The 117,836-nt window shown below is 43.6% G+C and overlaps 4 protein-coding genes and 2 pseudogenes across 4 annotated transcripts; 1 reads left to right on the forward strand and 5 right to left on the reverse strand.

Annotated features, from left to right (window-relative positions):
* Positions 1-9,810: 9,810 nt before the first annotated feature.
* LOC120033382 (splicing factor, arginine/serine-rich 19-like) lies at positions 9,811-24,603 on the reverse strand. Its single transcript, XM_038979712.1, has 5 exons — positions 22,147-24,603; positions 21,915-21,997; positions 14,369-14,653; positions 12,792-12,920; positions 9,811-10,401 (listed from the first exon to the last, which is right to left on the reverse strand). The coding sequence occupies exons 1-5, from the start codon at positions 23,735-23,737 to the stop codon at positions 10,252-10,254; spliced, it is 2,238 nt and encodes a 745-aa protein (XP_038835640.1). The 5' UTR covers positions 23,738-24,603; the 3' UTR covers positions 9,811-10,251.
* A 58-nt stretch (positions 24,604-24,661) lies between these two features.
* LOC120043946 lies at positions 24,662-46,566 on the reverse strand (annotated as a pseudogene).
* Positions 46,567-48,133: 1,567 nt separating this feature from the next.
* On the forward strand, positions 48,134-53,637 carry si:ch211-195b15.7 (synembryn-A). The gene is made up of 13 exons (XM_038988544.1): positions 48,134-48,223; positions 48,431-48,478; positions 49,836-50,043; positions 50,473-50,578; positions 50,720-50,855; positions 51,012-51,200; positions 51,465-51,559; positions 51,805-51,955; positions 52,166-52,261; positions 52,502-52,646; positions 52,897-53,029; positions 53,248-53,382; positions 53,508-53,637. Exons 1-13 carry the CDS (start codon positions 48,134-48,136, stop codon positions 53,635-53,637), a joined length of 1,662 nt encoding a protein of 553 aa, XP_038844472.1.
* Positions 53,638-58,297: 4,660 nt separating this feature from the next.
* LOC120044431 lies at positions 58,298-86,599 on the reverse strand (annotated as a pseudogene).
* Positions 86,600-91,450: 4,851 nt separating this feature from the next.
* Positions 91,451-95,556, reverse strand: prrg2 (proline rich Gla (G-carboxyglutamic acid) 2). The gene is made up of 6 exons (XM_038989079.1): positions 95,472-95,556; positions 93,290-93,453; positions 93,122-93,155; positions 92,814-92,940; positions 92,233-92,376; positions 91,451-91,523 (listed from the first exon to the last, which is right to left on the reverse strand). The coding sequence occupies exons 1-6, from the start codon at positions 95,554-95,556 to the stop codon at positions 91,451-91,453; spliced, it is 627 nt and encodes a 208-aa protein (XP_038845007.1).
* Positions 95,557-101,423: 5,867 nt separating this feature from the next.
* On the reverse strand, positions 101,424-117,553 carry rras (RAS related). The gene is made up of 6 exons (XM_038979724.1): positions 116,671-117,553; positions 116,306-116,393; positions 107,658-107,760; positions 104,921-105,029; positions 104,530-104,648; positions 101,424-103,714 (listed from the first exon to the last, which is right to left on the reverse strand). Exons 1-6 carry the CDS (start codon positions 116,755-116,757, stop codon positions 103,627-103,629), a joined length of 594 nt encoding a protein of 197 aa, XP_038835652.1. The 5' UTR covers positions 116,758-117,553; the 3' UTR covers positions 101,424-103,626.
* Between the last annotated feature and the right edge of the window lie 283 nt (positions 117,554-117,836).

A 117,836-nucleotide genomic window follows, 5' to 3' on the forward strand; every position in this document is an offset into this window, starting at 1 on the left:
CCTCACCTCCTGGTTACACTAGTGACCATATCCCCCGCACATCCCGCAAAGGCGATAGCAAATTTCAATTTACAAAAAAAATAAACAACGTTTTCGTCTTTTGAGCTTCTAGTCATGAAATCTATGCAGCCTACTCAATCACGTTTTATAGCTACTGTTGCAGGCCTCCTGGACCATATACAGCGTTCCTCACTGATTTCCCTGAATTCCTATCGGACCTTGTAGCAGATAATATTCAAATTTTTGGTGACTTTAATATTCACATGGAAAAGTCCACAGACACACTCCAAAAGGCTTTCGGAGCCATCATTGACTCAATGGGTTTTGTCCAACATGTCTCCGGACCTACTCACTGCCACAGTCATACTCTGGACCTAGTTTTGTCCCGTGGAATAAATGTTGTGGATCTTAATGTTTTTCCTCATAATCCTGGACTATCGGACCACCATTTTATTATGTTTGCAATCGCAACAAATAATCTGCTCAGATCCCAACCAAGGAGCATCAAAAGTTGTGCTATAAATTCTCGGACCACCCAAAGATTCCTTGATGCCCTTCCAGACTCCCTCTGCCTACCCAAGGATGTCAGAGGACAAAAATCAGTTAATCACCTAACTGAGGAACTCAATTTAACCTTGTGCAATACCCTAGATGCAGTTGCTAAAAACGAAAAACATTTGTCATAAGAAACTAGCTCCCTGGTATACAGAAAATACCCGAGCTCTGAAGCAAGCTTCCAGAAAATTGGAACGGAAATGGCACCACACCAAACTGGAAATTTTCCGACTAGCTTGGAAAGACAGTACCGTGCAGTATTGAAGAGCCCTCACTGCTGCTCGATCATCCTATTTTCCAACTTAATTGAGGAAAATAAGAACAATCCAACATTTATTTTTGATACTGTCGCAAAGCTAATTAAAAAGCAGCATTCCCCAAGAGAGGATGGCTTTCACTTCAGCAGTAATAAATTCATGAACTTCTTTGAGGAAAAGATCATGATCATTAGAAAGCAAAGACTCCTCTTTAAATCTGGCAAAGTGTGTGGGGTTATATCCTGCCTGTTTGGCCCTGTCCGGGGGTATCATCGGATGGGGCCACAGTGTCTCCTGACCCCTCCTGTCTCAGCCTCCAGTATTTATGCTGCAGTAGTTTATGTGTCGGGGGGCTAGGGTCAGTCTGTTATATTTGGAGTATTTCTCCGGTCTTATCCGGTGTTCTGTGTGAATTTAAGAATGCTCTCTCTAATTCTCTCTTTCTTTCTCTCTCTCTCGGAGGATCTGAGCCCTAGGACCATGCCTCATGCCTACATGACTCCTTGTTGTCCCCAGTCCACCTGGCCGTGCTGCTGCCCTAGTTTCAACTGTTCTGCCTGCGGCTATGGAACCCTGACCTGTTCACTGTGATTAATATTATTTGACCATGCTGTTCATTTCTGAACATTTCAACATATTGGCCATGTTCTGTTATAATCTCTACCCGGCACAGCCAGAAGAAGACTGGCCACCCCTCATAGCCTGGTTCCTCTCTAGGTTTCTTCCAAGGTTTTGACCTTTCTAGGGAGTTTTTCCTAGCCACCGTGCTTCTACACCTGCATTGCTTGCTGTTTGGGGTTTTAGGCTGGGTTTCTGTACAGCACATTGATATATCAGCTGATGTAAGAAGGGCTATATAAATACATTTGATTTGAAAATTTGATTTGATAGAGGTCCTGGATGGCAGGAAACTTGGCCCCAGTGATGTACCCTCTGTAGTGCCTTGCAGTCGGAGGACGAGCAGTTGCCATACCAGGCAGTGATGAAACCAGTCAGGATGCTCTCGATGGTGCAGCTGTAGAACTTCTTGATGATTTGAGGACCCATGCCAAATCTTTTCAGTCTCCTGAGGGGGAATAGGCTTCATCGTGCCCTCTTCACGACTGGCTTGGTGTGTTTGGTACATGATAGTTTGTTGGTTATGTGGACACCAAGTAACTTGAAGCTCTCAACCTGCTTCACTACAGCCCTGTCAATGAGAATGGGGGTGTGCTCGGTCCTCTTTTTCCTATAGTCCACAATTATCTACTTTGGCTTGATCACGTTGAGGGAGAGGTTGTTATCCTGGCACTACACGGCCAGGTCTCTGACCTCCTCCCTATAGGCTGTCTCATCATTGTCGTGATCAGGCCTACCACTGTTGTGACGTCAGCAAACTTAATGAGGGTGTTGGAGTCGTGCTTGGGCATGCAGTCATGGGTGAACATGGAGTACAAGAGGGGACTGAGCATGCACCCCGTGTTGAGGATCAGTGTGTGTTGTTACCTACACTTACCACCTGGGGGCAGCCTGTTAGTCCCAGGGTCCTTAGCTTATTGATGAGCTTTGAGGGCACTATGGTATTGAACACTGAGCTATACTCAATGAATAGCATTTTCACGTAGGTGTTCCTTTTGTCCAGGTAGGAAAGGGCAGTGGGGAGTGCAATAGATTGCATCATCTGTGGATCTGTTGGGGCGGTATGCAAATTGGAGTAGATTTAGTGTTTCTGGAATAATGGTGTTGATGTGAGTCATGACCAGCCTTTCAAAGCACTTCATGGCTACAGACGTGAGTGCTAAGGGTTGGTAGTCATTCAGGCAGGTTACCTTAGTGTTCTTGGGCACAGGGACTATGGTGGTCTGCTTGAAACATGTTAGTATTACAGACTCAGTCAGGGACAGGTTGAAAAAGTCAGTGAAGACACTTGCCAGTTGGTCAACTTATGCTCGGAGTACACATCCTGGTAATCCGTCTGGCCCTAGGGCCTTGTGAATGTTGACCTGTTTAAAGGTCTTACTCACATCGGCTACGGAGAGCTTGATCACACAGTCGTCCTGAACAGCTGATGCTCTCATGCATGCTTCAGTGTTGCTTGCCTCGAAGCGAGCATAGAAGTCATTTAGCTCATCTGGTAGGCTTGTGTCACTAGGCAGCTCGCGGCTGTGCTTCCCTTTGTAAAGTAGTCTGTAATAATTTGCAAGCCCTGCCACATCCGACATGCGTCGGAGCCGGTGTAGTACGATTCAATCTTAGTCCTTTATTGACGCTTTGCCAGTTTGATGGTTCATCGGAGGGCATAGCGGGATCTCTTATAAGCATCCGGGTTAGAGTCCCACTCATTGAAAGCGGCAGCTCTACCCTGTAATCTTTACCCGGATGTTGCCTGTAATCCATGGCTTTTGTTGGGGTATGTACGTACGATCACTATGGGGACGACGTCATCGATGCACTTACTAATGAAGCCAGTGACTGATGTGTTGTACTCTTCAATGCCATCAGAAGAATCCCGTAACATATTCCAGTCTGTGCTAGCAAAACAGTCCTGTAGCTTAACATCTGCGTCATCTGACCACTTCTTTATTGACCGAGTCACTGGTGCTTTCTGCTTTAGTTTTTGATTGTAAGCCGGAATCAGGAGGATAGAATTATGGTCAGATTTGCCAAATGGAGGGCAAGGGAGAGCTTTGTACGCATCTCTGTGTGTGGAGTAAAGGTGGTCTAGAGTTTTTTTCCCTCTGGTTGCACATTTAACATGCTGGAAGAAATTAGGAGTGCCGCCTCTGGATGAATGTTTTCCTGTTTGCTTATGGCCTTATACAGCTCATTGAGTGCAGACTTCGTGCCGGCATCAGGTTGTGGTGGTAAATAGACAGTTATGAAAAATACAGTTGAAAACTCTCTCGGTAAATAGTGTGGTCTACAGCTTATCATGAGATACTCTACCTCAGGCGAACAAAACCTTGAGACTTCCTTAATATTGGATTTCGTGCACCAGCTTTTGTTTACAAATATACACAGACCGTCACCCCTTGTCTTACCGGAGGTCGCTGTTCTATCTTGCCGATGCAGCGTAAACCCCGCCAGCTGAATTTTATACATGTCGTTCAGCCACAACTTGGTGAAACATAAGATATTACAGTTTTTAATGTCCCACTGGTAGGATATTCATGATCGTAGCTCATCTATTTTGTTATTCAATGATTGTACGTTGGCTAATAGGACTGATGGTAGAGGCCCCCTCGGCGTCGGATCCTTACAAGGCACCCTGACCTACGTCCCAGATATCTCGGACTCTTTCTCACGCGAATGACGAGGATGTGGGCCTTGTCGGGCGTCTGAAGTAAATCCTTTGCATCTGACTCGTTAAAGAAGAAATCTTCGTCCAGTACGAGGTGAGTGATCGCTGTCCTGATATCCAGAAGCTCTTTTCGGTCATAAAAGACAGAGGCAGAAACATTATGTACAAAATAAGTTACAAATGACGCAAAAAAACACAGTGATAAAACAATAAGTTGTTGTATAAATACCAAATATCTGACATTGTATTCCCATTTGAACTTTGTTGTGCTTTTAAATGGTTGAACGTGCAGTGATAATACATTTAGATGACAAAGAAACCAAGAATCAGACATTGCTTTTACATTGGAATTTGGTTGTGCTTTTAGACGGTTGAAAGCACACAATTCAACAAACTTCTGGCTGTCATTTTTGAGTGGGTGAATAAAGGTTGTAATCTCATTGATCAAGGTCTCAACCAAATATTACCCACATTTCCACATTGAAATGACGTGGGTGTGCTTAGTGGGCTAGGCCTATAGTTGTCAGGAAGTCTGTTGGCATAAAGGCAGGTCTCTATTTCAGTTTACACTTAATGTAGAAAGGTGTGATAGTGGATTGGAAGAGAAAGGGTGGGTCCGAGGGTGGAGGGGGAGCAGGCTGGGAGATAGAGAAGATTATCCACCTGACTGAAACCAGTTGGGTATGGATACACTTGTTTTCATGGGCTGGGTTCCTTCCATTCTTTATCAAACAGGGTCAAAGTTGGGTGGGACCTCAGGCATCCTGCATTGTTAGTCGCTAACTCCGGCCTGGTTCCTTACCTTTGGCGCCTAGCTCTCTACCCTTTTCTGTGTTCACAGATCTGATAGGTAAAAGCAATGCAATTGGAACTCCACAGCCTTTTGGAAGACTAGTAGGGATCTGCTCCGTATATCTTAAATTGATCCTCGAGCTCAGATCTGTGAACACTGAAGAGGGTTGGCACTAAGGGAAGGGGATAGGGACTGAAAGGGAAATGGGCCTTAGTCACGTCTTGGAGACCCATGTGGAGTATTGTTATTTCCTGAACTCAAGGAAGTCACAGTACAAATACAAATCTCCTGAGGTTCTTCAATACACACATGTACACCGGACACACACACACACCCTCTGTTTAGCACAACACACACTGGCTTTGCATTGATGAATCACAGATACAGTACATTACAATATATAATGGCTGATCTCCTGTGAATAACTACAGTCGAGAATGGTCTTGAAAAATAAAATGTAGATTTTCATTGGAAATGATGCCCATACTTTCCAATGAACCCACCCCAACGTAAACCTCCTGTTACTTTTCCAGGGAAAAAGTTCATTTTCCATTCCATACACGACTGTAGTAGTTATTCACAGGAAAACAACCATCATGTATAGTAATGCAATGTGTGTTGTGTTGAATCAGAGGGAATGTGTGTGCCATTGTGCGTGTGTGTGTGGTATGTGTGTGTGTATTGAAAAACCTTCCCGTCACATTTCCAAGGAACTGTTTGGTCTTTTATCGGTTGCCATCTAGTCTCCCCTGACCGATAGCATAGCACACAAACATCCTGTCATTACAACTAGCATACACAACCGGTGTGTGTGTGTGTGTGTGTGATCTCTGCAGGCTCTGGGAGGAGGCAACATAAAGACACAGCACAGGAAACTGTAGCCCTGCATTCTGACAACTCAGGAAACCCACTTCCTGACAGTCATGACTAAGAAAGGCTGGGTGTAAAAATGAAACTGTCTTGATGACCTCTACTAAACACTATGTACTGATTCAGGGACGTGTGAAGGACCACAGGGATGCCAGGGTAAAGGGGATTATTGTCACCACACATCATCATTTTAGGTACTTTTACAACAGGGTATGTGCTTTATTATTTTACGCACACAGTGACACAGAAACAACTTCTTTGTTGCTAGTTCTGCTCCCATGTGTCCATCTCCCTCTTTTTAACCTCTACGGGTTCGGTGTCCCTAAACCGGGACGGTTGTTGCTCAATATGCGATAATGTGACTAGAATGACATTGTAAACAACAGCCAATTCTGGGACATAGACATGTCTTTTATGGGCAGAAAGCTTAAATTCTTGTTAATTTAAATGCAGTGTCCGATTTACAGTAGCTATTGCAACAAAACAATACCATGCTATTGTTTGAGAATACAACAAAACACTTTTATCACGACAACTGGTTTGATACATTCACCCCTAGGTAAATAATGTACTTACATTCAGAAATCTTGCTCTGATTTGTCATCCTGAGGGTCCCAGAGAAAAAAATGTAGTGTTGTTTTCTTTGAAAAAATCTATTTTTATATTCAAATGTAGGAACTGTGTTCTACAGTTTGACCCCACTGCTGTCTCTGGCTCCACACCCACCCCCCACCCGGCCATCTAGATGTGTGAAGGTTAGTGTCTTTTCTGTAGGGAAGCTAATGATCCATCGTGTATGACATTCCTGGGAGTGTGTAAACTTTATTTTTGTATTACCATAGCATTTTTATATGTTCTCTATAGTTATGTACTTGAAAATGTATAAATTGACCAATCCAACCAATTTGGGCAAACTCCTGGCAGACTTGATACAAAATGTTGTGATGTAGTTCTTCACTGGATCCGTCTGAAACTTTGCACACAAAATGTTTTCTTGCATTTCAAAGATGATGGAACATAAAATAGAAAACGCATGTTTTATTTGTTTGTATTATCTTTTACTAGATCTAATGTGTTAATTTCACATTTCCACAAACGTCAAAGTGTTTCCTTTCAAATGGTATCAATAATATGCATGTCCTTGCTTCCTGAGCTACAGGCAGTTAGATTTGAGTATGTCATTTTAGGCGAAATTGATAAAAAGGGTCTGATCATTATTAATAGATTAGCCATGCCCAGTAGGCGGGTACCAGCAAGGTAATTAGAGGACACAAGGGAGCAGAAATTTGTTCGTTGGCAGGTCAATCATAGTCTTTAAGGGACTTTTTAACAGCTGCCCCAAATGTACACTATACATTTTAACATCTTGAAAAAGGTCATAAAACTAGGGACAGCTGACAATTAAAAGCCTGTGTTGGACAGTCGAATCAAAGGCTATAAAAAGGTCTCTCAGTCTAGGACACCATGGAGGTGCCAGCCCAGCTCAGCTGTTTCTTGATTTCGTTCCTGGTTGTTCACCTCAAATATTTCTCATATGGTATAAATTAGACATTTCTGAGACAAAGGTCTAGTTCTATTTAATTCAGTGCCAGATCAGCTGGTCAGAGCTGCTGATTTTAAAATACATAATTATTAGGGCTGTCAAACGATAACTAAATGTCCTTTTTTTAACTTACAGGATTTGCTGTAATTTAAAGGACAACTCTGCCACTTTTCAACATTATGTTATTTATCTCCAGCACCAAACCAGTATTTACATTTGCAAAAACGACACGTCTAAGTTATGTCAAAAAAATATAACATTCAAAAGTTCTACCTGATGACATAATCAAAAGTTTTAATATTTTAAAAACATTGATTTTCAAACACTATTACATTTGCGGTGACGTGGGGAGAAAATACCGTCAACTCTGGCTAGAAACTCGTTGCAGATTTTGAAAATCACCGTTTTTTCTTACTTTACAGAGAAGCTTTTTTTTTAGGACCTTTCTTTTTAACCACAAATCATAGAAACCAATGGCGTCAGTTCAGCTAAACCTAGAGTATGGCAAAGTGAGGTTGCGTTAGGGTGGACGTTGAAGCTCATTTACTGCAATCTCTACACAATTTAAAAACTCATACTATTTGGAGAACAGCAACAACAATAAAATGACCCCAGCCATTAATTATCACCGCAATATTAGGTTCAAAGGTCTGTAGAACAGAGTGTACAATGTCAACCACTACTCAACCTCTTCATAAATGTACTCATTTACTTGTGGAACAGCGCATACAGTGCAACATGAAATAGATGCATAATACACGCTATTAAGTCACAACAAGGTCAACTTAAAATGCTGACATCAATGTGAAAGTAACCGGTGTGTATAACAGCTTTTTTCTTTCTTTCTTATCTTAACAGGTAAGTTGACTGAGAACACATTCTCATTTACAGCAACGACCTGGGGAATAGTTACAGGGAGAAGAGGGGGATGAATGAGCCAATTGTACGCTGGGGATGATTAGGTGGCCATGATGGTATGAGGGCCAGATTGGGAATTTAGCTAGGACACCAGGGTTAACACCCCTACACTTACGATTAGTGCCATGGGATCTTTAGTGATCACAGAGAGTCAGGACACACGTTTAACTTCCCATCTGAAAGACGGCACCCCACACAGGGCAATGTCCCCAAGCCATCTTGAAGCATGTGGTGACAACAGACTGAGATAGGGAGCGATTGAATATGTCCGTAAACACACCAGCCAGCTGGTGTGCGCATGCTATGATGACACGGCTAGGGATGCCGTACGGGCCAGCAACCTTGCGAGGGTTAACAAGTTTAAATGTTTTACTCACATCAGCCATGGAGGAGGGGACGCAGTCTTTGTTAGCGAGCCGCGACGATGGCAATGTATTATCCTCAAAGCGGGCAAAGAAAGTGTTTAGTTTGTCTGGAAGCGTGACGTCGGTGTCCGTGACACATCTAGATTTCTGCTGTGTAGATCATGTATTTTGGATGTTTTCAATGTATTTCCTACACTTTCAGAAAATGTCATTAATCGTGATAAGTGGTGCACTAACATTACAAAACATTTATAAAAACGAATTAACTCTGACAGCCCTAATAATTATATACTTACATAGTTTTGAGGTGCTCTTGATGTTGCTTGGAGTTAACTCGTTTGGGACTATTCCATTGGTTCCAATTCTGACTGCCTGACTTGTCAAACACTTGTAGAGATAAACTGACTGGAGTGTTCACCCACTAACAGAGATTACAGGAGACCTGACAATGGAAGGAACAAGCGCGTTGATACATGCAATACAGTGCACACATCCCAGGCACCCAACATGCATTGACTCACCGCATAGCTTCAACTTCCAATGTGTAAACCCATCAAGTCACAGAAGACTTAATTTTCATGGTTGCTTTTAACGTCAGCTCTGATGTCAAGTCATATGCTTTCAATGTTTCATTTGATGTCCGTTTAATGACGGATACCACGTGGTAATGTACTAGAAAATTGACTCTAACACTAATATAAACCAATGAAGACGAACCACAGAGTAGTAGTGTCAAATTGCATCTCAAAACCAATCGACGTTTTGCAGTTCCCTACTTTAATGGGTAGGCTAAGGATTGTGTGGCGGATAAAACTGATCCTAGATCTGCCTGTGTGTATGACAGAAAGGGATACACAGATGCATGCAATTACTTTAGGCTGCAAAGTGGCTCTTTTAACTAAAGTGTCTACATTCTTACATAACTTGAACATTACCTACAGTATTTAAGCCTGGTTCAGAAACAGCCCTTATAAAGAATCCATCACAAACAGTTCACTCAGTCAGTGACAGGTCTGCTGCACGCCTGTAAATCCATAGCTTGTAGGACAGTGACACCCTGCTTTCATTTATTTCTCCCTCTGCCGAAGCACTGATCAGAGTACACACACCTTCAGGGTTGGTTTCCCGGACACAGATTAAGCCTGGTCCTGGATTTAAAAGCGAACCTCCTGTGCTCAGGAAACCACCCCTCAGAGTACAGACTTCAAATAAAAGACAGGGACAGAATATCACGTGTCAAATCTCTATATTTAAACCATCCATCCATTCAACAGACCAACCACCTGTGACATGACAGGTTTATACCACACAGAGAGAAAGGAGAGTCAGTGTAGTGTACTTACAGTATATACAGTATGTGTGTACGCGCATGTGTAAGTGTGTATACATGTGTTCCGCATCTCTCCCACAACATTGTACTTAAAAAAAAAAAATCATATACTGCGTGTGTATATTTCGCAGATATCTACTCAACATTTCTGTACAGCAAGACACACAGGGGGGGGGGGGGGGGGGGGTTACAAGTTTACATTGGGACAGCAAATAGGGAGGGGAATAAAACAAAATGTCACTCTACGGCCTCATTGGGCCCAGTCACGTGCAAGGAGTGCGGGGCTGGTCCTTGGGTGGCAGAACCAATGGGAGTAGGGGGAGTGCGACCCCTGGTCCAATCAATAGGAGGAATCCATCTCTCTGTCCTCCCTCTCTTCCTCGTCCATCTTTCGACCGTGCTTCCTGAAGTACTTGTACCTCTGAACATAAAGCTTGACCAGGTTGCTCACCTTGACCGGGTTGATCTCTCCCGTTCGACTGTGGCAGATCTGAGAAGCATACACAGGTCGGTATTAGTCATAAACACACTATATATCAAATGGCTGTTACAGCGTAATTACTGTGTAGTTACAGTTTAACTAGGCTGTAATTACTTACAACGTAATGTAATTACAACTTCCAATTGTAACTGCTGGAACATAGTAATATATTCTGCATTATAAACCGGGTAGTTTGCGTCCTGGATGCGGATTGGCTGAAACAGCATTTCAGCCGTGTGTATATTATACAATATACCACGGGTATGACGCAAAAATACTCCTTTTTATGTTGGAAACCAGTTTATAATTGCAATATGGCACCTCTGAGGTTTGTGGTATATGGCCAATATACAGCTCCGCGTCGTGCATAAGAACAGCCCTTGGCCATGGTACACTGAACAAAAACATAAAACACAACATACAACCATTTCAAAGATTTTACTGAGTCACAGTTCATAAGGAAATCAATTAAGTACGCCCTAATCTATGGATTTCACATGACTGGGAATACAGATACGCATCTATGGGTCACAGATAACTTTTAAAAATATATATAATAAAATGGGCGTGGATCAGAAAACCAGTCAGTATTTGGTGTGACCACCATCTGCCTCATGCAGCGCCACACATCTCCTTCGCATAGAGTTGATCAGGCTGTTGATTGTGGCCTGTGGAAAGTTGTCACACTCTTCAATGGCAGTGCGAAGTCACTGGATATTGGCGGGAACCGGAACGCGCTGTCGTAAACGTTGATCCAGAGCAACCCAAACATGCTCAACGGGTGACATGGGTGTGCAGGCCATAGAAGAACGGACATTTTCAGCTTCCAGGAATTGTGTAGAGATTCTTGTGACATGAGGCCGTGCGTTATAATGCTGAAGGTGATGGATGAATAGCACGACAATGAGCCTCAGGATCTCGTCACGGTATCTCTGTGCATTCAAATTGCCTTCGAGAAAATGCAATCGTGTTACTTGTCCGTAGCTTATGCCTCCCCATATTATAACCCCACTGCCACCACGGGCACTCTGTTCACAACGTTGACATCAGCAAACAGCTCTCCCACACAACGCCGTCTGCCCAGTACAATTGAAACCGGTATTCATCCGTGAAGAGCACACTTCTCTAGTGTGCCAGTGGCCATCGAAGGAGAGCATTTGCCCACTGAAGTCAGTTACGACACCAAACTGCAGTCAGGTCAAGACCCCGGTGAGGACGGCGAGCACACAGATGAGCGTCCCTGAGACGGTTTCTGATAGTTTGAAGAAATTCTTCAGTTGTGCATACTCAGTTTCATCAGCTGTCCGGGTGGCTGGTTTCAGACGGTCCCGCACGTGAAGCCGCCTGGGCTGGCGTGGTTACACATGGTCTACGGTTGTGAGGCCAGTTAGACATACTGTCAAATTCTCTAAAACGGCATTGGAGGTTGCTTACGAACATTACATTCTCTGGAAACAGCTCTGGTGGACATTCCTGCAGTCAGCATGCCAATTGCACGCTCCATCAAAACTTGACATCTGTGGCATTGTGTGGTGTGACAAAACTGCACATTTTAGAGTGATTTTTTATTGCCCCCAGCACAAGGTGCAACTGTGTAATGATCATGCTGTTGAATACGCTTCTTGATATGCCACACCTATCAGGTGGATGGATTATCTTGTCAAAGGAGAAATGCTCACTAACAGGGATGTACACACATTTGTGCACAAGATTTGAGAGAAATAAGCTTTTTGTGCATATGTTATTTTTTTTAATATTTTATTTCAGCTCCTGAAACCAACACTTAACATGTTGTGTTTATATTTTTGTTCAGTGTATTGGCCAATATACCACACCCCCTCAGTATTGCTTAATAAATATACTACACACCCTCTGGCCTTTATGAAGTCTACTTCCAACAACTGTTTGTGGAAATTCTTTAAACCTTCACAAACAAGTCAAAGTAATTGTATCGACACCACACCACTCAGTCTAGTAATTATGCCAATCTTTTAAATGTGTGAGCCAATATTTTTTAAATGTGCAAGTCACAAACAGGTTGAACCGCAATTGTTATTCCTATGGAACAAAATGCACCTACACTCCGTTACTGAGAGATGCTACAGCCTAAACCCAAAAGCCTGACCATTGCAGAGCAGACGTTTTTGTTCCAGCCCAGCACTAATGCACCTGATTCAACTGTTAATCAAGTCATAGAATAAGGTGTTTTACACCCTCGAATAACAACGGAAAGAACTCTGAACAAAGCGTTCGTAATAACGGCGCACTCAGACGCGTAATAACGGCGCACTCAGACGCGTAATAACGGCGCACTCAGACGCGTAATAACGGCGCCCTTAAACCATGTAATAACAATGTAATGCAGCTAAAGCAGGTTTATGGTTAGAGAGCTGGGTTACCTTGTGTACTGCCTTCCTCAGGATGTCCTTGTAGTCGTCCTTGTTAATGTCTTTACGCTGGTAGTACGGCTTAATAGCCAGCTTCACCTCCTCCACCGCACGCTCCTGAGTGTGGAGCTTCTTCAGATACTGAGAGCGAGAGAGAGAAAAATAAAATAAGAGGTGCAGTACTAGTGTTGAACGGTATACCGAAACGTAAGTACTTTTTAGATACCAGAACATGCAAAACTGTTTTGCAGTAGAATGTTACTTTCGGTACTTCTGTCAAATGTGCCTCACGGATCAAGCCATTATCATCAGCGCAGCCTACCCCTTATTATAGCGCGCACAGTGCCTGCTCCAGTTTCTTATTTCTAGCCTGCACTAGTAGTCTGGGCAACATCATGTTAGCTCCCCACTCATGCCGAACAGAAGTTAACAGACTTGAATAATGCAACAAAGCATGTAGATGTTGAAACTGTTAATTACTGTTCGCAAAACAATGTCGATACCCTTTACAATGGAAGAATATACCGAGTGTCCAGGCTAACTTTCCTTGCTAGGTGATAGCTAAAGCTAACATCAATTCACTATCCGAGACTTTGTTTGTGATATGCAAACTACAAAAGGCATAATATGTTCATTTCAAAGCTGATTATCAATAAAAACTTTATGGATTCAGTTATTCGGTCTCTCTCTCTCTCCAAAAGATGATCTATTGCCTCAGCAAAAAAGAAAATATTTTTTATTTAACCTTCATTTAACTAGGCAAATCAGTTAGGAACAAATTCTTATTTACAATGACGGCCTACCGGGGAACAGTGGGTTAACTGCCTTGTTCAGGGGCAGAACGACAGATTTTTACCTTGTCAGCTCGGGGGTTCGGGGATTCGATCCAGCTCTAACCACTAGGCTACCTACTGACCCAAGTTCCTTGGTGTCCTGACTGCCTCGTGAATGACATCGCTACTCGTTAGAGACAACCCACATTTTTATGAAAAAGCTACTTCTACGCAAATGTTGTTGAATACAATTTGTCATCTGTAGCCCCATGGAATCACCCAAAAACAAGCCCAATAACTCAATGCATGCACACACTCCTATTGAATATGCATACACCTGTATTGTCCATATTATACAGATTGATTTACCCAACAGAGATTTACCATTCAAATAAATTATTACCATTATGTAGTTAGATTGGTAAAAACAAAGTCAAACTGATTGCATAATTGTATAATTGATTAATTAATGCATACATGGCTGTCTCTGAAAAATGTTAGTAAAAAAATGCAAATGTAATGATATTGAACTCAAAAGATGCCCAACGATTGAACAGAGCAGTAGCTGAGTATATCTGTCTGGAAAAAGTGCCATTCGGTGACTTTGGCTAATATGCCTTTTTTTTGCCGTGGAACCGTTTTGGTATTGAGCATCGTGATACTAAACCTGGTATCGGTAATGAAGTCAACATTCTGGTATCGTGACAACACTATGAGGTACTGTACTGATAGTCAGATGACCTTCCTTTCCACACACACATCAGTAATTGGAAGATATGGGAGTGGTAGAAAGACATGTTTTTCAAATGGTGCTACCTTGTCAGGGTCCTTGCTCTCGTTGTCCCAGCCTATATCACTGGAGCCCCCGGACCCTCCCGAGAACCCAGAGGGCATGGGAGGGGGCGGGGTCTGGGCACAGCCGCCACCCATAGACATGCCAGGGTGCAGGTGGTTGGGCGGGGTTTTGGTGCAGCCCACCATTGGGAGAGAGCTGTGCAGGATGAACTGGGCAGGGGTGGGGCCGGAGGGAGGAACCTGGGAGGAGGAAGAAGAGGAAGGGGCATGCTGCGATGAATGGTTCTGATTGGTTTGGGAGAGAATCTGCAAGAGAGAGAGAGAGACGGAACATATGATGAGAAACGGAAGTGCTTGGTCAGATATTGAACACCTTCAAAACAATCCAAGACAAATATGTAACACGTACAGTTGAAGTCGGAAGTTTACATACACTTAGGTTGGAGTCATTAAAACTTGTTTTTCAACCACTCCACAAAATTCTTGTTAACAAACTGTAGTTTTGGCAAGTCGGTTAGGACATCTACTTTGTGCATGACACAAGTCATTTTTCCAAAAATTGTTTACAGACAGATTATTTCACTTATAATTCACTGTATCACAATTCCAGTGGGTCAGAAGTTTACATACACTAAGTTGACCGAGCCTTTAAACAGCTTGTAAAATACCAGAAAATGTCATGGCTTTAGAAGCTTCTGATAGACTAATTGACATCATTTGAGTCAATTGGAGGTGTACCTATGGATGTATTTCAAGCCCTACCTTCAAACTCAGTGCCTCTTTGCTTGACATCATGGGAAAATCTAAATAAATCAGCCAAGACCTCCACAATAATTGTAGACCTCCACAAGTCTGGTTCATCCTTGGGAGCAATTTCCAAACGCCTGAAGGTACCATGTTCATCTGTACAAACAATAGTATGCAAGTATAAACACCATGGGACCACACAGCCGTCATACCGCTCAGGAAGGAGATGCGCTCTGTCTCCTAGACATGAACGTACTTTGGTGCGAAAAGTGCAAATCAATCCCAGAACAACAGCAAAGCACCTTGTGAAGATGCTGGAGGAAACAGGTACAAAAGTATCTATATCCACAGTAAAACGAGTCCTATATCGACATAACCTGAAAGGCCGCTCAGCAAGGAAGAAGCCACTGCTCCAAAACCGCCATAAAAAAGCCAGACTACGGTTTGCAACTGCACAAGGGGACAAAGATCGTACTTTTTGGAGAAATGTCCTCTAGTCTGATGAAACAAAAATAGAACTGGCCTAAGAACACCATCCTAACCGCAAAGCACGGGGTGGCAGCATCATGTTGTGGGGGTGCTTTGCTGCAGGAGGGACTGGTGCACTTCACAAAATAGATGGCATCATGAGGTAGGAAAATTATGTGGATATATTGAAGCAACATCTCAAGACATCAGTCAGGAAGATAAAGGGTCTTCCAAATGGACAATGACCCCAAGCATACTTCCAAAGTTGTGGCAAAATGGCTTAAGGACAACAAAGTCAAGGTATTGGAGTGGCCATCACAAAGCCCTGACCTCAATCCTATAGAAAATGTGTGGGCAGAACTGAAAAAGCGTGTGCGAGCAAGGAGGCCTACAAACCTGACTCAGTTACACCAGCTACGTCAGGAGGAATGGGCCAAAATTCATCCAACTTATTTTGGGAAGCTTGTGGAAGGCTACCCGAAACGTTTGACCCAAGTTAAACAATTTAAAGGCAATGCTACCAAATACTAATTGAGCGTATGTAAACTTCTGACTCACTGGGAATGTGATGAAAGAAATAAAAGCGGAAATAAATCACTCTATTATTCTGACATTTCAAATTCTTAAAATAAAGTGGTGATCCTAACTGACCTAAGACAGGGAAATTTACTAGGATTAAATGTCAGGAATTGTGAAAAACTGAGTTTAAATGCATTTGGCTGAGGTTTATGTAAACTTCCAACTTCAACTGTATACAGTGTCTTCAGAAAGTATTTACCTCCCTTGACTTTTTCCACCTTTTGTTGTGTTAGAGCCTTAATGTAAAATGGATTTAATTGAGACTTTGTGTCACTGGCCTACACACAATACCCCAATAATATCAAAGTGGAATTGTGTTTTTAGAAATTAAAGGCTGAAGTGTCTTTAGTCAATAAGTATTCAACCTCTTTGTTATGGTAAGCGTAAACAAGTTCAGGACAAACATTTTTCCTTAAGTTACATAATCAGCTGCATGGACTCACTGTGTGCAATTTTTTGAATGACTACCTCATCTCTGTAACCCACACATACAGATAATTGTAAGGTCCCTCAGTCGAGCAGTGAATTTCAAACACAGATTCAACCACAAACACCAGGGAGGTTTTCTAATGCCTCGCAAAGGGCACGTAATTGGTAGGGGAAAATGCAGACATTGAATATCCCTTTGAGCATGTTTAAGTTATTAATTACACTTTGAATGGTGCATCAATAAACCCAATCACTACAAAGATACAGGAGTCCTTCCTAACTCAGTTGCCGTAGAGGAAGGAGGCCAAAGGTGATTTTTATTAATTTTATTTTCCCCCCAGTCTGCAGGCGCCCGGCCCGCCACAAGGAGTCGCTAGAGCGTGATGAGCCAAGTAAATCCCAATCATGGCCGGTTGTGATACAGCCTGGGATTGAAACTGAGTATGTAGTGACGCCTCTAGCACTGCGAGGCAGTGCCTTAGACCGGTGCGCCCAACCAATGGTGACTTTAAAACAGTTACAGGCTGTGATAGGAGAAAACTGAGGATGGACCAACAACATTGAAGTTACATCACAATACTAACCTACATGACAGAGTGAGAAGAAGGAAGCCTGTATAGAATACAAATATTCCAAAACATGCATCCTGTTTGCAACAAGATGATGGCACCGACGGAGATGGCAGCATTGCGACTAGCTCTTAGGAAACTCTGCTGCATTTTGTTTGTTTATGTTCAATTTGTTACGTTATTAGATACATGTATTTGGGAATATGTTGTGAAAGTGTTAGATATTACTGCACTGCCGGAGCTAGAAGCACAAGAATTTCGCTACACCCACAATAACATCTGCTAAACACGTGTATGTGACCAATGAATTGGATTTGAATTGGATTTGATTTAAAGTAAAACTGCAAACAATGTGGCAAAGAAATTTACTTTGTCCTGAATACAAAGCTTTATGTTGGTGCAAACACCACATCACTGAGTACCACTCTTCATATTTTCAAGCATGGTGGTGGCTGCATCATGTTATGGGTATGCTGGTCATCGGCAAGGACCAGGGATTTTTCTAGTATTAAAAAAACTGTATAGAGCTAAGCACAGGCAAAATCCGAGAGGACAACCTGGTTCAGTCTGCATTCCAACAGACACTTGGAGACATTCACCTTTCAGCAGGACAATTATCTAAAACACCAGGCCAAATGTACACTGGAATTGCTTACCAAGACAACATTGAATGTTCCCAAGTGGCCTAGTTACAGTTTTGACTTAAATCTGCTTGAAATTAAAATCTTAAATTATCACATCCGCCGAATACAATGGTGTATAACTTACAGCAAAATTCTTACTTACAAGCCCTTAACTTCTTTGATATAGGGGGCAGCATTTTCACTTTTGGATGAATTGCGTGCCCATAGTGAACTGCCTCCTACTCTGTCCCAGATGCTAATATATGCATATTATTATTACTATTGGACAGAAAACACTCTGAAGTTTCTAAAACTGTTTGAATGATGTCTGTGAGTATAACAGAACTCATATGGCAGGCAAAAACCTGAGAAAAAATCCAAACAGGAAGTGAGAATTCTGAGACTGGTCGATGTTAAAGTCATCGCTTATTCAATTCCCTGTAATATATGGATCTGTTTGCACTTCCTGCACCTTCCACTAGATGTCAACAGTCTGTAGAACGCTGAATGAAGCCTCTAGTGCGATGTGGGGCCGGATGGGAGGTGTTTCAGTCATTGGTCTGGCAGATTGCCAGTTCTTGGTCACGCGCTTTCCTCATGATATCGCCTTGCGTTCCATAACTTCTACAGACATGAAGGAATGCCCCGGTTGGAACGTTATTGGATATATATGATAACAACATCCTGAAAATTGATTCTCTACTAAGTGTGCCCAGTTTATTCGACTTGTAATATCTGCGCGAGCGTTTGGACACGTGTACTACACATGCTAGCAAAAGTAGCTAATTGGACATAAGTAATGGACATTATCGAACAAAACAACGATTTATTGTGGAACTAGGATTCCTGGCAGTGCATTCTGATGAACATAATCAAAGGTAAGGGAATATTTATGATGTAATTTCGTATTTCTGTTGACTCCAACATAGCGGAGAAATGTTGTTAAATCTGAGCGCCGTCTCAGATTATTGCATGGTGTGCTTTTTACGTAAAGTTTTTTTTTTAAATCTGACACAGCGGTTGCATTAAGAACAAGTGTATCTTTAATTCTGTGTAAAACATGTATCTTTCATCAAAGTTTATGATGAGTATTTCTGTTATTTGACGTGGCTCTCTGCAATTACTCCGGATATTTTGGAGGCATTTCTGAACATGGCGCCAATGTAAACCGAGATTTGTGGATATAAATATGCACATTATCCAACAAAACATAAATGTAGTGTGTAACATGATGTCCTATGAGTGTCATCTGATGAAGATCATCAAAGGTTAGTGATTAATTTTATCTCTATTTCTGCTTTTTGTGACTACTATCTTTTGCTGGGAAAATGGCTGTGTTTTTCTGTGGCTATGTACTGAGCTAACATAATTGTTTGGTGTGCTTTCCCCGTAAATCCTTTTTGAAATCAGACATGTTGGCTGGATTCACAACATGTGTAGCTTTAATTTGGTGTCTTTCATGTGTGATTTCATGAAAGATTGATTTTTATAGTAATATATTTGAATTTGGCGCGCTACATTTTTCCTAATTTGGGACGCTACCGTCCCACCTATCCCAGAGAAGTTAACCAACAATGCCTTTCAAGAAATAGAGTTGAGAAAATATTTACTAAATAAACAAAAGTAAAAAATATATATAAAAAGTAACAACAACAAGGCTATATACAAGGGGTACCAGTACCGAGTCAATGTGCAGGGATACAGGTTAGTCAAGGTAATTTGCACATATCGGTATGGGTAACGTGGCTATGCATAGATAATAAACAGCGAGTAGCAGTTGTGTAAAAACAAAGGTGGGGGGGGGGGGTCAATGTAAACAGTCCGGGTGGCCATTTGATTTAATTGTTCAGCAGTCTTATGGCTTGGGGGTAGAAGCTGTTAAGGAGCCTTTTGGACCTAGACTTGGCGCTCCGGTACCACTTGCCGTGCGGTAGCAGAGAGAACAGTCTATGACTTGGGTGACTGGAGTCTGTCCATTTTTTGGGCCTTCCTCGGACACCGCCTAGTATAGCGGTCCTGGATGGCAGGAAGCTTGACTCCAGAGCTGCACTGGGCCGTATGCACTACCCTCTGTAGCGCCTTACGGTCGGGTGCCAAACAGTTGTCATACCAGGCGGTGATGCATCCGGTCAGGATGCTCTCGATGGTGCAGCTGTAGAACCTTGAGGATCTGGGGACCCATGCCAAATCTTTTCAGTCTCCTGAGGGGAAAAAGGTGTTGTCGTGCCCTCTTCACGACCCGCTTGGTGTGTTTGGACCATGATAGTTTGTTGGTGATGTAGACACCAAGGAACTTGAAGCTCTCGACCCGTTCCACTACAGCCCCATCGATGTGAATGGGGGCGTGTTCGGCCCTCCTTTTCCTGTAGTACACGATCAGCTCCTTTGTCTTGCTCACGTTGAGGGAGAGGTTGTTGTCCTAGTACCACACTTCCAGGTCTCCAACCTCCTCCCTATAGGCGGTCTTATTGTTGTCGGTAATAAGGCCTGCCACGTGTCGTCAGAAAACTTAATGTGGGTGTTGGAGTCATGCTTGGCCACACAGTCGTTGGTGAACAGGGAATTCAAGAGGGGACTAAGCATACACCCGAGGTGCCAAGTATCAAAAGCAAGTATCAAAAGGCATTTAGCCCGTCTGGTAGGCTCGTTTCACTGGGCAGCTCTCGACTGAGTTTTCCTTTGTACTCCGTAATAGTTCGCAAGCACTGCCACGTCCAACAAGCGTCAGAGCCGGCGTAGTAGGATTCAATCCTAGTTCCTGCATTGATGCTTTGCCTGTTTAATGGTTAATCTGAGGGCATAGTGGTTCTTATAAGCATCTGGATTAGTGTCCCGCTCCTTGAAAGCGGCAGCTCTAGCCTTTAGCTCAGTGCGGATGTTGCCTGTAATCCATGGCTTCTGGTTGGGCTATGTAAGTACGGTCACTGTGGGGACGACATCGTCGATGTACTTATTGATGAAGCCGGTAACTGATGTGATAAACTCCTCAATGCCATTGGATGAATCCTGGAACAGTCCTGTAGCGTAGCATCCACATCATTTGACCACTTCAGTATTGAGTCACTGATAATCCCTGCGTTAGTTTATGCTTGTAAACAGGAATCTGGAGGATATAATTGGTCAGATTTGCAAAATGGAGGGCGAGGGAGAGCTTTGTATGCGTCTCTGTGTGTGGAGTAAAGGTGGTCTAGAGTTTTTTCCCCTTTGGTTGCACATATGACATGCTTGTAGAAATAACGGAAAATGGATTTAAATTTGCCTGCATTAAAGTCCCCGGCCACTAGGCGCGCTACTTCTGGATGAGCATATTCTTCTTTGCTTATGGCCTTATACAGCTTGTTGAGTGTGGTCATAGTGCTAGCATGGGTTTGTTGTGGTAAATAGACAGCTATGAAAAATATAGATGAAAACTTGGTAGATAGTGTTGTCTACAGCTTATCGTGGGGTACTCTACCTCAGGCGAGCAATACCTCAAGGCTTTAATATTAGACATCGCGCACCAACTGTTATTGACAAATAGACACATACCACCACCCCTCGTCTTACCAGACGTAGCGGTTCTGTCCTGCCGATGCCCGGGAAACCCAGCCAACTGTTTATTATCCGTGTCGTCCTTCAGCCATGACTCAGTGAAACATACAATATTACCGTTTTTAATGTCCCGTTGGTAGGATAGTCTTGAACAGAACTCATCCAGTTTATTCTCCAGTGATGTCACGTTGGCCAATAGAACGGATGGTAGAGGCAGGTTACCAAATAGGGCTATCTTCTGTATACCACCCCTACCTCGTCACAAGACAATTGATTGGCTCAAACGCATTAAGGAAAGAAATTCCACAAATTAACTTTTAACAAGGCACACATATTAATTGAAATGCATTGCAAGTGACTACCTCATGGAGCTGGTTGAGAGAATGCCAAGAGTGTGCAAAGCTGTCATTAAGGCAAAGGGTGGCTACTTTGCAGAATCTCAAATATAAAATATATTTTGATTTGTTTCACACTTTTTTGGTTACTACATGATTCCATGTGTCATTTCATAGTTTTGATGTCTTCACTATTATTCTACAATGTAGAAAATAGTAAAAATAAAGAAAAATCCTGGAATGACACACACACAAGGAATATAATTACTCAAAGACACACACACACCTGGCTTGTAGCATGAATGAACTCTTGGGCTTTGGCTCTACTTGCGATATTGGCCTCTTCCATCTTAAACAGCAGAGCTGTCACTGAAATACAGAGAGCAAGGGGTTAGTAAAACCTTATAGATATTATATACTTCATAGAAGCAACAGGAATACACAAATAAAGTAATGTCCCTCCACCAAAAATCTACTAGTTGACATTATTATAATGAATGCTCGTGACAGAGACTTACATGCTAAAACTCCTCCGGCTGTGCAGTCCACTCCTGTCTGCAGACTCCAGGGGAGGGTAGGGACAGCAGGAGGGGGAGGAGGAGGCGGTGGCAGCTTGTTGGCTGAGGATGAAGAAACAGAAGAAGAGGAAGAGGAGGAGGGGTCTGTGGAGGAAGGAGGAAGGGAGAGAGAGGCGAGGGCAGAGCCAGATGAGGAGGAGCAAGGGGGTGAGGCCAGGGATTTGGCGGCTTCTTCCAGAGGGAGGGGCTTCATGCTGGAGGGGCCGTACTGTGAGAGGCCTCCCCCTTGGGAGGAGGGTACGGACGTGGGACTGGAGGGGGGCAGGTTGGGGGTGCTCTGGGTCTGAGCTGGGCAGTCCTCGGGTAGGAAGGAGGGCTCAGGGGTCTTACAGCTGCTGTCCACAGTCTGCGAGTCGGGAGACGACTCCCGAGCATCACGCAAGGTGGTTAGGGAGGGCGGAGGAGTGTGGGGGGGTGAGGAGGACGGGGGGAGGACACTGGTGGAAGAGGAGGATGATGAAGAAGAGGATGAGGAAGGGGTTGGACCGGCTGGACCAGAGTGTGGACTGGAGGGTTTAGTCCCGACTCCTGATTGGATGTCGGAGGAAGGCCCACCCCAGCCGCCGCCCTCAGAGCTACAGTTGGCCATGGCGCCATCCACGTCCGTCAAAACAGCGGCTAAGCCTTTCTCTCCCCGCGTCTTCTTGGCCAGCCGCCGCCTACGCTTGGTTGCCAGGGACGATGAGGGCGAAGACGCCGAGGAGGAAGTGGAGGTGGTGGAGCTGGGCTTGGCCTTCTTGGACTTCAGCGTTGCCACCGTGGGATTGGCCAGCAAGGAGGAAGGGGGAGCGGCCAGGGAACTGCGTTTGCCCACCTTCCCCAGGTCCTTGTTGCGTCCACTCAGCAATAGAGGCTCAGAGCAGGGCTTGAGGAACGGAGACCTGCTCTCATTGTCCCTCCTAAAGACCACCGCAATGGAACCTCCCACCACCGGCATCCCAGAGCCCCCTACTGACCCGCCTGCCCCGAGGAGCTCCATGCCCAGCTTCCCAGAGCCCACCGGGCCCCCCGTGGTGCTGCTCACGCCCTCACGCACGAGCACTGACACTTTGGATTGCAGCTTGGCTTTCCTCCCACCACCGCTTAATTTCTTGGACCTGCCAGACCGACCAGACTCTTTCTTTCCCCCTTTTTCCCCACGCTCTTTCTCCTTCCCAATCTTCCGCCCTCGCTTGGCCGAGGGGAGGGTGGCTAGGCCGGCCTGGGTTGGGGAGAGTGAGGAGGTGGAGAGCCCCTTGCCTTTCGGTCGAACCGAGGAGGACTCGGACTGACCAGCTTTCTTGCCCGTTCGGGATTTCTTCTTGAAGTGGTGGCGTCCAGGTTTGGTGGCGGTCTTGGGTTTGGCGCTGGGGGCAGCGGGTTCCAGAAGCTGGGGAGGGGGTGGGGAGTCTTCTATAGAGGGGTAGTCTGAGTCCAGGGCCTCCCCGTCCAGAGAGTGCATGTTTATCTCCAGTTTGTCTGAGAAGTGGTCCGAGTCGTAGCCATGGTAATGTGACGGCGGCGAGAGGGAGCGGCTCCCACGCCGGCCCATGCTGTCTTCCAACTCTTCGTCCGAGCGCCGACGCCTCTTCTTCTTCCTCTTGTGGGGCTTGTCCGAGCCCAGGGAGGGGCTGCGGGGGGAGGACGGAGCCAGCGGTGGGGAACCGGGGAGAGTGGTGGTGGTGGTCGTGGTGACCGTGATGGTGCGCTTGATGGCGAACAGGTCAGAGCCATTGAGATCCTGGATGGACGGTGGCACCACGGGACGACCGTCTCTACGTCTTTCCCTGTCCCCTTCTCTGTCCCGGTCCCCTTCTCTGACCCGGTCCCCTTCTCTGACCCGGTCCCTTTCTCTGACCCGGTCCCTTTCTCTGTCCCGGTCCCTTTCTCTGTCCCGGTCCCTTTCTCTGTCCCTGTCCCGGGGCCTGTCCCTGTCCCGGGGCCTGTCCCTGTCCCGGGGCCTGTCCCTGTCCCGAGGCCTGTCCCTGTCCCTTCGTTCTATGCTTCCTTTGGACCTCTTGGCGCTGCCTCTTTCTCGGCTGGTCGATTCGCGGACGCCGTCTCGCTCTCTTTCCCTCTTTATCCGGCTCGAGTCTCCATCCCTCTCCCTTCTCCGGGTGTCATCTTTCTTTCTGTCCTTGTCTCGATCTCCATCTCGTTCCCCATCTCGGTCTCTGTACCGGTCTCTGTTATTCTCTCTGTCTCTGTCCCCATCTCTCTCTCTGTGTTGGTCCTCTGAAGTGTTTGACCAGGAGCGACCCCCGTGCGTTTGCTGCACTGAGGAGTTTTGTGAGCGGGGGCGTGCTGAAGATTCCGGGGTGCTCCATCGTCTCTTCTTCCTCTTCCTGCTATCGCTTCTGCTGCTCCTCCCTCTCTCCTCCACCTTTGTTTTCTTCTCTTTCTCACTCCGCCTCCCCCTCTCCCTGTGTCTTTCCTTCCTCTCACCACTCTTCTCTCCTCTACCATCCTTCTCTTTCCTTTTCTTCCTCCTCCTCCTACTCTCCTCCTCCTCCCCTACCTTGCACTCCTTCCGCTTGCGCCGCTCCCTCTCCTTGGAGCTCTTGGAGGACTTGCGGCTCTTGTCCTTCTCGGCAGTGGAGGGGGTGGGGGGAGGCAGAAGGAGGGTGTGAGGAGACGATGGGAGGTGCTGAGGTGAGAGGGAAGAAGGGAAGGAGGAACGGTATCTCGCCTTACGCCGGCTGACCAGCTTCCTCCTAAGATCTCCCGCCCCGACCACCACCTCTTCTTCTTCTTCTTCTTCTTCTTCCTCCTCCTCCTCCATGGGCTCCCCATCCTCCCTGCCAGGCATCACCGGCCCCCCCCAGTCCCCCTCAGCCCGCACCGACACAAAGCTATCCCCATCCAGCACCCTCAGGATCCTCTCCGGCTTAGCTCCCCCGTGGAGGAAAGGACTGCTGGAGGAGATGGGGAGGACGAGAGGAACGATTCCTTCCCGGCCTCTCTCCTCCCTATTCCCTCCGTCCCTCTCGGTGGCCCCCACGATCTCACCCTCCTCAATTTCAGAGTGGTCCGAGTGCTCCGCCTTCTCTCTCCTGTCTCGTACTTTCACCCGGGGCTCTTTGGTTCGGTCCAGCCTCCTCCGGAGGGGGAGAGGGAGGGAGCGCGGGGAGAGCGGGGGAACAGAGAGTGTGTCCGTGGAGTCTGGCGGAGCATTGTCTTTCTCCTCTCCTCCTGTTCTCCCCGTCTCTGCCTTCCTTTTCTTCCCTCTGGCATCGCTCCCCTTGCTGCTCACGCTGTTCCCTCTCTCCCTCACTCCCCCCGTCGCTCCTTCTTCCTCCTCTCTCTCTGAGGGGGGAGAGCCGGTTGGATCAAAGGGGTCGTACTTTTCCCCTTCTTCCTCCTCCTCGGCCGCTCCTCCCTCCCTCTCTCCTTCCGTGGGGTGAAAAGGGTCGTAGATCTCCGTCTCGCCCTCTTTTTGTCCGTCGGTTCCCACCGGGGGTGGGGAGAGACATAACAAGGGATCAGAGGAGGAGAAAGGGATGTCAGAGTGAGAGGAGGGGGGAGCCAGGGAGGCGGAAGTGGAGGACACTACGTCACCCATCATCACGCTGTTGGCCCTTCCCTCCTGGATGTCGTTGTGGTAGCTGGTTGCCACAGCTCCAGGAGAGGAGGATGAAGAGGAAGGTGGGGAGGCAGGAGAGGAGGAAGGAGAGGAGGGAGATGTGGAGGAGGGCAGGGGGCTCTTGGCAGTCTCTGTGATCCCGTGAGGAGGAGGGACGGCAGGCACCCCTTTAAGGCCTGGGATTCGAGTTAAATCCATGGCCAGGATGGGAGCTGGGCTTGGGGCAAGCTGCAGTCCAGTCAGTACTCCCTGGAGCCTGGGGTTGTGGGTGAAGGAGGGATGCTGAGGGCCGGGGATAAAAGAGCAACCCTGAAAGATGAGACAAGAAATGTTAGGCTTTAATCAACCACCTGGGGTCCACAATCTGTGAAGTGTGTGTGTGTGTGTTTGGGGGAAGTAGAGTATTGTATGTGTGTATTTGAGTCGGTACCAATAATTTACCTGACTTCCTGTTGCCTATACCAGGGGTGACAGTGGACAAGATACTGAGCAGTGACGAGCCTTCCACTCTTACCTCAGCTGTCAACTCGACTTCAAGGTCAGAACTGGAATACAAATACATCACTCCTGAGACCACGCACAGTGGAACTGGCACATCTAAATTCCCTGTTATGTTTTTGGCCCCAATTTAGCTGTCCCTGACAAGTTTGAGATTGGAGACAAAATACACATGTTGTAGCCTACTCGAGGCGCGTGGCTGTCACAGATGCTTGTTTAATGTGAGCGGGTCAGAGAAGAAATCTGAGGGCTACCGATCCCGTCATCGAGACGTCCCGATATTTAAAAAAAATCTGCAATGCTCTTGTAGTGCGAGATGTTTAACGACAAGTTTTGAGAACGGTGATCAGCAATAGCCAATGGTATCCTACCAGTGATGATGATGTATCGCATCTGCCAGAATGTGTACTCTTAAAGAAGAGCGATGAATACTACTTGCATGCATTTGTACTTGCCTTTAACCAAAGCACCAAAGCGTAATATCGTCACAGCTCTGAAGTTGACAAGCAATGTTATTCAATTCAAAATGTATTGGCTTGATATTTCAACTCTGCATGGCATGCGTGAATGTCTGACTGAAAACATTTATGAGGCGGCTTTGAGCCACAGCTCATTCTAGCTAATCTAATTACATAATTGTTTTCGCGAGACAGCGTGGTATTGCGAATCCTCACGACCAAGGGAAGAATTTTATAGCGTGTGACCCCCGTCTCTGCCACATCGTTTAGAGTGCGCACCACTATGTTGGCAAGACAAAAAATTACAGGAAAGATTTTAAAAGTAATGTAGTGTACGCCGCCATTACCTGTCAAGGAGATGCTGTGGAGAGCAGTGAAGATAGACCAGGCAGGGAAGCGTTTGGGGGGTTGCAGTAATGACAGCTCCCTATATGAAGGGGGCAGACAGACGAACACACACATTAATAGCTGCTACAGTCAGTGGAAGAGCTTTAAAAAACACACACACAATCACACTCACCAGCTCGCTAGGCTCGTCATCTGGGCTCTCCCTATCACCTTGGTAACACCTCAACCTCGTCCTACTCCTTTCTTCATCCTTATCTTTCTCTGTCTGAAGAGACATAGGGCAAATCAAATTTTGTTTTGAAGAATCTTGTAGTGTAGTGTGTGACACCCCCCACCCGCCGTGCCACATCGCTTATCACTTCAGCTATATTAGAAAATGTAGACAGTGAATAAATGTAAGCATCCCTCAATTCAAATCAGTTGCAGCATGACCATGAACAAAATGACTGAACCAAAACCCTCAACTTCTACGGTACCCCTCAATTAATTTGAGGAAGCACAGTTACAGCACAATCCTTTGTTTCTGGGATTCAGGCTGTCTCCATCAGTGTCTTCCTCTATGCCCATCTATGTGAGAACAATAGTGAAATTGTAGTCTAGCTAGTCTCGACATCAAGCTATCATTACTGATCGGGGTTAGCCGTTTAGCTCATTTCAGTTTCCTGCGAAAAAACACGAAAGATGGACGATAATGACATTCAGTGATTGGGTCGTAACTAGGTAATGCTAGCTGGCTAATAAGACCACAGATCTATAATGAAAACTGCAGCCAACGAACGAGAGAGCTAACGAATGCTAGCTAACTATCTAATTAGCCATTGCATTAGTTATAACTGGCATTAGTTAGTTATAAATGTTGCAAAATACCTGGATCAGGCCGCACTATAGTCAGTTGACTAGGCTGACAAACTACATCAACTAACTTAACTAGCAAATACATTTGATCACTGAAAACTAGTTACAATCGCCACATGTTTTCAATGGAATAGGTTCGTAACTAGCTAGCCAGACCTGCCAGAAATAGCAGTAACGTTACTAGCTAGCTGGCCAGGAATGCTAATGTTAGCTCACCTCCTAGCTACACCAGTCAAATACATGCGCTAATTACCTTAGAACCAGTTATATGTTTTGTCCGTGTAAATCCACAATCTTCAACTACCCTTTATTTTCTAAAACATGCAATTTACGTTTAAAATACAGTATTAAAGGTTGAGATATTGTTATTTTAAAAGCACAATAAGAGGCCCATCCCATCCATCGCCGACATTTTACTTCCCTTCACTTGAAACCGGTCAACAAGGGCCGACGGGAAATTAAGTTTTTCGTTGATCGGGCTAATTTTGGGTATGACAACCTTCCAAATGCTATTTGAAAGATCCTGCACAAAATAAATACTTTTCCTGCCAATACATCTAGATGTGTATTTAATACTGAAGATTATATTTTCGATGACTGAATATCATGCCTTTATTATAACAAATAATTGCAGCGGTCTAAGGCACTGCATTTCAGTGCTTGAGGCTGGTTCGAATCCAGGCTGTATCACAACCGACCGTGATTGAGAGTCCCATAGGATGGCGCACAATTGGCCCAGTGTCGTCCGGGTTTGGCCGGTGTAGGCTGGCATTGTAAATAAGAATTTGTGCTTAACTGACTTGCCTAGTTAAATAAAATACACTATTTTATTGTTTACGTGTGAATTGTCTTTTTACGTTTTATCCTAATATGTTGACCCATATCCTTTTAGTGTGTATACTTCAGAAAATGTGAAAACTTTGCACTGGTGTAAACCCATGCTAAATCTGTCTCAAAGTGTTGTAGTTTTGTGGTTCCCCAGATCTTTGCTTGTTGGCCTAGTACAGCAAGAGCTTTCCTAAGTATTGCAGTAGTTTTCCAGGTCATAGTAGTTTCAGTAGCCCCTCTTTAACAGTCCATGGTCCTGATCTCTCTTCATTCTCCAGCATCACCCTGGTTTCCATTTGGAAATGGGCTATGTCCCTCATCATGATGCCAGTGGAGGCTGGTGGAAGGAGCTATAGTAGGATGGGCTCATTGTAATGGCTGTAATGGAATTAATGGAACGGAGTCAAACATGTGATTTCTATATGTTTGATGTGTTTGATACTGTTCCATTAAGTCCATTCCAGCCATTAAAATGAGCCCATACTCCTATAGCTCCTCCCACCAGCCTCCACTGGATGATACCTGTTTGGGATGAAAACAGGGTACCCAGTTACACAGAAACAGGCACCTATAGACACACACAACAGAGACACACACACAAACATATGCAGGCCTATGTTGTCCTCTCTGACCCATCTCTCGGGCTGGTAGAACAGCCCCTTCTCTCCACAGACCAACAGCAGAGCTTCGACCAGCTGGATGCCACACAGACTGCGGTTCCCAAACGCTCACACAGGGATGGCAGAGGGAGCAGGGCCAGGACAGGGAGACCAAGGAGGCGCATCCTTCTGCTACAGAGGAGGAGTACAGAGTAGAGAGGAGCTACACGATGGGAAGACAAGTCAGTTTGTGAGAGAAAGAAAAAAAGAAAGAACTAGCTAGATAGACATAAGAACAAGAGAGGAAAAGATGGAGAGGAACAATTTGTTAGCAAGAAGTGACAGAAAAAAAGATTAAGAAAGAAAGAGTAGAAAAATAAGTAACCCGACACAGAAAGGCAAAAAGAGAGAAAAAGAGAGCTGAGATTGAGGGTGAGCGACAAATGCTAAGAAGAAAAAAGTTGCTGTGAAGGCAAAGACGGAAATGCAAGTAGAGTTTTAAGTAGTTTTAAAGTAGAGTTAACTTACCCTGTTGACTGGCTGTTAGGGCCTTTAATTTCGATGCCAGCTCAGTCTGAGTCCCTCTATTTGCTCCTCTCCAACCTTTCGTGTTCTGTTGTGTCATCGATATGTATCCCTTACCTCCTTGTTCTCTCGCCCTCTCTCTCTCCCTCTCACACACTAACACACAGACACATTTCTATATATATTTTTTTTATCTTTAACTCTGCATTATCAGGAAATAACCAGAAAGTAAGTATTTCACTGTTAGTCTACAGCTGTTGTTTACAAAGCATGTGACAAATACAGTTTGATTTGATTTGACAAACACACACACCCACACACTTCCTTTCTCTCCATCTACTGTACATTAACTAATGCATCATGTTGTCTGACCAATGTCCGGGTCCATCAGAGACCAAATACCAGAGGCCTTCAATTAATCATCGCTAAGAGCATTCATAATTACACTCAGTCCCCGAGCAACAATCATCAACATATTTAAAAGGTTTTAAAAACAATTATAATAAACGCAACAGTTGGACAATGGATGAAGATACTCCAAACAATTTCTTCTTTTTTTAATCTATCAAATTTTTTACAAATGTTCCTCATTTCAAAGCATTGAAAATAATTGGAATGGGAATTTCAGTGTACTTCCTGAATTGACTGGAATTGAAAAGGAATAGACCCACACCCTGATTTGGGTTTTCAATTTATTGTAAGATTTCAACAACAAATTGTATAATTATAATTGTATAAATGAGTGCATTCTATCAGTTATTTAAAAATATACACTACCGTTCAAAAGTTTGGGTCACTTAGAAATGTCCTTGTTTTTTAAAGAAAAGCACATTTTTTGTCCATTCAAATAACAACAGATTGATCAGAAATACAGTGTAGACATTGTTAACGTTGTAAATGACTATTGTAGCTGGAAACAGCTGATTTTTAATGGAATATCTACATAGGCGTACAGAGGCCCATTATCAGCAACCATCCCTCCTGTGTTCCACGTCAACAGTGAAGAGGCGACTCCGGGATGCTGAACTTCTAGGCAGAGTTACTCTTTTCAGTGTATTTTGCCCATCTTAATCTTTTCTTTTTATTGGCCAGTCTGAAATATGTCTTTTTCTTTGCAACTCTACCAAGAAGGCCAGCGTCCCGGAGTCGCCTCTTCACTGTTGACGTTGAGACTGGTGTTTTGTGGGTACTATTTAATGAAGCTGCCAGTTGAGGACTTGTGAGGCGTCTGTTTCTCAAACTAGACACTCTAATGTACTTGTACTCTTGCTCAGACCCCTAAACAGTAAGAGGACAATAAGAAATGTAGGCTCTTTCAGTTATGAAATCAAATGTGCAACATAACACTAATGAGATTTTTACATTTTTTATTGAATAAAATTTATTTTGGGCAACATATACAACAAAATGTACAATGTGGATACAGAGGATATCACTTGAAAGTATTAATTAAAACGCTTATTCCAAAGTGGTCCTCGGTGGTAAAAACAATAACACATAATGAATAAAAGACCAGACAAAATTACAAACAACCATAAATACATTCATTTATATTGACACCCTAAAAAGTGCCACTATTCACTGCACTTCTCCCTAACCTTAAAACAATCTATTCGCGCATCATACCGATCCTTCAAATAAATACACCTGTCCAGCAGTAGGGGGCACAAGGGTCAGTAGAGTGGTTTCCCTTACTGAAACAACCTTGTCCAAATGAAAACCTTTGCCTGCTTTTTAAAGCTATTGTTACTTTTTATTTGCTTGATCTCCAAGGGAAGGCTATTCCATAGACAAATGCCTGTATGGAAAAACATGCTTCTCGCAGTACTGTTTCCTGTTGGGATTTACAAGACATAACACTAGTTCTGGTATTGTGACTGTTGGTTATAGACCATATCAATGTTGGAAACTTAGGGGATAGTGGTTTAAGAGTAAGGGGCTAGGTGAGAGTAGGGGGTAATGGTAGGGTGTAGGGAAATACTGATATGTCACCTTTCTGTCCAGGAACTCTTCTCAAACACTAGCTTATCATCCCTCAACTCTGGCACACAACAAACATGTAAACAGGGGAACATTCCTAATAGTGTGTCTGTGTACCTGTGTGTATTTCCGACAGGCGCAGCAGGAGCCATATGTTGATGGGAGAGCCCACCTGCACTCAGGTGTCCAGGTGCCTAAACAGGAACAGGATATGACATCACACAGGGAGAAAGTGATGGCAGAAGCAGTGGTGCCCTGTATGTTCCGGGTTCCTCTGGTGTAGGCCGGGTTACTGTATAAGCACTTTGTGACAACTGCTGATGTAAAAAAAAAAAAAAAAAGGAAATACAGTACCAGTCAAAGGTTTGGATACACCTACTTTTTCTTTATTTTTACTATTTTCTACAGTAAGAGGACAATAAGAAATGTAGGCTCTTTCAGTTATGAAATCAAATGTGCAACATAACACTAATGAGATTTTTACATTTTTTATTCTACAATGAATAATAGTGTAGAAATCAAAACTATGAAATAACACATATGGAATCATGTAGTAACCAAAAAGGTGTTAACCCCCAAATATTATATACAACATATACCAGCTTCACCTGGAATGCTTTTCAAACGGTCTTGAAGGAGTTCCCACATATGCTGAGCACTTGTTGGCTGCTTTTCCTTCACTCTACGGTCCAACTCATCCCAAACCATCTCAATTTGGTTGAGGTCGGGTGATTGTGGAGGCCAGGTCATCTGATGCAGCACTCCATCACTCTCCTTCATGGTTAAATATCCATTACACAGCCTGGAGGTGTGTTGGGTCATTGTGCTGTTGAAAAACAAATTATAACGCAAATCATATGGGATGGCGTAAACCATATGGGATGGTGTATCGCTGCAGAATGCAGTGGTAGCCATGCTGGTTAACTGTGCCTTGAATTCTAAATAAATCACAGACAGCGTCACCAGCAAAGCACCCCCACACCATCACACTGTCACGACATCCGCTGAAGTCGGTCCCTCTCCTTGTTCGGGCGGCGTTCGGCGGTCGACGTCACCGGTCTTCTAGCCATCGCCGCTCCACCTTTCATTTTCCATTTGTTTTGTCTTGTTCTCCCACACACCTGGTTCACATTCCCTCATCAGACTAAATGTATATTACCTTCTGTTTTCCCCATGTCTGTGTGTGGAATTGTTCTTTGTGTAGGGTGTTACGCTACAGGCTGGCTTGCGCTAGGTTTGTTTGTTTTGTTTAATCCGGTTCAAGTTACCGTGGTTGTGCTTTGTGCTGCCTAGCCTGTGCCTTTGGGCGAGGGTGTATATTAAAGTTCTCCTGTTATCCCCCATCTCTGCTCTCCTGCGCCTGACTTCCCGGCAACCAGTCACTCACCCCGTTACACACACCTCCTCATCCATGCTTCACGGTGGGAACTACACATGCGTTCACCTACTCCACATCTCACAAAGACACAGTGGTTGGAACCAAAAATCTCAAATTTCAACTCATCAGACCAAAGGACAGATTTCCACCGGTCTAAAGTCCATTTCTCATGTTTCTTGGCCCAAGCAAGTCTCTTCTTCATATTGGTGTCCTTTAGTAGTGTTTTCTTTGCAGCAATTCGACCATGAATGCCTTATTCACACAGTCTCCTCTGAACTGTTGATGTTGAGATGTGTCTGTTACTTGAACTCTGTGAAGCATTTATTTGGGCTGCAATCTGAGGTGCAGTTAACTCTAATGAACTTATCCTCTGCAGCAGAGGTAACTCTGGTCTTCCTTTCCTGTGGCGGTCCTCATGAGAGCCAGTTTCATCATAGCGCTTAATGGTTTTTGCAACTGCACTTGAAGAAACTTTCAAAGTTCTTGAAATTTTCCGTATTGACTGACCTCTCACAGGCTACAAGTGAAGACAGACTCATCTGGGACGCAACTGCGCTCGTTCTTATCCAATTCCGAGGTGTATATTGAAGATATTGGAAGAACTGTCGACAGGTACTTTGTCAGCCAACAAGATGAGTAGTCCTAACGAACTGTCACGTCCTGGCCTTAGTTATCTTTGTTTTCTTTATTATTTTAGTTAGGTCAGGGTGTGACATGGGGGATGTTTGTGTGTTTTTGTCTAGTCTAGGGTGTTTGTATTGTATAGGGGGTTTTGTAGAGTTCATGGGGTTGTGTTCAGTGTAGGTGTTTATGTAAGTCTATCGTTGTCTCTGATTGGGAGCCATATTTAAGGCAGCCATAGGCATTAGGTAGGTTGTGGGTAATTGTCTATGTGTAGTGTTTAGTGTCAGCACGATTTGTTTATATAGCTTCACGGTCGTTTTTTGTTAGTTTGTAAAAGTGTTTGTTTCGTCTTCATTATAAAGAGAAGATGTATTATTATCACGCTGCGCCTTGGTCCTCTCTTTCACCTAACAACGATCGTGACACGAACAGCAAAAGCACTAGCCTATGTCAATTTACTATCCCCCATAGTACATAAGTTGACCTATTCTGTGCGAGAAATTAATATTCCAAACATAGTCTGGGACAGTTGGGGATATGATAGATACCAAATTAATACAACCACTAGCATAAAAAAAAACGTTGTTACGCAATGTGGCTGACACAACAGATCAGAATGTTTAGCTTGAAATGTTGATAATCTATTGTGCTATTTCTTCACATTATGAACGCAGAAATGCGCACATGGCAGTAGGCTATAAGCGCGAATGTTCCATCAGTGGGAAAACACCATTATCAAAACAGACCGCAAATGTGATTATGCATGTAATGCTTTTATTATAAAGGTGAATTTTTATGGTGAAAATGATTTTCCCAAATTTGAAACTCACGCGCTGCTTATGTATGCCAGTTAGGCTCTACACCCCTTGTAAAGCAGATTAATGTGCTTCATTTTAAGAAGATATTTGACCACTTCAAACCTTATCAAAACATATAGACCTAGGGGCTAGGCTACATGAGGTGTGCGACTATGATTCAAATATTGTCACCCACCAGACTATTCTTGACTTAAACTTGTCTTTACTTAAACTAAATAATATATATGTGAAATTTGTTTTGATTTAGAATGGACCATTATCATGCTCCTGTCTCCAAACAGGGGCAGCGGGAAAAAATGTGTCATCTATGCACTTAAATAGCGAATGGAGGACGCTTTTCCCGTGGTTCATTTTCATGCCAGCCAGGTACTCCTGTTGTAAAGATAAGCAATGTGCTTAATATTAGGAAAGTTGAGAAATAATATATTAGGCTTAGCCTATAGAAAGCTGACGGGATCCTCCACTTTTAAATAGAGGCCATCACTCTGTTTTCTCACGCAATTGCATAGCCTATAGAAATGTTGCGCAACATGAGCTCATTGGCCTTAATGAAGTGTTTGATTCGATTTTCAATTACATTTCCATTGATGTCAGAGTGATTAGAGGACAATAGAGTGCTGAGTACCAGGCAGTTAGCAAGATTGGTAGGCTACTAATGACCATCAACAGCATCAGTGCTTGGAGAAGCCTAATTACCGTGACTAAATGGTCACATGGAATTTGACTCCCTTCATGACTGCGTTGTGGTGGTAATATGGTCACTGCCATAATTATGGTTTGGGGGTAGAATCTGGTAAGGAGCCTTTTGGACCTAGACTTAGCGCTCTGCTACCACTTGCCTTGCGGTAGCAGAGAGAACAGTCCATTTTTTTACCTAGACAAGTCAGTTAAGAACAAATTCTTATTTTCAATGACGGCCTAGGAACAGTGGGTTAACTGCCTTGTTCAGGGCCAGAACGACAGATTTGTACCTTGTCAGCTCGGGGATTCGATCTTGCAACCTTTTGGTTACTAGTCCAATTCTCTAACCACTAGGCTACGCTGCAGCCCCGATGACTAGGGTGGCTGGAGTCTTTGCCCATTTGTAGGGCCTTCCTCTGACACCACCTGGTATAGAGGCTCTGGATGGCAGGAAGCTTGGCCCCAGTGATGTACTGAGCCGTACGCACTACCCTCTGTATCGCCTTACGGTCAGATGCCGAGCAGTTGCCATACCAAGGGGTGATGCAACCAGTCAGGATGCTCTCGATGGTGCAGCTGTAGAACTTTTTGAGGATCTTGGGACCCATGCCAAATCACCTGAGGGAGAATAGGCGTTGTCATGCCCTCTTGACGACCGTCTTGGTGTGTTCGGACCATGATCGTTTGTTGGTGATGTGAACACAGAGGAACTCTCTCGACCCGTTTCACTACAGCGCCGTTGATGAGAATGGGGGCGTGCTCGGCCCTCCTTTTCCCATAGTGCACGATCAGCTCCTTTGTCTTGATCACTGAGGGAGAGGTTGTTGTCTTGGCACCACACGGCCAAATATTCAGCTCCAAAAATTGTTTGGTGATCAAGAATATTAACTGTTTACTTTGAAAGTTTACCAGCAATGGGGCATCAAGCAACAATTACTAGCATAGGCCTACTGGTCTTTTGGTGTGTCAAAATTGCTTTAAATTTAGAATTTACTTATAAGGCTTGCATTTTGAATTTTTTGCTCTCCACTTGCACTGGCCAAACCCCCGCCAGTGGAGAGTGCTTTTTTCTCTTGTTTGAATGTTTGCTGTTGCTTTCACACGTTTAAATGCATATGTAGTAAATCTATATTCCATCTAATACTACAATAACTTCTAGCATTTCATCATTCCATCCCTATAACATGTAGTGCAACACTTAGACATTTCTGTTTTATGTTTGATATGCCCACGATACATTTTCATTTAGCCAACCATTACTTACCCTGCTCTGAGTGGGAGGGATGTTTATTGTACACATGAACATTCGCAAGATTCATGAGGTATTCGTTTTGTTTATTGAATTAAATGTATGGTTTCCTTTGTTCATATTTCCTGGGACATGTTAGAGTTCCGCGTGTCTGTATCCTATGTCTCTGTCATTTTTGTTATGCGTGTTAGGAGCGAGCACGCCTCAGTGCACATAGAAATAGGTTACGTGGCCTGCACTCCATGCTTTGGAGTCAGAACGTGGAATAAGAGAAAGTGATTGTTCTAGGTATGCATGTTGTTGAAATATAATTAACAATCATTAGGCAGATTAAGACTAATGTACCAATGTAACAATGGAAATGGCCTTTTACATTGTAGAACCAGTTTATTGGTTGTTATTGCCAATTGGGTAATTGTATGGTCCTGGGGGCCAAGTGCTTATATTATGTACCTGTTTAAGCTTCTATTAGACAGATTACATTTCGTTTCTCAAGGGAAGGCTGTGCAGTCTTGCCCTCTATGTATGTATGCTCAGATAGGACAGGTTAAGCCTGATCCAGAGGCTAATTCTTTTGGGCTATTGCCCTTGTATATTTGGTAACTCTACTTGTATATTTTGTATGATATGGTGCTATAACCATTAGATCACCAAGATCTGTAAATAAATCTACTCTGAGTACGTCAACCTGCCTTCTGCTGATTTCATGCCTTGCTACAAGGTCCCTATTTTACAATTACATAATCCAAATGTGTTGTAGACATGATAATGAAAAGGGCTGTCTGGTAGCCACAATAAATAGACAAAGATTTGCAGTTGAACAAGTCTTTGCATGTATATTTTTTTTTTTACTTTACTTTTTCAAATGTATTTTTATTTAACCTTTATTTAACCAGGTAGGCTAGTTGAGAACAAGTTCTCATTTACAACTGCAACCTGGCCAAGATTAAGCAAAGCAGTTTGACACATACAACAACACAGAGTTACACATGGAATAAAAAAACATACAGTCAATAATACAGTAGAAAAAAGTCCATATACAGTGTGTGCAAATGAGGTAGGATAAGGGAGGTAAGGCAATAAATAGGCCATGGTGGCGAAGTAATTACAATATAGCAATTAAACACTGGAATGGTAGATATGCAGAAGATACCGGGGTGCAAAGGAGCAAGATAAATAAATAAATACAGTATGGGGATGAGGTAGTTGGATGGGCTATTTACAGGTACAGTGATCTGTGAGCTGCTCTGACAGCTGGTGCTTAAAGCTAGTGAGGGAGGTAAGAGTCTCCAGCTTTAGTGATTTTTGCAGTTCGTTCCAGTCATTGGCAGCAGAGAACTGGAAGGAGAGGAGGCCAAAGGAAGAATTGGCTTTGTGAGATATACCTGCTGGAGCGCGTGCTACGGGTGGGTGCTGCTATGGTGACCAGTGAGCTGAGATAAGGCTGGGCTTTACCTAGCAGAGACTTGTAGATGACCTGGAGCCAGTGGGTTTGGCAGCGAGTATGAAGCGAGGGCCAGCCAACGAGAGCGTACAGGTCGCAGTGGTGGGTAGTATATGGGGCTTTGGTGACAAAACGGATGGCACTGTGATAGACTGCATCTAATTTGTTGAGTAGAGTGTTGGAGGCTATTTTGTAAATGACATTGCCAAAGTCGAGGATCGGTAGGATGGTCAGTTTTACGAGGGTATGTTTGGCAGCATGAGTGAAGGATGCTTTGTTGCAAAATAGGAAGCCGATTCTGGATTTAATTTCGGATTGGAGATGCTTAATGTGAGTCTGGAAGGAGAGCTTACAGACACCTAGGTATTTGTAGTTGTCCACATATTCTAAGTCAGAACCGTCCAGAGTAGTGATGCTGGACGGGTGGGCAGCTGCAGGCAGCGATTGGTTGAATAGCATGCATTTAGTTTTACTTGCATTTATTGGTGGCATGTTAGTTTTTTACGTGATCTCGTTGGGGGGGGGGGGGGGGGGGAACTGTCCAATTCCCTGGTGCTTAAATCAATGCCTCTTGCATCATATGCAAACACCACTAATAGCCCACATTTCATGTAAAAAGGTAGGCTAGGCCTATACATTTCGCAGCACTCGTTTTTATGAATAAAAACAAATAACACCATAATCTACAAACGAAACACTTTCGCCATGTAATGTTAATTGATTTCAAGATTTTAATCCTGGTTGTCTTTCCTCCACAGTGCTCATCACACTGCACCACAATGTTTTGACTTGGGCCTGGTTTCCCCATACCGATGGAACTTTTGAGGCTTACGATTGTTTTAATGATGCATCTTTCCTACAAAGGCCGAAGATGTAGGCTAACATGGGTTTCCCAAAACACCACGCAGAGAAAACGGTTGTTAAGTGTGTTGTTGAAGCATGTCGATACTGATAGGATCAAAAGAAAGGGAGTGCTGCTCTTGGATACGCTTTCTTCATTCAAATCTTTCCTTGACATTATAGTTATCTCACAATACTGAGAAATCAGCTCCTGGAGAGATATTATCACCTATAGCTGGAATATTGAGGTGGTTAATTCTAATGCTTACCCAATAAAAATGCACTAAATCACCATTTTGGCACATCATTGATCACATGTTTGGCTACACATTATGAAATATATTGAGACAAATTAGAGACAGTAGCCTACAAGTAGCAACATAGAACTCAATTGATTGAACATGAAATGTATTTCTATATGATTTAAATACAGTAGGCATGCATCGCCTACTGTTTATATGTTAATTAATGCAGTCATCTCGGTTTTCATTTGAAGCATTTTTTATACGTCGCTTGTTTGTATCAAATTCAAAGGCATTGGCAACTTTGTATTTGTGGTCAACTTTGTTCTGAAGTTATCATGGTCACAGAGAAACGGAAAAAACCGTGAATGTGATTCTGTGTTTAGCTGAGATATTCTGGGGAAAAAAGTGATGAGGGGGGTCAAAAAAGCATCTAACTACGTACTTAGCTGTTCTACGAGTGGTCTGACATGGAACCCAAACCGGCTGCGTGCGTGCGCCATCGTGCATAAATGTATTTTGTCCCCCCACACCAAACGCGATCATAACACGCAGGTTAAAATATCAAAACAAACTCTGAACCAATTACATTTCTTTGAGGACAGGTCGAAAAGCATTTGTTATTTTACCTGAAATGCACAAAGTCCTCTACTCCGACAATTAATCCACACATAAAACGGTCAACCGAATAATTTCTATTCATCTCTCCTCCTTCTAAACTTTTTCTTCTCTTGACTTTATATTGCCATTGGCAAGTTTCATAAATTAGGTGCATTACCGCCACTGACCTCGTTCGTCTTTCAGTCACCCACGTGGGTATAACCAATGAGGAGATGGCACGTGGGTACCTGCTTCTATAAACCAATGAGGAGATGGGAGAGGCAGGACTTGCAGCACGATCTGCGTCACAAATAGAACTGACTTCTATTTTAGCCCTTGGCAACGCAGACGCTCGTTGGCGCGTGCGAGCCGTGTGGGTGCAATAATTGAATAATATAGATTTCAATTTTTATTTTGCAACGCTCGCGCTCGCGCACGCGACGCGAGTGGTGTAGTCAGCCTGTGAGGCAGACGTTAGATTACAATTGTTTTCAAGTGCAACGTTAATAACCTTTGCATATCTATTAGTGATCCAGACTGTTACGGAGTCTAGTTGATAGGTAATTGACTAGCCGAACTGTTCCCCGAACTCTGCGTGTAGAGATTTTGTACAATGCTTGAACAAGGCTATTGAACTTGACATTGGTGTCTGTCTTTAGTCCTTTATCCAACATATCATACTGAAACACAGACCACTCGTAGAGCAGCCAAAGTGCATCGTTAGGCTTACTTTCTGCCTTACCTCACAATGATTCTAAAACAATTTATAAGTGTTTTGTGTGAATGGGTATGATCATACGATGATAAATGTTTCATTTGTGTAATGTATAGAATTTTATGTAATATTTGAAATATGTAGCCTTTGTAACATTTTGTCAAGATTAGTTTTGTCCCAAGCTGAATCTTATCTGGTAAAAAAAATTGGAAACTCCTGGAACAATATAAATACAAAGCCATTGTCAGATGTCGGAAGTATAACAATAAAACAGCTGCTTATTCAGCATATTGTATCTCTCCAACATCACCCGGCAGCATCCGCCTTCTGAAATACAGGGTCTCGCGAGAGGAGATACTCAGACTGCTTGACCTTGTCTTCCTCAATCAGCCGGCCGACCCTTTGCAACTTTGCGCTGAGTGCAGCTTCTTCCAGGTCCTTGGGGATGGACACGTCTTCAGATTTGTATTTTTTTAAATGAAAAAACAAAATGTGCAGTAGAGGGTTAGTTAGTGTATATATTTGTGACCTGAAAAGGAAACTATCTGAGACAGATATTGATTTTATTTGTACGTTTATTTGGCAGGTACAATGCACAACAAAAATATAGGCAAAGAGCACTAAGTCAAAGAGCACTAAGAAAGCATGCGTTGTACCACATTTAGCTGACAGCTAATCTCCATCTATAGTCCCTAAAACATATACATATGTAAACATCTAGACATGGAAACATTATATACAAAACAGAAAAACATATATACATTATACAGTAAAAAAAATATATATAGATCAAATCATCTTAAGGCGAAGTTCACCATTAGAACCTTCGTAGGAGCATCATTAAATCTCAGCTGTTTCTGAAAACCATCAGTATTATGAGCCGCGTTACTAACGAAGACTGGGAAACACCTCGGCCTACTAAAGATCCACCGTTCTAACGATTATCTTAACACTACTAAGGCTCTGGAAAACGAGGCCTAGGGCCCGGTTTCCCGAAAGCGTCTTAAGGCTAAGTTCATCGTTAGAACCATAGGATCCCTGATTTTGGGGAACCGTGCCCTGGTCTTTACGCACGGTTGCGCATCAGATAGTTTCAAATGACATTTTGTGCGCTATAGGACTGTGAACAGAGCTCAGTTTTTATATCATATGTTATTATTTGATGTAGCATATAGGCTTAACACAAATGGCCAGATCCTGACATAGGAAAAAATTGAAACTGTTCTCCTTGGGTCATGACTTGCGAATTTCACCAGACCGCGGCTGCCTGCCCATGTGGTTGTTGTCTAATCGGCTGCCTGCCCATGCTCTAAACTGGTAGGAACTGAAACTTGTGGTAATTGGTGGCACGTTATTGAACCTATCCACAATTACGTAGGCTACAGTTTAGTGCTATAGGTGGTAAAAGTGGTGGAAGGGACTGTCTAACTGACCTAGGAGAATTTGAACTCAGGACATGATCCGCTACAGTGAGTGTCCATCATCAAATCATTGGAATGAGAAACAAAAAATGTCAATAAGTAATGTTTCTGTTTATTCGATGACATATGCAGATCAAAAACATGAGGAACGAAACATTTATCATTTTATCTGTTGTCAGGATGCCACAACTATTAATTTGCCAAAACGTAAGGTGGAAGGGTTGAACCAAAACTGATCATTTAAAAACACAACATTTGAATAATCAAATCATTATTCCGTTTGTAATTATTTAATATTTCCTTTGGACAATAAAAACTAAAAACCGTTCAAATAAACAAGGAATGACCTTTTACTCGTTTTTTTATCTGGTTATGTAATATGAAATATTAATTGACCTCCTACAACACACTGATGAGAAGAAAAAAGCCTGTCCCATGACTGTAAATTTGCATATCTCGCTAACTCTGCTGTACCCTACCTTGCTGAGACAATCTGACTCCAGAACAGTATTACACTATTTTTAAATTGAATGCTTAACAGTGATAATTGATCTCTCTCTCTCTCTCTCTCTCTCTGCTAGTTGATGGCACCTACAGGCCAGTTTGAAAGACAGCTGGACAGAATATACCATAATTCTTGGACCTCAGCTGAGATCCTCCTCTCCTTTTCCTTCTTTCAAGGAAAGCCCCTTCTTTACGCTTCCTGATTGGCATGATGCTCTCAATGTGTGTCTCTTTCTCATGCTGTGTGGTATTACCTATAGATGACTCCTAGACACTTTCACATACACTACGTGACCAAAAGTACAGTTGAAGGCGGAAGTTTACATACACCTTGGCCAAATACATTTAATCTCAGTTTTTCACAATTCCTGACATTTAATCCTAGTAAAAATTCCCTGTCTTAGGCCAGTTAGGATCACCACTTTATTTTAAGAATTTGAAATGTCAGAATAATAGTAGAGAGAGCGATTTATTTCCGCTTTTATTTCTCTCATCACATTCCCAGTGGGTCAGAAGTTTACATACACTCAATTAGTATTTGGTAGCATTGCCTTTAAATTGTTTCATTTGGGTCAAACATGTTGGGTAGTCTTCCACAAGCTTCCCACAATAAGTTGGGTGACTTTTGGGCCATTCCTCCTGACAGAGCTGGTGTAACTGAGTCAGGTTTGTAGGTCTCCTTGCTCGCACACGCTTTTTCAGTTCTGCCCACAAATTTTCTATAGGATTGAGGTCAGCTTTTTGTGATGGCCAATCCAATACCTTGACTTTGTTGTCCTTAAGCCATTTTGCCACAACTTTGGAAGTGTTCTTGTGGTCATTGTCCATTTGGAAGACCCATTTGCAACCAAGCTTTAACTTCCTGACTGATGTCTTGAGATGTTGCTTCAAGATATCCACATAATTCTCCTCCCTCATGATGCCATCTATTTTGTGAAGTGCACCAGTCCCTCCTGCATCAAACCACCCCCACAACATGATGCTGCCACCCCCGTGCTTCACGGTTGGGATGGTGTTATTCGGCTTACAAGCCTCCCCCTTTTTCCTCCAAACATAACAATGGTCATTATGGCCAAACAGTTCTATTTTTGTTTCATCAGACCAGAGGACATTTCTCCAAAAAGTACAATGTTTGTCCCCGTGTGCAGTGGCAAACCGTAGTCTGGCTTTTTTTATGGCGGTTTTGGAGCAGTGGCTTCTTCCTTGCTGAGTGGCCTTTCAGGTTATGTCAATATAGGACTTGTTTTACTGTGGATATAGATACTTTTGTACCTGTTTCCTCCAGCATCTTCACAAGGTCCTTTGCTGTTGTTCTGGGATTGATTTGCACTTTTCGCACCAAAGTACGTTCATCTCTAGGAGACAGAACGCGTCTCCTCCCTTAGCGGTATGATGGTGCGTGCTCCCATGGTGTTTATACTTGCATACTATTGTTTGTACAGATGAATGTGGTACATTCAGGCGTTTGGAAATTGCTCCCAAGAATGAACCAGACTTGTGAAGGTCTACAATTATTTTTCTGAGGTCTTGGCTGATTTATTTTGATTTTCCCATGATGTCAAGCAAAGAGGCACTGAGTTTGAAGGTAGGCCTTGAAATACATCCATAGGTACACCTCCAATTGACTCAAATTATGTCAATTAGCCTATCAGAAGCTTCTAAAACCATCACATCATTTTCTGGAATTTTCCAAGCTGTTTAAAGGCACAGTCAACTTAGTGTATGTAAACTTCTGACCCACTGGAATTGTGATAGTGAATTATAAGTGAAATAATCTGTCTGTAAACAATTGTTGAAAAAATGGACTTGTGTCATGCACAAAGTAGATGTCCTAACCGACTTGCCAAAACTATAGTTTGTTTACAAGAAATTTGTGTAGTGGTTGAAAAACTAGTTTTAATGACTCCAACCTAAGTGTATGTAAACTTCCGACTTCAACTGTATATGGAAACCTGCTCGTCGAACATCTCATTCCAAAATCATGGACATTAATATGGAGTTGGTCCCCTCTTTGCTGCTATAACAGCCTCCACTCTTCTGCGAAGGCTTTCAACTAGATGTTGGAACATAACTGCGGGGATTCAGCCACAAGAGCATTAGTGAGGTCGGGCACTGATGTTGGGCGATTAGGCCTGGCTTGCAGTTGGCGTTCCATGTGCCTTTTACTGAGGAGTGGTTTCCGTCTGGCAACTCTACCATAAAGGCCTGATTGGTGGAGTGCTGCAGAGATGGTTGTCCTTTTGGGAGGTTTTCCCATCTCCACAGAGGAACTCTGGAGCTTGGTCAGAGTCACCATCGGGTTCTTGGTCACCTCCCTGACCAAGACCCTTCTTCCCCGATTGCTCAGTTTGGCCAGGCAACCAGCTCTAGGAAGAGTCTTGGTGGTTCCAAACTTCTTCCATTTAAGAATGATGGAGGACACTGTGTTCTTGGGGACCTTCAATGATGCAGACATTTTTTGGTACCCTTCCTCAGGTCTCTGCCTCGACATAATCCTGTCTTGAAGCTCTACAGACAATTCCTTCGACCTCATGGCTTAGTTTTTGCTCTGACATGCATTGTCAACTGTGGGACCTTATATAGACAGGTGTGTGCCTTTCCAAATTATGTCCAATTAATTAAATTTACCACTTGTGGACTCCAATCAAGTTGTATAAACATCTCAAGGATGATCAATGGAAACAGGATGCACCTGAACTCAATTTTGAGTCTCATAGTAAAGGGTCTGAATACTTATGTAAATAAGGTACTTTACTTTATTCTTTTTAAAACATTTGCAAAAAATTCTAAAATAGGCATTTTAGCATCATAGATTTAGCCTGTGGTAACCAATCTGTCACGAATCCCGCTTCCTGAGTCTGTTTTTGCCTGTGTTCTGTCCTGGAGTGTTTTTTCCGGTGTCCTGGAACGCACCCTGTCTGGTTGCCGGGCGACGTAGCTAGTTGGAAGATCTCTGAGTCCCCGCACCTGTATCCCATCAGCTATCTGCACACCTGGTCCTGATCATCACCCCTCCACTTCATAAGCACTGACCTGACATCCATTCACTGCCGGATCGTTAGCCATGAACAGTAGGTTGTGCCAGCGTATCAGCCTCCAGTTTGATAGAGTTTGTTTTGTTGTTTTGTACGTCTTGCTTGCCTTGAATTTACCTCAGTTTGTTCTGTCTACAGTCATTCACCCGGAACACTCACCCCATTCCTGCCTGGTCGTCGGTGGCTTCTGTTACTCCCTTGGATCTGCCTATTCACTCCCATCAACTCACCTCCACTGCCCGCTCCGCCACCTGGATCTTTCTACCACTACGTTTACACTTGTAAATAAATACTCACCTTCGTCCTACTCTCCTTGTCCTAGTCTGCTTCTGGGTTCAATTGTAGAAGAAGCGTGACACAATCAGCATTCAGGACTAGAACCCCCCATTGTATAATTAAGCAATAAGGCAAGAGGGGGTGTGGTACATTGCCAATATTATTTTTCTGTTATTATATTTTTTTTTTCTTCTCCCAAGTGTCACATCGGTCTAAGGCACTGCATCTCAGTGCAAGAGGCGTCACTGCAGTCCCTGGTTCGAATCCAGGCTGCATCACATCCAGCCGTGATTGGCCCAGCGTCGTCCGGGTTTGGCCGGGGTAGGCCGTCAATGTAAATAATAATTTGTTCTTAACTGACTTGTTTAGTTATATAAAGGTTAAATTATAAAATATATAATAATGAAATATACCACAGCTAAGGACTGTTCATTATGCTTGCCGCAACGCGGAGTCCCTGGATACAGCCCTTAGTAGTGGCATATTGGCCATATCACAAACCCCCGAGGTGCCTTATTGCTATTATAAACTGATTACCAACGTAGAGCAGTACAAATAAATGTTTTGTCATACCCGTGGTATATGGTCTGATATACCACAGCTGTCAGCTTTCAGGGCTGGAACCACCCATTTATAATGCGGTTTTGATCCTCTTGAACAAGGCCAATATTTGCGAGCAATGCATTGCTTTGCGCTCTACCATGAGAAAAATATTTGTATTTGTGCAAACAGAGATGTGCAAGCAAGGAGAGGGAGACTTGGACAATAGCTTCCAAAAAAGTTTTACAATGGGCAAAAAAGCTTGCTAACTAGCCATAAAAGAAAGACATTTAAACTTACCCACCATGACAAGTAACAGCTTCACTTCGTTGGTGGACATTGCGCAAGTGGTAACCTGGTAACGCACTTCGCGATTGACAGGTGGTTGCGCCAGACCACACGCCCATGTGAGCTGTAACCAACCAGAATAGAGTAGCCTATACTGGTCTATTAAAACCTAATCAATCTGATTGGTTAGAAGACACAGGTTCCACTTCCAAGAGCTCCTTCTCTCTCTCTCTCTCTCTCTTCTCTCTCTCTCTCTCTCTCTCTCTCTCTCTCTCAATTAAATTAAATGCAAAGGGTTTTATTTGCATGGGAATCGTATTTTTACATTGCCCAAGCAAGTGAAATGGACAATAAACAAAATAATCAATAAAAAATAAACATTACACTCACAAACGTTCCAAAAGAAAAGGGACATTTCTCTCTTTCTCCCTCCCTCCTTGCAAATCGCTGTTTGCACCTCTACACATATTTTTGTCATGGTAGAAAGCACTTTACCTACATATGTTCTTCTCTTTTGTGTAATGTAACTCTCAAGTATTAAATCCTCAACGAAGCATTAGCGTTCTTGGATGCAACGGAAAGACTTCCACGGTCGTAACGTTAAAAGACAAAACGACAGGCACATGCAAGAGTATCAGACTCACAGGACTAAAATGAAAGCAATCAATCTATCAAGGTTTAAGTGACAAGTGGATTTTGCACCACTCAAACACAGGAAATAGATGGCTGAAAAGGACAGATCCTCACTAAGAGCATTCATAAGTCCCCTCGTCCCTCCCTCCACCTATCCATGCATTTTTTAATTACCCTTATTAGTAAATAGGCTCACAGGCTTTCATCTCTCCAACTCCCTCTTTCCACAACTCTCTTTTCATCCCCGCCTTTCTTTAACAGGTATGAGCGACATCAGTACCTTGTCAACATGCACTCCTCTCATTTTTGTAATTGTCTTTTCTCCTTTTCTCTTTCTTCCTCTATCTCTTTGATGGTGACCACTTACTCTCCCAAAAGTCTTCCTGCCTGTCTCTCATTGCATGTCTGTCTGTTTCTCTGTCTGTCTGTCTGTGAGGAAGATAAAATATTAAAACATTCTAATTTGTGAAGCATATCTTCATTTCCTCATGTTTTTTCTTTCCTTTCACTACCAGGCTATCTTCTCTGTATTGTTCCTATTTCTAATCTTTGAAACATTCCTTATTTTGCTGTCTATCTCTGTCAATTTACTAGTCACTGTTCACAATATAATCCATGGCCTATTGCACTGTGAAAAGAGAGAGAGGGGGAGAGAGAGAGAAAGAGGTGAGGGAGATTAGATTAGATTACATACAGGGTTTAGGAGACAGAAACTGCACAGAGAAACACAGAGAGACAAAGAGACAAGACCAAGGTTGCTGTCTGTATCCTGCCATTGAAGGGACACCAGGTTTGTGGGGTGTAGATGTAGTTAGAATGTGTGCTGCTATTGCATGACTGAAGGTGTTATTATTGAATATTGTACGTTAGGATGAAAAGTAATGCTTGCATTGTAATTGTGTGTGTGTGTGTGTGTGTGTGTGTGTGTGTGTGTGTGTGTGTGTGTGTGTGTGTGTGTGTGTGTGTGTGTGTGTGTGTGTGAAAGCATGGATATGGACTTGGAGAGGATCATTCAGTGCATCAAACAAGGAGACCAGGACAGTGTCCAGATACACCTGGACCACTACAACACTCAGGTACTACACTGCCTATGTTACTATGACTACCACACTACTGTAACCAACTGTCTGTAACCATGACTACCACACCATGTGGCTGTCTGTTTCCATGACTACAATTCTCCATGACTGCACCATGTATCCTTGACTGTTTTCTAATACCCTCTCCTTCTCTTTCTCTTTCCAATTCTCTTTCTCCCTCCCTCCCACATATCTTCCCCACAGTATGCTGAATGCTTCTTCTTCAATATTGAGGAGAGGGAAAGAAGAAAGGTGAGGACGAGGAAAAGACTTGAACTATTCTTTATTTCTGTCATTCCTTTGCATCGTTTCTCCATTGCCTCTCTTTCATTCTTCCATCATCCCTTAATTTCTATTTCTTTCGCCCTCTGTCCTTTCTCATCTCTCTCTCTGTCTATTCCCCTGGCCTGTCCCTGCCCTCTCAGTGTCAGGCCACCAGAGGCTCAGATTAACCATGTAATTAGACAAAATCCTGCTCATCCCCCGCCACTCATCTTTATCTCTCTTTCGCTCATACTCCATCCCTGTCCTTCTCCTCCCCTCCCTGTCTCGCTGTCCTGTCTATCTCCTGTCCTCTTTCTTTCCTTCTTTATTTCTCTCTCTTTCTCACATCCAACTGGGCACAGACGTCATTTCAATATCTAGTTTTGATTTACATTTGGTTGTGTTGTCAAATAACGTGAATTGAATGTGACATCAACAAAAAAGATCACAATGTCATTGAGTTGGGTAACAGAAAATACAAAATTCCCTTATGTTGATGACTTCTTGAAAATCCAATCAGTTTTCCATGTTGATTCAACGTTATCACATTGAATATTTTTTTTTAAATGAAATAGGAACAATGTAGATTCAACCAGTTTTTGTCCAGTGGGATGGTTCTTTGCCACCTCCCTCCCCTACAGTAGTCTTCTCCCTATCATCCCTTCCTTTCCCTCTCTTCTGTCATCCCCCTCAGCTCCTCTCTTCTCTCTCTGTCGTATCTCTTCATAATGTTAATGATGTCATTATTCATCATTTCTATGTCTTCTTTCTTCCACCTATAATGGCTCTACTATAATGGCTGTGCAAATGACTGCAGCAAAAAGAGCTGGATGAGGTAAAAAGACAAACTCATTACACCATCAGAAAGAGAGAGAGATAGGAATACTGGGGAGAGAGAGAGACAGAGAGAAAAGAATAGAGAGAAAAGGGAAGAGAGAGGGAGGGGGAAGCTGAGCTGACAGGTCCTTACTCTACATTACACTAATCTCCATTCAGCGCAGTGTTTCATTAGTGGGTGTATGCGTGTGTGTGTAAGTGCGTGCCTATGTGTGTGTGTGTGTGTGTGTGGCCTACGTAAGTGTGTGTGTGTATGTGTGTGTACTCCAAAGCTAATTGTGTGTAATGACTCAACCTACTCCCCCCATTAACCTTCACCAGTTCAGGAAGAACAAAATGAGGGACTTTGTTCCTGACTCGGACTCTGATTTCAACTCAGACTCAGATGACGCTGAGGACCCGGATCTCCTTCTCAGACGGGTGAGTCAGGGTGTGTGTGTGCATGTATTTCTCTATTTCTACCTATTGCTCTTTTCAGTTAAACTGAATTCTCCTCTCCTCTCCCCAGAGGCTGGCTGCAGCCCTGGTGTGGTTTATCCGTACCCAGCTCCAGCCGGGGGTTCTGAGAGTGACCCTGCATACGCTACGTATCCTGTCCCGTGACCGACAGGCTCTGGCGCCCCTGGTGACCGACACCGCCCTCCTCACCCTAGCCCACTTGGGTGGCATAACCTCCCTGCCCATCCCCGAAGGCCAGGAGGAAGACGAAGAGGAAGGTCATGATGCCGAGAGAGAAGATTACGGCTATGTCCTCGGTGACGTCAGTTCGGATGCCTGTAAACAGAGCGACACAGAGGCCAGTGAGTGCAGTAGGGGCGCTAATGCTAATGCTAGCTCGTTAGTGGTTAGCAATGTGGATGCTAACGTTGTCGGTGCTAGCCCGACCCAGCACTCCTTGGCCCAGGCTTCCACTCAGACCTGTCCAGTCCTGGTTACGGCCAACAACAGCCAAGGTGGAGCAACGACATCGCCATCAGTGACCAGGGACCCCTGCTGCATCCTCAGTACGGAAACCTGCCATGGCAACCTGCGCTCTGTCTCCACGGAAACCTGCACTGCCGAGCACCACTGCTCTCCGGGTCATGGAGCTCTGGTGCGCGGAAAGAAGGATGCCCGGGAAGAGATGGATGAAGAGGAGGACAAAGAAGATAAAGAGGAAGATGACCAGGTGGGGAGGAGGGAGGCCCTGAAAGCCCTTTGTAATATAATCTACAACAGTCAGAGGGCGCAAGAGAGGGTCAGCGCTCTGAGGTGAGGGAGAGCAACTGTTGGAGTACAGCAAAAACGATTTCTAGTATGGCATCACTTCCCTCATCTCTCTCTCTCTCTCTCTCTCTCTCTCTCTCTCTCTCTCTCTCTCTCTCTCTCTCTCTCTCTCTCTCTCTCTCTCAGACTGCTCTCTGGTCTATCAGACAAGCTGAAGCAGGGGATCAGTGCCAAAGCTCTTCCCAGTGGTCAGTTTTATGAACTACGGCTGCTCTTCCTGCTGACGGCTCTGAGGCCAGAGCTCAGGGTGCAACTCCAGCAGGTAACAGCCTAGAGGAGGATGGAGTTGTGGTTTCCCTGCTAATGGTTAGGCGTATGATTTGGGATGGGTAGGCCTACTGTATGCCCCTCTCTCCTGCCATCTCTCCATCTCTCTTTCTTTTCTCTCTCTCCATATCCCCCTGTCTCTCTTTGTCAGGAGCGAGGGGTGTCCATGCTGACTGCAGCTCTGGAGCAGTGTCTGTCTGCGCGGTGGGGGGAAGAGTACGAGGTGCTGAGCGACCACAGTGCGCCCCCTGTCTCTAAGGAGGTGTCACAGCGAGCTGTGGAGATCCTCAAGACCCTGTTCAACATCACATACAGCTTCCACAGACAGGAGCCAGACGAGGTGGGTGGAGGAGAGTCCCATAGAATTCAAATGTGGCTTTGTCCCAAATAGCATGATCTATTCCAATATCTGTACCTTGTCTGTCTTCTATGGGGCATCCTTGGCTTTTAGTTTGTGAGTAGGTAAGAGTAGGTAGCTAGGAGCTATCTCAAAATACTAATCCAGTATTTTTTAAGCTAAGACTGGGGGTTAGTTTAAACTGATCCTAGAACTGTGGTCAGGAGGCCTTTTTAAAGTCTCTTCTTTTCTTTGTGTGCCTCTCAGGAGGATGCAGCTCTCTATCGCCGCCTGGCTGCAGTGCTACGTCACTGCCTGCTGCTGACCTGTGACGGAGAAGAACTCACTGAGGAGTTACAGGGGTATGTACGAGGGCTTCTGCTGTCCCCTCTTCTGTTGTATATCCATGCATTTGTATTTGCATCTTTCTTTTGAAAGTAATGGTGGCCATTCTAGGTGTTGTCTAAATGTTTCCTTTTTCATGGCGAAGTAGGAAGATATGTTCTGAATCATTTCGAAATGGGTGCCATTTCAGGTTTGCCCCATGTCTCCTTACCTCTGATCCCTGACCCTTAACCCTTGACGTTTAACCTATAACCCTCCTTAGGCACACAGTGAATGTGCTCTCTGCCCTACCCCTACAATGTCTGGACGTGCTGCTGTCTGTGCGTCTGACGGAGGGTTCACAGGAGTGGGAGGGGGTCAACATGGACACTGTCCACACCCTACTCACCTTCATGGAGAGACGCCTGGACAGGGTGAGGCAGAGGAAGAGGGAGGAAGGGACTGAGAGAGAGAGGAAAGTGGGGAGGAAAGGAGGGAGGAACCTATCTCATATGAGGATGCTGTTTGCTTCCCCATGGTGTACAGTGGAGGGTTGCATCTCAATAGAGCATAGCTATGGAAGCATACCGGGTGTGTATAAAGGGTCATAAGCTGACAAAATCACCTATGAATTTGTTATGAAGGGTCAGAAGTTGAAGGAGAAGCTGACTCCAGTCCTGAATCTGTTGACTGAGAGCTGCCGCGCGCACCGTGAGACACGCCACTACCTCAGACAACAGGTACTGCTCTCAACTGTTGGGCTGAAACTCAAACTGAATATTGTGGCTTTAATACAGTATGATAATGTTAGTCTGATGTTCGGTTTACATTGTTGTGTTGGAGAAGCCTGCTTCGACTTGTGATATTGGGGCCTCTGTCTGCCCCCTCCCTACATGGGTTCTGGATAGCAGCTAACTGGTTGTGCAGGTTTTTGCTCCCACCCAGCACTAACACCTGCCTCTGCCTGTCCACCGCTACAGATCCTCCCCCCTCTGAGGGACGTGGCCCTAAGGCCGGAGCAGGGGGCCACAGTGAGGGGACGTCTGGTGCGCTTGATGACCCACATGGACACGGACATCAAGCACTGTGCTGCCGAGCTCCTCTTTGTGCTCTGCAAAGAGAACGGTGCCCACATCATATCACACACCTGTCACACTTACTATCTCCTAATTTCAAAGTAACTCTTAGTGAGAAGAACCCACTCGTATCACAGCATACTTATTAACCCCTCATAGCACATGTAGTAACTCATATAACTCCCCCCCCCCCCCCCCCCCCCCCCCGCTTCATCTCTGTTTCAGTTAGTGACTATCCAAGTGTGTGAAATAGATGGATGTTGCCATCTTATGTTTCTCTCTCTCTGTCTGTCTCTCAGTGAGTCGTTTTGTGAAGTACACAGGCTATGGTAACGCAGCAGGTTTGCTGGCAGCGAGGGGCTTGCTGAGTGGAGGTCAGGTGACCCACGCCCAGTACTCTAGCGACTCAGACTCTGACACAGAGGAATACAGGTGTGTAAAACAACCATTGATAATGTCACAAACACAACACTTTGTAATACTGTATAGGGACACAATGCATCTTTAGGCTTGTGTTACATTACTCTGACTGATAGATTCGACTTGGAACTATCAAAACGGCATAAATCGGAGCATGCAACAGAAGCAATTTTCAATTGTTAGGAGTGGACAGTATTTACAAGGGAGGTGTTTGTAACTGTGTTCCACAGGGAAGCTAAGAGGCGCATCAACCCAGTGACGGGGAGGGTGGAGGAGGAGCAGCCAGACCCCATGGAGGGAATGACGGAGCAGGAGAAAGAGCAGGAGGCACTAAGACTCATCAGCCTGTTCAATAGGCTCTCACGGTGTGTGTGTATTTGTGTGTGTGTGTGTCTGTGAGTACATATCTGTTTCAGCTAGTGACTAGCCAAGTGTGTGAAATAGATGGATGTTGCCAATTTCTCTCTTTCTCCCTCTGTCTCTCTCTCAGGGACAAGATCATCCAACCAGTGGGAGTGATGACAGGGGGGGGACTGGAGCCCCTGTGTGGTCAGATGAGGGGGAGCACTGTGGAAGAGGTGGAATCAGAGGGAGAGAGTGAGGAAGAGAGGGAAAAGTAGGGAGGTTAGAAAATAAAAGTGAGAGATAGGAGGGTGATTACAAGAATTTACAGCATATAGGATGGTGAAGAGACAGAAAGAGTAAGAGAGATAGAGGTTGGTTTGTATTTATATAGCACAGTCGTGGAAAAAGTACCCAATTGTCATACTTGAGTAAAAGTGAAGATACCTTAATAGAAAATGACTGAAGTGAAAGTCACCCAGTAAAAAGTATCTGGTTTATCAAGTATCAAAAGTAAAAGACAATGCTAAAAAATACACTTAAGTATCAAAATTAAAAGTAAATGCTCTAAATCCTTTCAAATTCCTTATATTAAGCAAACCAGACTGAACAATTGATTTGATTTTTATTTATTTATGGATAGCCAGGGGCACACTCCAACAGTCAGACATAATTCACAAACGAAGCATTTGTGTTTAATGAGTCCACCAGATCAGAAGCTGTAGGGATGACCACCGGTTTTCTTGATAAGTGCTTGAATTTAATAAGCATTCGAAATGTAACAAGTACTTTTGGGTGTCAGGGAAAATGTATGGGAGTCAAAAACAACATATTTTATTTAGGAATGTGTTGGAGTAAAAGTAAAAGTTGTAAAAAATATAAATAATAAAGTACCGATACCCCCCAAAAATACTTAAGTAGTACTTCAAAGTATTTTTTGCTTAGTTACTTTACGCCACTGATATAGAGCCTTTCCTCCATTTACCTGAAAGCACTTTACTTCGGAGCATGTGTCTGTACCCCACCTCATCTGTCACTATGTGTAGCACTAGTCTGAAAGTACTGTATACGGTAGCATCACGCACCAAAACACCACTCTTAGAATCACTGTTTAGCCAGGTACATTCATTGAGAAGAAAATTTTAAAAACACTAGAAAAAAGACAAGAAGCAGAGAATAGAGTCCTCAGATTCCTTGGCAATCGTAGTGTTGTTTAGCTTCCATATCCTTTATTTTTCCACTCTGGTTCCTCTCCTGGAGATATGTTATGTTCAAGGGTGCAATGCCATTTGCTTGTAACAGGGGATATATCTGGTTGAGTGTGTGGTATGTTTGTGTTCCTGTACCTGTACTTGAACACTCCACCCAACCAAGGAGACAATCCACTCTGAGGACATTATCCCAATGTGGAACAGATATCCCAATTGGACTGGAGAGGGAATAACAGGTCCATGATGATTGTAATCAATGATGTGGGAGCAGTTATTGTGCAGGTGTCTGTCCCTGTCATGTGATGGGAAAGGGGTATCACTACTTTTGAGTAACATGCTTTTTCCTGTTCCGACATGTTGTCATTCATTCCACTGCGTATATACTTCCTTTCCCCTCCAACATTTGCTGTAGTGTAAAATGCATATGGTTTCTCATGTTGAAATATAAATAAACCATTCCTGCTGTACTGCACTGTCACCGTGTCTGCCTTGGATAGGAAAAATAATCAATAGGGGTAAAATCCTCTGAAACTCTTCTGGGGCTGTCAGAGAGAATATGTTTTGTCAGCATTTTCACACCGAATAAAATATTAACTTGATTGGATCAGAAACTTCACAGGCACAGACTTTAAACTGACGTAACCGGGAACATTGCCGTAACATTAGCTAAGATTCCCATTAAGCTCTAGTTAAGATTTTATCTAACATTAGGATGATAACATCCCAAAAGCATTCAAATAATGTTTTTGATAGCAAATGATTTGTCTTCCTTTAAACGTTTTAAATTAAATATCATTGGAATGTCCTCATTCACTAAAATGTTGTGCGCAGCAATCTGTAATAACCACCACCAAACATTCCCATTAGGTTTCCAGTTCATGTAATAACACAATGTACCAGTTATATTTTTAGAACATACTGCCGCAACTAAATGTGAAAGTGAACGTTCATGCGACATCAGGCGAATGTTGTATACAAACATTGTTACATCCGTTGTCGGAATGAGACCAAAGCGCAGCGTGTAAAGTGTACATCTTCTTTATTTAAAATGAACACCAAAAACAACAAAAGATCAACGAACGTAAAGTTTTGCAGGGCTAAACAGCTACTATGCAAAAACAACATCCCACAAACTAGGGTGGAAAAACAGGCTGTCTAAGTATGATTCCCAATCAGAGATAAAGACAGACAGCTGCCTCTGATTGGGAACCATACCCGGCCAACAAAGAAATAGAAAACTAGAATGCCCACCAAAATCACACCCTGACCTAACCAAATAGAGAAATAAAAAAACTCTCTAAGGTCATGGCGTGACAAACATTGTATAATCATCCGCACAACTGGACAGTTTCTGATATGAGAACATTTGCCTCAACCTAACGAATGTTCTGGGAATTTACAAATAACCAATTTTGGTTTGCTGGGGAGTCACTCATACACAGCATCTCCTTTTACTGATTTTTTTCTTTCTGTCTTTATATTCCTTTCTCTTGGGTCAGTCTGTACCTCTGAACTCCTACCCAATTTGTTATATCCCCTCCTCCCCAATCTGAGCTGTTTCATTCCTCTGTATTTTTTCATACAATTTCAGGTCAACATACACTACATGACCAAAAGTATGTGGACACGTCAAACATCTCGTCAAACATTTCATGCCAAAATCATGGGCATTAATATGGAGTTGGTCCCCCCTTTACCGCTATAACAGCCTCCACTCTTCTGGGAAGGCTTTCCACTAGATGTTGGAACATTGCTGCAGGGACTTGCTTCAACTCAGCCACAAGAGCATTAGTGAGGTCGGGCACTGATGTTGGGCGATTAGGCCCGCAGTCGGCGTTCCAGTTCATCTCAAAGGTGTTCGATGGGGTTGAGGTCAGGGCTCTGTGCAGGTCAGTCAAGTTCTTCCACACCGATCTCAACAAACCATTTCTGTATGGTTTGGAGCTCTGTAGTGAGTTGTTGCAACCGAGGACAGACAATTTTTTACGCGCTACGCGCTTCAGCACTTGGCGGTCCTGTTCTGTGAGCTTATGTGACCTACCACTTTGTGGCTGAGTCGTTGTTGTCCTAGACATTTCCGCTTCACGATAACAGTACTTACAGTTTACTGTGGCACCTCTAGCAGGGCATAAATTTGACAAACTGACTTGTTGGAAAGGTGGCATCCTATGACGGTGCCACGTTGAAAGTCACTGAGCTTTTAGTAAGGCCATTCTACTGCCAATGTTTGTCTATGGAGATTGCTGTGTGCTTGATTTTATACACCTGTTAGCAACAGGTGTGGCTGAAATAGACGAAGCCACTAATTTGAAGGGGTGTCAACATACTTTTGTATATATAGTATACTTTACTAACAATAGTACATGTTGTCCAGGGTTGGGAAAATCCTATTTCCAGCCAAATCAAAAGGACACTCAATTCCAATTCCAAAATGTCCCTCATTGAAATTGCAATTTCAGTGTACAATTTTAATTGACTGGAATTGAAATGGATTTGACCCCAACCCCGATATGTGGTCAACCACACCCTTACTATAATGCATTCTCTTATAAAGTTTTAGGAGGAAAAACAAAATTACAGCTAAAGTTGTTTTCTCTGTCATTTTCAAATTTTTATTTGCTTTTGTCAAATACAGGAATAGCATGTACAGAAGAGGAACTGGGCTTTAGAGACTGAAGTAACTGTACAATATTTACAGATAAGAGAGCTTGAACAAATAGGTAAACCTCCAAAATAATAATTATCATAAACAACAGATCAAATAAAAACAGTCAACACAGATTTTATACGCTTTTTAACAGTTACACCTCCCTAAAACCACAGCGCTTTCTTTTAGAAAGCGAACAGATATTTATTTTAATTTATTAACTTCAGGTGTAAACTCTGCTCTCATTGTCTTTTGAAGAACAAACATAAAGAACACAGTTTGCTTAGGTTTTAAATACATTTTTCCCCCTCACAATTTATTTAGGCAGACAGAAAAAAGGGAACATCACACACTCCTCTAACCTCCCTTCCCCTCAGTTTTTCTCCCCTCCACTTGTTTTTACCTTCAGCAGTAAAAGGGGGACTGAGCAAAGGATTTCAGGTAGGCCATTTCATGTATACCCTAACAAAACATTATTATTTAAAATAACAACAGCAAACAATCCCAGCTAGGGAGGGTAATTTCCTTGTATAAATAATACAAATCATAATTATTAATACATATACGTATATATATATAGTGTTTGTATGTTGGTGTGTGTGTGCCCGTGCATGTTTGGATGTAGATCGCAATCTTTTCTGTAGTGCTGACTGATTCACCGTGGTCCCCTGCTTTCCCTGTTCAGGTCAAGTGGCAGACGTCGTACCCTTTTACACATTCACTATTTTCAATCCGCCTCCTCCGCTCTCCTCCGTCTTTCTCTTTTCTTTAGTCAAGAGATACTTTGTGAGAGAAAAACTAAACAAAAGCGCTAAAAACAGTTCATTGTAGCATCCATTTTAAGTTAAAACTCAACTGTACTCACAGACCAAACATTGACTGTTCGATCTTTCTCGCTGGGCAAGAACTAGAGTGGTAGGGTCTGAACCCCCCCCCTCTCCATCTTGGTACAGTCCAGTGTTCTCCACTCCAAGTCCCTTGCTATGTCTCCCAAATACTGTATACCTCCTCCCTCCCTCCCCACCCCACCCCTCCCCTCCCTTCTTCAACCCACATTCTGCTTTCCAAATGGCACCCTATTCTCCATATAGGCCCAATGGCTCAGGCCAATTGTAGTGCACTATTTCAGACTGTGCCCCCTCCTCCCTCATCAGGCTTTGGTGCTGAGGGTCAGCAGGTCGATGAAGGAGTTGAAAAGGGTCTCCAGCCAGCCCTGGTTGGCCATACACTGCTGCACCACCTCCTCCTGACCAGGGTCCTCCGCTGCCTGCTCTATACTGTCCGTCTGGGGGGAATAGAGAAAGAGAATAGATTATTTTTCTATTGAAATTCACTTGCTTATTTACAGTATATATACAAAAGTATGTGGATCTTCAAATTAGTGGATTCGGCTATTTCAGCCACACCCGTTGCTGACAGGTGTATAAAATCGAGCACACAGCCAGGCAATCTCCATAGACAAACATTGGCAGTAGAATGGCCTTACTAAAGAGCTCAGTGACTTTCAACGTGGCACCGTCATAGGATGCCACCTTTCCAACAAGTCAGTTTGTCAAATTTCTGCCCTGCTAGAGCTGCCCCGGTCAACTCTAAGTGCTGTTATTGTGAAGTGGAAACGTCTAGGACACCAAGTGGTAGGTCACACAAGCTCACAGAACGGGACCACCGAGTGCTGAAGCGTGTAGTGCGTAAAAATCATTCCGTCCTCGGTTCCAAACTGCCTCTGGAACCAACGTCAGCACAAGAACTCTTCGTCGGGAGCTTCAAGATCACCATGCGCAATGCCAAGCATCGGCTGGAGTGGTGTAAAGCTCGTCGCCTTTGTACTCCGGAGCAGTGGAAACGCGTTCTCTGGAGTGATGAATCACGTTTCACCATTTGGCAGTCCGACTGACAAATCTGGGTTTGGCGGATGCCAACAGAACGCTACCTGCCCCAATGCATAGGGTCAACTGTAAAGTTTGGTGGAGGAGTAATAATGGTCTGGGGCTGTTTTTCATGGTTCGGGCTCGAACCCTTAATTCCAGTGAAGGGAAATCTTAATGCTACAGCACATAATGACATGCTAGATGATTCTGTGCTTCCAACTTTGTGGCAACAGTTTGGGGAAGGCCCTTTCCTGTTTCAGCATGACAATGCTACCATGCACAAAACGAGGTCCATAGAGAAATGGTTTGTCGAGATGGGTGTGGAAGAACTTGACTGGCCTGCAGAGCCCTGACTTCAACCCCATCGAACACCTTTGGGATGAATTGGAACGCCGACTGCAAGCCAGGCCTAATCGCCAAACATCAGTGCCCGACCTCACTAATGCTCTTGAAAGGAAGCAAGTCCCCACAGTTATGTTCAAACATCTAGTGGAAAGCCTTCCCAGAAGAGTGGAGGCTGTTATAGCAGCAAAGGGGGGACCCACTCCATATTAATGCCCATGATTTTGGAATGAGATGTTAGACGAGCAGGTGTCCACATACTTTTGGTAATGCAGTGTATTTTACCATACTGCAAAACCTTTATTCTCAATTATATTTCTCTAAAGCTGTAAATAGATGTATTCAGTCTTCAAGGCCAGAGTATAGACATGTTGCATATACATCTAACATTAATTGATGTTATGCAAGTCAAATATCCACTCTAGGATGGATAATAAAGTTATTATGTTTATACAAGCACAACACAGCCACTGTGACAGTCAACCTCCCACAACAAAAGGACTAAATACACAGTGCTCCATTTGAATTATTCTGACCACAATGGAAACAGCGAGAGAGAGGGGGGGGAGAGAGAGAAACAGAAAGAAAGTAGAGAAGAACAACAATGCCGTAGAGGAAAGAGGGGTGTTGGAAGTGTCAGTGTTGTGAAAAGCAATTGTGTTGCTGAGTCTTACCTCCTTCTTGCAGTTCAGGAAGGTGTGATACTTGTAGTGATGTAGGGAATGATAAAGGCTATAGACACGACACGTCTCTGTGGACAGCTTGAGGTCCTGAGAGTCACAGAGAGACGGGGAAAAAAGGGATGGAGGGAAAGGAGAGAGGAAATCACTTATTAGGGAATCTCCCCGGTTCTCTTTGACTAAAGATGAACAGGGAAAAGGCCTAGTCTACTATGTATTCACAACTTCACATACTTTCAGAGGACAAGTAAAAATACAAATGCACTTGAACAACGCTTAAAGAAACATAGCCTTGTCGAGAACCAGGTTTCCCTGATCGGGAAGCCTGGTGAAGTCTATGGCCGAAAGGGGCTAAATACAGGTGACGACCCGGTGTAAATCAGTGGCGCCTTGCAACACGTCAAATCGATCGAATGCATTGCTTGGGCGGAGCTTAACGCGCAGCACCAATCAGACACATCAAATCAATCAAATGCTTTGCTTGGGCGGGGCTTAACACGCAGCACCAATCAGACACATCAAATCAATCAAATGCTTTGCTTGGGCGGGGCTTAACACACAGCACTCCTTCAACGGGCACGTGGGGGGAGGGTTCTTGAAATGTAAAATCCATAAAAATGTAGCCTCCGGAAGCCAGTGGACCATTCAAACCGTTTCCAAAGGACGTGACAACAACGTTTTTGGCGGGATGGCTAGACGAAACGAGACAACTCAAGTGTAAATAAGGACGGTGTCATGGTTTAGCTTTGTTTGCACATGGGCAAACACCACCCGGATCGAGTTAAACCCACCGAGATACAAGTTTATGTACAAAGCAAAGTGACAAACAGGTCCAGACTTTATTACTCCAGTTCTTGTGAGACAGAATGGTCTCTTCTACTCTACTCAACACAATTTCCGAGGCCAGGGTTAGCCACAGTGCAGCTGATTGGATACATTGGTGTCAGCGGTGGGGAAAGTAAAGTCAAGGAGTTCATGACTGGATGTGGTTCACTCACCTGCTGTTTGGGCGTGGTGCTCTTCTTGACGCGGTTGAGGGTTTTACGGTTGTAGCACTCGCCGCCGAGGTGCACTTTGACCGCTCCAGAGTCCAGGGGGTCCGTCGTCATTTTGGGGAACATATGCAGAGTCTCCTAAAGAAGAAAAATGATAAAGATGCAGGGGAGCGAGAAGTAGTAATTTCAACTGTTTTAAAGTTTCCACTTGTCAATATGATAGTGAGAATGTTGGATGGAGATTGGAATTGTACCATATCTCCTTCCAAACACATCAGGTACTTTTCATAATCAGGTTTCAGCATTTTCACAACTAAACAGACAGACGTACCTGGTGTTGGCCACTCATGTTGACTCTCCTTAACAGTCTCCTCTTTTGTTCGTTGAGGAGGCTGTCAATCTTCCTCATGGGCGGGAGGTACAACTCGTCTGGGGGCCAGAGTGGGAGGGACATAGAGTCCGTATGACTCATCTCATGACAGCGTTCTTCCTCAATCCTATTCTCACTCCTTTACTTTTGATCAATACTCTCTTTCTCTCACTCCCAGGGCTGGGGTCAATTCCCTTGGAATTCAGTCAATTCACGAAGTAAACTGAAATTCTAATTCCAAATTATCATATAGAAGCACTGCGATTCATTTAGTTTTTATTTAACTTCTTGAAATGGCTGAATTGACCCCAAACCTGACCAAATCATCACCCACTCATCTGCTCACACCACGACCCCATCCCTCTCACCGTCTGTGTCCTCCAGGGCTTGAATCATGTCGGGGTCAAGTGCTGTACTGACCAGCATCTCTATGTAACTCCTGAACATCTCCCTCATGGCTCGACTGTTCATCCCCCCTCTCACTGGGGCTACAGGGGAGAGACACAGAGAGAGAGATATAGAGAGAGAGAGAGAGAGAGAGAGAGAGAGAGAGAGAGAGAGACAGAGAAAGAGAATATGTCACTGAGTGGGTTTCAACCTAGAACCAAGGCATTACATATAAATATACATACCAAAATTGTATTAACACACAGTTACACACACACACACACATTCCCTCACCTTGGTCCTCACTGGGCCCATCGGGGGAGGAGTCTGAGTCAGAGGGTACTTCCTTCAGCCACTTCTTCCTCTTCTTGGGTGGAGGCTCCGCCTTCACTGGCCTCGCCCTCGACGTGGGCTCTGTCTTCTTCTCTCCTCCTCCTCTCTTCTCCTCCCTCAGTCTCTTTCGATCCTCTTCACTGCTCCTTCTCTCCACCTTCTCCTGAGGTGGTGGACGCCTCTTCTCTTTTTCTTCTCTCTCCTTCTCCTTCTCTCCCTCCCTCTCTCGCTGTTTCTCTTTTTCCCTCTCCCTCTCTCGCTCCTTTTCTTTTTCCCTCCTCTCTCGCTCCTTCTGCTCCCTCTCCTTCTCTTTCTGCTCTTTCGCTTTCTCCCTCTCTTTCTGCTCTCTCACTTTGTCCTTTTGCTCTCTCTCTTTCTGCTCTCTTGCTTTGTCCTTTTGTTCTCTTTCTTTCTGCTCTCTTGCTTTGTCCTTTTGCTCTCTCTCTTTCTGCTCTCTCGCTTTCTCTTTTTGCTCCCTCACTTTTTCCTTTTGTTCCCTCTCTTTCTCTTTTTTCTCCTTTTCCTTTTGCTCTCTCTCTTTCTGTTCCTTCTCTTTTTCCTTTTGCTTCCTCTCTTTCTGCTCCTTCTCTTTTTCCTTTTGCTTCCTCTCTTTCTGCTCCTTCTCTTTTTCCTTTTGCTTCCTCTCTTTCTGCTCCTTCTCTTTTTCTTTTTGTTCCTTCTCTTTTTGCTCCTTCTCTTTCTGCTCCTTCTCTTTCTGCTCCTTCTCTTTCTCCTTCCGCTCCCTCTCATCTCGCTCCAATCGGGGTGGAGTTTGACTGATGGCAGGGGGAGGTGGCTTGGGGAGTGATTGACGCCTGTCAAGGTACAATTTCTTTTTGTAATTTTGCAGGATATTGCTTACAGTTAATATTTTCAGATCTACACAAGTGCTTGGGGGTAGGGGCTACAGTTCTACATGGGTTTGGGCACGTATGAATCAAGACCCAGAGGAGTACGGAAAACATGCAGCACAAACCTACCTCAACATGAGTCCAGGTCTGTGCCAGGGTTTACGTGAGCACACACGGACATAATCCTTTTTATTGAAATTCTCCAGGAACTTGACATAGAGACGTTGGTACCGCATCTTGGCATCGCCAAAGTAGCCCAGATACTGTGAGAGAGAGAAAGGGAGAGAAATATTTCTAGAGATATAATAATTTGAGTCATTATAAACAAACAATGTGTAGCTTCAAAATATGTGTACAACTATCATGACGATCTCATGCTGGATTGTAAATCCTTGCATCCATTGCTGGATTGTACTTTGAGATTAAAGAGGAGAGAGTCTCCTGTCTAAAAGGGGATGTGAGTAACTTACGTTGCTGGTGGCACAGAACTGCCTCTGTCCGTCTTTGATCTCGGGGCTGAACTTCTGCAGCAGGGCTTTCTGCACTCTCCAGATGGGTGGTGGCTCACGGCCGGTCTGCAGGGCCATCTTGAGAGACAAAGAGAGCATGTACAGTGCCTTCAGAAAGTATTCATACCCCTTGACTTACTCCACATTTTGTTGTGTTACAGACTGAATTCAAAATAGCTTAAATAGATTATTCTTCACACCCGAGTCAACACACTGTTAGAATCACCTCTGGCAGCGATTACAGCTGTGAGTCTGGGTAAATCTCTAAAAGCTTTGCACACCTGGATTATACAATATTTGCAGATTATTCTTTAAAAAATTCTTCAAGCTCTGTCAAGTTGGTGGTTGATCATTGCTAGACAGACATTTTTAAGTCTTGCCATAGAATTAAGCCGATTTAAGTAAAAAAACTGTAACTAGGCCACTCAGGTAAGCAGCTCCAGTGTAGATTTGGCCTTGTGTTTTAGGTTATTGTCCTGCTGAAAGGTGAATTTGTCTCCCAGTGTCTGTTGGAAAGCAGACTGAACCAGGTTTTCCTCTAAGATTTTGCCTGTGCTTAGCTCTATTCCGTTTATTTCTATCTCCCAAAAAACTCCCAAATTCTTGCCAATGACAAGCATACCCATAACAGGATGCAGTCACCACCACCATACTTGAACATATGAAGAGTGGTACTCAGTGATGTGCTGTGTTTGCCCCAAACATAATGCTTTGTATTCAGGATATTAACTTAATTTCTTTGCCACATTATATGCAGTTTTACTTTAGTGCCTTACTGCAAACAGGATGCATGTTTTGGAATATTTGTATTCTGTACAGGCTTCCTTCTTTTCACTCTGTCATTTAGGTTAGTATTGTGAAGTAACTACAATGTTGTTGATCCATCCTCAGTTCTATCACAGTCATTAATAAAAACTGGCTTCCTTCCTGGGGGGGGATCATTTAGCTATTTGATTTGGAATTTTAAGACCCCTTTAGGTATCCCAAATAGTATATATTTTTATTATTTGATAAAATATTGAATTTGGCCTTTACTACTATAGCCTATAGAGTCAAAAAATAAAGTCAAAAAGTAAAATCAGTCAAAAAATAAATCATAAAGAATAAGGTTTTGAAGTGTCTGTCCTATATCTAGGAGATATAAGAAAGCTCAGGAAATATTTGTTTTTTTAAATACACATATATAACCCCTTATGTTTGTTGCCACAAAACTACCTCCATACGAGTAGGGGTCGTAGAGCAAAACGGATATTAGTTTGTAGTTTGTATTAGTTTGTAGCATCGGGTTCGGATGCTACAGTCAGAAGTCAGCACATCAGCGTTACCAACTTCAGACGAGTCCCGCGACACTTGTGGGGGTCGTAGAGCCGTTAAGACGCTACAGACGTTTTCGTGAGAAGACCGATTTTCGGGATGTCTCATGGTCTGACAAACACTGCTGTAGCTCGGCCATCTTCCACCACAGATGCGGAAGGCCGACATAGGCAGATGCGGAAGGCTGACATAGGCAGATGCGGAAGGCCGACATAGTCAGATGCGGAAGGCCGACATAGGCAGATGCAGAAGGCCGACATAGGCAGATGCGGTAGATTGATATCGCTAGCTTAAATTGACGGACTTTGATGGGGATTGTTTTATTTATTGTGTTACTTAAAATTGACGCATGGGTGCGTCTCTTAAGGATGAATAACTTCACCATGCTCAAAGGGATATTCAATGTTTGTTTTTTTTACCCATCTACCAATGGGTGCACTTCTTTGCGAATCATTGGAAAACCTCCCTGGTCTTTGTGGTTGAATCTGTGTTTGAAATGTACTGCTCGACTGAGGGACCTTACAGATAATTGCATGTGGGGGGGTACAGAGATGAGGTAGTCTTTCAAAATCATATTAAAACACTATTATTGCACACAGAGGGAGTCCATGCAACTCATGATGTGACTGGTTCAGCATTTTTGTAGTCCTGAACATATTTAGGCTTGCCATAACAAAGGGGTTGAATACTTATTGACTCAAGACATTTCAGGTTTTCATTTTTTATTAATTTGTAAAAAAATTCTACAAACATGATGGCCAGTGACTGTAACAACAAAAGGCTGTAACAACTGTAACAAAATGCGGAAAAAGTCAAGGGATGTGAATACTTTCTGAAGGCACTGTAAGTGTGTGTGTGTGTGTGTGAGAAGACAAAACATACCACCTCCCACAGTAAATGCCAGAAGCCCTCACCTTGAGCGTGCCAATGTCCTCAGTCCGCACCACAAACTCATCTCTCTCCCGGAAGATGCCCTCGCCGCCACTCTCGCTGTCCTCCTCCTCGCTCTCTCCAGCGATGGCCGCATTGTCCTGCTTTTTGGCCAGGTGCAGAGAGGTGATCTTGGGGGCTGGCGCATCCTCAGGGGTGGGGGGTGAGGGTGGGGAAGAGGAGGGTGAGGAGGAAGGCTGGGCCAACTCTGGAGCATCCGAAAGGGGAGGGGAAGAGGAGGGAGGGGGGGTAGTGGAGGGGGGCATTGCAGGGGAAGGGGAGGGTGGAGAGGGCAGGGCTGGGGGAGAGGAGCTGGGGGGAGGAGAGGAGGAGGGGTTGTGGGTTTGTTTGGGGGATGGCTCCTGCTGCTCCTCTTCATCATCCTCATGCTGGAAGGGCAGAGGGGAGGGTGGGGAGAGGGGTGGGGGAGATAGTGGGGAGGGGGAGGAAGAAGTGAGAGGGGACGGGGAGAGGGATGGGGGCGAGGGGAGTACGGGGGCGAGGGGAGGCCCGGATGGAGAATCTGTGTGGGGGGTTCAGAGTATATTACATCTTTGGAAACGAACAACTGTTTGTCAGACCATTTCAGAATATCTGAGATTGTAGGCTACTCACCTTCCACTTTAGGAGCATCCAGCATCTCAAACTCAGGCTCTCTCTCCTCCTCCTCTTCCCTCTCCTCTACCTCTTTCTCCACACCCCTGCACTCTACATTCAGGTCTTCCTCTACCCTCTCTTCTTTCTCCATCTCCTCCTCTTTCTCCATCTCCTCTTGTCGTTCGTCCTCTCCGTCCATCCCTTTCAGTCCTTCCTGTTCTGGGGGCGGTGTATTTGGCTGTGCGTTGGCCTGTGTGTTGTGTAGTTGCATTTGTGTCTCTACGTCATCGTCCTGCTCCTCCAGATCGGCTACGTCCTCCCGCATTTGGGCCAATGGCGGCGGCGTTGGTGGCAGTGATGGGCTCTGGGGCGGAGATGGGCTGGGTGGGAGCGGGGCCACGGCTGCAGCCAGCGAATGGGGCGTGTCATAAAGGGCAGATATGGCTGAGGAGATGCTCTTCTGCAGGTCCTGGTTCTTACTGACAGAGTCCTCCTCCTCGTCGGAGGAGAAGGATGGCAGCGTCTCCAGGTTCCTCTTCAGCTCGTCGTCCAGACGCTTACAGGGGCTCAGCCCGTCCTCGCCCTCGCTACTGTCCCCAAACGGAGGGGGTGGAGGAGGGGGAGGTGGAGGGGGAGGCGGGGACAGGATCCTACACTTCAGGGAGGAAGAGTCTGTGGTTTCAGCTCCTTCCACTGGCCCTCCGAGGTCTTGTGGTCCACCAGGTCCAGATTCAGGCTGCTTCTTCCCCGTCTTGAGGAAGTCCAGGAAGGAGGCCATGAAATTAGACTTCAGCTCCGGGGGCTTGTCCTCCGTCTAAGAGGGGGGAAGAGAGGAGATAAGGAGAGGAGAAAAGAGACGGGAGAGGAAAGGTGAGGTGCAGATAAGACCGGGGAGGAAAGAAATAAGAAAATTAATAGCAGGAGAAATAATGAGAAAAGGGTATGAATGGGAAAAGTGAAAAAAAGGGTATATAGGAGTGTGATTTGTATATATTATAATAAAGCTTGGACAGAAACCAATGTTAAAATCTCCCTAAATGCTATATAACTGTATTTTTCCATGATTCGTGTTGGGGTGTACCTTTAGAAACCTTTCTCTTCCTCTGAATAGAGGTAGTTCACCTTACAAACAGCAGGGGGGGTCTGAGGGTGGTAAGAAAATATAATTGGGTAACCATGGCAACAGCTACCCTGGCAACAGCCTTCTCTCTCCTCTTTCCCTTTCTCTCTGTTTTATTGTCAGTCAGAGAGGCTGGCTGTCAATCACCTCAGACTCACGTCTCCGCTCCGCCCTCTATAGGCTGCCGATATGCGCGCACACACACACACACACACACACACACACACACACACACACACACACACACACACACACACACACACACACACACACACACACACACACACACACACACACACACACACACACACACACACAGCATTACACAGCCTCACAAACACAGCTCTATGTTGATACACACACACAGCCTCACATACACACAGCCTCAGATACACACAGCCTCACATACACACAGCCTCACATACACACAGCCTCACATACACACAGCTCTAATGCATCTTCAAAGCACAGCCAAATGGCGAGGTCATCCGTTTTGGCTGTCCTGACTTTTTTTTTAAATCACTTTGGGACATTTTTCAGATGTAAGTGGTATCCCTCTGGGCACACTGTCATTTCAACGTGGATAATTGGCTAATATTTGGTTGAGACGTTGATCAATGAGATTACAACCTCTATTCACCCACTCAAAAAAAAAAGTTTGTTGAATTTCCAATGTGTTATCACTATGCTTTCAACCATCTAAAAGCACAACCAAATTCCAAAATAAAAAACTGTCTGATTTTTGGTTTAGTTGTCACCCAAATACCTATCACCGCGCTTTCAACCATATAAAATGCACAGCAAAGTTCAAATGGGAATACAAAGTCAGATATTTTGTTTATTTATACAATTGTGATATCACTGTGCTTCCTCTAATAGCAGAACCAAATGACCTAGATTGCAGTTGAGATTACATTCAAAGTACATAGTGCAAGTGCTCAATGCCATTTGAGATTCTGCTGAGATTATTACAGCAATCTCCACAGACCTGCAATGACCTATGCATGCCACCTTAAACATGCACACTTTATATGACTACATAAGAAGAAATGTATAGTTACAGTAACCTCAACATTTGGCCATGGATGGAATGATAGCAACGGTGACTATTTCGTTTTTAAGTGGAGATCTCTCAACAATCACTCACAATAGCACATCGTTAATAGTCAGTGACAAATATAATAGCTGGGCTTTGTTAAAACTTTGGATGGGAGGGTAGCTGTAGCTAGATCAATTCTCCAGTAGGAGGTGCTGCCCAGTCTATTGTTTTTGTTTCTTCTGACAGTGGATATAACAGTGAAAATCTGACATTGTTTTAAAGTTACAAATTTAACATACGGTTTGTCTATGTTGAAATGTGGTTACCATGATGACATACTCCTGTGGTTGATAACCTCAAAACAATAGTTGTGAACTTTTTTCAAATCCAATGTATTTTCCACGTAGACTCCACGTCACAATACGTTGACAAATGACGCTGAAACAACGTTGATTCAACTAGCTTGTACCCAGTGGGATATTTTCAAAACTCTAAGTACAAAACTAAACTGATAACACTTGTATCTTATGTTCAGAACATTTGATTGTTCATTCATTGGGGTTTCACAGTTTCATTATCCTTATACAGTACATATGTTTTGGCTCTGTACTCCAGCACTTTGGATTTGAAATGATACAATGACTATGAGGTTAAAGTGCAGACTGTCAGCTTTAATTTGAGGGTATTTTGTTTCATTTCTATGTTGTGCCCAATAGAAATAAATGGTAAAGAATGTATTCTGCCATTTTGGAGTCACTTTTATTGTAAATAAGAATAGAATATGTTTCTAAACACTTCTACATTAATGTCGATGCTACCATGATTACGGATAGTCCTGAATGAATAATGATGAGTGAGAAAGTTAGACGCACAAATATCATACCCCCCCCCCAAAAAACGAACGTCCCTTGTTATTTTAATGGTGAGAGGTTAGCATGTCTTGGGGGTATAATATTTGTGCATCTGTAACTTTCTCACTTATCATTACTCACAATTCATTCAGCACTATCCGTAATAATAGCAGCATCCATATTAACGTAGAATTGTTTAGAAACATATCGGCACAAAATTGGCACAAAATAATCTGAAACAACAAAAAACAAACAGCAAATGCATCCAACAAGTTTCTAGAGTCCCAAGCTTGATGTACACATTGCGTACAAGGACTATGGGACCAAATACTAATCTCTTGACTACTTTAACACACATAAGTGAATCTGTCCCAATACTTTTAGTCCCCTAAAGGGGGGACTATGTACAAAAAGTGCTGTAAATTCTAAATAGTTCACCCGATATGGATGAATACCCTCAAATTAAAGCTGATTGTCTGCACTTCATAGTCTCATATTCATTGTATCATTTCAAATCCAAAGTGCTGGAGTACAGAGTCAAATCAAAATAAATGTGTGTAACTGTGTGTATAGCTTTGGAGCTCACTGTATATTGTTATATATAACCCAGGTATTTCAGCAGTGCATTGTACACTTCACTATAATTCCAAATGGTAGCACAGAGTGACTCTTTCTACTTTGTCCTATTGAAGCACACTGGCTGATGGAATATGATGATGTAGTATTTACAGCCACATCCATATATATGATTTGGTTTTACCTTCCAACGTAAATTTATGTCAATTTGATACATTTATGGAGGGGGAAAATATAGAAATGTAGTGCTCAGAAGTTGTGAAACTATATACGTTACAGTAAGCAATCTTTTGGTTCAGTAGTTATGTTTGGAGCACTTCGATTAAGTGATAGTTGTATTGTTAAAAAATGACAAGAAAATCATTATCTAAAGGCAAGTGAACATTGCATTTTGAAAACCAGATACTTAGATTGAATGTGTCCAAATTGAAAGACCGATTTGGTGCGGTGAGCAAGTGACTTTGTGAAGGTCTTTGTTGTACTCAGTCAATCAAAAATGCCTCGTTATGAAAATGACCCACATACTTGTGAAAATTGCACCAAAATGTTTAAAACAAAACTAACACACACCAATGTGTTCTCTTTTGTCTTTCCCCGACTTGAAATATCACTTGTGGAGCCTTATGACCCTCTATCTTATTCGCCCCACTAACCACAAACTCGTAACTGCACACATATGCTCTCCTCTGGATGTTCGTGTTCTAGTCAACGTTAGCCCACCACTGTTCTGACAGGTAGAGCCTACCCTGCAGCCTTCTTGCCTGGCGAGTTACCCAGCGCTGAAGGGATCTCTGAGTTATATGACTTGTGAAATATGAGTCATGAATTATAGATGATACTGTGATTTATTAGGAGGTGTAGCTCGGGACGGATTGAGGTTTCTCACCGTGTTGGAGAGCTTCTGCATGGCAGCCCAGGCCTCTGGGGTCAGCTGCTCATCCATGTCCCTCTCCCACGTCATCTGTGGCGGCCACAAAGCAAAGACATTCATCATATGTTCAAAAAACGAAACCCATATTCAATTAAAAGCCGTGACCGGCCCGCTTGTTTCATAGGGGTAACATTTACATTTCTGGCATATCTGCACTGCTGTGCGCTACAAGAGAGGTTTAATTAATGATTCAATTGATGACTGATGAATTGATTGATTGACTTTGCATTGTTGTCTAGTTGAGGTTATATTCCATGTTCTATAGAGTGATGTGAGGAAACCGGTCGCCACTGTTTTGGCTGTTCAACCCGCTTCAATCAATATGGACATCTGAACACACTTGAATAAGACAAAACAACAGTCTTTGTTGCACCCCTGTGAAAATCAATTAAACTTACTGCATTATGTTAAAAAGGCATTACAGTCAATTGATACCAGTATATTTTTGTAATTACAACCGCTTTACAATGAGTAAAAGGCAAGTGATGAGAGTTAGGGAGGGATTGAATTAGATGGGGGATTCCGCTCTTCACCCCCCCTACCCCTGCAAATCGCACAGAAATCTACACTGTTCATTCCATTGGCCACTTTCCTGTGTCCACACTCTCCCTGTTGCTGAGGCAACAGCCGCCATTTTACTTTTACCATGACCAACCAGCAGACATCAACAGATGGAATCCAGAACATCAAACTCACACAAAAAGACTCCATCTTATCTATCTCTAGCCCAACATAAGAAATACATTCAACCCCCCCCCCCCCCCCCCCCCCCCCCCCCCCCCCCCCCCCCAATCCCATACATGGCTGGCAGCTGTTACACTAACGCTCAGACTACAATCACATATTGATAGAGGATGAGGTGACTAAGTGCTTTGAGCACCTGGAAAAGGGCAGTGTACAATCTTAATGACTTCCTATGAGATTTCCAACCATTATTATACAAATAACGAATATAAATATACAGTGCCTTCAGAAAGTATTCACACCCCTTGACATTTTGTTGTGTTACAGTCTGAATTTAAAATTGATTCAATTGAGATGTTGTGTCACTGGCTTACAAACAATAACCCATAATGTCAAAGTGGAATTGTGTTTTTCGAAGTGTTTACAAATTAATAGTCAATAAATATTTAAACTCGTTGTTATGTCAAGCCTAAATACTGCAAGTTCAGGACTACAAATGTGCTCTAAAAGTCACTAAGAAGTTGCATGTACTCACTCTGTGAAATAATAGTGTTTAACATGATTTGGAATGACCTCATCTTTGTACCCCACACATGCAATTATCTGTAAGGTCCCTCAGTCGAGCAGTGAATTTCAAACACAGATTCAACCACAAAGACCAGGGAGGTTTTCCAATGCCTCGCAAAGAAGGGCACCTATTGGTAGATGGGTCAAAATAAAATAAAAAGAAAGCAGACATTGAATATTCCTTTGAGCATAGTGAAGTTATTAATTACACTTTGGATGGTGTATCAATACACCCAGTCACTAAAAAGATACAGGCATCCTTCCTAACTCAGTTGCCAGAGAGGAAGGAAACTGCTCAGGGATTTCACCATGAGGCCAATGGTGACTTTAAAACAGTTACAGAGTTTAGTGGCTGTGATAGGAGAAAACTGAGGATGGATCAACAACATTGTAGTTACTCCACAATACTAACTTAAATGACAGAGTGAAAAACAGGAAGCATGTACGTAATAAAAATATTCCAAAACATGCATCCTGTTTGCAATAAGGCATTAAAGTAAAACCGCTAAAAATGTGTCAAAGAAATTAACTTTATGTCCTGAATACAAAGCGTTATGTTTGGGGAAAATCCAACAACACATCACTGAGTACCACTCTTCATATTTTCAAATATAGTGGTGGCTGCATTATGTTATGGGTATGCTTGTCATCGGCTAGAGATTTCTTGGGGATAAAAATAAACGGAATAGAGCTAAATACAAGCAAAATCCTAGAGGATAACATGGTTCAGTCTGCTTTCCAACAGACACTGAGAGACAAATTAACCTCTCAGCAGGAGAATAACCTAAAACACAAGGTCAAATCTACACTGGAGCTGCTTACCAAGAAGACACAATGTTCCTGAGTGGCCGAGTTACAGTTTCGACTTAAATTGGCTTGAAAATATAGCAATTCTTGAAAATGTCTGTCTTTCCCAGAAAGACCCACAGCTGTAATCGTTGCCAAAGTTGATTCTAACATATACTGACTCTGGGGTATGAATTCCTAATATAAATGAGATATTTCTGTATTTCATTTTCAATAGATTTGCCAACATTTCTAAAAACATGTTTTCACTTTGTCATTATGGGATATGGGATATTGTGTGTAGATGGGTGAGATTGAAAAAAATATTTAATCCATTCTGAATTCAGGCTGTAGCACAACAAAATGTGGAATAAGGGGCATGAATATTTTCTGAAGGCACTGTAAATATTGAATACTATATATGCTGAATTTAAATCATATAAAGTCAGATGTAGATTAAAAACATACTCATTATCACATCTGGCAGATGTCCAAGTTCTTTTTTGGGCCTAGTTGTTCATATCAGAAATATTTCAGTTTTCTTTTCAAAATGTTTGTCAGTTTTAATTTCCCCTCAGAAAGAGAGACAAGTGATCCCTCCCTCCCAAGCTGGTGTGTATAATGTGACAGGAAAGAGGAGAAAACTCTCAGATTTGGTCACACACCAGAGAGTCAATCCCCCAAAACACACTTCAAATACCTTTGTCGTTCTCAGAGACGAATCCCAAATTCACCACTTTGAAGTGAGAAGCTCTGCCGAACATGAATAATTTAAAATGATATCAGGTACACCCACTAATGAGAAGGAATCTCTTTCGAAACCTCAAGAACTGTAGCTACAGTGCATAACAACAAATCAACAGTGAAGTACTGACCAGGGAGTTCAGTAGAAAAATATAAAAATAAACATTATTGCTGATGAAATATATTTTTTAAAAATCTTGGTTATTTTGTCAAATCAAAGCAATGCATCACTACTGATTCTCTGAAACGATCCCTTAGTGTCCTATAGAGAGAGGCCTACCTATCACCCTTGCCCAAGGATGTACATGTAGTGGTAAATAAGTTTGGATAAAGCTGAACACTGGTCAAAATGACAGATAGTGAGTGACGTAAAAATTAACGCAAACAATAACGTAATAGGTACGATTTACCAAATTAAAAAACAGCAGGTAGAATCAAAAAAAGACAAAGGCAGATGCACTCACCTCCTGGGCTTGAGCTTTCTGCTTCATCTTCTCCTGGCTCCTGGTGATGTTCATGTCCATCCCAGCGGTGGTTCCTGGACTCAGGCCCAGGGAAGGGGCCGAGCCCACTGACCCGTCAGAGAGAACCGGGTCGGTGCTGGACAGGGAGTCTGTCCTTAGCAAGGAGTCCGAGGGAGACATAGAGGGGATAGGCAGCTTGATCTGAGAGATGTAAAGAGGGGATGGAGGAGAGTGATGGGTATAGGGAAAAGAGGAAAAGAGAGAAGGAGGAATGAGGGTATTAGGGGTATGGTGAGGGAAAAAGAAAGGGATAGTTGAAGTGAGGGGGATATAGGAAGAGAAAACGCAGAGAGAAAGAGTTAGTGGGGTAAGAGAGGAAATAACACAACTGATTATTTACAGTGCCTTCAGAAAGGATTCATACCCCTTGACTTTTTAAAATGTTGTTGTGTTACAGGCTGAACTTAAAATGGATTAAATTGAGATGTTGTGTCGCTGGCCTACAGACAATATCCCATAAAGTCCAAGTGGAATTGTGTTTTTGGACATATTTACATATTAATAAAAAATGAAAAGCTGAAATGTCTTGAGTCAATAAATATTCAACCCCTTTGTTAAGGCAAGCCTAAATTAGTTCAGGAGTAAAAATGTGCTTAACAAGTCACACAATGAGTTGCATGGACACAACACATCACTGAGTACCACTCTTCCTATTTTCAAGCATGGTGGTGGCTGCATCATGTTATGGGTATGTTTGTCATCGACAAGCACTTGGAGTTTTTTGAGGGATAAAAATAAACGGAATAGTGCTAAGCACAGAGGAAAACCTGGTTCGGTCTGCTTTCCAACATACATTGGGAGACAAATTCACCTTTCAGCAGGACAATAACCTAAAACACAAGGCCAAATATTTCCTGGTTACTTACCAAAAGACATTGAATGTTCCTGAGTGGCCTAGTTACAGTTGACTTAAATCGACGTGAAAATCTATGGCAAGACTTGGAAATGGCTGTCTAGCAATGATCAACAACCAATTTGACAGAGCTTGAAGAATTAAAAAAATAATAATGTGCAAATATTGTACAATCCAGATGTGCAAAGGTCTTAGAGACTTTCCCCAAAAGACTCAGTTGTAATCTTTGCCAAATGTGGTTCTAACAGGTATTGACTCAGCGGTGTGAATAGTTATGTAAATTAAATGTGTCTGTATTTCCTTTTCAATAGATTTGCTAAGATTTCTAAAAACATGTTTTCACTTTGTCATTATGGGGTATTGTGTATAGAATTCAGGCTGTAACACACAAAATAAGGAGTAAGTCAAGGGGTATGAATACTTTCTGAAGGCACTGTAAGCTTTATGGAGTCCATACAACTCGCTATCTAAACATGATATCACTCTGCTCATGTCTCCCTTACCTTGATAGGCTTGAAAGGTTTCTGGTGCTGTGGATGCTGTTGATGAAGGTGTTGTAGGTGCTGCTGCTGTTGAGGTTGTAGATTTTGCTGCTGTTGGAGGTGATGGTGTTGGTGCTGCTGTTGTTGAAAGTGCTGTTGTTGGTGGAACTGCTGCTGTTGTTGTTGTTGTTGTTGATATTGGAGGTCGGGTACTTTGTTCATTTCTTGGTGCATCTCTGTCATCCCTTCCTCCTTCCTGCCACGCCCCCTACCCCGCCCACGACCCCTGCGGGTCTCCCCGCCTACATTTCCCATCAGCCCCCTACAGTAGGGCGGCTCCGGGAGCGGGCGGATGCGAGGGCGCCCTCTGGGCCGAGGCGGCCCTTCACGTTTGGGTTTGGTCGGTTTCCTGCCCCTCTTCTTGGGCCCGTCGTGGGGTAGGAGCTGGGGAGGGGGTCCAAGGGAGGGGTAGCCGGACGGGTGGCAGAAGTCCAGGTCGCCCATCAGAGGGCTGAGGGAGCCCACCCCCGAGGCCCCTCCTCCTCCAGCCTTCCTGCAGCTGGACACCAGGTCGGGGAGGAGGTCAGGGAGCCGCCGGCTGTTCAGGCGGATGTCAGCGGGAACATCAGCCTTGTCCTCGTCATCCTCGAACTCATACTCCTGGGCGTAGTTCTTCTTGGCCTGCGGCTGCGGGTCGCGGCGCTGCTTCAGCAGGTGGAAGGAGCTGGTCTTCAGCAGCTTCTTGGGTCGGGAGGAGCAGAAGATGGGCGACGTCAGCCCAGCCAGACCAGACCCTCCACCCACGCCCGTACCCCCAATCATCTTGTTGGCGGAGCCGTCCCCAGGAACTCCCCCTGTAACCCCCAAGCCAAGGCCTGGGGTCTGGGACTGGATGAGGCCGAGCTGCTCTGTGTTCACAGTGGAGGGGAGCTCATGGGTTTTCAGGGAGTCCAGGTCCAGATGCATGGTGCTGTTTTCTGTTTCCGTGAGGCTGTGGCAGTACCCATACCCCTGGTCGCCATGGTGACCCATCATGTCATAGCCACCTCCTCCATCACTGGTCTTGACGTCCTCCATGCTGTCTGGTCCCTGTCCACGTGCCTCAGACATACCTTCCTGCACCCCTTGGCCTGCCCCGGGACCCCCGGCGCAGCTCGACTTGGAGTAGTCGTCAGAGCAGAACATATCCTCCATGCCGGGGAAGAAGGAGCGATCCTCATCCTGTAAGAGGGAGTCTGGGAAACAGATGGAGGTCAGAGGCACAAACCTTTGCTGCTGCTGCTGGCCTTGGTTCTGGCCCGCTTTCCCCACAGGGCTCACAGTGTCAAACTGGTGCTCTTTGAGCTGGTCCAACTGGGATTGACAGAGCTGGGGCTCCTGGTCCCTCTGATGGGGCGGAGGCTGTTGCTGCTGGGGCCCTGCGTTGGTTGCCAGGTGGTGGGAGTGGGGGTGGGCATGGGTGTGCGGGAGGGGGTGGTGCGGGTGGGTCTGCTGTTGGTGATGGACGTGGGGGTGGTGTGGGTTGAGGTGGTGCAGGTGGGAGGGCGTGGTTATTCCCAGGTCTGGCTCGGAGAGGAAGTCGTGAAGCTTGGAGGCAGTTTGTTGGGAGTGGTGATGAGACGGCAGCCTGTGCTGCTGCTGTTGTTGCCTGTGTCCGTCACCACTGCCCCCATCTCCTCCCCCCACCCCACTTCTCTCCACGGCCCCTCCACTGTCTCTGCTATTGGCACGGGACAGGGTGCGCTCCAGCATGTCCAGCGGAGAAACCGAGTTCTGGCTGGCCTGGCCGTAGTGGGCCTCTATAGCCTGGGACTGGAGTTGGAGCTGCAGCTGGGATTGAGACAGGGGCTGGGGATCCACCCCCGCTTGTCCCCCAGGCTCTGCCTCTCCACCTGCCCCCATCATGGCCTGCTGACTCATGGAGTGCTGCTGCTGCTGAGAAGCAGCTTGCTGGGTGTCCATCTTGTTGCGGGTAGTGTGGGACAGAACAGACTGGAGCATGTGGGCAGAGGGAGGCTGCTGGGGCTGGTTTGGAGGGGAGTCCATGAGGGAAAGGGAGGGCTGGGACTGTCGGGGCTGCTGCTGCAGTTCGGGTGTCTTCCGCAGGTATGGCAGCTCGGACGAGTCGGGAGGCTTTTTGAGCTCCATGTGAGGGTGGCCATGGGAGTGGGGGTGGGCGTGTCGGGAGTGCTGGGTGTGTTGGGGGTGTGAGGGGGCCTGCGAGGGATGGTGGGGGTGCTGGGAGTGAGGGTGTTGGGAGTAAGGGTCGCTCCTGCCGTAGTGCACCACTGAGCCGAGGGAGTCGTGTTGCTGCGGATAGGGGACGTGAGGGTTGGGGTGGGAGAGGGAGTCTGCCCCCCCTCTTCCTCCGCTGGCTCCTGCTCCAGACAGCCCTCGTTCGTTCTTGGCCTGCTGCTGCTGTTTCTTCAGAGACATCTCCAACTGGCTCTCCAGGTCACCTCCGCTGACGTTACCTGCAGTACCGGGGACCGTGCTGTTGGTGGCGCTGTTGGTGCGGATGACACTCTGCAGGTGGTAGCGCTCCTCAGAGGCCTTACTCAGGTCGTAGGCCAGACCTTTGCCCCCATCCCTGGCCTGAGAGATGGACTGGGGCGGCTGCTGCTCGGGGTGGTGCTGGGACGGGAGGGGCGCAGGGCTCTGGGCATGCAGCAAGTGCTGGATCAGGAAGTCATCGTCATCGTCATCCTCCTCGTCTTGAGAGCGCTCCACTCCCAGCATGTCGCTGTCTGGCTTGGGCTTGGGGGGCGTGGGGTGGTAAGACTGAGGCTGGGGGCCTCGGGTGTCGGGGTAGCCCTGCGGAGAGGACAGGAAGGCAGGGGAGAGGACGGAGGAAAGGTATTTGTTCCCCCCGGCTCCCCCGGGGGACTGGGCAGGGCGGGCGGGAGCAGGAGAGTGCAGCCCAGGTCGAATGATGCCAGAGTTGCTGGAGGGAGAGGGGCTGGAGTCAGGGAGGTGGTACGAGCTGCCTCCCCCAGCTCCACTGCTACCACCTGATCCTGCACCCCCACCTCCTGATCCACCAGCCCCGGACCCTGCCCCACTGCCGGCTGACCCTCCACCCCCCCCAGACCCCAGGAGGGCAGGGGAGTGCCTTGGGCCACCGTACCCCAACGAGGGACTGCCTGCTCCCCCGAGGGAGGTAGGCAGCGAGCCGTATCCTGAGTCCGTCCCGTAGACCACCTCGGCAGAGAAGGAGCGGCCTCCTGGCCCTAGTCCTCCATACCCTTTCCCAGAACTCCCAGGGCCAGAGGTCAGGTCCTGGGCCTGGGGGGAGCCGAAGCCCCCATAGGGCTGGTGAGAGGGGAGGTGTGAGGGAGGGGGCTGGCTGGGGGAGTACGACTGCTGCTGGGGAGGTGTCTGTCCAGGGAGGCCTGCGGTGGGCTTGACGGGGGCCACAGGGGACCCGTATGCTGACAGGCAGGGTTTAAGAGGAGGCTGCTGGGCCGGGGCAGAGGAGACTGGAGGGGGAGGTGGGGGAGGGGGCGCAGACTGAGTCGGGGGCTGCTGTCTGGATGGGGCTGACGAGGAGCTGGAGGAAGGGTTAGGGTTGGAGTTTGAGGAGGACGAGGAGGCTGAGGGTGGGGTGTGGGGGGTTCGAGACGACGAGGAGCCCGAGGAGGAGTAGCCGCTACTGGAGCTGGAGTTCTTAGCCCCCTTCCCTAGACCTCCACCTGATCCTGACGAGGAGGCGGCTGAGGAGGTGTACGGGGTCTGGATGATGGGGCGGTACACTTGGTCTGACCGGGGGGAGGGTTTGGGGTCTGCTGAAGGACTCTGCTCTCCCAGCGGACTGCAGGACACCCCTCCATGCCGGTGGTGGGAGATCTGCTGGTAACCCGATGCCCCACAGCTGAGGTAGTGCTGCAGGGGGTGGGGGGCTGAGGAGGAGAGCTGGGACTGAGCCGGAGAAGAGCGCTGGTAGTGCTTGATCACGCTGTCCTGCCGGGGGATGGCCCTTTCCTGTGGTGGCTGGGGCGGAGGGGGGGCGGGTGCCGATGAGAACACAGAGGCGTTGTACAACTGGGAGGACTGGTCCTGGAGCTGGGACGACAGCAGGTTAAACTGGGGAGGGGGTAGGTGGCGGCCTGAGGAGGAGGAGGAGGTTTGCGACGGGCCTGTGGGGTCCTGCGACCCTCGGTAGGCGGCGCCCTGTGAGGAGAGTAAGCGGTCGAAGCCCAGGCTGGACTGCGAGGGCGTCTTGATGTGCAGCAGGGGGTCATGGGGGGACAGGAGGCCGTTGGACGTGGGGCTGAAGGTGGGGGAGTCCTGGAGGGAGAGCGAGGCGCCAGGGAAGGACCGCCCAGAGAAAGAGGCTGGGTGCTGGTAGGCCGAGAGGGAGGAGGAGGGGAAGGAGCCAGACCCAATGAAGAGCTCTGGCTGAGTGTGCATCGCTATGGGAAATGGAGATAGAAAGACAAGTAACAGATATTATTATAAATGTGCTGCTGTCCTTCATAACACTTAGAAAATGATGAACACGACTCAGTTGTACTTGAACATGACTCAAGACTGGCTCCTGCACTCACCAGTCTGCCAGGAGGGTGTTCGGAACTGGGAGAGGAGGGAGGAGGCTGAGGGGGGTGGCTGCCGACCCTGGGACTCCAGTGCTGAAATCAGGTTCATGACAGATGGGTCTGGACCAGAGGGACTGGCATGGTGTAGCCCAGTATCAAACAGCCCAGATAAGCCTAGAGGACATAGACACAAAAGCATTTACTCAACCACACACATTTTTCTGTTTATAGTGACTCATCTAAACAACAGTCTAGTCGAAACAAAAACACTTTGATAGAGACAAAAATGTACATGCTCCCTGGCTGTGTGTATAGGATAGGACAATATTGTACTGTAATGGCAGGTATTCTAACAGTCTATATGACAACCTTTTGGCATCATGCAGAGACCTCAATTTCACATTTGAATCAAGGTTCATATTAGCCCCGCCCCTTACCTAGACTCCGCCCAGCCCCCCATGCCCCGCCTTGTCCAGAGCTGCCAGGATGGTGATTGGTTGCGTAGCCCTGCAGAGGGTGGGGGGTGCCATAAGCCTGGCGATGGAGCAGCTCTGAGTCCGGATGGGAGGACCTAGAACTCCCATACACCAGGCTGAGGAAAGAAGGGAGGAAGGGGTGAGAAATCATTAATTCATGAAAAGTTAGATTATTCTTCTATATCGGGGTTATCTAAATCGAGATCTGCAGTACAGCTGTTTCTCTTTTCTCTTTGTTAGATAATTGATCGATTCGTGTAGCCTAATTGATTGGCCAGAGAGTCCACTCACTTAGTGTCTCAGGTCGGAATCAGTCTCTGATTATAGGGTGAGTGTATGTAATTTTGTCTCGGGCAGCATTGACTTTATATTTATTTTCAATCGTCAAATAGTCGTTCAATCAATCAATTATGAAAACCAGAAGTGCTGCGGACTTGATACATCCGAATTGGGATACTCATGTTGTATACCAGGGGTATATAAATCTTACTCTACCGAAGTCCAGAGTACTGCTGGTTTTATTGTCTACCTGATTGCACCGACCTGATGTCCCAGGTCTAAATCAGTCCCTGATTACTAGGAGAAGAACAACAACAAAAAAAGAAGTAAAACTGACTGAGGTCAAGATTTGAATTTGCGGGTTGTATACGAATAGTGAGGCAAGAGAAGCATTGTGCATACAGGATATTACTGATAACCCATCATCGTCAATTAGGCCTAGATAAGGCTATTTTCTTGAAAGCCTACAAATTTTTACATAACACCTCCTGTTATCAAATCACAAAGAAATAGTTAATTTCCCAACCAAACCAACTGTAAACATCCAACAAAATGGTAGTAGTATGAGGGAATCAGCAAATGCAAGGCTTTCTGCATCGATAAAATCCTGTTCTAACCACAAAGCCTAAACAACAACAATGCATTCTAGTCCGGCTGACAGTGTCTCCCAGGCTTTGGTGATGGATTACCTTTCTAATCTACCTATACTCTCTTGTAGAGTTGTTTACTTAGGTATACTCCATACTGTATACGGTCAATATCGCCCTTTCCAGCCCACACCATAAAATATGAGTCTTACACTTTACACAGGGTAACCTAACACTCAAAATAAGGTATTGTTCATCAATATCAGCCTCTAAATAGAACTGGGAGCAAAGTTCACATGAAAGTCTGAATGAAAAGAAAGATTTTCAACAATCACTCCCACTTCCAATCACTTACTTGCACAGAGGGGGGAAACAACACCCAAACAGAGACAGTGTCCCAAATGGCCTGGTCAAAAGTAAGGCACTATGTAGGAATAGGGTGCCATTTGGGATGCAGTCAGTCTCAGAGAACAGAAAATCTCCATAGAGTCAAGAAATCAAAGTTTGGGCATTTTCATGAAGTCACCATGGGACTACAGTGCAGTGTAGTCTCTACATTTCAATTATATTATTTGCTTCATTCATTAATGTGGAATAAACTCAAAACTATTATGCATAAAGACATTTATTATTAACTGTTTACTTATGAAGTCCTGTGGTTCTATTTTTGAACTGCCCGATAACCATGGCCTTTTATCAATTAGATGTGCTCACCTCCTGCGTCCTCTCTCCTCTGTCCTCTCTCGCCTCCTTTTGAAAAAGGCCAAAGGTAATTGAGTAGAGGCGGCAAGGAGATGGAAAGTGGACGAAAATGGCTTGTATGAAATGAGACTCTCCTTCTCCAATCGCACGTCATCAGGCAAATTAAGTTTACAGGGTGGAATCCGGAATCCCAAATTAAATGTATAAACTGACCAAAACGATTAAGCTAGTGCACAACCTTTTATCAATAAAAGGATAAGTATCCTATTATTTTTAAACGTTTGCATGCTTTTTCGTAAAGGGGGTTTGGCAGATTTCAAAACTCTTCCATGAAGGACTCTGGTAGGATACACTTGTGCTTCTTCGCCAAAAGGAGGACATCAAGGAGGGAAGGACTGTATTCTGTTTGCCTGCTACAGAATTTACACACTCTTCAACCACTCATCGGTTTCCGGGTCACAGAGGAGAGAGGACGGAGGAGAGAGGACAGTCTTTTGCTCCAACGAGAAAACCGGCATATCACCCTTTGGTTCTCTTCAGTGTAATGTGATGTTGATTGGCCACCACTCTGTCACCATTCAACCAATCATGTGACTGTGACTAGCCACCTTAGCTGATTGGAATTGCTGTTCCCCAGTCATGCATAGAAAGCTAGCAGCAGAGGCGAGCGGTTATGACTGGACAACAAAGTGATGAGGCGAGACCCATAGTGGTTTCATTGATAAAAGCGTGGTGACTGTCTGAGTGTGTCGGTCGCTGACTCCTCCTCCTCCTCTGCAGCCGTGCTAAGTTTAGCCACGGCTCGGTTAGCATACGCCACTATCTGACTCAGGAATCATGGGTAATTTTCTCTGAATATGACACGTCAGTGTGTTCAGTATTCTTGAGTTTGACACATCCATATATTCTACTGAAATCTTCATAATATGTTAACAATAGAAATATTTTTGGCTAAATGCTAAAATATCAAACGGAACCCTAATCCCTAAATGTCGATTTCTATGTTTAAGAAATTGGTTCCATTGAAATGAATGGCTCTGGAACTAGACACTATATACTAGAACCAGACGTAGTCAGGTTCAGTACTTCCACTTTCCCAGAATATATGTACATTGAGAATTCAATGGGCTAAGCAAATAAATCAATAGTATGTATTTAGTTGAGTGCTAATCTCTTGTACTGCTCAGATGCAATTTTCAAATGAGCGCACCTCTCCACCTCTTCCCATCCTGTTCTCTCTCCTACATCTCCTCTCCTCCTTCAACCTGTCATCTTCTCTCCTCTCCTCCCTACATCTCCTCTCCTCCAAATTCAACCATTCCTTCTTTCTTTTCTTCTCTCCTCTACATCTCTTCTCCCACCCCCTCCTCTCCAACTCTCTGTCGGGCCATATAACCATGATGGAGTGAGCTGCAGTCCTCAAGATTGTGAAAGAGGGGATGAATAAAGGAGGGGGAGCTATTAATCCTTCATTAAGACTGCTTTCGCAATCAACCACTGTTAATTTCACCCTGCCGTTCCATCCAGGCAGGTGTATGATGATAATAGGCTCACTAGTTTAATACACTAGACATTTGTCATCTACAGACATGCCTGGTACTAGTAAGAGCTTGGTATGGAGATTCTGAGCTAAACAAATGTATTCTACTGGTATTATTGTATGGTTAGTTGAGTGCAGCAGAGGGCATTTTTTGGAACTCCGTTGTATTTACAATACAATATGATTCAGACTACAAATGGGACAGATTACCAAAATGTTGTCATGGCTACCTGCAAGCACATACAGGTATGATACCAAAATAGATGTAACCACTATACAGTCTCATACAATCAATGAACTGATTAAATGACTCATACATATTGGAACATGTTCATTAATTGCACATTAAAATAAAAGATTTCTATAAATGTATTCACTTCAATTAATATGGCTGAAGATAAAATATTTTGTAACTGTCATCCAATGTTGGTTAGGTTCATTACCCTAGAACAGTAGTAGAACAGTAAAGTAGTAGTAGTTTCTGTTCCTTTACCTTTTTCAATAAAGGCAGCCAGACAATCCCACATTAGGGAGCATGAGGTCATCATAAGAACACCAGGACTACATCAATCTGCCTGTGGGCTTGGAGATGCCCTTGACTCTGGGATTCAGCCATCAAAAAACAACAACTGCTGGCTAGGCTAGATCAGCTGACCCGCAAAAGAATATATATATATATATTTAGGGGCCTAAATACTCCTTGGTTCAAAGATAAAATATAGTAGTAGGCTACATAAAACATTGTATGTATCTCAACACTGTCAGTTACCAAGGTTACGTACAATAGCCTATTCTGCATAAGCAACTACTATAGCTTTGAAATTGTTTTTGCAGTGATTTGATCATTTGCATCTTTGATGAACCAATGAGTATTCAGGCCCAAAATAGAAAATATGGTAACACTTTATAAGGACAATATAATAAGTGGCACTACCAGTGAATGACACTGTAATAGAGGGCACGATTAGGGCTTTATGCAATTACTCCATGCACACGTTCAGTCAGAATGCAATATGTATTTGCCTGTGGGACTAATACTTGAGAGTTTTGTCCCTTACAACCATTATGCAATTGTATTTTGCTCATCTTATCGCCAATCTGGAATTTCACAGTATCTGCGTTTTAAAAACAAATTATCCAAATAAACTGGTGTTTACTGCGAGCTACACTTTTGCTACATGTAACGTACGCTCTGTAGCAAGATTGATTTGGTTGTCCCGGCGACGACTGGTAATGTGCGTAGCCTTTGAAATGTAAGTAGGCCCCAATTCATTAAAACACAGAGACGAGGCATTTTAAGACACACAATGTGAAACATTGTAACATTTCGTTACATTAATAACGTTCTTACATTATATCATTCCCGTTTTAATTCATGCGTTAACGGAAATTAGAGATGATTTTAAATATTTTACCAGTACGCCCGTAAGCTTAGCTAACGCGTTAATGTTAGCTGGCTAACGTTCGGTGGTTAGAGTTAAGCAACTGTCTCTCAATACCGCATAACATGAGTTAGCTAGCTGGGTAGTGAGTTCTAGCTAACATCACACAAGCCATCGTTTTAGCTAATGACATTTGTTGGTGTTTATGATCGATTCTTATACATTTTACTTTGTAGCCAAAGACCTGCAGCATTGAGTCAATGCAGAATAATTTAACTTGAACAGAACAACTAACGTTAGCTAGCAAGGACAACAGTTACCTGTAACCTGTAAGCTAGCTAACTTTACCCCAAAATGGCTATAGCTAGTAGAGGTTTTTCTCGCATGAATGCACAAGTAATACATCTATCATTGCACCTGTTAATAACACGCCTATCACCTAAACTTGAGAGTTAAGTTAGACAGTTACTGTATTACACACGGTGTACCGTTACCAATTTATCCAAGTTTCCATCAATACAATTTCTAGGCTTAAAGCTATCTAGGAGTTATTATCCCAATATAGAAAAACATTTGCACTAACATCCATGCTGCAACTGCTGCTTCTTTAATAATGGGATTTAATGTACTCGTGCTTGCAGAGTGAGTTAATTAAAATACCTTACAATTCACTAGCTAGCTGTCACTAAATTGTCACTGTTACAAGCTAAGTTATGGAAAGTGTTTACTCTAATTGTTTGATGATAGCTGCATATCTTGATTTGATTTAGCCTACACTCATCCTACAGTGTATTAGCGAGAATGCGAGACGATGAAAAAGCAACCCTGCAGCACCACCATTTCTAGCATAAAGGCAATTTCATTTGTAGACACTGTGCTAGCTACAGTAATCTGCCGACAGTAGCCTAGCTACAAACATTGCATTTTGCATCGTCAAATACATTTGGTTTGTATAGCCAATTAGCACCAACCATTGCTTTGTAAACGTATTACGCAATCAATGCATTAGTAAAGACAACCCAGTATGCATTCATATAATTATGGAATATTGTGAAAAATGCAAATGTTCTTTGCAAATATCATTACATTATTTTTTTTCTTCGTTTCTGATTATACACTAGCCAGCTAAAACTAGCTGTATCCTCCCAAGTCCAACCCATCCCCCCTCTTTTCGCCCCTCTCCCCCCTCTTTTTTTCTGTCTCGGTCTACCTTCCGTATCACGTATTAACTCTCAATCGCGTTCCTTGCATTTTCAAGACCCCCCCAATCTTGCTAATGACAATACTGATAGCCTTGCTATAGCCTACCTGGCGCTTGCAAACAATGTAATCTATATATATAATCGGAGCGATAGAGGGAGCACAGATTGCATTGCCTCTATCGGCATGGGCATTGTTACAGCAAGCTAAGCATATTTATGCATCCAATGTATGAGGGCGCACATGTACGGGTACAAATGCTTACCTTGCCTTGGCGGATCTCTCGTAACTCCATCCCGTACCAGCGCCCAAATCACCGAACCCTGTACCAGGATAATTTCTTTCCATTAAAGAAAAGACGAGAGATGAAGATGGAGAGATAGTGAGGGGGTAGGGGAGGGAGGAGATGTCTTAAATTCTCGCACGCTATCACTCCCTGTGTTCTTTTTTTCCCCCTCTGCTCAGTGTCTGTTTATTTCTCCCGATTCACTAGCAAGTCCTCAAGACTGAGACCAGCACGGAGGGGGAGAGGAATGGAGGGGAGGAGAAGGAGGAGGGGGATGTGGAGGATACAGAGGGAAGGAGGGGGTGGATGGGGGGGTCACACCAACCACCACCACAAAAATCCGGTTTCTTCCTTCCCTCCCCTATTCAGCTCGCTATATATTTCAATGTCTATTGTCCTTCTAGGCACCACAAGCGATTCAGCTGATGCTAGCGCGTAGCCTAAACCAGTCTGTGCACAGCAAAATATTTGGTGCCCATTTATCACTCTAGAATGAAGTACGCTCTCTTACCATCCCTTGTTCCCTACGTTGTTGAAGTATTGCATTGCTAAATTTATTTGGAATATATATATAAAATGTGGCGATTCTATTATAGCGACAGTGTCTATTGTTTATATTTTGGCTTGCCAGTTCCCTCTCCAAAATACATTTACACACACCCCCTCCCTAATATTGCTAGCCTAGGTACCCGATAGTGGGCGCTAGATCTGCACTATTGTGTAGAATTTATGTTCCCAGACCGTAATACACTCGTATCCACCGTGCTTGCCTGACGAATCAAACTGAATTATTTGACTGGTCTCTGTTCGCAGCATACTTCAATCGGAGACTGCCAGGCGTGATGGACAAAAAGTAATCAGCGATTGGATCATCTCTAACCGGCTCAGAAAGCCCGCCTACCCGACCAATCAGATGAGTGTACACAACGTCACTCAAATGCATAACATTGAGAAAGGACAAAAGTTTTGGGCAAAAGGGTAAATTGGCTTTTCTTTTTTAGATAACTGGTAGCTAACTTTTGTTACTCTCATGTAAAATGAGCTAGCTAGCAAGCATAAGCGATTCCATTTCAAGCACAGAGAAGTTATTCTATTTGATGGAGCAACATTGTTAGTTTCCCTACAAGCCTTTCATTCTAATATTCTTGAGCTTCAACAGATGCACAGCCTTTGGCAGGGAAAAAAAAAACTCAGCTGGGAGAGTAAAAGTCTCCCAACTTGAAGTTGTGAGCACAAAGACATATGAATGCCACCATGGAAAAGACAGACAAACAAAAGCCAAATATAAATATGCTGCTGAAACGAACATGAAGGCAGTAAATTCAAAGACCGATCACTGTAATTTATACCATACACTTTTACATCATTAATTTCATTTTAATAATGTTAAAGTACCAACCAAGAATGGAGTGTACCTCAATAAAATGTAAGATGGGGCTTTATGTAATGATGAGTACCATTTTATGTGTAATGTGTATATAAAACTGTATTCCTTTCATGTAATTGTAACGGCAGCCTTCCTCCTCGTCTGAAGAGGAGGTGTAGCAGGGATCGGACCAAGACGCAGCGTAGCTTGTGCTCAACATGTTTAATTACGAAAGAATAAACGTGAACACTTAACACAATACAAAATAACAAACCGATACAGTCCTAGTTGGTGCAGAGAAAACACAAAGACAGGAAACAACCACCCACAATCCCCAACACGAAACAAGCCACCTATATATGATTCCCAATCAGAGACAACACAAAACATCTGCCTCTGATTGAGAACCATATTAGGCCAAACATAGAAACGGACAAACAAGACACACAACATAGAATGCCCACCCAGCTCACGTCCTGACCAACACTAAAACAAGCAAAACACACAAGAACTATGGTCAGAACGTGACAGTAATACTGTGTATAAAATGACCATGTATGTAAAGTTTATGAATAATGTACAGTATATGAAAGAATATCTGTAAAATGAAAGTACAATTAAAAAGGAAAACAAGGTTACCTTTGTCATCCAAAGGGGAGCGGATGGGCCAAGAAAATAAATACAAATAAAGAGTATGTACAGTGCCTTTAGAAAATATTCACACCCCTTGACTTTTTCTACATTTTGTTGTGTTACAGACTGAATTTAAAATGGTTTAAATTTAGATTGTGTCACTGGCCATACCTCATAATGTCAAAGTGGATTTTTTCTTTTTTTTTTTTACAAATTAATAAAAAATGAAAAGCTGAAATGTCGAGTCAATAAGTATTCAACCCCTTGATTATGGCAAGCCTAAATAAGCTCAGGAGTAAAAATGTGCCTAACAAGTCACATAATAAGTTGCATGGACTCACTCTGAATGCAATAATAGTGTTTAACATGATTTTTGAATGACTACCTCTTCTCTATACACCACATATACAATTATCTGTAAGGTCACTCAGTCGAGCAGTGAATTTCAAACACAGATTCAACCACAAAGACCAGGGAGGTTTTCCAAAGCCTCGCAAAGCAGGGCACCTGTTAGTAGATGGGTATAAAAAAAGCACAACAAAATGTGGAATAAGTCAAGGGGTATTAATACTTTCTGAAGGCACCAAGTGGGGTTAGGGTGGTGAGTTTCCCCTTACACTGTAAAGAGCTTTGGGTGTCTAAAGTGCCATGTAAGTCCAATTAATCATAATAATTATTAAATGTTTTGCCATCTTCCATAACTTGAAGACCATGCCTTTGTACTGAGACAGAAACTGGTACAAAATACCAAAAAGGTGTACTGTCAAGTTAAATAAATTACTATAGTAAGTTCCTAGGTGCCAAATAAAGTAAAAGGGTTGAAGTTTATCTTAAATCAGGCAAAAATAAACACATTTAAAATTAAAATAAACAATTCTGTGAACATTTCTGTGAAACTGTGTACGTTTTCAAGATGTGTCAATTTGTCTATCTGCATGCCATTTTAAAAACAATGCCGATATTGGAGTAAACCTATTTTGGGTTAAAACAAGTAACTGAGTAAGGGAAAACATAATGATAAGCTTTCAAGCTGAGTTTGAAAAAGACATCCGATTACCACTTTACATTTAGAACGGTTGGTTTTATTATAGCTAATAAATAAAGAAATCATTGATGAGATAAAAATGGTGCCGCGTTCACTTACTAGTCGGAACTAGGAAACTCTAGAATTTCCGACTTGATGATTCGTTGAAAGCGGCACGTGCATAACTACAACCATTTAGCAAGCCAGAAATGTCAGTTTCCTAGATCCGACTACTATTTGAACGCAGCATAAATGCATATCTCTCGTCTGCCCCTGCAAACTGGTCAGCATACGCGTGATCCACTCCCTCATCTGATTGGTCAAGTAGGCGGGCCTTCTGACTTTGGCAACGACTACAATATTCGTACCGCGCATCAACATATATTGTAGTAGTCCTCGCGTTCTTTTGTAAAACCAATTATAAATAGACCTGAGAGAATTGAAGAGAGGTTTCGCGGCCATACTAGAATCTTGATGTGAGGGTTACACGTAATTTTCTTCTGAAGACGCCATTTTTTAGAGCGGCTGGTTGGATCGCATGTTAGCACACTCCCTCCCTCTCCAGTGCGCACACACACACACACACACACACATACGCAGTGTCTGCTAATCCAACCCTTTCTAAAAGCCAATTTATGTTTGATCCGAAATGTGGTCAGAGGCTTCGTATGACGGGTGTGACGCAATTGCGGAGCCACCAGAGGAATGCAGAGGCCAAATCATGCGCTGTACCACATCGCCGTGCGCCTCTCAAATTTTGTAACAAAGCGGCTGGCTCTGTATAGCTCCGCATTGATATGGTTGGTTGAGAGTAGGTGGGAGCGGGTGGTCCAGTATAAACACTAACTCACTTCCTTGACAAATTCCTTCACAATAGCTCTGCTCAGCTAAGCACAAGAAGTATGAAAGCCCTGATGTCTGCGGAGGCTGCATCGTAGTAAATTCTATACGGCCAACTCAGATGCAGACTGACCATGTACAGCCTTTAGTCATATACACAGAGACCATTCTCAGACAGAATACAAGTGTAGCACAGGCCAAAAGGGTACATTTGGGAGCAATGCAAGATACATTTCGATTAAAGAGTGCAGATATATGCAGGGTTGGGCGGATTACTTGAAAAATGTAACCGTTACTGATTACGGTTAAACAAAAAATAATCACTACCGTAAAATTTTGGATTACTCAAAATGAGTAACGCAATCCGATTACTTTCACTTCAAATACCCAGGCATATTTTAAAACGTTTTTGAAAACGTGCAACTCTATGGAATATAGATGACTGTCTGATTGACCAGTGGGCTAGGTGCAAAAGCTTTATTCAAATGTTTTGAATAAGAAATGTGTATAAATATACTTAAATTCAGAGTGGTCTGTCATGTACCAATACAGATAGAAACAACCGAGATAAAACAAACATTAGCCAACATGTTGACCTAAATACTATACCATCTGCTAGTTTATACATATTAAAGGAAATTCCATTAGCCCATTGTTGAAATAGTCCCAAAATGTTTTGCTTCTCATCAATCAAGTTGTCAAGATATGTAACTTTCAAAATACAGAAATCATCCCGTATGATGCATTTTGCAATCAAGGGATTGCTTCTCTTTCTCACAGGTAACCTCTTAACAAGTCTTCATCCCATTCCCTTAATTTCTCTATCTATAACATCCTTCAGCCTTGCCCCCCTATGAACTCCCCTCGAATAAAAAAAAAATGAAATGCTCTCCTATTATATGGACATATACCATGTCTATTTCAACAACTCACAGGAATTGAAATGTTCACAGCTGTGCTCACTTATAACTGTCCAGAACTCCAATTGAAGCTTGTAACACACACACACTCTACATGAATCCCCCTTTTTAAAATGTCCTTCCCTCCTTTTCACTCAGTGTCCTCAGTATTCACAGTAATCTCAGTATCGTCAGTTGGGTCAGGAGGTGCTGATGGCGCCCCCCTGTGGGAAAAAGAGATAGAAAAAAAGAGAAATAGGTTGTGACATATATGAAAGATGCAGACAGACAGACCTGTGATCTAAAGTACTTTAAAGTACCCCTTAATTCGTTTTTTTGGGGGGGGGGGTATCTGTACTTTACTATTTCTGGCAACTTTTACTGCACCTGGTTATCCATCAATAAAAAATTAAAAAATTGTGCAGTCTGGTTTGCTTAATATAAGGAATTTGAAATTATTTTTACTTTTGATACTTAAGTACATTTTAGCAATTCCATTTACTTTTGATACTTAAGTATATTTAAAACTAAATACTTTCAGACTCAATTAGTATTTTACTGGGTGACTTTTACTTGAGTCATTTTCTATTAAGGTATCTTTACTTTTACTCAAGTATGTCAATTGGGTACTTTTTCCACCACTGAGACAGACACACAGTTGACAGACATGCATATTACACATCGTACACAAAGCTGGAATACATTCACGCACAGTACACATTCTTAAAATGTGGTGGCACATACATACACACCAGTGGAGGCTGCTGAGGGGAGGATGGCTCAATAATGGCTGGAACAGAGTAAATGGAATGGCATCAAACACATAGAAACCATGTGTTTGATACCATTCCACTCCAGCCATTACCATGAGCCCGGCCTCCCTAATTATGGTGCCACCAACCTCCTGTGATACACACACACACACAGGCCTACCCAGAGTAAGGTGGCGGGGGCGCATCATGCTGCCCACTGCGGGTCAGGGCATCGCCGTAGGAGGGCAGTCCTGGAGCGATGATCCCAGCCAGAGGCACTGTCTCTGGGGCAGGCTGGCCATCCACAACCATTCTCACTGGAGCACTGAAACAGATGACATAAAAGTCATACTAGGTTAGGCTACACACAAGTAATGTTGCCCACACACACACACACCAAATAATGGGAAGACTCAGGGTCCATTGTTAATTTCTGAAATATTGTTGCTGCTATGTAGGGCTATCCGGGATTACATAGGCCTATTTTATCATGTTGCTACTACCTTATATAGGCAACTGTAATTAAAAAATAATAAAATACAATGTACTTTATCACATATGTTGCTACAATGTAGGGCTACCAGGGATTACATAGGCCTACTTTATCATATGAAATTTGCTGACAGGTAGGGCAATCAGGCAATAGATGCCTTAGGTTAGGTAGGCTATACTATACAGACTTACACTGTCTGTATAGTATAGCAGTATAGTATAGATCGACCCACTAACATACATAGACACAACACACACACTCAATCTTACCTGCCTGCCGTCCTACCAGCTTTGTTCTTGTAACAGTAGCAGCCCAGCACCGTGGCTATGACAGCAGACACTAGAATAGCCAAGATTCCTGCCACTAGACCCGACACATCCACTCTGGGAGCTGTATCTAAAGAGCCAACACAATAAATACATTTGCAATGTACATTATATTAATATTATAGCCTGTGCGATGATAAATCATCAATGCTAGCATCAACCATAGAAAAACATGAGGACAGTAGTGAGAATGTAAATGTCAACATTGCCTTAGTATAGGTTTATAAAGGGCCCCCCAAAAAATATCTTACTGTGACTGCTGGAATATGTGTCCCAAAATACATTCTGGGGAAAATAGAAAATTAAATTTGTCAATTAATTGAACAAGCTTACAGTATTCTTAATGTGCGTAAATAAAACATAATTTCCAACAGACTTTCATGAAATGTACCAACACATTCACTGCCCCCTTCCCTCACCGTTTTGGATGTGTCCTCAAACACCTCCCTGGCCTCCTCGTAGGTGCACACCTCCTCTATGCACTCCCTCTCAAGGCTGTCTGGCGTCACCATCTCCAGATCCCATTTGTTCCAGAGCAGCGAGCGAGACAGGTACGAGGACGCAGACTGTTGTCCCAGGAACACTGGACCCAGAAAGAGAGAGCAAAAGAGGAGCAGACATCGTGCGAGAGACAGAGAGGGAATAAGACAGACCGAGAGAGAGAGGATATTCATGGGCATGAGATTGAGGTTGATATAATCGCATTGGTGTCAGAGATAGAGACAGAGCCTCTTTCTCACACACACACACTAGCAATCATTTATCACAAGTCTGACTTCGACAGACAAGAGAAAAGTCAGTATTGAATGGATAACCTCACAATCAGATAGAAATAGAAAGAGTGAAGCAAAAGAACAATTGCCTAACACAGTGGTTCCCAAACTTTTTCACTCTTCTATCATTGGGGAACACCCCTTCCCCTACACTGTCCATGACAAACTGGTAACACCCCTCTTGTTGGAGAGAATTTTGCATGTTTCAAACTTATTTCCTGTAATTCTATACATTTTTCCATGGGGTGGTGATTTTTTGGACATTTTAAAGCACATTCTTGCAATTCTACACATTTTGCCATGTGGTGGAGAAAACATTTATCAGTTTTAAAGCAAATTTCCTGCAATTCTACACATTTTGCCATGTCTTGTATGTGTTCATGTGATAACTCAGTGACAAACATTACAACAAAATCAATGGGCTAAAAAAACGTTTCTGACAAGTTATAAATAGCTCTCTAAAGGTCTGCAATGACTGACATGACAATAGGAAAATTGCTGATTCACTATTCACTATGCATTCTACCATTACAACTTTCAAGAGTAAGTTGAAAGCCCAACATAGTTCCTTAATGCCTCACAGCTTGGGAACCACTGGCCTAATATGACCCATCTATCTGATGCTGTCTGGTCAAAAAGAGTATGACATTGTTGCCGCCCGTAGCATTGAACGCAAGGGACGCCAGCAAACATTCGTTCGCCCTTGAAAAAAATGTATGTATAAAACAATAGCAAATCAGCGCTAAGCTAAACTGAGTAAGCTCAACTGTGAATGGTCCTGGCACCAAACAAAAAAAGTGTCAAGGGAAGCCAGTTTGGATTTGGCTTCACACCAATCACTGACAGAAAAATGTGAATTGTTGTCGTTGTCCTCCAGTGGCTAGCTAGCTAAAATTGTCCCTTTCCTAACTTACCCATGGATGGAGAAAGGGATTTGGACTTGTGGTTTAACTTCATTCTCCGTACTGGCCAATGATTATAACAGAGATTCTGATCCAACTATAAATTCATTCATTGTGCCCCTGGTCCGAGAGGATGAAAGTTCAATATGTAGCTAGATGTAGTAGGCTAACATTAACTAGCTGGCTCATTGTTGCCCTTAAAGTTAGCGAGCAAGCATTTTAGCCAGGTAGCCTAGAACAACAAAAACTAAAAATGTGTAGTGTATGACAGAGTCATAGACAATATCATCAACATCAAAGACAGGAGGATGGCATTTCTCTACAAGTAGGGTGAGTCAACATGATTTTTCTACTTGCACGAACACACACACAGAGAGAGAAATCAGAACCATGGACAGCCACATCATATTTAGCTTACGTTGATTTAACTAAATTGTTTTTTGTTATCTTTTAGTTGTCACTGTATTAGACTAAGCATAGGTGATTTGATGATGTTGAAGTTGAAATGGTCCTGGAATAGTGGAGGCAGCTCCTGTTTCTTTGCAACTTGCGGTAACTGTCCGTGGTTCTAAATCAATAGTTGTTTAGTAGTCAGAAAATGTCGGAAACATTAACTTGCTTGACGATGCTGTAGGTCTTGTAACTGTTTGTTACATGCAATATGCTTTGTGGACTTCATCAGACAGAGGTTACTCTCCGGGTTTGTGATGAAACAAAGGTGTGGTTGAATTTATTCTGCCACTGTCTCCTTATTGTCTCGGCCTTAGGCCTATATATCACGGTGGCAAGGCATATGAACTAACAGGTTATACAGCAAACAACACAATTATCACAACACATAGGTTGTAATATGGATTCTTTTTTTCCTGGCTTGGCTTCCCCAGTGATTTTACCCACACACCGCTACTTAACAGATGTGTGTTTACCTTCGTTGTGGCTGTAGACAACTCTGGCCCAAGCCAGAGGAAGCAGCAACAGCATGCCAATACATATCTCTGCCAAGCCTGGCATTTCTCAAGCAGGAGCGACAACTGCAACAAAATGTATTTATTAATTATTGCTCTAAATTAATATCCAATACTCAACACATTATTCTGTGATTTTTTTTTATGTAAAAAGGGCACACACACAACAGAAAAAGGTGATACTGAAAATCAGCCATTTTGTTTGACTATGTCGCCCTCTAGAGGCGCAGGTTAAAACGAAACAAAAGCTACTTTTAGAACGTTTCTATGTAACAAAATTGAATCACATAGGAACTAAAACCTACATCGTAGCGTATCGTAGCCCTACTTATAGTAGGTAGGCCTACTGTCTTATAAATAATAAGGAATATAAATGAATCACATTTTATTTTTCTATTTTAACAAAATATTTGTTCGGTTGCATTGGGAAAAGAGAAAGCTCAATTAACGATAATTAATTAGCATAGCTGTAGTCATATCAATAATAAACAAATGGCCAGTGATGCCAGACCAATAATTTTGGTCGTTTAGCCTAATTCATTAAAACAAGAAAATATTATCCTTACCTTATGCGGTGTTTCCGCCTCAATTTATGAAAAACTGAATATTTAATCCTCTATTTACAACTCACTCACCCAGGCTTTCCTTAACTTAAACAATTACTATGAGCTATTATATGCTAATTCAATTATTGATATTATAAAGTTTTTTTGTGCTAATTTACGACAGGTAAAACATCTACCCAAATGTACCTGTTAGGCAAACACCCTGCCAAAACGTCACATGACATACCTGTTTTACAACATGCCTTATGCTCATGGGGGTGTGAGGGCAGAAAGGGGGAGTTTCCTGAAATTGTGTGCGTGTTTGTGTGAAAGAGAGGAAGAGAGATCAACCAGGATCATATCCCACATGCAAACAGTTGCTATCAAGTCACCTTAGCCTAGTAAGTGCCATGATAAAACTATCATTTTCTGTAAATTAAAACGTTACAGATTTGTTATGTTTACTATTGTAACGCAGTGGCGTGCCGTGGGCCTGGGGCCTGGGCCTTCAGTGAGGTCCTACACAGTCCCACCCGAATTAATCCACCTCTTATTACCATCATTATGATGCCATGGCTCTAGATACTATACATTTAGACAGAAACGCAGTATAACCAGGCGTTGCGTCACCTTGAAATTGACATTTTTATTCAGAGAATTGCAGGGGAAGGGTACAATACAGTACAGTTCAACTAATAGGCAAGAACATAGTCGAGTGCAACAGAGTTATATTAATATTCTTCTTCTATCCATTTCTGGTCCACAAACTTTGAGCTTTAAGTCCAAAAAAAAAAAAAAAATACAGTGTGTTCACTAAACAGCGCATTGTCGCACCCAAAGCAGTTTCACCATGATGATAAAGACACATAACTATTCACTGAAAATAAAAGAAAGAAAACAAATAATTTGCAACATAGGCTATTTGCCATTTTATTTTGTTAATATATAGGCTATTTAATATTAACGAAATAAAATGCGAAACATACATACACATTTAATAAAAAATAAAATGCATTGTATGCCTACTCACCAAAGACTGATTATTTGAACACAAAATCCTTCCTCCTTTCTTTCCTCAAGAAGACTTCAATGACTCTGTTGTACAGTCTATCTGTGCGTTTTAGTTCCACCAATAAGTCCTTTTCTATCGACATGGAGGCTAATGCTGAAAGCCGAGTCTGTCCAGTAGCATTTCTGGAATACGTTTTGATTCGCTTTAAGGCCCGAGAATAACCGCTCGACAGAAGCCGTGGACACAGGGATAGTCACTGTCACACATGCCAATGTGTAAAGTTGCCCCATGTCCTCATTCAGATTTTTCTGCTTAAGGAAATCAAGGAGATCAGAGGGACTTTTCCCTTCAAAATCAGTCATAGCATACATTACAGTCAGTTCTGTTTTTAGCTTGGATAGGTCGAACAGTGTTCCGTGACTCTCTGTTAACTGGAGAAAGCTGTTTGCGGGAATTTTTTCCGGTAGGTCTGAAAGTGCTGGGGGTCCAGGAGGGAGAGAAACATACATTTTTTGTGGTCTTGAAACCTGTTTCGTATCTGGCAAAGAATGTTGTCCAGAATATTGCTGGGGAGTTGTTGGTAGTATGTGCGAGGGTCTCCTTGTGCTGGGCCTCTGCGTGCGCTGGGTGAACTTGAGATGCGCGCTGTGTCATCGTAGATTTGACTGAACCTGCGCCTCTCTCACTCAATTGTGTCACAAAACTCGTTCACCCTTGTCAGGCAGAATTGTACATCCAAAGTTTGTTTCTGTAGAATTCCAAAAAGCACATCCGAATAATTAAAAATCCCATTGAATGTTTCAAGCAAAAAACAAAACTCAAAATCATCCAAACGTGCATTAAATCCATCAGCCATAAGCACAGTATCCCCGTCATGGTAATCATGATGTTCCAGTAAGTGGCTAAACAGCTCCTTTAGGGCAACTCTCTTTTCAAAGACTGCATTGACCAATCTAGATGTATATTGCCACCTCGTTGGTGCAACTTTAGGAAGACGACGCGTGCAGATGTCATCCAGCAGTTGCGTGCGCTTAGGGGATCGTGAGAAAAATGCTGCAAGGCCATTGAGGTTGGCAAAGAAGAGCTTGCATTCTTTAAGCTTTGAGGCTTCTTGAGTCAGTACTAAATTTAGTCGATGTGCATAGCAGTGAATGAATAAGGCCATCGGTGCCCTCTCCTTAACTTTAGCCTGCACCCCATTGAGTCCAGATGCCATGACTGCTGCGCCATCAAAACACTGTGCCACAACTTTATCCAGACTACATTAATTTTCCTCCAAGAAACGGAAAATAAGAGCGGCAATGTCATCAGCTCGCTTGCCGCTTGTCACATCTTCAAATCGGATAAATCGCTCCTTGACTCCTGTGTCCGTCACATAACGCAGGACGAGTGAGAGCTGTGCTGCATTTCCCACATCTGTTGTCTCGTCCACCATAACAGCAACAAAGGGAGCTTTTTTAATCTCCATTTTGATCTCTTCTCCCATCACTTCAGCAATAGCATAAATTAGGTCATTTTGTATTTTGCCTGACGTCCCAATGAACACTTTGTTAGTAGACAGGTGGTATTGTAAATCTGTGTTGCTTTCAGAAAGAAAAGAAAGAAGCTCCACATAGTTCCCTTTGTTTGTGGAGTCAGCACTTTCATCGTGTCCCCTAAATGAAAGTTCCTGTTTACCCAAAAACATGACACAATCAATGAGTCTTTTCAATATTTCCCTATTTTTCTTCACCTTTTCATTGTGCAGCTCCGTTGCCCTGCCCGCTTGTTCGTTGAGCTGTAGATTCACTCGGGTGTCCCCAAAAGTTTTCAAAAGCACCATTGCTTGTAAGTGCCCAGCCGTACTTTGGTGTCTCGTTGTTGCCTTGGTTAGACAACTCCAGTTTGCAAAGCCAGTGTGGCTCCAAACACCAAATCGATCACTTGCAAATAATAGGCATTCCCAGCAGTACAGTTTGCAGTGCTTCTCGGAGCATGTGAGCCATTGATAGCGCTCGTAGTTGGAACTTTGAAAGTGGCGAACGAACCCCTTTCCCGCCTGTGACAGGCTTTGTAGCGTCGGCGTCGGGCGACCTCTCCTTACAATGTCTAACTTTTCTTGAAAAGTTCGTCTTGAGAATGGCGTTATAATTATATCCTCGACCAAATCGATATCTTCTCCTCCTTCCGCCACTGTGGGTTGAAAAAACAGCTTAGTAGTACGCGAATTAATTTGTTTATCAAATTCAGTTTCCTAGTTCTGAGGTTCTGCATAGACCTGCCCATAGGACCTGCCTCTCAATATTGGTAATCCAATCAAAAGACGTGCACGCACTACGCCTGCTAGCTGGCTCCTGTGTAACACTGGAGCCAGCCAGCAGGCGTACAATAGCCAACTCTAAAGCTGATTGGTTGACACTAAATTTTCATTTCCATTCACTTTAAGCTACAAGCGCCCGCACTGTTGATTCTGAAGGCCTGGGGCAGATTTTAGACCCCTGGCAACACATGATGGCTGAATATGATTGGATAAAAGATCTAACATAAAGACCAGCCCTCCAAATCTCAACCTGGGGCTGGAAGCAGTGCAACCAAGAGGAAAGCTATGAAATGAAGAGTATAACTCTTACTCTGGGGAATAATTGAATACATATTTGTGGGAAAATATATATATTTTTAAATTATATTCTGATGATGTTTAGGCCAGCAGAGAAGGCCTTGCTGGCCCTGACGGCCCACCACTGTTGTAACGACATTCAATACTATGCTATAGCCACAGAAAGGGGGCTAAGGTGAGGAATGTATGACCCCTGGGCCCTGTCATTGAAACAGGAGCCTTATCATCCATTCATGGGTATGATGGTAAAAGAGATAACAGCAATATAGACAGCATACATGGTTAATATTTGACATTTACTTCTGCTTGATCACATTTATCAATAAAAGCGGCCCCTAAATGGCATAAGCTGCTCATCAACAGTAACGTTGGGCCCAGCGTTATAAAACAGGGGAAGGCGGTCCACCCACTTGTCCCCCACTGACCTGATTGCAGCAAGCTTGTATCTCTGCCACCGAGCTGGTCTGGTGTCTCGGTTATCGAAGCAGATAATCCTGGAAATAATGTGGATGTTTTCCAGAGACATTGTTGCACAGAAAAGTTCTCTGCCAGTTTCTGCATCCCACAGAGATTCTGTGGATTCCACATTGGATCTGAAAACACCAGCAAGGATAAGAACCCCAAAGTATGCATGTAAATGGTCCATCTCCTATCTCTCTCCAAAAACATGTTTCCCTCCAAATGAGTGCAGTCCAGAATGATTTTCTGGATGGTGTCTGAGATGAACAGTTCAAAAGAAGACTTTATGTCCTGCACACGAGTAACCGCCATCCGCATCGGCCCTGGTTGCATCCTTATCACATTGGCAGCCATGCGGGTGGCTCATTCCTTGGGCAAAAAGACCATTCAATTTCACTATTTTTTGACATCCATATTTCTCCTCCTGCAGGCTGCTGATGGGCTGGTCCTGGGGCTGGCTGCTGAAGGGCTGGTCCTGGGGCTGGCTGAGGGTCAATCTCATCCTCTCCTTCCAACTTACTGTCAGACTCCGAATTGAGAGACAAGATCCTCATATTTCTGAAAATTCTTCATCTTCCAAAGCGGAAGACACTCTTTCCACACTAGCCCCTCTGAACAGAGATTATTTGTGCCATGCTGATTGATTGTGGTAAGAAGCCACACATGCAAAGCTATTTATTTGTTGTGTCCCTCCCCCAATTTGCACCTGGCTGGGGTAGAGTGTGGGAAATACAGATTTTTTTAACAATGTATCGAAATAATGTAATGTAATAACATTGTGTAGTTTCACACACTACAAAGGGTACAGAGTGTGAGAAAAGCGGGAGACAGACAGGTTCTTGGTGTTATGTTGAAACAGCAGTGGACCCAAACACCACATTTTCACCTACACACACCTACACTTGTATTACCCTCGGGTCTAGTGGACCCGAACACCACATATGTAATATAAATGTGCAGGGGGTGCACTCAATGAAAATGTGTTATTTTGCATGTTCTTCACAGAAAATGAGCCAAGGCCAATGAGTCTCAGATTGAAAAAATGAAAATGATACAATTAATTATTTTAGTAAACATTGAAAATTGGTCCACAGACCCAAACACTACAAAAGTGTTAAAGGTATTTTATATATTTGTTTAGCTTTTATTTAAGCATAGAACAATGTTGGAAAAATAGGGAAGATGGAGAGGGAGAATCAAAGGGCAGTGGGCCGGATTCGAACCCATGCCGGCTGTAACCACTGAACCACACAGGCTACCATACATAATATTTTTGAGCATGAACATCAGATAAGCGCATGTTTGAGTAGATTGAATTGTCACAATCCCAATTCAAGCAGTCTTTTATTGATCTGTACATTTACATGCTCCTTTCTTTTCTCATTCATCAGTTTAAAAAAAATCATATTTGACCTCGGCCAAACTGCTTTCCTCTGGCTACTTTCCTGTCACCGAGCGTTCACCAATACTGTTGATGAGAAATAGTCAAGTACAAAAAGTTGAGTGTGTCCAGACAGCCCGCTGCCCTATTTCATTCTGACACATTCTGAGCAAAAACTCAAGATTTGAGTAATAATGTATAAAAAGTGTAACGTGTACAAAAGGTATTTGGTTTATTTCAGTACAAAATACACATGGCGGATACTGGTAGATTACAGGGTGCAAGTTTGATATAGTTTGAGATTCATTGGTATAAGAAAACAAACGGCTTTCTGCTGTTAAAAATAACTACATAACAGATTTAAGTACAATACTTTTTTGTGGCTTATTACACTGCATTAATAGCACTGAGTCAATGCATTATTTTATAATTAGGCAAAGAACAATGTGGGACAAATGTGGATCCAACACGGTTCTATTTCACAAAGAAAATAAGATAGCCAGCTTTGAGAACCAATCATCAATAACTCAAATTATTAATCAAAACATCGCAAATATTTTTAGGGTCAGAGTTTTGAGTCGGATTCAATTCACAAATTTGGTGCAGATTCAGAATCTTTCATAACGTTAGTTGGCTATCCTGCTTTGTGTGAAATATCGCCCAGGGAATAAGGCTAACTGTTAATCATATGTTAATTACATCTATATGAAGGTTTGCAAGACCAGTGCTACATATCCTCTCTAAACAAACAAGTTATTTCATGACAGACAAATGTAGGTTACGGAAGTTAAATCAGGAAGGCTGGTCTGACTGCTCGGTTAACTTCAAGTAAGCATAACACAATTTACTTAGCTTCCTATTGCATGGGCATAGTGGGAATGAACACGAACGTATTATCATCAGCATATCGTCTTCTTTCCTATTAGCCACGTCCGGAATATAATTCACCCATTTACCGTATAGCTTATAAAAGCACCGCACAATACCCATTCCGCATGCTTGCTGTTCAGCCTATGGGCTAACTCTTGCAATTATCACTCATCTCTCTCAACCAATGGGCGTAAATCTTGGGATGTATTCATATGTCAACTTACCCATGTTATCTAACTTTCTGTTTTTCATCAACAGTTGTCGACAGTTGATGCCTTGTCTGAAGCTTTTCAACAGATCTTCATTAGCTGAGACTCATTCATTTAATACAATTCAAAAACAAACTCCTTGATGTACATGGTTGGTAGCGGTGTGACATTTAAACATTTGCAAAGAGCATAACAATAAAAATGACCTACACCTGTATGCATAGACAAAAGTACCTGGACATGCCTAAACATCCACCCAGTCATTTTAAAATAAACAATAGCACTTTAGTGTCAAACTACTTTTGCCTACCAGTTCATATGTTGAAGTTGTGCAAAAAAAAGTATATATTCTGTGGTCATGGATACTACACTGTGAAAAAGTACCAGTCTTTCAAACACATCGTTTCATTCTGCCTCAGCTCTCACTCTTTCCATGCAGTCTTTTAAAAATCTAATTTGTCGATTCAGTTTAACTGGGCTCCTTTCATTTTCTGTTGTAGGAATGAATGATAGCGCCCTCTAGTACCTAAATTATCCGTTCCTTCCAGCAATGTCAAATCAGTGACTTCCATCAGGTTGACCCAATGTAGGAAGCTACCCAAAACACAGTATCTGTGAGATCGCACTCTTTACCATCCCTACTCTTTCTTTCTTCAGTCTGTAGACTCTCGCTCTCTTCTCATCTAGCCCAAGGCCTCTCCCTTTACATCCTCAATAATGAAATAACAATACCGCAAATACAAAAAAAATATATATAAAAAAAGTTTGAAGATGCTAATTTCTAAGTGTGAATGAAACCATTTTAAAAAATGTATCACTCCACCACTTTACCCACCATTGCCGTAAGCAACCTCTCCCACACACATCCCTGCCCAATTCCCCAAACCTCACCATACAGTTTTTTGCATTTCCAAGTGTATATCTCTCCCCTCCCTTGCCAAATCTTCCCATTTCCCTCCAGGTAAGTCAGACAAGACTTGCATCAGTGGTGAGGTGTGAGGGTTTTGGTCTCTGTGACAAGTGCTATGCCATGGGAGGGAGCAGTTAAAGGAGGGTGCAGGGGCAGCCACCGCTCTTCCGTTTTCCTGTGTGGTTTGCAGGTAGAGGGGGACTCTCAGTCTCCTGAAACTTTCTGTGTTTTTAAAAGAAAGAGAAAGAGAGAGCATTGGATACTTCGACTCAGGAGTAGGCTATAATGGACACTAAAATGTCTGTCCCTCAACTCTGCCTCTGGTCACCAACTCTTCTAATCATCTAGCTATAACATGACCTATTATAAAGTAGCTTACAGCTTTCTAGCTGTTAGCTAGCTGTTAACGTTACCTTATAGCTTTCTAGCTGTTAGCTAGCTGTTAACGTTACCTTACAGCTTTCTAGCTGTTAGCTAGCTGTTAACGTTACCTTACAGCTTTCTAGCTGTTAGCTAGCTGTTAACGTTACCTTACAGCTTTCTAGCTGTTAGCTAGCTGTTAACGTTACCTTACAGCTTTCTAGCTGTTAGCTAGCTGTTAACGTTACCTTACAGCTTTCTAGCTGTTAGCTAGCTGTTAACGTTACCTTACAGCTTTCTAGCTGTTAGCTAGCTGTTAACGTTACCTTACAGCTTTCTAGCTGTTAGCTAGCTGTTAACGTTACCTTACAGCTTTCTAGCTGTTAGCTAGCTGTTAACGTTACCTTACAGCTTTCTAGCTGTTAGCTAGCTGTTAACGTTACCTTACAGCTTTCTAGCTGTTAGCTAGCTGTTAACATTACCTTACAGCTTTCTAGCTGTTAGCTAGCTGTTAACGTTACCTTACAGCTTTCTAGCTGTTAGCTAGCTGTTAACGTTACCTTACAGCTTTCTAGCTGTTAGCTAGCTGTTAACGTTACCTTATAGCTTTCTAGCTGTTAGCTAGCTGTTAACGTTACCTTATAGCTTTCTAGCTGTTAGCTAGCTGTTAACGTTACCTTATAGCTCGCACGACCTCCAGGAAGGCTTCGTCTACATTGTGGCGGTTCTTAGCCGAGGCCTCCATGTAATGGATCCTGTTCTCTCTGGCAAAGCCCTGGGCCTCCTCTCTGGAGATCTACAGACAGGACAGAGAGAGAGGTACATGCACTCAGGTTAAAAAGCACCTGCCAGGCCAGCAGCAGTTTCATTTCCTTATTCCGGTAAACTGAGTAAGAGTAAGGTGGTGGTATTAGATCTAGCCAAAGAAACACTTGTAGCCACTCGCCACCTGTTGGCAACTCAAAAGTATTTGAGGCCTGAGAATTTGAACCAGTAGGATCTAAATTGACATTATTATAGCTAGCAGAAGATCTCCTTTAACATGACATTGAGAGTGAGAGCCAGTACCACTCTCGACTGGTCCAGGTCAGCCTTGTTCCCCACCAGCACCATGGGGAAGTCATCCCGGTCCTTCACTCTCAGTATCTGGGTGTGGAACTTGTGGATCTCATTGTAACTGAAAAAAGGGAAGGAAAGTGGCCGAAACGAGAAGAAATTAGGAACTGATCATAAGTGCTTCATGTCCTTAAAAAAGGTGCAATCCATTAGTTCAATTTACTGTTAAAAAAAGAAAAAAAAGCAGCCTTGTGGAGGACTGTCAGGTGAGACTCTTTGCAAGTATATATGCCCCTTACAGCAAAGAGGCATATTCATTGGCATAAATCCAACTACTTAGTTGTTTTATTGTATACTCTTATTTTAAATGTACAAAGACAACAGCACAGTGACAAACATGACAACAAACAATAGAAGTGAGAGGGGTAGACTGGGTCCTACCAGGACCCAAAAGGACACCCATCGAGCCCTACCAAAGCAAGCCAGGCATCCTGTATAATCTGGCAGGAGTCAAGTCTTGGGGGGGGGGGGGGGGGGGGTACAGTTCATAAATAAATACGGACAATTGTTATATTAGGCTATGCTCTAAGGTTTACATATGTTCTTAGAATGTGAACTCTGTTTAGGTGCAATTGCACCAATTCAACTCATAGAGAACTACTACAGCAGCTCATTATGCTGCCTGTATTTGACACCATGTCATGAATGCAACTCTTATGAGAGGTGAACGCCTATAACAAGTCTCACTTCCCCTAGTTACTGTAGCATCACTCTGTGATTAGTGTTGCACAGCCGCAATCAGAAAACACAGTATAGTGTAATACTGACCATGGCTTGAACGCCTCGACACTTGTCGGAAGGAATGAATGATCACGTGTACTGCGTTTGCGTCGCAAATAGGGATGTTAACGGTTAACCGTTAAATCGGTTAGTTGCCGAAAATTCATTTGACAAGTCATGCTTATCAGTCTATAGCAGGGATCACCAATTTTATCTTGAGTGGATGGTCAGGGGGACAGAACATAATAAAACATTACAAAAGTTAGACTGCAAATTGATCACAAGAAGCCAAAACAGATATGTTTGACTAAAAGAATCATTTCAAACCTTGATTACATTTGGGAACATTGCCCTGCGTAGGGTGCCGTCTTTTGGATGGGAAGTTAAACGCGTGTCCTGACTCTGTGGTTATTCAAAATCCCATGGCGCTTATTGTAAAAGTAGGGGTGTTCACCTCAGTGTCATAGCAAAATGTTCTACCTGGCAACACGCCATCATGGCCACCTAATCATCCCCCTCATTCCTAATTGGCATATATCAATCCTCACCTCGCCACCTGATGTGTAGTGAGAGTTCTTGTACAAAAATGGTCACCGTGCATCACTGAGGTGGGTGAGGTGAGTTTCCCCCTACTATATAAAGCACTTTGAGTACCTCAGTTGGTAGAAAAGTGCTATATAAATCCAATCAATTATTATTATTTGAATACGATCACATATGTCTCTCTATAATGCAAGGGAATAGATTTGCAAAATTAAAAATCACTTGGAGCTGATTTCCTGGTGTTTTTACAGTCTTATGTCAAACAATGAAAATTCAATTTTTTTAATGTATTTTTTTGCTCAGAAAACTTGGTGGTGCACAAATAAAACCACCCACAGGCCAAATTCAGGCCGCCAGTAAAGGAACCCGGGTGTATAGGTTACTTTGCATCATTTTTCTACATTGAAATTGCCGCATGTGTATTTTCATTAGTCGTCACGCATTCTATTTATTACAAGTGCACAGCATACAGAGAGCCTACTTTGAGGAGAGGAATAGCCTACCAGACAGCGCGAGAGTAACTCCTCAAAAAGCCTGTAGGCTACTGGAGTGAAACCTGCTTTTGTGAGACCACTCAATGTGCAAAAAAAAAAAACATTTCTAAATGCAACCGCGTGTTAAAAACGTGTGGCCATGATTAAAAAGGAGCTATTTCTCAATCTCAACTTGTAAAGCCTCCCATTCGCCATAAGTTCTTAGTGAAAAATGCCCGGTTCTTGTATGCATGCATGGTATCAGAGAGGAAGAGGCGAAGCGCCAAAATCTGTCCAATGCATTTCTATGGGATTATTTTGGGCCTAAGCTTGTCGCCTGCCTTCCTGGCTTGGGACAACTCCCCTTGTTAAAACAGAAACATCTCGTCATTATATACATATGTTTTTATTTGTCTAGTTAAATCAGTGCCTGGACTTGTTAATATACATACAGACGGACACCCCTCCATGTTGCTGGTGTGGTGAAGATACTGCTTTTGTAGTCAGATTCCTTTACACCCAACCGCCTAGCAGAAACCTGTATTATAGTAATTATGGCAATGATGTACTACACGTTCAGCTTTTAAATTACCTTTCGAATATTTACCTGATATCTTGGTTTTAGTTTATTTCTGGCTTCTGTTGGTCATGTCATTTTACTGTTTGGAAAAATGTAACCGTTCGTTGACCGGTTAATGAGGGTCAGTTAGTCGGCAGCTAAATTTACCAAAATGTGCATCCCTAATCAAACCGTGACGTTGCCTTCCTGAAACCTTGAGTACTGTAGCCCTGACAAATGCTTTAGCTCTGAGGACTTCAAAGTATGTTGTGTAGTTGGGAACAATGGTTTGAATCTACAGTTTGCCTGTGACTTGAGATAAACTGTGTACATGCATCCACCCAAACAGACACACACACACACACACACACACACACACATACACAATTCTTACCTGCCAGTGTCATTCAGAGCGAACACCAGCAAGAAGCCTTCTCCTGAGCGCATGTACTGCTCCCTCATTGCCCCAAACTCCTCCTGACCTGCTGTGTCCAAGACTGACACACACACAAAGAGATTCAGATGTACATGCACAGGGATGAATATGGATAGTGACATACAGTGCATTCGGAAAGTATTCAGACCTTTAACATTTTGTGTTCCTCAATCTACACACAATACACCATAATGACAAAGCAAAAACAGATTTTTTTTGTCCTGTTGGAAGGTGAACCTTCGCCCCATTCTGAGGTCCAAAGCAGGTTTTCATCTAGGATCTCTGCACTTTGCTCCATTCATCTTTCCCTTGATCCTGACTAGTCTCCCAGTCCCTGCTGCTGAAAAACATCCCCACAGAGCATGATGCTGCCACCACCACGCTTCACCGTAGTGCCAGGTTTCCTCCAGATGTAACGCTTGGCATTCAGGCCAAAGAGTTCAATCTTGGTTTCATCAGACCAAAGAATCTTGTTTTTCATGGTCAGAGTCCTTTAGGTGCCTTTTGGCAAACTCCAAGCAGGCTGTCATGTGCCTTTTACTGAGGAGTGGCTTCCATCTGGCCACTCTACCATAAAGACCTGAATGGTGGAGTGCTGCATGGTTGTATTTCTGGAAGGTTCTCCCATCTCCACAGAGGAACTCTAGAGCTTGGTCAAAGTGATCATCGGGTTCTTGGTCACCTCCCTGACCAAGGCCCTTCTCCCCCGATTGCTCAGTTTGGTCGGTCGGCCAGCTCTAGGAAGAGTTTTGGTGGTTCCAAACTTCTTCCATTTAGGAATGATGGAGACCACTGTGTTCTTGGGGACCTTCAATGCTGCAGAGATTTTTGGTACTCTTCCCCAGATATGTGCCTCGACACAAACCTGTCATCTCGGAACTCTATGTACAATTCCTTCGACCTCATGGCTTGGTTTTTGCTCTGACATGCACTGTCAACTGTGGGACCTTATATAGACAGGTGTGCCTCTTACCAAATCATGTCCAATCAATTTACCACAGGTGGTCTCCAATCAAGTTGAAGAAACATCAAGGATGATCAATGGAAACAGGATGCACCTGAGCTCAATTTCAAGTCTAATAGCAAAGGGTCTGAATATTTATAAGGTATTTCGGTTTTAAAAAACATTTAATACATTTGCATAAATTACTAAAACCTGTTTTTGCTTTGTCATAATGGGGTATTGTGTGTAGATTGATGAAGAAACAAAATAATTTAATATATTTTAGAATAAGGCTGTAATATAACAAAATGTGGAAAAAGTCAGGGGGTTTGAATACTTTCCGAATGCACTGTAGATGCAACATAGTAAAAAATGCAGAAGGGGTGCAGGGAAGGCTCACTGACAAGCACAACCCCCCCCCCCCCCCCCCCCCCCCCCCCCCCCCCCCCCTTTGTGCCAGTAGAAATTACACTTTGACTCAGATTTTCACTTTAAAATGTATGCCAAACAAAAGCCATTGATTTCAAAGTTCAAACAATACAACTCTATGCACAATTTACACAGAACATTTCACAAAAACACATTCACTAAAAGAACTGTGCGGATGCAAAGTTTCTAAAACAACTATGGTAAATCGGTTTTATTATAAGACCACGTTTTCCAAAAACTGTTAAATATCTGCTCCCAATTAAGATTCAAAGATGTCTGCTGAAAGAGTGGGGTGTCAAGTTATGACAGGACACTGAGTTTAAAATAAAAGTATTTTGGTTATTGAACTACAGTAGAAGTGGATTTACATGTTTTAAATTGAACCTTTACTTAACTAGGCAAGTCAGTTAAGAACAAATTCTTATTTACAATGACGGCCTACACCGGCCAAACTCGGACGACGCTGGGCCAATTGTGCGGCACCCTATTGAACTCCCAATCATGGCTGGTTGTGATGCAGTGCCTTAGACCGCTGATCTGTACTATACAGAAATACATAATTATGGATATAAATATAATTCTCTTCATAATGATGTATCCTGAACCATTCAGAGGTGTGAGGAACAAATATAGAACAAAGTGAGGATAAAACAACAGAAGAGGACATAGAGCGACAAAGAACAGCTCAAAAGAGGAAGAGCTTGCGTGCAGTGGTGGAAAAAGTACCCAATTGACATACTTGAGTAAAAGTAAAGATACCTTAATAGAAAATGACTCAAGTAAAAGTGAAAGTCATCTAGTAAAATACTACTTGAGTAAAGTCTAAAAGTATTTGGGTTTTAAATATACTTAAGTATCAAAAGTAAATGTAATTGCTAATATACGCAAGTAAAAATCATTTCAAATTCCTTATATTAAGCAAACACAGCTCAATTTACGTAAAAAAAATAAAACGTATAGAGTGCCCCTGGCTCTCTCCAACACTGACATAATTTACAAACGAGGCGTTCATGTTTAGTGAATCCGCCAGATCAGAGGCAGTAGGGATGACCAGGACCAGAAAAAAAAATTCAATTTCACGCACTTATCATTAACACCCCGTTCATGATAAGTGCGTGAAATTGAATTTTTTTCCTGTCCTGCTAAGCATTCAAAATGTAACGAGTACTCTTGGGTGTCAGGAAAAATGTATGGAGTAAAAAGTACATTATTTAAAAGTAGTCCGAAATATAAATAGTAAAGTACAGATACCCCCAAAAACTACTTATGTAGTACTTTCAAGTATATTTACTTAAGTACTTTACACCACTGCTTGCATGAGTGATTCCCGTAGCTGCAAGCCAAAGCTAATTTGGTGATTTTCGAAAGGATCTTTGGTTTGTAAGTGTAGTGCTCTGAACCAGGCTTGGATTTTGTTTCGGCAGAGCGACATTCGATGAACATTAAATATAATTTAGATTTTTGCAACTTAAAAAGCCAACTCTTCCTCTGTTTACACCACCCCTCGCTACCGCATAGATCAGAACCCCACTGGACCGATCACAGTGGTGGAGAATTCAGGCACCAGAAGTGGTGACAAATTGTTAAAATGGTTGGCTACGTGCACCATTGCACAAAAGGAAAGCACAGACCTCGGTGCCCCAGTCGCCAACGGACTTCTCCCTGTTTTAACTGTTATATGGGAGGCCGTGCCGAGGGATTCTGGACCTCGCCAAGGAGGCGTGGGAAGCCCAGCTGTGTCCCCACATAACTGATTGAGCATGTCATCCTAATACGAGAACGGATGGCCGCGGTGTAGCCAATAGTGGAGGAACACATGGAGAGCGCGCAGCAAGCGCAACAAAGAGCCTGCAACAGCACTGCCCAGACCCAAAGTTTTAATGTAGGAGATAAGGTACTCCTTTTAATTCCGACAGCGGAACATCGGCGCTTAGTGCACTTGAGGGGTCCATACGAAGTAATGGCAAGAGTATCCCCTGTAAACTACAGTTAGGCAGCCAGGTAGGAGAAAACCTGAACAGCCATACCACATCAACCTTGAATACAACGAGAGAAATTAAGATGTGATGTTCTGCTCCCTACCCGCAGCCCAACAAGATCAACCCCCGCTAGAGATGCAGGTAGTGAAGTCGCTGACACACCAGCTAGAGCACGACTTACGGGCCCTAGTGGTCTGACATCGGGAAGTATTCTCTTCCCTCACAGGGAATACAAATCTCATCCAGCATCATATATACACAGAGCCAGGCAAGAGTGAACTTAAGGCCTTACAGAATCCATGCTGCGGGACAAACAATAGTCAGAGGTGGTGAGAGATGCTGGGTTGGGGAGTTGGAGGCGTCTCACAGTGCCTGGTCAAGTCTGTTCTAGTTCTGAAGCCAGACGTAGCGGTGAAATTCTGTAATCTGTAACGACTTCCGAAGCCTGAACAACATCTCCAAAATCGAATCCAATGCCCAGGGTAGATGAGCTGATAGAACGATTGGGAAAGGCAAGCTACATAACTACGCTAGATCTCACAAAAGGCTATTGGCAGGTGCCTCTGGCCACAGAAGACAGGGAGAAAAAGGCGCTCTACGCCAGATGGACTTTTCCATTAAGTGAAATTACTCATCGGGTTTCATGGTGAGGCCGCCACGTCACAGAGGTTAATGGACCAGCTACTCAGACCCCACCAAGCCTACGTGGCCACTTACATCGACGACATGGTGATCCATAGTGAAGAATGGGAGACACACCTACAACGGGTACGGGCCGTGCTGGGGAGCCTAAGGAGAGCAGGCTTGACAGCTAACCCTAAGAAATGCAGGTTCGGGTTAAGTGAGGCAGAATATCTGGGGTACACTATTGGGAGTGGTGTCATACACCCCCAGACAAAGAAAGTGGAGGCTATCCGGGAGTGGCGAACGCCGGTGCGTAAAAAGTAGGTGATCCTTCTTAGGGCTCACAAGTTACTATCGGCGCTTTATACCCAACTATGTCTTTATAGCCGCTCCATTGTCCAACCTGACCAAGAAAGACCTACCCACACAGGTGAGATGGACTCAAGCAGCAGAGATAGCTTTCCAAAAGCTAAAAGAAGCCCTGTTCTCAAAACCAGGACTAAGAGCACCAGACTTTGGACTTCATTGTGAAGACGGACGCCTATGTCGTCAGCATCGGAGCAGTGCTCTCCCAGGGAGTGGGAAAGGTCAAACACCCAATAGACTACATCAGCTGTAAGCTCTCAGAGAGGGAAAATAAATATGCCACAGTTGACCGAGAAGGGCTGGCTATAAAATGGGCACTCACCTACCTCAGATATTATCTGTTGGGAAGAAAATTCTCTCGTGACTGATCATGCGCACTCACCTGGATGGCAAGAAACAAAGAGAATAACAGCAGGGTATCTAGATGGTTCTTGAGCTTGCAACCCTGTAACTTCTCCATCATCCACAGATCCGGGGTCCATCACGGAAATGCATGAGCGCTATCCCGCCGCGACGCAGTGGATTTTGTTTCCCCTTTCTTGAACCGGCCGAGTGCCATTCGGGGAACATTAAATATATCATTTAGATTTTTGCAACTTACAAAGCCAACTCTTTCTCCGTTTACACCAGCCCTCGCTACCGCATAGATCGGAACTCCACTGAACCGATCACAGTACACAAAAAGTAGAAATATTCAATATCCTTATTTTGCATAGTTGGGTATTATCTGGATTATCCTACACACTGGGTATTATTCTAATGAGCCAGACCAGACCAAATCTGAACCAACCATAGACGTCTATGTTTCTCAAGTTTGGACATTACGGTACAGCACAGTAGAGTACAGTAGATATGTTCAGTACGGTATACAGTACTCTAGTGTGCTCTGCTGTACTAACTTTTCTTTACTGTACTGTCAGAACTTGTGAAACATAGACTTCTATGATTCGTTCAGATTTGGTCTGGCCAGGGTGGACTGACCAAATTTCAATTACTTTTCAACATCCATAAAGGTCCGATGTCAGTTGGTGTTCAGTGGTTGAGGATGCTTGTTACAGTATATGGAAAGATGGCCCCAACCATCCTCCCCTCAATACGGTGCAGTCGTCCTGTCCCCTTTGTGTATCCATATAACACTCTGGTAGGTTGTAGTAATGCTGTAAAGTTGGTTACCAACCGCGATATTAAGTCCAAAATAAGAAGCCCGAGGAAGGAGGAGAGATGACGAGAAAGGAATTTGGTTTACTGTTTTATCTGTGGACTAATTGTCAGAGTAGAGGACCTTGTGCATTTCAGGTAAAATAACAACCTAATGTTTATATCCCAGGACAAATTAGCTAGCAACAGCAAGCTAGCTAGCTAAATTGCCATGAATGGTTAATGCTTTTCGACCTGTCCCCAAATTAATATAATTGGTTCAGAGTTTGTTTTGATATATCAACCTGCGTGTCCTGATCGCTTCTGGTGTGGGTGAACAAAATCAACATGCGTGCGATGGCGGACGTACACGCAAGCCCAGTTTGGTCAGCATGTAAGAGTTGTGAGAGGTGACATTAACTGTAGAGAGAAAGAAGAGTGTGGCAGAAAGATAGAGAGGGAGAGCAAGGGGTTGTCCAGACTGTTTATACAGTCTTGCTTTGACCACCAGACAACAGAAAGAGAAATAAAACAGTTGAGAAATAAAACATGAGCTGAAGATAACAGTATGCCAGTGGAAGGGAGGACAGTAGCAGGTGACCCAACTGTGGACCCAAATGTCCCGTGTGGCTCAGTTGGTAGAGCATGGCGCTTGCAACGCCAGGATTGTGGGTTTGATTCCCACGGGGGACCAGTATGGGAAAGGATAAAGAACATCTGCTAAATGATTAAAATGTAAAAGGTTTGTGACTTCTATGACTTCCCATTTTAGCCAATTCAATCTCAGTAATTCCGTTACTGATTGTTCGGATTTGGTAACAGAATTACAAGTTTAAACAAACTTGATAGCAGTAAAACCCATATAACTAATTATTAGGTCTACCTTTGCTTGTTACTTACAGTGGGGAGAACAAGTATTTGATAACCTGTAAACTCGGCAGTGTTTCCTACTTACAAAGCATGTAGACATTGTATGATTTTTAAGTAATTAATTTGCATTTTATTGCATGACATAGTTATTTGATACATCAGAAAAGCAGAACTTAATATTTGGTACAGAAACCTTTGTTTGCAATTACAGAGATCATGCATTTCCTGTAGTTCTTGACCAGGTTTGCACACACTGCAGCAGGGATTTTGGCCCACTCCTCCATACAGACCTTCTCCAGATCCTTCAGGTTTCGGGGCTGTCGCTGGGCAATACGGACTTTCAGCTCCCTCCAAAGATTTTCTATTGGGTTCAGGTCTGGAGACTGGCTAGGCCACTCCAGGACCTTGAGATGCTTCTTACGGAGCCACCCCTTAGTTGCCCTGGCTGTGTGTATCGGGTCGTTGTCATGCTGGAAGACCCAGCCACAACCCATCTTCAATGCTCTTACTGAGGGAAGGAGGTTGTTGGCCAAGCTCTCGCGATACATGGCCCCAACCATCCTCCCCTCAATACGGTGCAGTCGTCCTGTCCCCTTTGCAGAAAAGCATCCCCAAAGAATGATGTTTCCACCTCCATGCTTCACGATTGGGATGGTGTTATACTCATCCTTCTTCTTCCTCCAAACACGGCGAGTGGAGTTTAGACCAAAAAGCTCTATTTTTGTCTCATCAGACCACATGATCTTCTCCCATTCCTCCTCTCGATCATCCAGATGGTCATTGGCAAGCTTCAGACGGGCCTGGACATGCTCTGGCTTGAGCAGGGGGAACCTTGCGTGCGCTGCAGGATTTTAATCCATGACGGCGTAGTGTGTTACTAATGGTTTTCTTTGAGACTGTGGTCCCAGCTCTCTTCAGGTCATTGACCAGGTCCTGCCGTGTAGTTCTGGGCTGATCCCTCACCTTCCTTATGATCATTGATGCCCCACGAGGTGAGATCTTGCATGTAGCCCCAGACCGAGGGTGATTGACCGTCATCTTGAACTTCTTCCATTTTCTAATAATTGCGCCAACAGTTGTTGCCTTCTCACCAAGCTGCTTGCCTATTGTCCTGTAGCCCATCCCAGCCTTGTGCAGGTCTACAATTTTATCCCTGATGTCCTTACACAGCTCTCTGGTCTTGGCCATTGTGGAAAGGTTGGAGTCTGTTTGATTGAGTGTGTGGACAGGTGTCTTTTATACAGGTAACGAGTTCAAACAAGTGCAGTTAATACAGGTAACGAGTTCAAACAGGTGCAGTTAATACAGGTAATGAGTGGAGAACAGGAGGGCTTCTTAAAGAAAAACTAACAGGTATGTGAGAGCCGGAATTCTTACTGGTTGGTAGGTTATCAAATACTTATGTCATGCAATAAAATGCAAATTAATTACTTAAAAATCATACAATGTGATTTTCTGGATTTTTGTTTTAGATTCCGTCTCTCACAGTTGAAGTGTACCTATGATAAAAAAATGACAGACCTCTACATGCTTCATAAGTAGGAAAACCTGCAAAATCGGCAGTGTATCAAATACTTGTTCTCCACACTGTATGTGAACTTTCATTATCCTCCTTAGAAAATATTTTAAAGATATGTGGGTTTCTGGTAACAGAATTACAAGACAAGGCAAATAATTTATCGTGAACTAAATATAAGTGTTGATATTAGTTGGCAGGGGTCTTTACTTCAACATTATTGGGTTTTGATTTATCAATAATACCTTAAACAAAAAATCTGGTAGATGTTGTTTAAGACCCCTTTTCCATCTGTTCGACCAGAAATCAAAGCCTTGATTATTCCTCATTTTTAGGATGGAAAATAGTTAAATGTATGTCTTCATTATAAGAAAATTGACTTAGCTTTCATTTGAAACTCAATTTGACATGCTCCTATTAACTTCACATTGGTCTTCATGGGATCTTTTAGATGTAAATGCCCAGGGTTAACTGACTCGACAGAGGCCAACAGGCCATAGTACACTTACATATTGCTATATCCCTTGAATATGAACACAGAAACACTTTTTCTATGGCATAGTGAAAAGACTACACCTTGGCTTAGAGCATCAACATCTGCCAACTACAAGTTATAACAGAGCAGATGTGGGTGAATCATACAGACATACAGGCTCGCTCACTCACTCACTGGCTCAAGTAGTTTACGCTTTCCCTCTATTCTTGGAGCAAAGAACGTCAGTAAACCTACAGTATGACTTACTGTCTAATCGTGTCTCTTTCCCATCCACTATGCATATTTTGGTGTAGGAGTCCTCGATGGTGGGATCATAATCCGATACAAAGTATGACTGCGAAAGAGATAGGAGAGCATGGGTGAATACTGTGTGTATTTGTTGTCTGGTAAAATTCGCGATTATCGCTTTGGTGGTTATGAGGAAAGAAATGTTTTTAACCAAATAGCCTACACAGCCAGACAGAGAATAGTTTACACTATTTGGCCTATATGGGTTAATATGCACATATTCAATTACCACTACAACATACTCGTCATGTCAGAAGATATGACAAATTCGAGACAAACAACACACAGTTGACAATGTTCAAACAGTTGGGGGATTCTCTCACCTGAATGAATTGTATGGTCAAGGCGCTTTTCCCCACACCGCCCCCGCCCACGACGACCAGTTTGAATCTCTCCTCCTCAGCAGACATTATTAGTTTCGTAAAATACTTAACGGTTGTCTATTTTTTGAAAAACAAAATGATAAAACTGACTAGCTGATATGATCTATTGATGACGTGTAATTTTGTAATCCGCAGGGAAAAAATGAAAGTCCACTTCAACGATTGAGCAAACGACTTTTATCAAAGTAGCTCAAAGAAAAATCCGAGAAGGAAGCAGAGTTGGGTTTTTACCTCGGTGTTACGCCAATATATTTAACTTGAATTACCTACGATAGGTTATAAATATCTCAAATATAAAAATGTATAGTTCGTTTTCTGGTACTATTTCATAACATTGAAAAGCTTACGGTTTTAGTCTGGCCCAGTGTTGTAAACTATAAACAAAAGTAGTCTAACCCCAATAGAGTTTCGTATCACTGCTCCTAAAATGTATAAATCGCTACATAACCCGGTAAAATAGAAATAAAGTATTATTGTTAAAAATCTAACGGTTTATCGGCCTATCTCTCATAATTTTTGTCGGGTGAAAAGCCTTCCGCACCCGCCTCAAGTAAATTAGGTTATCGATGCCAACTTTGACTCCAGAAGAAGAAAAAATATGAGCTCGATTATCAACTATCCCGTCAAACTTCAACACGCTTGTCTAACTTTCATTATCTCTAGATTGATTCATCTACATATCTCTGCAGGAGCATTAAATAACAGATTTTGTGATATCTAAGTTACTGGGTTTTTCTTGGCGATGTCTTCATTTTTTCCTCGTCTTCACCGACTTATTTTTTCATCGCTCCAAGGCAACTTTTTTTTCTCAACCAAGAAGGGTTTCTCGAAATCTCATGCGTATGTAAAAATAGGCGTGTCTTAACGACACTGTTTCCTAATTGTATAAATTCTCACGCTTCTCCCTCTTTTCATTAATTAACAAAGGCTCTATTCGAATGAGATACATTCTAAAATGTTTATTTAATCAACACTGCACGTCTATTCATTAAACTGAAACAATATGGTTTAACCAGATTTTAAATGAGTGAACCATAGTATTCACACATTATGTGTACTACATTACGTGTACTACCTTATTTGGCCATTGAGCCCAGTTGTATGTA

The sequence above is a fragment of the Salvelinus namaycush genome, chromosome 3 (assembly GCF_016432855.1).
Source record: "Salvelinus namaycush isolate Seneca chromosome 3, SaNama_1.0, whole genome shotgun sequence".
Lineage (NCBI taxonomy): Eukaryota > Metazoa > Chordata > Actinopteri > Salmoniformes > Salmonidae > Salvelinus > Salvelinus namaycush.

Coding starts and splice junctions, on each gene's coding strand:
- LOC120033382 (XM_038979712.1), bottom strand. CDS start 23,737: ATGGGCCGGCGTGGGAGCCGCTCCCTCTCGCCGCCGTCACATTACCAT. Junction 14,654..21,914: donor TCATTCATGCTACAAGCCAG/GTGTGTGTGTGT, acceptor TCTCTCTTGCAG/ATTCTCTCCCAAACCAATCA. Junction 10,402..12,791: donor TGAGGAAGGCAGTACACAAG/GTAACCCAGCTC, acceptor TATGCTTCTCAG/ATCTGCCACAGTCGAACGGG.
- si:ch211-195b15.7 (XM_038988544.1), top strand. CDS start 48,134: ATGGATATGGACTTGGAGAGGATCATTCAGTGCATCAAACAAGGAGAC. Junction 51,956..52,165: donor TGGAGAGACGCCTGGACAGG/GTGAGGCAGAGG, acceptor TTTGTTATGAAG/GGTCAGAAGTTGAAGGAGAA. Junction 52,262..52,501: donor GCCACTACCTCAGACAACAG/GTACTGCTCTCA, acceptor CCACCGCTACAG/ATCCTCCCCCCTCTGAGGGA.
- prrg2 (XM_038989079.1), bottom strand. CDS start 95,556: ATGCCAGGCTTGGCAGAGATATGTATTGGCATGCTGTTGCTGCTTCCT. Junction 93,156..93,289: donor TTGAGGACACATCCAAAACG/GTGAGGGAAGGG, acceptor TATTTTCCCCAG/AATGTATTTTGGGACACATA. Junction 92,941..93,121: donor CACATATTCCAGCAGTCACA/GTAAGATATTTT, acceptor TTGGCTCTTTAG/ATACAGCTCCCAGAGTGGAT.
- rras (XM_038979724.1), bottom strand. CDS start 116,757: ATGTCTGCTGAGGAGGAGAGATTCAAACTGGTCGTCGTGGGCGGGGGC. Junction 107,761..116,305: donor GAAAGAGACACGATTAGACA/GTAAGTCATACT, acceptor TGTGTGTGTCAG/TCTTGGACACAGCAGGTCAG. Junction 105,030..107,657: donor GCTCTGAATGACACTGGCAG/GTAAGAATTGTG, acceptor CCCTTTTTTCAG/TTACAATGAGATCCACAAGT.